General features: G+C 39.2%; 6 protein-coding genes across 10 annotated transcripts; 2 read left to right on the top strand and 4 right to left on the bottom strand.

Moving 5' to 3' along the window:
• Positions 1-6502: 6502 nt before the first annotated feature.
• On the bottom strand, positions 6503-30393 carry LOC104600623 (2-aminoethanethiol dioxygenase, putative (DUF1637)). Of its 5 annotated transcripts, none has more exons than XM_088901469.1 (7): positions 29692-30324; positions 27203-27377; positions 26774-26879; positions 10274-10425; positions 8304-8466; positions 7065-7265; positions 6503-6951 (listed from the first exon to the last, which is right to left on the bottom strand). In XM_088901469.1, the coding sequence occupies exons 2-7, from the start codon at positions 27239-27241 to the stop codon at positions 6824-6826; spliced, it is 789 nt and encodes a 262-aa protein (XP_088757595.1). In that variant the 5' UTR covers positions 27242-27377; positions 29692-30324; the 3' UTR covers positions 6503-6823. The 5 variants fall into 5 exon arrangements, 4 of the variants coding, with proteins under 4 accessions (XP_088757595.1, XP_088757596.1, XP_088757594.1 ...); XM_088901470.1 differs by having other exon boundaries at positions 27116-27377; positions 29692-30318; XR_016084167.1 differs by having other exon boundaries at positions 7065-7261; positions 26774-27377; positions 29692-30343.
• A 4658-nt stretch (positions 30394-35051) lies between these two features.
• MIS12 (minichromosome instability 12 (mis12)-like protein) lies at positions 35052-41775 on the top strand. The gene is made up of 8 exons (XM_010263674.3): positions 35052-35182; positions 35283-35461; positions 35598-35655; positions 36986-37105; positions 38787-38882; positions 38984-39122; positions 41302-41439; positions 41551-41775. The coding sequence occupies exons 2-8, from the start codon at positions 35340-35342 to the stop codon at positions 41607-41609; spliced, it is 732 nt and encodes a 243-aa protein (XP_010261976.1). The 5' UTR covers positions 35052-35182; positions 35283-35339; the 3' UTR covers positions 41610-41775.
• Positions 41776-57032: 15257 nt separating this feature from the next.
• LOC148801001 (stress-induced protein KIN2-like) lies at positions 57033-58866 on the bottom strand. Its single transcript, XM_088901807.1, has 3 exons — positions 58741-58866; positions 58572-58640; positions 57033-57515 (listed from the first exon to the last, which is right to left on the bottom strand). The coding sequence occupies exons 1-3, from the start codon at positions 58798-58800 to the stop codon at positions 57441-57443; spliced, it is 204 nt and encodes a 67-aa protein (XP_088757933.1). The 5' UTR covers positions 58801-58866; the 3' UTR covers positions 57033-57440.
• A 4099-nt stretch (positions 58867-62965) lies between these two features.
• On the bottom strand, positions 62966-63474 carry LOC104600592 (uncharacterized). The gene is made up of 3 exons (XM_010263636.3): positions 63376-63474; positions 63227-63295; positions 62966-63120 (listed from the first exon to the last, which is right to left on the bottom strand). Exons 1-3 carry the CDS (start codon positions 63433-63435, stop codon positions 63046-63048), a joined length of 204 nt encoding a protein of 67 aa, XP_010261938.1. The 5' UTR covers positions 63436-63474; the 3' UTR covers positions 62966-63045.
• Positions 63475-67207: 3733 nt separating this feature from the next.
• On the top strand, positions 67208-70169 carry LOC104600582 (proline dehydrogenase 2, mitochondrial-like). The gene is made up of 4 exons (XM_010263625.3): positions 67208-67847; positions 68857-69502; positions 69618-69858; positions 69970-70169. The coding sequence occupies exons 1-4, from the start codon at positions 67299-67301 to the stop codon at positions 70028-70030; spliced, it is 1497 nt and encodes a 498-aa protein (XP_010261927.1). The 5' UTR covers positions 67208-67298; the 3' UTR covers positions 70031-70169.
• Positions 70170-75829: 5660 nt separating this feature from the next.
• LOC104600556 (choline/ethanolaminephosphotransferase 1) lies at positions 75830-115457 on the bottom strand. The gene is made up of 19 exons (XM_010263579.3): positions 115318-115457; positions 114635-114823; positions 108168-108177; positions 108007-108057; positions 107549-107626; positions 107373-107448; positions 107260-107282; positions 107078-107178; positions 83725-83819; positions 83513-83581; positions 82518-82587; positions 82052-82115; positions 81933-81973; positions 81745-81829; positions 80145-80207; positions 77821-77879; positions 77657-77709; positions 76572-76644; positions 75830-76096 (listed from the first exon to the last, which is right to left on the bottom strand). The coding sequence occupies exons 2-19, from the start codon at positions 114769-114771 to the stop codon at positions 76075-76077; spliced, it is 1170 nt and encodes a 389-aa protein (XP_010261881.1). The 5' UTR covers positions 114772-114823; positions 115318-115457; the 3' UTR covers positions 75830-76074.
• Positions 115458-115933: the final 476 nt, after the last annotated feature.

Genomic DNA, 115933 nt, shown 5'->3' with positions numbered 1-115933 from the left:
GTCAACTACACCGACTTGAACAGAGCCTGCCCGAAAGACTACTTCCCATTGCTGAATTTCATGGACGCCTATTCCGGTAACAAACAGATTAGGATGGATCCCGCTGACGAAGACAAGACCGCTTTCATAACTGAGCTCGGGCTATATTGTTACAAGGTCATGCCCTTTGGATTGAAAAATGCTGGGGCAATATTCCAGTGCCTTGTAAACAAAGTTTTTAAGCCATTGATCGGAAATAAAGTAGAATGTTATGTTGATGACATGGTCGTGAAGACCCAGTTTTCAAACTCTTTGTTGAATTATTTAAATGATGTTTTTCAAATTTTAAGAAGATATAACATGAAATTAAATCCGAATAAATGCGTCTTCAGAGTCACTTCGGGTAAATTCCTTGGCTATATTGTCAACTGACGTGGCATCGAGACCAACCCAGAAAAAATAAAGGCGATCCTAGATATGAGACAACCCCGGAAGATAAAAGAAGTCCAGAGGCTAACTGGCCGGATAGCTGCCCTAAGCCGCTTCATGTCTAAATTGGCAGACCGATGCCTACCCTTTTTAAAGCTATAAAAAAAAGCAAAACTTCGAATGGACCAAAGAGTGTAAGCTCTCTGCAAGTGACAAAGTAGTTAGTTCGGTACTGATCAAAGAAGTAGATCGGGTCCAACGACCCATCTACTATGTTAGTAAAGTTTTGCAGGATGCAGAGACTAGGTATCCAGAGATCGAGAAACTAGCTTGCGCGTTGGTCATAGCAGCCCGGAAACTTCGCCCATACTTCCAAGCCCACACTATCGTTGTTCTTACCAACAAACCCCTGAGGTAGATTCTGCTTAAGCCCGAGGTGTCTGGAAAATTAACGAAGTGGTCTATTGAGTTGAGCGAATACGATATCCGGTATAAGCCACGACCAGCAGCCAAAGCCCAGGTCTTGGCGGACTTCGTAGCAGAGTGCACGTCCGGCGCAACGACCCACGAATTGATCGAGCTCGCTCACACGATGAGAGCGTCAACCAGTGTGGCACTAGGCCCAATCAGAGTGGTACCTACCTGGGATGAGGAGCCCTGGATCCTCCACGTTGACGGCTCATCCAACCAGCGGGGAAGCGGTGCAAGACTGATACTGTACGGCCCAAGCGAGGTAAAGCCGGGGTATGCTCCCCGGTTTGGATTCGAGGCATCGAACAACGAGGCAGAGTATGAAGCGCTGATCGCCGGACTGACCTTAGCAAGGGAAATAAAAAAAAAAAGCACCTCATCGTATGTAGCGATTCACAACTAGTGGTCAACCAAGTCACTAGCGAGTACAAAGCCTGCAACCCAACTATGGCAGCTTACCTGGCCAAAGTCAAAGAGATCCTGCATAGCTTCATCTCCTGCTTTATCAGGCAAATTCCAAGGTCCGAGAACGCTAAGGCCAATGCCTTGTCACGTCTAGCGAGCACGAGTGACAACGCTATGCGAACTGTGTACATAGAGGACTTACCTTGGCCCAACATTCTTGGGGGGGCAGAAGAGGTCGTTCCCTTGTCGCATGCGGAACCGAGCTGGATTAACCCGCTCGCTGGTTATCTGCTCCACGAGACCCTACTTGCAAAATGCAATGCGGCTCGGAGGGTAGTGCGTCAGTCATCCAAGTACGTCCTCATAGACGGACAACTGTACAGAAGATCCTTCACGCTCCCTTACCTGCGCTACCTGCGACCCTCAGAAGTTGAGCACGTACTTTGCTACACCCATGAAGGCTTGTGCGGTGGACACTTGGGGGCTAGAGCCCTCGCATAGAAAGTGTTAAGGCAAGGCTATTATTGGCCTACAATGAAAGTAGATGCACTCGAGCTCGTCAAAAAGTGTGATAAATGTCAAAGGCATGCCAATATCCACCATCAACCTGCTGCTGATTTGAAATACCTCACCAGCCCGTGGCCCTTCGCGTAGTGGGAAATCGACATCCTTGGTCCTTTCCCGCCAGCAACAAGGCAGAGGATGTTCTTGGTTGTAGTAGTAGATTATTTTACGAAGTGGGTGGAAGTCGAACCCCTGTTAACAATCACAACCCGTAACATACAGAATTTCTTCTGGAAAAGCATAGTATGTCACTTTGTACTACCCCAGGTGTTGATATCCGACAATGGGAAGTAGTTCGAAGATGTTAAATTTCAAAACTAGTGTGTCGAGATGGGGATTCAGCAAAACTTCACTTCGGTGGCACACCCCCAAGCGAACGGACAAGCAGAAGTAACTAATAGGGCGATATTTCACGGATTGAAAGCTCGCTTAGCTCGAGCAAAGGGATTGTGGGTGGACGAACTGCCCAGTGTCCTTTGGGCTTACCGAACTACTATCAAGACCGCGACGAGTAAGACCCCTTTCAACCTCACGTATGGCATAGAGGTGGTGCTCCCAGCAGAGATCATGGTACCCACATTGCAATTTGAGGCCTATGATGAGGAAACAAACGATGACGAGTTTCGTACCAACCTGGACCTGGTAGAGGAGGTGTGAGACCTGGCCTATATTTGGACCGCGACCTACCAGTAGAGAGTAGCTCGGTACTATAACGCTCAGGTCAGGAAACGATTGTTCCTTGTTAGCAACCTGGTTCTCCGAAAAGTTATGGTACCTGAGCCCGGCGTAGGTAAGCTCGGACCGAACTGGGAAGGTCTGTACCGTATAAGGCGGGTGTTCGGGGAAGGCACATATGAACTCGAGACTTTGGAAGGGAAGCATGTACCTCGAGCATGGAACATCGGTAACCTAAGAAGGTACTACTTATGAGCCCATGGCTCCAAGGTAAAATTTCTCTAAGTCCATAGGATAACCGAACTTGTCAAAAAAGACGACGAATTAGAGAGAGGACTGTGAGTCACTCCAAGAAGCCTAAGGGCTACGGTGTCGAGCTGACCAAAGATCTCGGCACTACAATAAGTCCTAGTCACCTCTTCGGCATAGGCACAACGACTCCCAATCGCCTCTTCGGCTTACGCAAGTAAGTAACCCGTGCATAGACAAGTCGGGTGTATACCCTATAGTGTCTATCCACCTCGGCGTACAACAATACAAGGCTATTCCTACCTAGAGTCCAACTCACTAGCTTGGCACTTTGGGATAACCGACACTTAGAAAAATTTTTACTTAGAAAGATTTTTTCACAAGATTTTTTTTGCACACATAAGACTTTTTTAATCATTATGCTTTATTAACAAAAAGTTCCGAGTACATGGCAACTATTACTATAACCGAACTCGGAGGCCCGAGACATACACTATATATGAGGGGTTCAGGAAAAGAGGTATGTTCAAACATCAGATTTTTCAAAATCTCCTCCAGCAGGTAGGTCGGTCTCCATGTGGTCCTCCACGTCGTCTCGACCTGCCTCCTCTAACGGTCTTGCTTCGAGAAGTTCGTCATCACTTTCTCCCTCGGAGGAGTCAGGTTCCTCGTCAGCCTCCTTCGCCATCTATGGTGTAACGGAAGACATGGAAATGGATCCGAGGTCGAGCTTGGGGAACTTCTGTCGCACCAACCACTTGTAGAGCTTGAAGCCCGACCGGTACGAGCCGAAACCATACTCGACCTGGAGGTTGTGAAACTCGGGGGACTCCTTGAACTCCTTGATGGCACGATCTCTCCTGAATCCTTGCCTCCTAAATTGCGGTGTTGAAGATTTCGGTGCACTCCTTAATCATTGCCTCAAGGTTTTTATTCTCCTGGTGGAGAGCTTCCTTCTCCCCCTTGAGCTTCTTCTTTTCCTCCGTTAGCAGTAGAATCAGCTCCTCCTAGCTTCGAGCTCCCTTTTTTGCCTTAAGAATTTCACCCCGAGCTAAGTCTAGCTTGCGGTAAAGCTTCCAAGCGTTCTTTTCGGCCTCTCGAGTTCACTTCAAGCGGATCTCAGATTAATAGACTAGCGAATGGATAGAATGGATAGCAGAGTTCACCTAAAAAAGAAAGCAAGCGTAAGTATCATTGACAAAATGATAAGAAAATAAACGAAGAGGCAGGTTACTTACCACCATACAGTAGCTAGTTGTTCTTCTTCCGAGTTGGCTTGTTGGCATATTAGCGCACTCCGTGACCTCCGTAGGAAACACTGCATCTTTGCTCTTAAGGAGCTTGAGCCTCGGAGTCATTATGCTTTCCTTTGCTGAGGCTCAGGCACTGAAGTATTTTCGGGCTCGTGAGGTGGGGTCTCCTCATCCTGATCTTCTTCCAGGTCAACAACCGGAGGCTAGGAACGAACCTCCTCCCCTGGGAACTCAACAGAGGTTGGCTCTGGCACTACGACCTCGGGTTCGGCAGGAACCGAAGAGGTAGCCTCCTCTCGATGGGACCTTTTCGAAGCCTTTCTCTTCTTCCCCTTCTAAACACTCTTTAAGAGGTTAGCGGCGTTGACACCCGTCATAGCTCCTACAAAAGAGAAGAAAAAGAGAATTTTTTCCAATCAGCTACGAACTAAAGTAAGTGCAAAAAGAAAAAAAGGGAGAAGTAATGTGTGTGCCGAGGTAGAGGTCTACTAGGAGGACTCAGCCCAGCTCGCGCAAGCTTCTCCTCGGCTAGAAAATCTTCCATCTCAAGGCCAAGGTCCTTCCAAGAATGGATGACCGCCCTGGTCTCTACATCCAACCTCACCTCGGGGTCCTTAATGGCCACTTGCCAGTGAGTCGGGAATGGCCATCCTTTGGGGTTCCGAACAAAAAAATACTTTCTCTTCCAGGCCGATACCTTGTTTGGGTTACCGAATAGGACCTTGAACCCGAGGCAAGGTGAGATATAGTAGCTCTGTCGGGTGTCGCCGAACAGGCAAGAAGAATTTTTCTTAATGGAACAAATTGAGCTAAAGATGTCTAGAGTGAGAGGTCGGTTATACTCGTGGAAGAGCGAGATCGTACCAACAATAGTACGGATGGAGTTCAGGTGTAGCTGATTGATAGTGACGTTAAAAAGCTTAATAATTTCTACGATGAAGGGGTGGAGTGGGAAGCGCAACCCAACTACGAGCTGCTCCTCAAAAACCGCAAGTTCATAATGGTCGTGAACCCAAGGGTACTAACCCAAAGGAATACTGAAGACGAGAGTATTGGGGAGACGGTAACGAGCTATTAAGGACAGCAACCTGTCCGAGGTCATCGTGGAACAGCCGAAGTTGTCCGGATCCTGACCTCGAGTAGAAGACGAGACCCTCTCTCCGGAGGTCGACCTCTCTACCTGAGGTTCGGGTCCCTCAAACCGAGATGGCTCAACGTCAGGTAAAGGCATTTCTCCTAAATGGTTCAAAGAGGAGCTCTCTAGCGAAGAGCTAGCCTCACCAGCGAAAGCGGAGGACCGCACCTCGACATCCTCGGGCTCACTAGAATCATTAGGTAACCTATCTATGCTAGCACTAGACATATTGGATAGGAAAAGAAAAAGGGAACAACTAGTGAAAGAAGACGAACTCACCAAAGAAGGCGATAACGACCTCAGACACAAGGGGAGAGAATGACGAGCTGAAGGACTCCGATGCGATCTCAAGAAAGCTCAGTTAAACGATTTATGGCGAGGATAATGGGCCCTTCAACCCCTATTTATAATCCACCACATCCGGCAATCAGCAGTTGAGATCTATGCGATTCGACGACTCCCATGAAAACCGATTGCACGCTACCCGAGGACGAAATCAATTGAGCGCGCCCTTTGACGTCCGCGGAATTTGTAAACAGTGTGACGTTCACGCATAACCGAAACACGATCTGGGTCATTTCCCGGTTGAGCCAGATGATTGAACAGGTCCGACCAACAATCCACCCTCCAAGTCACCTAAATTTTGTGCCAAATCCACCTGAATTCGTCATGAACTCCCCGAACTGAGTCAGGACCCCTGGCACGAGTGGGATGCAATTGATGAAGGGTGATTTGGCACGACTTAATAAGAAGAGGTCACGTGGACGCGATTTGCTCGAGGGGTGACAACTCAGCCAAAGGAACGCAGTTCACAACAATTAGAGGTCGGGTATTCAATCAATCTCGGCCCAAAACCACCTCGACACCCAATCCAGTTCGGGGCTAAAGAACCGAAGTACTAGTTCGGAGCTAAAGAGCCAAAACGCTACATAATCGACTCCAGAAGCCTCCCCAACGGACCCCAAATTTCTCGGGATCACGACGGGATTCATCCTCACTCTGCCCGAATCGGAGGAAAACGATAAACCTTATCAACTGACACATTGCTTTCCTTAAAAAATGCAACAAATCTTATCTACGCAGCCTGAAGATCCCGAAGCTTTTTCGTAAAATCCACGACTAATCCACTATATAAGGACATCAAACCCCAAGGCAAAGGTACGCACAATTATTTACTCACTAGTACTCAAGCATTCTAGTATTCAGCTCGTCGGGTTAGCCACCCCAAGTTCTCTGATTTATTATCTTGCAACTTGGTCCAGCTTGCCACGCAATTGGTATTCGGATCATCTTCCAGATAGGAGTACCTAGATCGCGCACCATCAAGTTATAAATAAAAAGAAAGGAAAAACAAAACAGAAAGAATCAGATATACAAAATTAAGTCCAAATGTCAAAAAAAAAATAAAATAAAATAAAAAAGAGAAGTATGGACAGGCCTAATGCAGATATCTGATTTCCACTACAAAGTTATAAACATTTTAAAGGTCAAAAACCCACACTCTATGCACCCATACCCGCCTATGAATTGGCATCAATTCTGAGCTGGGACCTACCCCAAATATACTTTTGAGCCTACAAATTCTGACCCTGGGCTGAACTGTCATTCTCCCCCCCCCCCAAAAAAAACAGGAATCCCATCATTGAGCCAAAAACTATGAACACTACGGCTGAATAGCAGGGCCCTTGTATTCTCCCTGGCGCATATATAGATCATTTGGTGTGTCCATCTCCTCGAGCCATGCATATTCTTCTTCTTTTCCATCGCTTATCCTGAATCCATTTTCCATTGCTGCAAGAGTAGTATATTTGATTCGATTAATTCTAAAGTTCAAAATCATTTTACCGTTATTTAGTAGACATTGGAATTTGAAAGTTTTTTATTCCGCTTGAGTAAAAACTTACAGAAGCTCGAGAAAGGATAATCATGATAGTAAGTACATTTCCTGCCAGCAGCTTCTTGGTAAGGAGGAGTGAGAATGTCAAACACAGCACATGGGGTAACTCCTGTGAAGCAATGCAGATTACCCCCACTTTTAGGGTACAAGATTGAAGTCCCACATGGTGCTGTTATAACTTTGTCAACGGTCAACTTTGCCAATCTAACTGCCAAAGAAGAGGGAAGCTCTGTCAAGTTCCCAAGAACATTTATCTGTGAAAATCAGCAAGAATGGTATGAAAACTTAGTGCGACTGAGAACAGATTTCAGTATCTGCATTTTGTCTCTTTTGAACACTGAAGCACTCATCTCCCTACTGGAACATGGTCACCAACCGCATTATGGCATCAGTGTAGAACAAGGCTTTTCTGGTCCATATGTAAAATCATGTTGATTATGACAATTACTGGTTAAATATTAAATGCTCCACCACAATTCCCTCCTTTAGGCAGCAATACTAGAACATTTTGCACAGGTTAACTAGACTGATCAGTTGATCTTAAGGATCCTGAACTTCATGATATGTTTGGAATATGGCCCATGCGCCTAGAGATACCAGTTCCCAGAGAAGCAAGTCCATGCTGCCCATCATTGTTTTTGTTCCTTAAGCTATCATTCTTTATCATAGCATGGTGAGAAGAGGTATGACAGTTTGCCATATTGTACCTAGAATACCAAAGGTCTCATTTGTAGTGTGAACCTTAGGCTGCTTTTGGTAAGAGTGCAAATGCTGAACCAAAGAAATTTGGACTTTGCTTTTACAGGCTTTGGTAAGAATACGTTTTTGTACTGAAAATTGAATGTAAATTTGTTTTTTTTTTTCTGATATCTTTTTTGCATTCAAAATGGGAGCAAAGATTGCTTCCAAACTTTGCACTCGAAGTTGGTCAATGTAAAAAAGGTAGGTTCCAGTCTTCAAATTTGTGTTTGTACCCATCACAACCAAACATGACACAAAGTGTATCAATGCAAATCAAGTTTGTATTTTCATGAACTGAACATATTTTCATTTGCACTCTTACCAAACACAGCCTCATGGTAGAGATCTCTGGTACTATTATCCTGTTATTATTGATACAATACATATCTCATTTTCAGATAAATCCTGAAAATATCGAGCTAAGAATTGTAGTCTAGCCAGAAAAAATAGTACTGAAGTTATATGAAGCTCTAGAAACTTGAGTCACCAAGTTTTAGAATCCTACCTGGGGGGTAACCTGGTCCCCTGCTCTTCAGCACATAGGCAGGTTCAACCCAGTCATAGGCTTTCACATGCATGGAACCATAAAGTACTTTGCTCAACACAGTCATGCCGGGATGGTCATGGAGCGGAATGACTGATGAAGTTGGCAAGCAAAATATACACATCTGAAAAGAAAAAAGATTTAGTTAATTGATAAGTTTGGAAATCTTTCCATATGGCTTTTCTTTAATGCATGGCATAGGACCCTGTGATCCATCATTATTATTATTATTTTTTTGATAAATGTGATCCATCATTATTATTTAATGCTTTTTATGGGAACTTTGTTTTTTTATGATATATCAGGATGGACCAAAAAGGATATGAGTAGAAGTAATAAGAAATGATTTAAGCACTTATAATTTAACAGTAGATATGGCTTTAAATAGAACGGATTGGCAAAGCAGGATTCATGTATCCGACCCCATATAGTTGGGATAAGGCATGGATGATGATGGTGGTGGTGGTGGTAGTGGTGACGATATCAGGATGAGCTCCCTTCAAAAATTGTACTTTACAATGTTTTTTCATTTTTTTTGATCAGTTGTACCTTACAATGATGTTAGAATCTCTCTCCATGCATTTTTCATCCAAATGCAATATAAAGAACGAGAGAGAGAGAGAGATTTCCAAACTATTGGGGTTTCTAATCACCTTCCTGGAGTGATTGTTACATGGATACTGGTACAATTGTTGAAATTAACAATATGTACTATATGTTTTGTTTTATGCAGGGAATATAAGGCCATTACCCAATGTTGGTCCCCGCTATCTGGATAAGGGTGTAACCTTTGGCATTTTTACAACAAATATAATAATAAAACAAATTAGATATAGAAGCATACATACCACTGCAAAATTAGAATAATTTATAGTTGATTGCACTAATTTTCAAGTATTACACATCCATACCCAAATTTCATCTTAATAATTTAATAAGATTCTTTAGTCACATATTGAGCAAAGAGAAGAGTTCCATCAAGTATTAAGGGGGCGTTCTTTTTCTGGATTTTGAGAGGGGGGGAAGTTGGTCAATGGGATTTTGATTCTCATTGACAAAAAATCCCATGTTTTTTTTTCAGATTTATGTGGGGACCAGGGAAAGTTTATTTTCCTGGGTATCACTTACCTGTAAATAACTTTCCCACCTTGGGGGAAAGTTGCCAACACTTGAAAGGGACAAAAATGCCCCTTGTAATAATGGATTTTTATAGATAAAATGGTCATTGCCTTATTTACATGGAAAATAAAAGAACATGGGTAAATGCACTTATCCAGGTAAATCTTTCCTGGGAAACAACTACCTGGGTAAGTAAATTTTCCCGGGTAAATAACTTACCGAAATGCGAACAGGGCCTAAGTTTAGCATCAGTATGTGTATGACAGGAGTAAGACAAGCGTTTTGAAGTGTCAATGTAAAATAATGTTGAGTCACCGCAGTTCTGCTATTGCTATTATTCATAATCTCATATTAACTGAAGAATCTCTTTTTCTGTTACTTCGGCCATGTTTGATTTGATAGAAAATAAGAGAGAAACAAAAATCGAAGGGAAGGTTCTTAATAATTTTTTGTGAAATTTCTTAAGAACTTCCCCTAAATTTTCTGTCTATCTTATTTTTTATAAAAGCAAACACAGCCTAAGTAACGAAAAAGTGATTTTGCAGTTAATATGCGATTATGCTTAATAGCAATAGCAGAATCTACAATTTCATGAATCTCAGTTTCTTATAAAAAGAATGTTTGCTTAGTTGCACATATACATGCTCACACACGTAAAGGTGTGCACATGCACAAGTTACAAATCCAAATATTAATTACACCAACATATTCCTATTATAGCAGGCTGTCTAAACTCTAGAGAGGTTCAAAAAAGTTTGAAAGATCATCAAGAGTAACAGCTGTGAAGATTATCAATAAGCTAATGAACTAACCGTAAAACTATCACTTTGATATATGTCTAAGTAGGTTATTGGTTGAGTCCATCGAACTGCTCTGTCATAATGATTGAGTCCAAAGACACCATGCCCTCGGTCATCCTCTGTGTTATCCTCTTTGAGACCAGCATCAGAAGGACCTATTTTATCTGCAAAACATGATTTAGCATTTAAGACGAAAATAGTATTTTTTCTTGAAGAGTAAAAGGAAAACATAGAAAACATAATCATTTATCATCTTTCCAATTATTGTTGAGTTAAGGAAAGATTGTATTATTTGTTGAGAAGGCAATGAAGGGCCACACATCTACACAACATTTACAAGATGAGACTCATGTACCAATGTTGTAAGACTCAGATCGGACGAAAAACTGGAATGCTCATTGGGTCACAGTTTTACCGGTTAACTGGATGGTTAGCCTGTTCAACCTGTGAAAACCATCATCTAACCAAGACTTGAAAAGGTCACCCATTCCTAGTTTTCACGATTCAACTGTCTGGGCTGGTCAAAATCCTACACCACTGCCATGTACAATATACTTTTTGAAGGTAAAAGATTTTCATTAAAATAAAAAGAGAAATTACAAGAAAGGTGACCAGAATGTTGACCCTATGTATTTTGATGATAATAAACTCATTGAGAGTACTAACAATGTGAAAGGATAAGTATACAGCTATAGCAAATGATTCCTGGTTGAACTCAAGAGACTTGATGAAGCCAATGATGATTTGAGGCACAAAGGAGCAATTGATTCAAATGATGGACAGAATTCTCCCCAAGCCAAGAAAAGCAAGAAAAGTGTGCAGCTGCAGCAAACATATCCTAAGTTGAACTCAAGAGATTTGATGAAGTAAATGATGATCTGAGGCACAAAGGAACAGCTAACTCAAATGATGGACTGAATTCTCCCCAAGCCAAGAAAAGTAAAAAAAAAAAAAAAAAAAATGATGCTCCATGACAACATGAGAGAAGGAGGAGACATCAAGCTCTAGTGGTTTTTACGTGTTTCATTCTTTCTAGGACTTGATGCAATCATTTGCAAGATGCACAACATTGGACTTAACTGTGACTAAGCTTAGCATTACCAAGACAAAAAGACCAATGGTTAGATTAGTCTTAGGTGGCTAGGCTTTCCCTAGACTTTATCTAAGCTAAAATGTGAAATTTCTAAGGAAGCCTAAGGAGTCCATTTCTTAACTCTAGGTGTCACCAACTAAAGTTTTTTGAGGTTGGTCATATCCTATAGTTGACTGCCCACAAGGCAGTAGTCAACTACGTGACAGCCGAACTGGTGTCACTTAGTTGACCACCCATTAAGCAATAGTGACTACCTGTAACAATCGAGCCCGGTGTCACATAGACCTTGGCCAGTAGTTGACTAATGAAATGGGATGTGCTACTATCCTTGACAACCAAGAACTTAATTAGTTGACTAACAAGATATAGAAGTCAACTACCAGAGATTCTCCCTTGCAAGTAGTAGTTGACTACCAAAAGATATCAATCGACAACCAACTCCTGACAAGGTTGAAGCAGTCGACTACCAGTTCGAGCCAATCAACTATTTCACGAAAAAGAAAGAAGTTTTTTATCGTTTGAAGGCTCAACGGCTCTTTCCTCTTCTAGTAAGTTTTCAATCTTGTTGGAAATAAGTTCTAAACATTTCCTAGAAAGGATTAATCTTTTCCCGATGGATCTATAACGATTATATGCTCTCTAAGCATGCTTCTTGCTATAAGTTTTTTATTTTGTGATTCATTGATCATCTCCAAGAGTTTATGAATCTCTTCAATGCAGTAGCACATTGTTGTTTAGCATTTTCTTGCATCTAAACAGTTTGTTTGTAATTGTTTTTATCAACCTATTGAGAGGCATTACATTGCATGTGCTTACATTGTTATTATCATGTTGTATCCAAGTGTTCAGGGATTGAACATCACTAAAGGTCTGGTTCGCACCCGTAAGCCCAACTGTTGTGAAGGTCTTGTTGGCACCCAAAAGTCGAACTGGTTGTAAAGGTTTTGCTAGCATTGTGAAGTCTAGATGCTTTTAGTGGAAACTCTCAGGTGGTGTGCTTGGGGAAAGGATGTAGGCACAAACCAAACCTCTATAAATCCTTGTGTGTGCTTTTATTGTTTATAGTTAATGCTTGTTTTGTGGATACTTACTTCATACTACTTTTGTTTATCACACAAGCACTCCATACTATATTTCTCTCTATTTATCTTCGTTTAGTACAATAAGTTTTAAAAAGGCATTTGGGAAAGAAAAACTTGTAGAACCCAATCCCCCCCCCCCCCTCTCTTGGGTCAGGCTACTTAGTCTATCAGAGAAGTCACCCGAGAGAAGAAAGGAAGAGACCCACACCAATTACTATTTCCCTCTAACCTCCCCACTTGCTTCTTTTCTTGATAAATGAGTGAAATTTTATTAAACCAGCAAATAAGAGTTACATGCCACCCGTGGAAAGGCACAAGATGAGACCTTTCCTTTAAAGCTAATTACAGAATTACAAGTACAAAAGAAATTACATTGAAGCCCAAAATAAAGCATCCCGGGAAACCCCTTGTTTTGCAAGTGAATCAGCCAATGAGTTTGTTGATCTACCTACCCACTGAACTCTAATTGTCATATTCCTTGTTAACCATTTAACCTTTTTGATAAGATCTCTAAAACCCCAAATCAGTGTCTGGATCCTTCGGCCAACCCACTATCACCTGGGAATCTCCTTCAATAATTAGATGCTCTATGCCTAACTGATTTGCAAGCTAGATTCCTTGTACAACAGCCAGTAATTCGGCCCTTCAAGAGTCTCCCACACCCGCTGGACCTGAGTACAAAGATATCACGTTACTATCTTTGTTTCTCAGCACTCCTCCTATGCCTGAAGGTCCTGGATTTCCTCGGCTACTTCCATCAAAGTTCAGATTGATAAACTCCTCCCCTAGTGGCATCCATTCAACCCCATGTCTGTCCTTCCTGGTAGAAGTATTAGCCACTGCTAACCAGTTTCTCCATAGGTCATCAAAAGAGTATGCATCAAAGATCTTTAGAGTTTTCAACCATTGAATTGCCCTTGTCAAAATACATTCTCTAACTTCCAAGAAGCTCCTTTCTTTTTCACAAAAGATTCTGGTGTTCATTTCTTCCCAAACTGTCCACAACAAAGCTGCTCTTATGCACTTCCACATAATTTTCCCTCTTTGTGTGCCATTCAAAAATGGACGGACTAAACAACAAACTAGTATCAGATGGCAGGTTCCACCTACACTCAAACAACGCAAGGATCCAATTCCATAAAGCTGTAGCAAAGGAGCAAGAAATCAGTAAGTGGTGACAGTCCTCATTCTGAGATTTACAAAGAACACACCAATTAGGGGATAGGCACCAATTTGGTCTTCTCTTTTGTAGGTTTTCAAAGGTGTTAATCTTACCATAATACTTCCCAACAAAAAACAACAATCTTGGGGCAATGGGCCTAGTCCAAAATTCTTTAACTGGGAAATTCTGAGGTGTAGAAATGGAACAAAGGGACTTGAAGAAAGAAGAGCAAGTGAACAAACCTTTCGGGTTAGGGATCCAATTTCTTGTATCAGGTTTGAGGGGATCTAAACAAATAGACTCAAGTGAAGACAATAAATCTGAAACACAAGCACTTTCATCATCACGTAACCCTCTACGAAAACCAAAAGCCCAATTTAGAGCCACAAAAGAATTTGAGTAGGAAATAAAACTAGAAACCGACTCTTCCTTATAAAGGGAAAGAGAGTAAAGAGAGGGAAAAAGTTCTTTAAGAGGTTGGTTGCCCACCCAAATGTCTTCCCAAAAAAGAACAGTGTCCAGAATTAGCATCATACTTGACCAGATTGAGAAAATGGGGAAGAATTCCATGAATGGCCTTTTAGGGTGTCGCAAGAGTCGCCCATTGAGATACCCGACATCCCAACCGTTCTGCAAACAGCCATGAATACTGACTATCTAACGGCCATCTCCAAAGCCACTTCCCTAGTAAAGCTTCATTCTTAAGAACTAGATTTCCCAATCCTAATCCCCCTTCTTCCTTACTCCTACTGACTATCTTCCACCTAATCAAGTGATCCTTCTTCTCTTCCCCTGGCTCCCACAAGAAATCCCTCATCACTTTTTCTAGCTTCTTGGCTTCCCTTGAGGGTATCTTGAATACAGAAAGAAAATAAACCAGAAGACTAGCAAGTGTTGCCCTAATCAAGGTCACTCTACCCCCTATAGAAATGTAACTTTTTTTCTAAGCAGCTAGCCTCTTTTCAAACTTTTCCACAATTGGATACTAGAACCGACTTTCTTTTGGGTTAGCTCCTAACGGAAGGCCCAAGTAGGTTAAAGGCCAATCAGATATGAAACACTGTAGAGAACCTGCTATAGCCTCTACCTCCCGATCTTCCAAATTGATTCCCACCACACAACTTTTGTCAAAATTAATCGATAGGTTTGAAGCGGACTCAAAGAATTTAATAAGATCTTTTAGGTTCCTCACTCTCCCTAAATCTCCCCCTTCACAAAAGATGGTGATATCATTAACAAACTAAAGATGAGTCACTGTGACATTATTCCTGCCTATCCTCCAACCTCTTATTAGCCCTTCCCTATCTGCTTTATAAATCATTCTACCGAGCACATTTGCCACAAGTGTGAACAAAAAGGGGGAAAGAGGATCTCCTTGCCTGAGCCCTCTACATGCTGGGAAGAAGTCCTTGACCCCTCCATCAACTAGAACTGAAAATTGGCAAGATGTTATGCATCCGCTCACCCACCTACACCACCTATCCCCAAATCCACATTTCCTTAGCACTTCTAATAGAAAATCCCAATCCACAGAGTCATAGGCCTTCTCAATGTCTAGCTTACAAATAAAACCTTGATTGTCGGATCTCCTCATTTCCTCCACACATTCATTTGCTATAAGGATCCGATCTATAATTTGCCTATCTTGGACAAAAGCACCCTGGGTTTGAGTAATGAGAGATGGAAGGACCTTTTTAATCCTTAAAGAAAGCACTTTTGCCACAATTTTATAAATGTTGGTCACCAAACTAATCGGCCTGAAATCTTTAGGGTGTTTGGTATCTAATCTCTTTGGGACGAGAGCTAAGAACGTGGCATTAACTCCGCAACTAATCACATGGTTGTTTTCAAACTCCCTAAACACCTCAAACAAATCTTCTTTAATAATGTCCCAACACTCTTAATAGAAAGCCAATGGTAAAACCATCTGGTCCAGGAGCCTTTGACCTGTCCATAGAGAAGACAGCTTGTCTTATCTCTTCCTCTTCAAAGTTTCTTTCCAACCAAGCTGCCTCACCGACTGATAGACCTGGCCAATCTAGATCTTCCACTCTCACCCTTCTCTCCAGCGGCCTACTCAAAATGGATTTGGAGTTGCAAAGCAATTGGCTATCTCCTCTTGTGACTCAATTTCTACCCCTCAACCTCAATCTTGGTCACAAATTTTTTTCTCATTCTCCCATTGGCCATAGCATGAAAGAACTTGGTATTCCCATCCCCTTCTTTGATCCATTGGTGCCTAGATTCTTGCCTCCAAGATATCTCTTCCCTCAATAGGACCTCTTCCAAATCCTTCTTCAACTTCCATCTCAATTCTCTTTCTTGTGCACCCATGGTCCTTTGATGTTCCTTTAAATCTAAATCCTCGATTTGAGCTATCAATCTGGCTTTTAACTCACCCTTCAACCTCCCCACTTACTTTCTCTCTCTTTTTCCCCATCCCAAACAAATTAGCAAGTTCAGAGGAATTTTTTATGGAGGGGATGGGAAGACGAAAAGAAAATTCACCTTGTAAAGTGGGAGCAAGTGTGTCTCCCTAAGGAAGTTGGGGGGCTGGGAATAAGAAATCTGAAAATTTTAACTCAACCCTTCTCAGTAAGTGGTTATGGAGATTTGCTTCTGAAAGGAATGCATGGTAGAGAAACCTTGTTGCTGCGAAGTATAGGGTGGAGTGGGGTGATTGGAGATCTAGGGACCCTCATCCAAGCTGGGGCAGATCTCTTTGGGCATGCATATTGAAGAACCTTCCTATCCTCTTGGAAGGGATCAGACTTAAGGTGGGTAAAGGGGATAGAATTAAGTTTTGGATGGACCCCTGGTGTTTGGAGGGCTCTATGGCAGATGCTTTCCCTCTCCTTTTCCAAATTTGTGCTAATCAAGAATCATCAGTGGCTGAGAAATATAATCTTTCTGGAGGTTCCATTGTTTGGACCCCTTTTTGTAGGAGAAGTTTGTTTGACTGGGAACTGGATGAATATGTGGAGCTGTTGGGGCTACTTCAAAATCAGAAGATAGATATGAATCTGGAGGATGAATGGAGCTGGAATTGGAATTCAGATGGTTGCTTCTCTGTTAAGTCCCTGGTCCTCAAGCTGAATAGTTCAGGTCAGTTGGATTTCCCTGCCAACCAGATTTAGAATCCAATTAGTCCCTCCAAGGTTAACTCTCTGGTTTGGACAATGGCTCTTAATAAATGTTTGACTAAAGCTAATCTGGAGAGGCGTGGCATCCAGATTCTGGATCCTTCTTGTGGTTTGTGTGGATCTCTCAGAAACTACAAAGCATCTGTGCATTCACTGCCCAATTTCCTCCATGGTATGGGGGCACTTCCTGAAAGCTCTGAATATTAGTTGGGTTATGCCAAGATCAGTGAAGGAGCTGTTGTGCTGTTGGAGAGTAGAAGGCCTCAACAAGAAGGGAAATCTAGTATGGAAAACCATTCCTGCAGCTGTGTTGTGGTCCATTTGGGCTGAAAGAAACAACAGAACTTTCTGTAGTAAAATTAAAAGTCTGGATGAATTGGTGCAGAGAGCTGTGGGCAAGTTAATCTCTTGGGTGTCGGTTACTGAGGAGTTCAAACATCAGAATCTGACTCATTTGTTTTGTTCTCAGTCCTGGATGAGTTTGTAATCTGACTTGTACCCAGGCAGTCTTATTGGCCTGGGTTTTGTTGTATTATTTCTCATTTTCTGTATTGAATAAATTACCTTACCTTATTCCAAAAAAAAAAATAATCAAGATTTTATGAAGGAAAATAGTCTACAATAAAATAGAAGCCTTCAAAGGAAGATGAAAAAAAACAAATATCTCTCTCCACTTCTTTAAATTATAAACTAGATAATGACCACCCCGTAGCCATTCTTCTGACCAATTCTATTTGACCCATTACTTATACTGTAAATTTAGGTTTGCTTTTTTATTTTATTTTATTTTATTTTTTGGCATAAACATGTAGTATCTAACTTCAGAGATTAAATCCAGTTTTATATGTAAACAATAAACCAGTTTATGGGTTCTACACAATTTGAAATAAGGTTTTTTCTTTCACTTTTTTTTTTTTTGAATAGAGTAACTACCACTGATCTTTTTAAAAGTGGAGGTAACAACCATTTGAAGTTCATATTCTTTTTGGAGAGTGGGTAGACACGTGTCTGAGAAAGAATACTTCTCTTTGAGAGTGGAAAGAACTGCTCTCTTTGACACTCTTTCCCAAGAAAATAGGATGCCACTTGTTTGAAGGAGAAGTCCTCTTGTCTGAAGGCTTAGTTTTGCAGGAAAAAAAAAAAAAAAACTAAATCTCCATAGAAGCTCAAACCCCTCACACTTTGCCATAGTTATAATGAAGGATTTGATGGGGAAAAAAGCCAAACAATTTGGAGTCCAGATTCATTTATTCTCTTTACAGGGAGATATGCCAAATCTGGATATATTTTTTGATAGTGATGAATCTTGATATATTATATTATATAAACAGCCCATATGCTTCCTAATCATTCCAAGGCGAAGGTACCAAATCATGCCATCATTATTTAAATAGAAGATCATGCAGTGGTCACTAATCAGCATACCTTTTAACAGTCAGCCTATAAAGTTTTGGAAAGTCCATGTGTGCAAGATTCCTACCACATCATTTGTATTCCCAAAGCAAACTCTATTGCCTTTACCCACCTTGAAACAAATTTGTCTGAAACGCTTTTTAAAAGTGTGTTTGATGCACACACACATTTATCTTTTAAGTGTGTTTGACATCTTGCAAATACTATCCACACCATTTGTCTTTTAAGTAGTAATAATGTGTTTGATGCACACACATGCACACATGACTGCCACATGGCCAAAATAAGCCCTGTTTTGTGTAATTTGAAAAAAAAAATTCTTGACAGTATGGCCGGCCAGAAATAAGAGGAAGAGAAGAGAAGAGAAGAGAAGAGAAGAGAAGAAGAAGAGAGAAGGGAGAAGAGAAGAGAAGGCATTTGCAATGTAACAGTGCTGGCGGCGCCAGCTTTTATTATAATATATATAGGGTGGCAGAAATAAGAAGGGAAAAGACCCTTGTGCCCCTACTATAAGTGAGTACAATAACAGACATAACAGAAGTGAAAAAATAGAAATAAAAAACACTTTAACTAGCCAAACAGACCCTAACACCAACAACTAAATTATTTCAACACTCCCCCTCAAGTTGGAGCATAGATGTCAATCATGCCCAACTTGTCACACAAATCTTTGTGCCGCACATGATGAAGACCTTTGGTGAAGATATCTGCAAGTTGTTTTCTGAGCTGACATATGGAGTACACACTTCTCCATTTTCAAGTTTCTCTCTAATAAAATGATTGTCCACTTCAATATGTTTCGTCCTATCATGTAGGACTGGATTAGGAGCAATATTGACGGCAACTTTATTGTCACAGTAGAGTGACATAGGATTGCTCACTGCAAAACCCAGTTCACCTAATAGATTTCTTATCCACATGATTTCAGCAACCCCATGAGCCATCGCTCTATACTCTGCTTCAGCACTAGATCTAGCCACCACATTTTGTTTTTTACTTCTCCATGTGACCAGGTTTCCTCCTACAAAGGCACAATACCCACTGGTAGACTTTCGGTCATTGACTGCTCCTGCCCAGTTTGCATCAGTATATACTTCCACCTTTAAGTGACTATGTTTCTGGAACAACAAACCAGCTCTGGGAAACTTCTTGAGGTATCTCAAGATCCTCTCTACAGCTTCAAAGTGAGTTGTCCTAGGGTTGTGCATGAATTGACTAAGGACACCCACTGCATAGGCAATATCAGGCCTAGTCATAGACAAATACAAAAGTCTCCCCACGAGTCTCTGGAACTTCTTCACATCTTTCAAAAACTCTCCCTGACTGTCTCCCAGATGATGATTAAATTCAATTGGTGAATCAATTGGTTTTACCCCCAACTTGCCTGTATCTTCTAGTAGATCTAGTACATATTTCCATTGGGAAATAAAGATGCCCTTGTGAGAGCGGGCAACTTCAATTCCAAGGAAATAACGTAAGGGGCCTAGATCTTTCACCTCAAATTGAGTAGCTAAGAAGTTTTTTAGTCTCCGTATTTCAGCCTCCCAATCTCCTGTGATCACTATGTCATCCACATACACAATGTTGTAAGGCTTACTTAATTGTTACTTTATAGTTGTTGTTAGTAGGTTGTCGGTCAGTTACTTGTTTTTTCTTTTTCTTATTATTTTGATTCTAGGATGTGCCGCCAGGGGCATACTTGTAATTTTTTATTCTTTTATGAAGTTAATATAAATAGAAAACTGGCGGCAGCCAGAAGAAGACTTTTTCCTCTCAACCGTACCTCTCTCTCTCTCTCTCTCTCTCTCTCTCCCCCGATCTCCACGAATCATCACATGGTATCAGAGCAGTTTTTTCTGGGTTGAAAAAGACCTACGATCTCTCCTGCCCACTCTTTAAAAGTTTTTGGACGTGGCAGTTCTGTGGAAACCCTAGCAAGTTTCTGGCGGCAATTTTTGGGGAAACCCTAGCAGTTTTTTCTGGCGGCAGCTTCTGTGATTTCTTTTTCTTGGTCGTAATACCAAGAAAACCCTAGTTGGAGAAGGGTGATGCTGGTGCAGACTCCTCTGTTCGATGCTGTGAAGTCAAGTTCAGATTAGCACCTTCGTACAAGTGCTGAATAGGTGTGTTTTTTGTTTTAGTTTGTCTCAGCCTTCTTTGGCCGATGGTGTGTAGGGCTCATGCCTTGGTTATATAGTTATTTGTTGGGACGTTGGATGGTTAGGCTGTGTGAACTGCAATCAGACTGATTGTAATGTCTGTATTGGTGGTACTGAACCGATTACCGGACTGGTTTAATGACTGGTTGTGTTGACTGAACCCTTTGTTCTCAGCAGTATTTTTTGTTCTCTTGCTCACATTCTAGGAGTAAACTCCCTGAGGGTTGGTATTCTGATTGTGGTTGTTGTGTTGTTGGGGGGTGTTTGGATTGTTTTTCAGTAGTATTCGATGGCAAATCATGAATTAACTTCATCAGGGGCTACACCAACCTGCAGCACAGCGGGTATGGGAGGTAAAAACATGGTTTTTCCCATGCCAATTACTCCTTTAAACGGTCCGAACTACCTGGAGTGGGTTAAGAGTGTAAAACTCTATTTAACAGCAAGGGGTAAAGCTGGTTACATCAATGGAAGGGTGAAAGAACCCAAGGGTGAGACGGTTGAACATGATAGGTGGGACCAAGAAAACAGTATGGTGATGTCTTGGCTCCTCGCAGCCATGGAACCTGATGTGAAAAAGAACTTTATGTGGGCAGACACCGCAAGTGAGATCTGGGAACAGACCAGAACTACCTATTCTAAGCAAAGGCATTACGCCAAGGTTTACCAGTTACAAGCTGAATCCTCAACATGTAAACAGGGAAACCTTAGCTTGTCTTCATACTATTAAGCCCTTACCTCCATATGGAAGGAATTGGACCATTATCAGGCCATAGAGTGGAAGCACGATGATGATGCTAAGGCCTACAGGAAGCTGGTCTCTCAGCAACGGGTGTTTGCTTTCTTGTTGGGACTGAACCCTGCATATGAACCATTGAGGGTGCAGATCCTAGGAAGCAAAGAGTTGCCTACGGCTCACGAGGTATACTCCCTTGTTCAATCTGAAGAAAGCAGGCGGAATGTGATGGTTACAGCTGAGAGGGAACAACAAGTTGCTTTGGCTGCAATGAATAATAACTCCACGGGAAAGAAAAGTGACCCTAAGAAGGTGGATGATAAAGATAAGTTGTTCTGTACCCACTGTTGGCGTTCACGACATACACGTGACACTTGTTGGGACATCCACGGGAAACCCAAGTGGGCAGCAAAGAATCAAGAACAGGGTAAAGGTCAAGGTCAAGGTCAAGGTCATCAGAAAAAAATGAGCACAGCACATGTGGCAACCCAAGATACTCAAGTTGCCGGTAGTACCCGGGACCACCCTAATAAGTCTGACCCCAAGGAGGATATAATGAATTCCTTCAGAGAACACCTAGAATCTTATGGTAGGGCTTTGCGGCAAATGGACAGCTCAGTCACTGGTACTCCCTCTACTTCATTTGCATCTACTTCAGGTAATATGGCTTCTGCATTCCATGCCACTCCTACAGATTCCCCTTGGATCATTGACTCAGGGGCCTCCAACCACATGACCGGTAAGCCTAACTTGTTTCAGTCTTATAGCCTTTTGTCGGGATGGGATAGTGAGACTTGCAGATGGTTCTTTTTCTTCCATTGCAGGCCAAGGATCAATATCCCTTCCCCATAGCCTTAACCTGAATTGTGTATTGCATGTCCCTCAGCTTCCTATAAATTTGCCTTCAATTAATAGCATTACAAGCTCCTTGAACTGCAGTGTGACATTTTTTGTTGACTCATGTGTTTTTCAGGATCTAACTTCTGGGAGGACGATTGGTAGAGGAAGCCTAGTGGATGGTCTCTACATTCTCGACAACAAAGTTGGTCTCTCGGTGTCATCCTCAGAGTCGCATAATCAGTCCAATAAGAGAACTTTTTTTGTGGCATAGTCGTTTAGGTCATGCTTCTTTTGAAATAATAAAATTCTTGTTTCCAGTTTTATTTAAGTCATGTTCAGTGTTAGAGTTCATGTGTCAAACGTGTCAGTTGAGTAAACAATGTAGAACAACTTTTCACTCAAGTAATAAAAGATCAAATGTTCCTTTTCATGTTGAAATACAGATCTTTCAATCTGATAATGCAAAGGAATACTTCCATGGGGAGCTCAATGAGTTCTTTGCCTCCCACGGATCTATTCATAGGAGCTCATGCGCCAGAACACCACAACAAAATGGTGTTGCAGAAAGGAAAAATAAACACCTTCTTGAGGTAGCCCGCGGGATGATGTTACACATGAATCTCCCAAAAAGGTTTTGAGTGGATGCTATACTTGCAGCTGCATATGTCATCAACCGCATGCCCTCCAAAGTACTGAACTACATGGCCCCTCATCAGTTATTGTACCCTCAGTCTCCTTTATTTTCCATCCCCATGAGAGTCTTTGGTTGTCGGGCCTTTGTCCATGATTTGTCTCCATCCCGAGGTAAGTTAGACCCTCGGTCCATTCCTTGTGTCTTTCTGGGGTACCCCTCCTCTCAAAAAGGGTATCGGTGCTTTGATCTAGTTAGTCGTAAATTTTTTGTGTCTATGGATGTGTCCTTTGAGTCCGAGCCATTCTTCCCTCCTTCTCCTCAGGGGGAGAGTCGTAGTGTGGAAGAGGAGAAACAGGTTCAGGTATCTCTTCCTTCTATTCCGGACCTTACTCCCTTTCGTGTCTTCCAACGTACACGTCGGAGAGATCAGCGGTGTGATAGAGATATGGAGCAGCCAAACACTAAGCAACTGACATCATCAGACTCCCAAGAGGTAAGTCCACCCCCTAACCCTACTCCTACTGTGGATGACCTTGACATTCCTATTGCCCAACGAAAGGGAGTCAGGTCTTGCACTACCAAACACCCCATTACCCACTTTGTCTCCTATGACCACATTTCCCCCTCGTACCGAGCCTTCCTATCGGCAGTTGATTGCATCCCTGTTCCCAAGAATGTTGCAGAAGCCTTAAAATGCCCTGAATGGGTAGATGCCATGAAGGAGGAGATTAATGCCCTCCACGAAAATCAGATTTGGGAATTGGTGGATCTTCCAAAGGGGAAAGACCCCGTGGGGTGCAAATGGGTGTTCACGATTAAGCACAAGGCAGATGGAACAGTTGAAAGGTACAAAGCAAGATTAGTAGCCAAAGGGTATACACAAGTATACGGGGTTGACTAATGATGAGACTTTTGCCCCAGTGGCTAAGATGAACTCAATTAGGGTTCTCTTGTCCTTAGCTGCTAATCTTAATTGGGAATTGCATCAACTGAACATAAAGAATGCTTTCCTGAATGGTGACTTAGAAGAAGAAGTATACATGGTTCAACCCCCTGGATTCTGTGCCAAGGGGAGTGAAAATAAAGTGTGCAAGCTGCGAAAGTCTCTATATGGCTTAAAACAATCTCCCAGAGCTTGGTTCAGTAAGTTTCACATGGCAGTTCAAGAGATGGACTTCAAACAATGTCAGTCTGATCATACACTCTTTGTGAAGAGATGTCAGGAACAGGTTGCTGTATTGATAGTGTATGTAGACGATATTATCATTACAGGAAGTTGGAGCTCAGAGATACAGAACTTGAAACAATTCCTTGCATCTAAATTTGAAGTGAAAGATCTAGGCCTCCTGAAGTATTTCCTTGGGATTGAAGTTGCCCGCTCAGAAAAAGGGTATCTTTGTCTCTCAAAGAAAATACGCCCTTGATCTATTACGGGATACAGGTAAATTAGGTGCAAGGCCGGCAGATACTCCTATGGATGCGGACCACAAGCTAGGTGACTGTGTTGGTGAACCTCTGAAAGATGTGAAACAGTTCCAAAGGTTAGTGAGAAAGCTGATTTATCTGTCCATGACCCGTCCAGACATTGCCTATTCCATTGGGGTCCTGAGCCAGTTTATGCACTCTCCTAAGAAACCACACATGGAGGCAATAGAGAGAGAGTCCTTAGATACTTGAAGAAATATCCAGGAACAGGCCTACTATTCAGTAAACACAATCACCTAAAGGTGAAAGTCTTTACAGATGTTGATTGGGCAGGAGCTGTGGATGATAGAAAGTCCACTAGTGAGTATTGCACATTTGTGGAAGGAAATCTGGTGACCTGGAAAAGCAAGAAGCAAAGTGTGGTAACAAGGTCAAGTGCTGAAGCTGAATATAGAGCTATGGCACATGGGGTGGCTAAAGTCCTTTGGCTAAAGAATCTTCTCGGGGAGCTTGGAGTTGTTGTTCATAGTCCTGCAATAAACATCGCCAACAACTCAGTCCTACATGAGAGGACTAAGCACATTGAGGTGGATAAACACTTCATAAGGGAAAAACTGGAAAAAAGGGAAATTTGCATTCCTTATGTCAACTCCAAGGAACAACTTGTTGATGTCCTTACAAAGGGGCTTCCATGCTCGCGGCACAATGAATTATGTGACAAGCTGGGCATGATAGACATATTCAGCCCAACTTGAGGGGGAGTGTTGTAAGGCTTACTTAATTGTTACTTTATAGCTGCTGTTAGTAGGCTGTCGGTCAGTTACTTGTTTTTTCTTTTTCTTATTATTTTGATTCTAGGATGTGCAGTCAGGGGCATACTTGTAATTTTTTATTCTTTTATGAAGTTAATATAAATAGAAAACTGGCGGCAGCCAGAAGAAGACTTTTTCCTCTCAACCGTACCTCTCTCTCTCTCCCCCCCCCCCGATCTCCACAAATCATCACACAATAAGAGCTGCAATTCTCCCTTCACCTCTTTTCACAAATAGAGTGTGATTTGACTAGCATTGTTTGAACCCCATCTATTGAACTGCTAAATAGAACTTACTAAACCAAGCCCGAGGTGATTGTTTCAACCCATATAAAGATTTTTTTAACCTACACACCTTTTGTTCACTGCCTTTGGCACAGAACCCTGGAGGTTGGGTCATGTACACTTCCTCTTCCAAGTCACCATTCAAGAAAGCATTTTTGATGTCCAATTGGTGAAGTTCCCAGTCAAGATTTGCTGCCAATGAAAGAAGAATCCTGATAGAGTTCATCTTGGCTACTGGAGCAAAAGTCTCTGCATAGTCCACTCCATATACCTGTGTAAAACCTCTTGCTACCAGTCTAGCCTTGTACCTTTCAACAGTTTCATCAGCCTTGTGCTTCACTGTGAACACCCACTTGCAACCCACTGGTTCCTTCCCTTCAAGAAGGTCCACCAACTCCCAAGTGTCATTTTTGTGCAAAGCATCAATTTCTTCCTACATTGCATCTGTCCATTCAGGTTTAGACAAAACTTCTGCCACATTCTTAGGGACGGGGACACTGTCCACAGAAGAGAGGAATGCACGGTATGAAGGTAAAACATGATCATAGGACACAATTAGAAATAGGATGATTAGTGGTACAAGACCTAACACCCTTTCTCTTAGCAATAGGAATATTAAGATCATTGATGATAGGTGAATCAACCTTTAGAGGAACAGAAACATCAATAGAAGCAAGTGTACCTGGCTAATGAGACGGATCTACCTCGGGTGAATCCGATGATGTTGGTTGCATAGTGTCAAGTTCCACGGCTCTTGAACTCTACTGGCTTTTATGGCGACGATGAAAAACCTGGAATGGAGGAGGATTGGGTAAAGGAGGTAGTTGAGTTTGAGTCGCCTGTTTCTCCTCAACCCTACTCTCCCCCTGAGGAGAAACCGAGAAAAAATGTTGATTCTCAAAGAAGGAGACATCAATGAAGACATAGTACTTGCGAGAGGTAGGATCATAGCAGCGATACCCCTTTTGAGATAAAGGGTAACCAAGAAAAACACAAGGAATGGCCCGAGGATCAAGCTTACCTCGAGTAGGGGACAGGTTATGGACAAAGCAACAACACCCAAAAACACGCATCGGAATGGTGGACAACAGATCTGTAGGAAACAAAAGCTGATGTGGGGTCTTATACTCTAGTAGCCGAGAGGGCATGCGATTGATGATATATGTAGCACACAATACTGCATTCATCCAAAAACGTCTTGGCACATTCATATGAATTAATAAGCCACGAGCTACTTCAAGAAGGTGGCGGTTCTTTCGTTCAGCCACACCGTTTTGTTGGGGTGTCCTGGGATAAGAGCTTCGCTGAAGTGACCCACTCGAAGCAAAAAACTCCGTGAGATCACTATGGAAGTATTCCTTCGCATTGTCCGACTGGAAGATATGGATTTCCATTTGGAACTGAGTAAACACCATGCGTTGAAAATCTTTCACAATTTTTGGCACTTCATCTCGAGATCGCATAGGGTAAACCCAGGTGTATCTAGAATAATCATCAATCAAGGTAATGAAGTACTTATAGCCAGCCTCAGTAGGTATAACAGGGCCCCAAACATCAGAATAAACAATATAATGGAAATTCAGATCTTTTATTTCGCAAAGGTAAAGAACTTCTACAATAGGCTTGACTCTCACTGATAAGGACTCAAACAACTTTGGAAACATAACTTTTAATGACTCAAAAGACAGATGACCTAGACGACTATGCCATAAATAGGCTTGAATCTCACTTGACGGACTCATGGACTCTGTAGCCACAAGACCAGCTTTATTCTCCAACATGTAGAGACCATCCATCATGCTTCCTCTACCAATCGTCTTCCCTGAGGCCAAATCCTGAAACACACATGAAGACGAAAAAAAAGTGACTGAGCAGTTCAAGAAGTGAGTTAGACTACTAATGAGTAGCAAATTAATAGGTAATTTCGGAACATATAGTACATTAGGAAGGGTAAGGCCAAGTGGGAGAGGTATGGTACCTCGGCCAACTATGGTAGAAAAAGAACCATCAGCTAGTCTTACCTTATCTCTCCCAGAGAGAAGGTTATATGTCTGAAACAAATTTGACTTACCGGTCATGTGGTTTGAGGCTCCGGAGTCAATAATCCAAGGAGAGCTAGTGGTATGAGATGACACATGGAAGGCAGTGGCAGCATTACCTGATGTAGACGCAAACGAGGTAAAGGGAGTAGGACCATAATCCATCTGGCGGAGAGTCTTACCAATACAATTCCAAATGTTCACGAAAGGAGTTGATAATATCTTCCTTAGGGTCAGAACTGGGATGCCTCTCCTGAGTTGATAATATTTACGCAAGTGCAAACAAAACTTGCACTGCAAAGAAACTAAGTGTAAAGAGAAAGCAGTGTTGAGAGAACACCTCAAGATGCCATAAAAATAATGTAGAAATTTATCATATGAAAATCAGTTGCACTTAGAAGCATCACTCAATTGTGGAAATTGGTCGGATTTCTGCCATATGAGGAAACTCATTAGATAACTAAAGAGGTTTTTCCATTGATAGAGCATTTTACGAGACTTCTTGTAGGTTGCAGAGAATGGAGTATCCTCCTATTGAGAAATCAGGACCTTCCAATATTAGAAAAGAGTTCAGAGATAGCTTTGGTGCTAGAGGGTGGGCCTTGGCAATGGTTGTGTTTCTGTTGCTAGATTGCGACCTGGGTGGCCATGGTTTAAATCTTGGAAACAGCTTTTCTATGTATCTGCAGGGGTAAGGCTGTGTACATCTGTCACTCCCCAGACCCTTCATTGACAGGAGCCTCGTGCACTGAGCTGCCCTTTTTGGATAGTTTTGGTGCTACAGTTTTTGTATTCTGTGAATCACAAAGAGGATGTTCCTGTATAAGAGAAGATCACTTTCTCCAGGGACCAATTTTTGTCATTTCCTAGAAGTGAAGAAGAGGGATGGGGGAGCTTCCTTTTCTGTCCTTGAGTAGACAACTCGAGGAAAAAGGGCTTGGTCTATGTTCTCATTCTATGATGGAATAAGAGCTTTGGCTACTAAATTGAACAGCCCATTCAAATGGATGCCAATAGTTTTGCACAATGCTAAGTATTCTCTCATTGGACAAAATTTCAAGTATGGGACATGGCAGATTGTCCATGCTACAATGAGAATGTTGCCTTGTCTAGCATCCAATGATCAGTGCTCCTAGAAACAAGATTAAATGAGGACTTGGGCACTTTAATTGTTCCCCCAAGCTGAGCAAGGTATTTTGTCTTGTATCATTTTATCAGGTTATGGTCATTTGGACATGCACCCAAGCTCTTCTGAGTGATTATCATTAATCGTGGCTGTAGCCTGCAGGTATCTTCCTCCAAGCAACTGAGTAGGACCAACTCTACACATTGAAGCCATCTCAATGGCCCCAAGTGTCATGATATTGGAAATAGAATAAAGGAAGAACTAGGATGCAATAGTGATGATATATGCCCACTCGTCATTTCAAACTCAAGATAAAGTTTTCCCTAACCAAAAGGGAATTTATACATAATGAGTATATTGAGTAGAAGTTAAATATTTGGGCCACAAGCCCATACCATATCCATATCCTTACTATTCATGGCCCCAATCTTTAGTGGGTTCTCTTCTTGCAAGCCCACTACCCACAACCTAGAATCTCCCTCCCCCTGGCACAAACCCCCTTCTTGATAAACATGCAAGTTGTAACACCACCCCTTCACAAATCACAACAAATGATATCACCACCAAAATGCTATGGAACTTCGACATCTCAACTTAACCTCAATCCAATTGCTTGGAAATTGCATATCATCTGAATCTAAGCTGGTTTCATGACTCTAATTTGTTTCAACCACAATTTCCATGCTAACAGTACGAGAGAAGATAATAACATGAAATCTGTCTAACAAATGCAAACCTAATCCATTCATGATTTTGCTCTAACATTAAGCTTGATCACTATCTCAAAATATTTACAATGTTTTCGTACTTAGATTCTAACATTAAGGAATTATCATCAACGTCAAAGCCTTGTCCCAACTATATAGGGTCGGCTACATGAATCTTGTTTCACCATTCCGTTCTGTTCAGTGCCACCACATCCATTGTTAAGTTACGAGCAAATCAAATTAACGAAACAATATCAATAAAATAGATAGAAAATAAAAAACGGTAAAACCGTGTGTGTTTTTTTATCAATAAAACCGTGTATGTTTATTTTGGCAAAAATAACACTACAGAGACACAGCCACATAGAGGGGGAAATCAAAAGAGAAATTTAAACATAAAGCTCTCAAAATCTATGGTATATGACACACCCACACACAAAAAGAAATTAGATAGAAGATTCCCAATATTAACATAAAGAATAAATATGAGGCCGACACAGGATTCAGTTACATAATATCAATAAACCCATAAACAGAATTGAATCACACGAACAGAATAGAGAAAGAAAAGAAAAGAATATTCTTAAATGTAGATTAGGGGAGATAAGAAGAAAAAGAAGGAAGATGCCGATTCTTAACATAAAGAAGCAAATGTAACGCCAAACCAGGATTCATTACAAATTATCAATAAAACTCATAAACAGTGCTGAATCACACTTATAATTTATAAAAGGATGAGGGGGAGGGGAAAGAGAGAAAAGATGCCTGTATATACCCAAAAGAGATGAAAGCTTTTGGATTGATTGAGGAGAAGCCGGAATTCCCGAAGACGTAAACGTCTTTTTACACAAGTCGTAGATAGCCTGAACAGAAGAGTTTTTCGTCATGCTAACGTGCCTATTATGTGCTTGCAACTCAACTTACCCACTCGAGAGATGCTGATAACTCCTGCTCACTTCAAAGCGATTTCCTGGATTGCTCGATGAAAACGACAATCAGAATCAATAAGCAAAGGAAACTTGTTTCTGGCCCATAGAAAAGTTTCGAACAAAATTTGTTGAGGAATATGCGTTTGGGAACGTTTACAGACGAGAGGCCATAGGATCTTTGCTTACGGTTCCCCGAGACGAAGTGATGTCAGTCGTTGATCAGATAGACTGTCAAGTCAAGTTCATCATTTCACTTGATCATGTTAATGGGTTTTTTGCGGATCTCCTTAATCATAAGCTACTCTGATAAACTGAACCATGGATGTGACGCTGACGCACGCACGTCTTGCAACAAATAGATCGTCGTTATGGTTCGGCTGAAGAGCACCATTGATTCTTCTGCACTATCAGGCGCACCGCGCACGTAGGAGCTTTATAAAGCTGAGCCTTGTCTCCAGTGTCCATTGCGAGGGCCTGGCTTCAGCGTCGATTGAGCTTCGTTGTGACTTGTGAGCCGCTTCGAATAAGCAAACAAAACTCTAGGATCCGTTTGGGAGGGCTTCTGTGTTGATTGAGCCGCTTTAGAGAAGCTATACTGCCGGTTTCAGAAAAGGCTGCAACTTGGGCCGGGTTGGTCCGAATCCAACCCAAACCCAACCCAAGGGTGAATGCTCGGGGTTATGGTTAGGATTGAAATTCATGAACCTAACTTCATTTTGGGTTGGGTTAGGGTTGACCCTTGGGGTAACTTGACCCAATCCAAACCTGACTCTAATACATAATATATATAAATATTTGTTATATAGCATACCTTGATTTGTTTAGATGCATGAAAGTTGTATAACCCCCATCATATACTATCATATATCTTTTAAGATAATCACTTCACTTAATATTATGGTTCTAGGCTAAACCCGACCCTCTAATCCCAACCGACATATTATTGGCAAAAATATAAACTTTTGTATATTAGGTGTTGAATTTAATAATATTTTGATTTTGATGTGAAGAATAATTGATAGGTTATGTGTTTTTTATGTCTTAATCAAATATTTGGAAACTTTGTTGTTTATTTATGTTACTTTACTTATTTATTAGTTATATATGTCAAGAAATAATAGGAAATTAGATGTGAGTTTTAAACCCTATCACCCATCCTTGAATGTGGGGTTGAGAAGAGTTTTACATTTTCATTTGCAGGGAGGGTTTGGATTCTCAAGATCCAACCCACTATGGGTTTTGCTTGGGTACGGGTTGGGAGGTAGGTAGAATCTATAATTTATAAAACCTTTCTTGAATCCACTCCGTTGCCATCCCTACTTGGGCTAGGCTTGGACTTGGGCATATTGATCTTTGTAGTTCAATTTCCATGTAAAATAGATTGATAATATATAGATATGTACAACATAAAATGTTGGGAAGGCTTAGATTGCATTAGATCAGTACCCAAGGCCTCAACCTAAGCCTATTCCGAGTTTAGTTAGGCCTAAGCTTTTTAGCATGAAGTTCAAACACTCAAAACTAACCTATGCAAAAGTTTTGGTTGAGTAGGTTTGGGCTTGGGCCTTGGATTGGGTCCACCCAACTTTCACCCTTAGCTCCTTTTGCCTTAATTTATTTTAACAAAGCCCATGTATCGCATGGGTCCTCGCTAGTAATAAACTAATAATTTCAAACACTTATTTTTTTCTGAATTTTGTACTAAAAGAATTAATAAAAAATCAACAAACAAATACTAATAAAACATAGGATTAATATATGTAGTAAAAGTTGAATTAAGATTTGAGATTGAGAAATTCTACGAGATTTTAAGAGATGGGAAGAAGGTTGGGTTAGAGTTGAAGGAATTTAGTTAAGCTTGGGTAGGTCAGATTGAAGGTTGGGTTGGGTGTTTAGAACTTAGGGTTGGCCTCAATGACCTGACATAACCTGGCCCGACTTGCAGCCTTAGTTTCCGAGGACTTATGGGATGTGGCTCTTGGTGTTTTGAGTTAGGCCCATACATGAATGCCCTTGGTAAAAATCTAAAAAGCTAGCATGGGCTTTTTGGGTTTTTACCAAACATTGCTTAAGTAGGTGTTTGGCATTGGTGCAGGGAACAGCTCACCATTTTCTGAGAATAATGATTATGAACATGTGGAGTTATAAAACAATGCTTATTTTTTGTTTGGAACCGGTGCTGCCACATAAGTTGTTTTATGAGAAAACAACACTGGTTTTGTTTGGTACCAGTGCTGGCAGTAACGTTTTCAACATGGTCTATATTATCTAACGTCCAAAATAGTGTCACATTGATGCCATATCATTGCACTGCTGGCAGCAATGCATCATTTTCTCATAAAACATTGAATTTAGTGTTGCTCTAGACCATACTTTCCTGATTTCCAAGGCATGGTCAGGAACAATGCTTTTTATAGAAAAACAGTACCAAACAAGTGAGCATTGCTTGAAGCATTGATTTTTCTGATGTGGCGCCTATGTGGCACCATTTTCTTAGAAAACGACATCAATGCCAAGCATCACCTAACAATTTTCTGGGTTTCTCCACTCGCATAACGCCATACACCGTTGTGTGAAAGCCCTTTCAAACAAAAGAGTATGTTTGGGAGGGCTTTAGCTTTGATTGAACTGCTTTTGAAGAAATTTCTAAAAGTAACTTCATCGGAATGCCACTTTATTGGCTCTATAAAAAGGCATTTGTGCTTTCTAAGCTTTTCATCAAACATAATTTCTAGCATTGAGAGATAGGCCCCACACATAAAGCGGTGAAACTGTGAAACCGTGTTTGATAAAAGTCAGGAAAGCCAAAAATAGGCCTACGTGAGCCAAGAAATCAATCAATGTTAACCATCCCAAATGGGTCCTACTTCACAAGAAAGTTGATTTTTCAACTGTAAGCATCTTTAGGCCGTTCAAATTTTCACAACATAGATTTATGACTTTCCATGGGCCTACAGTCTGCCGTACAATGGAAAAAGCCAGCCCTCCTAACTCACAAGCATGTTTTGGATTCCACTGAACAACAATAGATTTTACTGACATGATTTTGAAAACCGGACCGAATTATATGGTTGGATTGGACCGGTTGACCTAAGACGAGATCATGGATTTGGGTCTGGTTTTTGGACCCAAAACCGTCTAGGTTGGGCTGTTTGACATAGGAATTGGTGGTCAAAGCAGTTCCGTTTTTTTAGTTTTTTTTTTTTTAACCATGATTACTAATATAGAAATGTGTAATGTGTTGTGAGAAGTGTGGGTAGTTTCTTGTGGGACAAGGTGGACGAGTCTCCAACTGTTAATCGGTTCTATATAATAGACTTAAGACAACTAATTAACCAATTATTTATTAAGTTAAACAAAACTAACATGATTATAAATGACATATATAATTAATTACCTATTATAATAATTAGGGATGGACACGGATTACTTGTTGAAAGCTCGATATGGCTCAATTTTAAACGAAGTTTTGAATCAATCTCAAGTCTATGTAAGATAGTTTGCTAATTTAGCTTAAATCAAGCCTATTGAAGCTTCGCTCGTGAGGCTTGCAAGCGTGAACAAGTTTATATTATATATGCATATTGTCTATGATTTCCCAAACCCAAGGCGTCCAAATTGCATTATTAAAGAGCACTTGCAAATAAGTATTATTCATACGTGATATCTGCTATTTGGATTTAATTTTTATAACCCGCATGAAACCCAATACAAGCATATGTTTTATGCAGTATAAATATTTTGCTTGTTGTTAGAGATTTTTTTTTGTTTGAATCATTTATTTATTTGTTTGATGGTTCATTCTGCATTGGTTGCACGTTGGGCCAGGATTTAAAACCATGGTTTTTAAAACCAAATCGTTGATCGAATCAGTCAGGGGTTCGGTTACTGGTTTGAACAGTTTGACTGTTTGATCCGAATGATCAGTCCGTTCTGACAAAAAATACAAAATAAAAAAAAGAAAAATGGTCAAAACCATTCAAACGATTAATCGGCTGGTTCAACGGTTTGCTGACCAAAATCAACGGTTTTGGGAAAAAATAGAACTGATCAGGTGACCAGTTCCCGATTTTTCCGATCCGGTCCGATTTTAAAAACCATGTTTAAAACAATGACTGAGTCATTGGAAGCAACCTATGAGGAGCTCCTATATGTGATAAAGTGAAAAAAGATACTAAGTTAGTTTCGTTACATGTAAGTTGAAGGGGCTAAATAGGAGTGCAAATGGATTGGGTATGATCCAATCCGAGATCCGATCACATTTTGTTGAATTTAGATCTCCCAGTTCAGATCATCGGATTAGATTGGATCAGATCGAATAATAAGATCTGAAAAAAAATCGGATCTGATTTGGATCATCCTATCTGATGGAAGATATTTATAAATACAGTATTTATATTGTATTTTTGTAAATTTATTATATTATTTTTTTATAAAAACATGCTTATGAATCGAATATATGACACTCTTACCAGATTCGAATTCAAATCCATACTTATGAATCGAATCTGTCCTTAATAGTATCGGATGGGATTCGGATATATCCTGTTTCGAATCTGATGGTAAGCAAAAAATAATAAAAATCAAATTATTACACAATGATTTTAACACTCATAACTTGTTTAATTGATTTAACATTAAACAAAATAGAATGACGAAACATAATTTAACCCACCACATGTAGTTGGGATATAATGCTTGAATGACGACGTTGATGAATAGAAACTCTCTAGCACTTTACTCACTCCTAATTAGCTAATGGGGTTAACAATGAAGTTGTATATGAACCATTTCTTTTAAAGCATAGAAGATGAATAATTTGTGTCCCTCCCTGAGAGGAAGCATTGAGAGCTAGGGTTTCAGGCATGGTTCGAACTTCGAAGTATTGATCGCGATATCCTTTCAGCGTGCATATAATGAGTTTCCAAAGGGCAATATTCATTTATTTTTTTAACTTGTTCAGTCAGTCTAGTATTTCATAGACAGATTCGTTAAGGCCTTAGGGGGGATTTCAAAGTCAAAAGGGCAAAATGGTCTTAAAATAGTAATTTGGAGTTTTACAGATTTATAAACCTGCACATGACACTCACATGAGAATATTTCATGTAATTTACCTAAGTTGAGGGTGGTTATATGTAATTTACCCTTTCTTTTATAAGGGAACCATATGATATGGAGTGGTTGATATTTTATAAATGATAAATGATAGGCTTTTCAAATTCGGGAGTCGAGCGAGGCAACAAACAAACAGGACCCTTGGCGGGAAATAAGAAAGCTCACTATCCAAAGTCGAAAGACTCGAAACCAGTCCTGAATCGAATCGAATCGAAGGCCTTTGTACTTTTGTTCTTCCCTGAAGATCTTTTTCCTTTTCCGTTGGTTAATTCGTTTTCCAGTCGCTGAAGTGAATTTCATCTTTACTTGCTTCTTGATTCAGAAGGATTTGCAAAAGAGAGAACACGAACCAGCTCTTCTTCATCAACAAGAATCGTTAATGGAAGGAAGTAAGAGCGAGGCGGTCTTCGAATCCTTGAATCTGAACCCCCAGCTCTTCATCAATGAAGTTTTGAATACGGTTGATGACATGGTTGATGGGGCTTTTGAATTCTACGAACAGTTCATCTTCTTTTCCTTCTTCATTTCAAGCTGTTAACTTTTTTTTTTTTTTTAAATTGAATTCTTTCTGTTTCTCGATTTATTTCTGGACTGCCGGAGTTGAAATTCTCTGTCATTCGACTTCGCGTTTCTACAGGCAGGCATTAACATTTTTGGGCAATGCGGGTGAGGATAAGTCGGTCGAGTTGAAGAAGGTAGCTTCTGTGGCTTTATGCTATTCAATTAAAAAACTGTTCCATTTTTGTTGTTTTTACTTGTAAATTTGAATGCGCCACTTTTTAGGTGTTAAATTGGAAACGTGTTTCTGAGAATAATCACGATATTTTTGTTCAGGTTTTATAATAATTACTTTGAACACCTGTGCATAAAATATGTGAAATAGCAGGTTATCTAACATGCTTGCAGAAGAAACGAGTTACATTAGTCATGAGGAAGAGGTTTTCAATTAAAGATAAATAGTTAAAATTTCAGACGGCGTGGAGCAGCTTCGCTCCCATTTAGGTTGTTGGATGAGTTTGTGTTGCTCTTTCATCTTGATGGGATATATATTATAACTGACGCTAATTCACATCTGTACCAAGGAGTCATAGTGTCACACTTGTATCGGTTACAGGTCAACTTGCTCGAATCCAGTTAACTTTTGAGTCATAAGATATACTAGCCAAACATGATAGTTGAAATGTTTACCTTGGGTAAAGTCATGACCAGGTACTTACACTGATCTCTAAATATATGCTGCCAATAGACATATTCTAGAATTTTGTATAGTTTAATGGAATTGGAAATTCGTAACGGTTCTCTCACTGGCATAGAAGTAACTTCCTGGTTACTGTACTATCTAGTTCAATGGAAAATATCCCACAATATAAGGAGCAAGCTAGCTTAAAAAGAAAATACTCCATTTGGATGTAGTCTCCAGAACTAGTCAATCAACTTGGATAGATCTGATTAGATTTCAAGTTGTCAAATTTAGATGAAGCTTCTACTGAATTTATGTTAGTCTAGGTTTTTAAGCCTCAGGCATGATTGGTGCATATGCGTCCATCTCAAATGGGAGACTACAAACTTCAGTCTGATAACTTCAGCCTATATGTCTTTCTCTCTTCTATTCCTAGGTTTATGTAAAATTAGAGGTAGTTAGGTGAAAATTGGAACTATTAATTTAGTTGAGGAATTAGCCATTTAGTCAATAAGAGAACAAAGCCATGTTCTACTTCTGGAGCTATTGTTCTATAAAAAATTCAGAATTTTTTTCTACTACTTTTGGCAGCACCTAAGATAGAGAGTTAAGCTCATAACTTAGATATTTGCATGCCCAATTTTTTAGGAAAAGAAAAACAAGTGCAAATATCTCTCTATAGATCTACCAGGGACCCGCTTCCAAAACAACATTTATATGCTTTTCTTCTTCAAGCACTGATCCCTGAGAATTTTAAACTTTGTCTGAGCTAATATCTGCCTTGTTTTAAAATTTTTATAAGATGTACTCTATTTGCATTCTTTTGACATGATTTTTCTGTGTAGGGTATTTCCTATATCCGGAATATTATTCAATCAGGGCTGGACAAGCGACTGGATATGTGGGAAAAATACTGCCTCCGACACTGTTTTGTTGTTCCTGAGGGATTCTCACTACCAAAACTTGTATGTTCACATTTCTTGAAAGACTACCATGGCCATGTCTAGTTGTATCCATTTAGGCTTATAATTTACTCATAAGATCATCTTTCATCATTTGAGGCAAGTACCAAGAAAATATTTGTGATAGCTTATGGTGCCATGAAAGAAAAATCACCTTTAAAAACTTTTTGAAGTAAAATTTCTGTTGGAAGTTTTCTGATAGTTCTTTGAATACAGTCCATATCTTAAAACACTGCCTCACTTTGTGGTATTTTTCATACTCTATATCACCATGATGAGATAGACATTGGATACAAATGTTGCTGGATCTATAATATTGGCTTTGGATTGGAGGGGTTGATCTCAGCTTTCTGCAGCTACCTAACAGCAAAAGTCTGAAATGGTTTCCTACTTGCTAAAACTAATTATGGGAAGTGATGTTCTGCAGCAAGTACTACTAGCATCTTTAAGTTGTGCAACCTTTACTCAAACCTGTAATACATATAGAAAAGAGGAATTGCAATAAGTCAGGCATTTGGTCATACTCTCCCCAAAATTTGCATTCATTCATGCCATATATATTTGTCATACTTGTCACAAGATCCTAACTCTTTCATCCAGTTTACTACTAGTTCCTTCACATAAAGGGGAAACTGATTACACATCAAAACAATTAGAAGTGATCCTTTTAAAGGTTGTCTGTTTGGCCACTTGGTTACTATTTACGGATATTTTGAACATTTTCTGATATTAAAAATGCATGGGAAAGAAATCGAGGAAAAGAGATAAAAGGAAAAATGTAAGTGATGCTTTCTGTATTTCAACATTTGATGTATTGGACATATTCTACTTTTTTTCCAATAAAACTCGTGATTTTTTGTCAGTAACTGAACTTATTTTGAAAATCAAGGGGATTTAGAAGAGTGCAAGAGTTTTATATTTCTCTCTTGCACAACTTACCAAACTTCACAATTTTTCTCTCTTGCACAACTTACCAAAATATCTGAAGCAATGGTCATCAGATGTATGTTGTGAACTTTGGTAAGTTGAAAAATTAAGGTTACCTTGTATTCATCTCTGGCTGTTACTCTCTGGAAGACATCAACATCCCCAATAATTTTCAGAGTTTTTGAAAACAAGTTGTTAGGAGGAATAGATTCCCTTCCCTATTCATGAAAGGATATGTACTATATTTTCTCTTCCACAGGGATATATGGCAGTATATGCCCTTCAAGTGAAGCAGAGACATGTTTGACTAGCTTCCAGTCCAAGATATAATGAGATAAACCTAACTTAACACTTCTCTAAATAGTTATCAAGGATAAACAGTCTATAGAATGAAGTTAATAACATTTTATATGGTGCTTGGTTAATCTTGGCTTGCCTATAATGGATATAGATGATTTCATGAGGTATATGACAGCTTGAGAAGATTTTAGACGATATTCAATATTTTAGTTATTTGCACCAACTAACACCCAAAAGGCCATTAATCAATGTCGGTCACCTCATTGGCATTTTCTTTTTTTGCATAAAGTGGACACCCTCAGACTCAAACCTATGTTCTCACGCTTGTCAGCCCAAGCTTTTACCATTACACCAAGTAGTGGCCCCTGTTGCAATATATTAAGGAACTTCCCTTTATGTATGTTTTCTGTGTATATTTTATAGCTAAAGGTTGTTTCTCTAAATGTTATTTTTTTAGCAAGAGTCTGCTGGGGAAAGTACCATGGGCCAAGATTCTCAATGTGATGGAGATCTTGATTCTCAGTTACAATCCTTAAGAGAAAAGCTTTTTGTGGTAATGAACACCATATAATCTTAGTAATTGGCATTACTTTATGTTTTTTCTTTTTCTTTTATCATCTACAATTTTTCTTTCAATGACAAGTGGCTGTTCAGGTGGGAAATGAAGGTGCTGAGCTGTACAGAGAGCTTCAGGAACTTGAAACGCAGTCTGTTCTAAGCAAAAGCTGTGTTATGTCCCTCAAGGAGGCATCACAGCTATTTGAACAAAATTCTGTGAATGATACAGTTAAAGGTACTTATACAGTATTTATGCTGAACTTAAACTGCTATATGAGGTCTGCTTTTTAGTTAAATTATTGAGAAAATATTTCTCTGCTAAGCAACAAGATTAGGTTTTAGGAAAATGATGGACAAAATAACTTGTCCATAGGAAATATTCTGAGATCCTGTAATATCTTTTCCACTTATAGTAGGCCTTGAAGCAGTGTAAAACTGTAAAATTTTAACAGAATTGTTGAAAAATTTGGATTTCATTCCAGTTCTGAGGGTCACAAACATATAAGAAAATTTCATGGGGTTTAGGATTATTTCTTCAGGGCACTAAATTTAAGCTGTTTTCCCCCAGTATGGCGAAGAATGTCTAGAGAGCTGGTGTCTAGAGGATTTGAATAGAGAAGGCAAGAAAACACGGGGAGTTCCAGTTGCAATTTTTTGGGCAATTTGGACAGAATGCAATTCAAATTTACTTGAGAATGATGCTTACCAGGAAGATGAAATGTTAAGAAAACGCTTACCTATGTCTTATGGTTGCCAGTGGCAGTTCTGTCCAGGAATATTGCTTTTCAGAAATTTCTTTTGGTTAATACTTCACTTGGATAAGGGAGGAGCCTGTATTTTTGTTTATTTGTTTGACAGATCTTTTTTTGGATGTGCAGTCACTCAATGTATAGTGTTTGGGAGAAGCTTAGTTTATGACTCTCCCCTTGTTCTCATTTTACTGAATACTTTTCCTTTTTTTAAAAAAAATCCATGTATTTTGGTAACAAGGGAAAATCTATGATACCGGAAAGGCATGGTACTAGAAGAGATGACCAATCAAAGCACCCCCGTGAGTTTGATGAATACCACCTGATTGGTCACCTCTTTTATGACACCGGTTGATTGGCTATAAGTTTTTTCCAATATGATGTGTTTCCAGTATCATAGTCAAACCTTGGTAAACAAATGGGACAAAATAAGAGATAGAGAAGTGAAAAAATAGGAAACATAAGAAAGTAGAGATAAAATAGGCAAAATAGGGAGAACAAAAATAGAATGTCAAATAAAATATTTCCTATTTGTTTTCCCCTATTTTTTTTTCAGAAGATTGAAATATTGACAATATTTCAATAAAAATTCAAAAAACCTAGAATGAAGTAAGACTTGTAAAACTTTAACTTGAAGAGTGTCATTGTAAATGGATCTTCTTCTCATGTGGCTTATAACTTATAAAATACTCCAGATTAAGTATATGGAACTTGGTAGTTTACATTATTCATTTTGTGAAATTACCTTTTCTTGTGGTAATCTTCCTTGCAATTTTATGATGGTACTAGCTAGGACATGGACTTCTCTTGGTAACAACTCATAGTAATGAGTCTGGCTATGACATGAGCTTCTCTTGGTAATAACTCATAGTAATGAGTCCCTTATGCACGCATTACAATCAAATAGCAGAAAAGTCTATGCTTCTTCTAAGACAGAGACTTGGAATGAGCAACTGCATAAGCTTTCCTAGTTCCATTATGAACTTTATACTCATCTGTTATGGTTTTGAAAATTTGATTGCTCTGGAGGTTGCATAAATCAACAAAATATTCTATGGATGTCTAAGATGAGGTACATTTTTCATTAATCCTTGTAATCCTTTACCTTCTTAGGAGGTTATGTTTGACAGTTGGATGAGTTGACTGTTCACATCTCCTGAGTTGCATGGTTAAATCTTTTGCCAAAAGCTGAGAGTTTATTGAACCCCTTATGCAAGACACAGAGCTAATCTGCTTTATGGAACTGGTATTACTTGGTGTTCTCTTGACAATTCATTCAGATGGAGTTTGTAATGGATGAAGCAAGTAGGTTGCTCAATTGTTTCATTGTTTAATCCCCCGGTCCCAACCCAAATTGGGATTGACTGAATTTTATGCAGATTCAACTGTTTGCTAAGATACCCTTAGTTTTGTACTCTAGTCTGAGGTGTCGGTCTTTCTTCAGCATCTTCCACTTTTGGCCCTGCTTTTGACCTTTCATTCCACCAAGTCAATGGAATTGCATTTTGTTTACTATTTCAATTGTAAGTTTAAAACTAAATATGATGGTTCTTCCATGTGATGAAATGTTGGCATCTAACTGAAAGTTTTTGGCTTTATGCAACAGAATTCAATGTTCAGAAATTTCTAGAAATCAATCTTAATATAGACCATTATGTCCTGCAGAAATGGCAAGAACTGCATCTGAACTCCATGTGAAAATGGAGAAGTTGAAGATCAAAAGAATGGAAGAGATTGGACGCTACAGAACAGGGAGGATATACAATCCAGAGAGAGATGAGTCTTTGATGGATCATATCAACGGTAATATATACTTCAGTAAAAACCTTTTCTTGTTTTTGAGGATATTTTCTAGGGGACAAAATCAATAAGCATGTGTTCCTGTGTTAAGAAAATCTTATTTTGGTTTTGTAGGTCTATGCAATGCCAAGTTGGAAGATCTTCAGGAGTTTGCAGCTGACTTGAACATTTAAAGAGAAGACGTATGCTAAGTTACGTTTCAATTTCAGCTAACCACATGTATATTGTGCTTTAGTTCAAGTTGTGTGTGTGTCGAGAAGAAATGAATCAAATCTGTTAATCTTCTACATTTTTATTAATTTCAATTGAGTACTGAAATAAAAATTGGTTTTCCATGAACTTCGATAACAGAAAATTGCTTTCAAAGGGTGAAGAGGTCAAAAGAGTCCAATATAATTCATTAATTTGATTGTGTGTTCGATGCATAACATGCTAGATTCAGGGTATGAATTCTTTCTTTCTGCTAGATTGTACCTGTAAATTTAAGAGCTTCACCATCTGTTCATAAATGAATGGTGATGTTTACCTGTCCAGGTTACACGACAGGTTCTGTTCATTTACAGGGGCTGTAAAAGCTGACGACGTTGAGTTTAAGAAACTCAATGGCAATTGGCAAATGGCAACAAATTAATCATCATGGAAAGTGGAAACAAGTCAAAGAGCGTAAAATTTATTTGAACTTGAGATTTGTGAATTTTGAGACAACTACATCAATGAGAGAAAGCTCTTCCTGGAAGAAGGCTTACAATGTCAATGACTGATTCTCTAAGAAGAGAATCCGGGAAAATTAAAATGAGGAAGAAGTGAATGAAGCAGCAAAAAAACTTTCATGGACAGGGGGTTACAAAAGTGTTAACTTTTATTTGTTCATCCCAGTTGCATCTTTAACAGCATCCACAGCTCCCTGTGCCTTGGCCTTCAATTGCTCACCAGCCTACATGTTTAAAAACGCTAATTCTTAGCAAAATCAAACTAAAGAAAAAAAAAACTTGAATGATACAACATCCTTGCTGTTGATTGTACACAGTACAGTAATACAGCAATACACCTAGTGTTTGGCTGTAACCTGTAAGCTGCACTCTACATATCTGTGCAGTACTGTTTGGTATTGCACATTGTGCAATATTTTGTAACGAAGAAGAGCACAAGATGCAACACCGTAGAGCTCAGGATTTTTCGGTTGCCAGTTAGAAGCACCTCAGCCTCCTCCCATCCCATCAATCTAGACTGTTCACCCAAGCAATGCTGTTTCTGGGTTATGGGCTTTATGACCTTATGGGTGATCATCAATTGAGTGGTCCAATAAGAAGGGTATCCAGAGATTTCCCCCAGTAAATTCAATAATGAGAATAACCTCTTGGCATGATTCCTTGGCAGATTGGGCAGCATTGGCTGCTTTGTCCATCAACCCATCCTTCTGGACCTGTTTGGCAAGGATCATCAAACCAATCACTAACATCATCAATCGATTATATAGAAATAGAAGAAATCACCCTAAAAAAATGAGAACATCATCTATCATGCATCATTCAGGAAATAGGAAAGGTGGGGCTTGCTGACCTGAGCTTGGCCCTTGGCCTCACCAGCTTGGTAGCTAAGGTTTTGAGATGCGTCAGACATCTTTGTTTTCTCCTTCCTTTTGGCTTCCTGGGCAACAATAGACACCAAATTAGCTATCTCCTTCGACGATTGATGCAAAACCAAGCAATGGCAGAAGGCTTTATAGGTTGTACCTCCAGGCCCTTTGATGGACACGTGTCATGGATATGTAATCAAACCATGACAAGTGGCACTGCCTTAAACATCTAGCAGAAATTTCAGTCCTTTGACAAGGATTTGTTAGAAAGATTCTTACAATTCAACCTTCAAATGCAGTTCCAAGTTTCAAGGGGAATTTGACATTTTCGTTGCGCTTGGGCCCCAAACAACCTGTTGAATCAGGTAGTTTGTCAATTCTAATGAGGCTTAAAAGAGGTTCGAGACCCGGGTTCGATTATTTTGGATTTGGATGATCTGTTTATATAAGGAGATTGGATTGGAATTTAAAAATTACATCTAATCATTAATAATCAGATTAGATGGAGATCTAACCTTGTTTAATCCAAGCAAGATTCAAGATCCAAGTCTAATTAAACCTTATTTAACATGATAAAAATTCTATGTGTGTACGTGTGTGCGTATGTATGTATGCATGTTTTTTTTTTAATTTATATGATAAAAGCGATTAATTTTTTATATATTTTTATAAAAATGATGGGACAGATTTGGATTGAATCAGAAAATCAGAAGTTCAAGTCACATTCATGATTAGGGTTGCAAATTGAGTGAGCAAGGTTGAAAATATTGACACAGTCTGATAGCTGATACTTGGTAGGGGTGTATCAAGCTTTATCAGCCCTCACTCCCCCTTTTTTTAGTTTTTTTAATGAACCTGGTTAAGAGGGATCGGTCTAAGGCCTTTCTACCTAGGGGTGCTCATGGTTCGGTTGTCGTGGGGCTTTTTTTTTGGAACGAACCAGTATTATCGATTTTTGGAAAACTGGTAACCGAAACTGAATCGAAGCCAGTCGGTTAATTGGTCGACCGATTCGATTCATTGGTTTTTTAATTTTATATATATATATATATATAATAGAAATATATGTATACCGGTCGGTTCGGTTAACTGCCAACTGGTTCGATTAATCGATTTTTTGATTCAATTTCGGTTGATTCAGTTTTTCGATTTTTTTTGCTCACCCCTACTTCTACCCCATCAACTGGGTTAAACCCCAAAAGATCCCCTGTAGGGGTATATCGGGAGACTTCCAATATGATACGTATCGGACCATATACATATTGGACAACACGGTCCGATACGTATTTGATCCTTGGTAAGGATTGAGCATTTGCTAAATTTTGAACGTAAATTCTTCGGATCGGATATTGACTTGCACCCCTATTCATGACCCCCTGGTTATGATCGAATTCTGATCAAATTCAGATTAGTTTTCGAGGTTACTAGGTTTTATCCTAATGGGACTCAATTAGAACCCTTTCTCATTGCACTTGTCAGTATAAATGACAACGGGATTCTGAAAACCAAGAAGATTATGCACTTTTCTTCTTGTCCCATTAATTAAGTATTGAATTTAACCACTATATATGCTACCTGCTTCTTTTGATCATGAAAATTGTAGTTTTTATTGAGCTAGCAACTTAATTTATGCGCATCAGCCATATATGTCAATTTATGGATCAGAGAGAGAAGAACAGATGATTTAAGCATCGTAATTGATTGGGATAAGACATGGATGATGATGAATATCAATCCCATAATGGCCAATGATCTTTATCTAAGCGGGGAAGACCGGACACTGTAGATGAAGTTGATGCTCACAGGGGAGGAGTCTCATAACCATACTCTCATAGTGACATACAGGAGTCTCATCATAATGAAGTTAGTGCTCAAATTCCAGCGACATAATGGCAACTCCCTTTCATGCTGAATCTGAGATCTTTGGTATTAGTTAGATTCATTTCGTTTATTTTTATGTTTGTTCTATTTCTGTCCATACTTCTCAGAAGAGGCTTAACTGTTATCAAAGAACCAAGCAAGTTGCTCTGATCTGTTAAATGTAAGGACTGAGGGTTTATATGGTTTGACATGATGAACCATGTGTTGATTTCAAGTGAAAGGGGTTCTATTCCTTCTCCTCAATGACAGTACATTTTAAATCTAGCCATGCTGTATGAAGTAGAGTTGGGTAAGAAGTAATATATCCAAAAAAAATGTATGTGTCAGAATTTTGAATGCTCAAATGAATGAGTGATAAAATGAGAAGAAAAAGTAGATTGAGATGGTTTGGTCTTGTACATAAAAACAATATACAACACCTGTTTAGAGAAGTGATATATTATAAGTCGAAGGTGTTTGAAGAGCCGGGCACAGACTGAAAAGGACTCGAATGGAAATAGCAAGAAATGATTTACATGCTCAAAACTTAACAATAATAGTTATGACACTGAGTCTGTTTTTAGTTGCAGTGTAATTTTATTTGCATTAATACAAATGCATGGGAGTGCAAATGAAAAAGAAAAATGCAAGTTCTGATTTAATTTTGTTTTGGGTTGTATTTTATTCTGCTTCGAGTCTTATTTTACTTCATTTGTGTTGCAATCAAACAAGATAAAATCAACTTTGAAATAAAAATAAATCATAATTTACACTAAAATTATTTATACTATCATAGTTTTGCACCAGTACAAATAAATTTGTATTGCAACCAAAAACAGCCTGAATAGAATACGTTGGCTAAACAGGATCCATGTAGCGACCACATATAATTGGGATAATGAAGTGACCAGAAATTTTATTAAAAACAAAGGACAATGAAAGTACACTTCAGAGTTGATAAATTATTCTTCATTTCTTAAGAAATTGAGTGCACTAAAAAATTACATTCTTCAGTTTTATATAGAGTGCTTGTCCAAATAACTGACATATTAGAAACTTCACAATACGCATATTTTGTTACGTACATATTTCAGTTAAGAATCCAATGAGTCGTTGATCACTTAAGGAGGTACTTGGTATAATGGTGTCATGTTTCCATTGTGTTTTGAGTTGATCAATACAATTGTAAAGAAAATTTTCTATTTGAAATGCTTTTGAAACTGTTAAATTTGATATTTCTCATACAGATTTTTTAGTTGAAATGACACTTATATATGATGTGATAATACATATTTCTCACAAATTTGTATGATTAACCCAAAACACAACAACAATGCAATGCCATTATACCAAATGCCCCCTTAATTGTTTTAACTTTGCAAAAGAAAATCTATGTGACGTGTGTTGCGTGCTTGTTTGAAACGAGAGCAGCCCGATGGATTTATATTATTTAGAGAACATTTTTTTTTGAAAGATATTAAGGGACCGTTTGGTTTATAGTCAGAATCAGAATCAAAATCAAAATCCTTTGCAATCGAATTGGAATGATCTATTTTATAGTCTGTTCGGTTTAAACAGAAAATAGGATCGGAATTGAAATAAGCTGAAATGGGATTTCATTCCCAAGGGAAGGGAGGAGAACCTCAAATTGGAGAATGTCATTTCAGCAGGAATAAGAATAGGATTCTGATTCCACCCAACCAAACAGCTAGAATCGGAATGCTCCTTTAAATTCGGATTCCAGACCCCTATTCCCGTGAACCAAATGCGCGCTAAAAGCTCGGATATCACAACTTGATCCATATGCGCTTATAAAATTCGTTTTGTTTGCTTTTACCTCAGGATAGAGAAGTTTGGATAGAGAAAATTATAGTGGGTTTGGTGGGTTTCTTCCTCTGAGTTCACATATCTCATCTAGCATTATCATATATAGCTTGAAAGCATGAAAAAAATAAATTTTAGAGGCATAGCGGTTGATTGGATGAAATGGTTGGTAAGTAATTCACATACATGGATTTTGATAGGATGCATTAGAAATGGAATTATGGCTCTGTTTGGGAAAATGCAAATACAAATACAAGGTTTAGAATAATACATGTGAATTGTATACAAGATTTTGCACTGAATATATTTGTATTTGCACTCTTCCCAAATGGAGACTACGGAAACATGGAAAAGGCATATAAACTATTGTTGAGTCGTGCCTTGAATTCTGTTAGGTTAATATAATCTTCTAAATTCTAATAAGATTAAATGAATACTGAGAAAAAAATGGTTCTCCATGAACTATGAAAACAGAAATTTGCTTTTAAAGGGTGAAGGGGTCAAAGGGTCTATGATGCATAACGTCCTAGATCGATCCAGAGTATGAATTCTCCCTTTCTAAGAGCTTCACCATCTGATTATAAATGGATGGTGATGTTTCTGTCCAGGTTATATTAATATGACAAGTTCGGTTCATTTACAGGGGCTGCAAAAACTGATGATGTTGAGTTTGAAAGTTGAAACCCAATTACAAGTGACAAAAAATTATCATCATGGAAACAAATCAAAGAGCGTAAAATATTTTTGAACTTGAGTCTTAGCTTGTGAATTTTGAGATTAACTCCATCCATGAAGGAAAACTCTTCTTGGAAGAAGGCAAACAGAGTCATGACTGGTTCTCTAAGAAAAGAATCCAGGAAAATTAAAATGAGAGAGAAGTGATCAATGAAGCAGCAAAAACCAACATCATGAATGAATGGTGGTCACATAAGTGTTGCTTTCATTTGTTCATCCCGGTTGCATCTTTAACAGCATCAACAGCTCCCTGTGCCTTGGCCTTCAATTGCTCTCCAGCCTACATATTTAAAAGGGATAGATATTAGCAACATCAAACCAGAGAAAAAGCATGAATGATACAGACGAACATCCTCTGTACTCTACATATTTGTGCAGTGCTGTTTGGTGTTGCACCTTATGCACTAGAATATGTAACTAAGAAGGGTGTCTAGCTAGGGGTTTTCCCCCATCAAATTCAGTTTATGAGAATAACCTCTTGGCATGATTCCTTCGCAGATTGGGCAGCATTGGCTGCTTTGTCCATCAACCCATCCTTCTTGACCTGTTTGGCAGGGACAGGGTCATCAAAATCAAACCCATCACTATCATCATTAATCAACTATATATATCAGATGTCATCCTAAAGAAAATGAGAAGATTATCATCCATCTATGTTTTCTCCTTCCTTTTGGCTGACCTGAGCTTGGCCCGTGGCCTCACCAGCTTGGTAGCTGAGGTTTTGAGATGCGTCAGACATCTATGTTTTCTCCTTCCTTTTGGCTTAATTCCTGGGCAACGGTAGACACCAAGTTAGCTATCTCCTTCGACGATGCAAAACCAAGCAAATGGCAGGAAGCTTTATAGGTTGTACTTCCAGGCCCTTTGATGGACACGTGTCATGGATAGCTATCAAACCATGACAAGTGGCACTGTCTTAAACATCTAGCAGAAGTTTCAGCCCTTTTTTTTGACAAGTGGCCCTTTGTTAGAAAAACTCTTACAATTCAGCGTTCAATTGTTGTTCCAAATTTTAAGGGGAATTTGACAGGTTTCTCTTTGTTTGTTTGTACCTTCCACAAACGAGATAGAATGTTAAAGGTTGGGAGAATGACCGTTCAGTACACCCTAAGAATTTTTAGTTTTATAGTACAGTTGGGGTAGGTTACAACTCAAAATTGATGCCAATATACGGGTGGATATTGATGTTTTAGGGTAGGGGTGTTTGTCATTTGTGAATTATATAGGGTTATAATAGGATTAAGAATTCTGCAGTGTGGTGCAGTATACTTTTCTGGTTTCTTATACTTGGACCCCAGCAACCTATCGAATCAGGAAGTTTGTCAATTGTCATGGGGCTGTCAACACAGTAAAAAAAGTCTAATTAAATTGTATGAATGTATGTATGTATACATACACATAGTATGTATAAGATGAGAGTTATTAATTTTAGGGTAAATCTCTTAAACTACCCCTATTGTTCACAAAATTGACAAACTGTACCCTTGTTGTTTATATATCGTCTTAAAGTACCCTTAATTTTTTTGACAATTGTCTAAAACCCCCATTGCTGTTAATTTTCTGTCACACTCCATTCATATGTGACATCACGTGAGTGGTAATTATTTTAAAATTCTTAAAATACCCTTATTGTTCACTACTGCTGTTAGAAGTTACAACGATGGCAGTGATTTTGGTATCGTTGTCGCAAGCTACAACGACCATTGCAACTTTCGAACGACAAAAGTTTGGTGATCACACAACACTAATCAATACCCACCCATTCACTGCAACAGATCTGAACACTGGTTTGGATTTCCAACGCCTTGGGAAAATTGGAATCTTCCGTGCTTATCTTTTTTTTTCTCCTTTGATTTTTGTTTATACGGACGGATTCAAGGACCTTTGTCCTTCGAGTTTGAAGGTCGGCCATGACTAGCGAGGAGCGAGGGTAGGAACCAAAGCAAGAATGCCTTTACAAGACAAAGGTAGTACAGAGCAAGAATGCCTTTACAAGATTTGTCTTCTGCCAACCAGTTCAGAAAGTATATGTTTTTGGCTTTATCCTGCGAATCTGGTTCAATCTCACCAGGAAAAACGAAGCCATCATCTCCACCCTGAGATCAAGCCTCGAATAGATTCTATTGCAAAACAAAACAGAGCAACATAATTTAGAGATGCAAGGAATGCTGTTGTTCTTTTGTATCACCGTGAAATGGCGAAAGATTCCATTTGAAAAAATACAGGGTACTGTGATAAGAAATTAAATCACACACCATTTTGGGTTCTGAAGGAGGGTCGGGGAAGGATAGGGTGCTAGAGAGGGCAGCTTACTCCTGAACCTGGGTGGCATCAAAGCATACAACCCCACAAGGCCAACACCACACGAAATGGCACGGTGTAAAACCCAATGGCAGCAATCAAACAAAGCACCTGAACAAGAAAGTGGCTCATGGATCTCTACAAATGTTTGTATTCTTCCATGCTTCCAATAGCTACTTCGTTGTTGGCCGTAGTGAAAACTAATGAATTCAATAGAATGGTTGATTGATTTATCACTGACCATCAGGGGTTTAAATACAAGTTACAAGATAACTCTATCGGTTAGGATAGAGATCAAAGGATAACTCTATCTGACATAGAGTTTGAGATATACAACAACTCCATGAGGATAATCCTGATCTAATTGGATTACAAGAGATAACTCATGCAAGAGTCACATAAATACTGGGAACTCTAACACACACCCTCAAGCGATGCCATGCTAGCAAGGGAGAGCTTGTCACGTAAGGTAGTGAAGCGTCGAACATGAATGGGTTTGGTGAAGACATCAACTGTCTAATCAATTGTGTTGAGAAAACGGATCAATGACGTTGAACCTTATCCCGAATAAAATGAAAGTCTAGCTCAACATGTTTGCTGTAGGAGTGATGAATGGGATTGGATGCTAGGTAAGTAGCAACGATGTTGTCACACCACAGGACTGGAGAGGATGTAGGTGAGAAGCCCATTTCACGAATGAGCATTTGCATCCAAATGAGCTTAGCTGCAAGGATGGCAAGGGACCTATATTCCGCTTCCATACTTGATATGGAGATGGTGGAGTGCTTCTTGGAGGACTAGGAGATAAGATTAGGCCCATTCTCCTTCTCCATCAGCCCACTCTCTTGCAAATTCCCTAGACATCTCTTCTACACAATCCAGCACTGCTGCTCCCACTGCACCATCAGGTCCATTTGCCTCTCCAGCTTCGGCTTTGGCTCCTACTCATGGTATGCAGACCAGATCCAAATAACATCTAGAGGAGAAGACACACTAGTTGACGAAGGAGGGTGAGGTAGGCGATGAGAGTTTCCGCATGTGCAGGAAGAGCAGAAAATTGAAGTGGACTTGGAGTCGATCAGTAAGTTGTGCTACTAGAGAATTTGTTGTACAACGCGTTTATGAGGATGCAAAAGATGCTTGTGCCAGCCATCAACAGTAGTACGTACCCCCAAGAAGGCCACAAGTTCCTTATTCGAGCAACTAGATGGAGAAACAGAGAGTTGATAGGGGCCATCCTTAGTCGGCCCTGAAAGGAGAGGAGTCCCCCGAATTTTGTCCTTCACAATAAAACCAGAATCATCAAACTCAAAAATAACATCATTATCGCGGAAAACCTGACGAACGGATAGCAGATTTTTTGTGATAACAGGCACATGAAGAACATTATTTAAATGCAAGATACGGGAAGGGGTGTGAAGTGAAGTATGACCAATATGTTTGATGTCCAAACCAGTCCCGTTACCCACATCTATTTTGTCAGTGCCACTGTAATCAGACTGAATAGAGAGATTGCCGAGATTTGTTGTAAGGTGATTTGTGGCACTGATGTCTAGGTACCAGTCGCCATTAGAGGAACTAGAGGTGTTAGAAACAACAAGAGCATTAGACTAAGTGGTATTACCAAAGGCTTGACAACTGAGATCAAAACAGTGAAAGCAGGAAAGAGCAGAGTAGCTGACCTTGCCACAGACCTGGCAAGTCACCTTTGGTTGAGACTGGGTGGTACCATTGTTATGGCCCTTACCTCGGCCACGCAAGGGTGGGTTGTTGCTACGACCGCCACGATAGAAGTTGGGTGGTCGAACGCTTGGTTTGTAGACTACTACGTTGGTGGAGAGCTGCATGTTAGAGATAGCAAAATGCTGGCGGTTGAGCCCGAGTTCGAACTGAAGTAGAAGGCTGTGAAGTTCCTTGATAGATAAGGGGTCATGTCTAGTGGTAATGGCTGTGACCAACGGGTCGTAATCTGGCCCCAAACCTCCCGTGGTATAGAGAATTATGTCATCTGAGGAGAGCCTGAGTTCGAACCTTTGTGGAGGTGATGAAGGTCATTCTTTAGTTGCATGATCCTGGCTTGAGAGGGAGAAGTATATACTCGAGTTAGAGTTGTCCAAGCCTCGTGTGAAGTACGATAGCCGACGACTTGAGCCAACGCACCTTTTGTTAAAGTCAGAAGCAACCAGCTGAGCAACAACTTGTCCTGGATCTGCCAGGAGGTGAATGCGGGATTCATAGTTTTGATACCAAAGATATCTGTTGTATCATTGATGTATTGTGGAAGACATTTGTTTGAGCCATAGAGATAGCCGAACAAGCCGAGACCTTCAAGCATGGATTAGTATTGAGCTTTCCACAATAAATAATTGTGTTTGTCTAATTTGACGGAAATGAGATTGGCAAGATTGCCAAAGGGTGAAGGAAAAGGGGAGGAGAAAGAAGATGGGTTGCCGGCCATGGCTCTGATACCAAGTGAAAACTAATGGATTCAATAGAATGGTTGATTGATTTATCACTGATCATCAAGGGTTTAAATACAAGTTACAGGATAACTCTATTGGTTAGGATAGAGATCAAAGGATAACTTTATTTGAGATAGAGTTTGATATATACAACAACTCCATGAGGATAATCCTGATCTAACTAGATTACAAGAGATAACTCATGCAAGAGTCACATAAATACTGGGAACTCTAACAGCCATAGATTGCTGTTATACATGGTTGATTATCCAAGACGTGGTATCCCCGTCGTGAAGTGAGACTTCAAGATTGAATCCGTGAACCAAACCTTGAAACCACCTTGGATTCAGATATTCTACTTCTATGAACCAAACCATCCTCCGTATTTGATCCTCTGTCCAGACTTAATGGCCAGGCCTGTTACTCTTGAATAGACGAAGGTCGTACGAAGGTCTATTGCCAACCAGTTTAGAATGCACATGTTTTCACTTTATCCTGGTGAAAATGAACCAGATCTAATTCTCGATCATCACTTGTCTCACTTTCACTTCTAGCTCTATGTTCTAGCGGTTGTGTAGTCGTCTCAACATCGGTTTCATCCTCCAATCGGGTGTCCGACGCCTGAGACAATTTACTGTCGTTGTCCACCACAACCACAAATGTCTACTGAGACGGGAACTGGAGATGAAGTCCACAACAGAGTAGGCCAAGTTATGGTATCCGACAACCATGACTTCAGTGCTGATGATGCTGTGAACTGGAGGTGAAGTCCATAGCAGAGGGAGTCCACTTTTGGTCGGGAAATATCGCTGCCGCCACGATATGATTTTGGGTTTATTTTTTCATCAGTTGGGTTTTATTTTGAAAATTTGATGAATAGTGAATGGCAAATTCAATAGTTCATTTTTTCCGTTAGTGTTTACCGACATGTCAATTGTTAGAAAACTTAATGATAGTTTAAGACAATAAGTAAACAGTAAGGGTACAGTTTGTCAATTTCGTGAACAATAGAGATAGTTTAAGAGATTTACCCTTAATTTTATTATTTATTTCAAAGATGATGAAATAGACTTGTATTGATTTAGAAAATCAGGAGTTCAAGTCTCATTCATTAGATCAGGTACTGACTTGCACCTCTATTTATGATCCCCTAGATCTGATCAAATTTGGATTAGGGTTAATAATTGGATTGGAATTCAATGTGGCTAGATTTTATCGTAATGGGACTCAATTAGAGCCTTTTCTCATTGCACTTGTTAGCACAAATGGCAACGGGATTCTCAAAACCCACAAGATTCTGTGTAAAGCAAGTTCCTTCCTTGGTGGTATGTCAATGTATGGAATATATGCATCAATCCCAGAAAGGCCAATTAGCTGTGTCTAAGTGAGGATGAAGTTGATGCTCATATGGGAGGAGTTTCATATCTTCACAGTGTCATATGGGTACAGGAGTCTCTTTCCCCTTTGATACTTCAACTAAGATCTTTCATATTAGTTAGATTCACTTTGTTTATATCTTTTTTTTTTTGTTGTCTAAGAACCAATCAAGTTTCTCTGAACTGTTTGTTAAATGTAAAGACTGAGATTCTATGTGAAGGAAGGTTTTAAAAACCGAACTGGACATGGAACCATTTTGGCCACTGGTTCCTGGGTCAAATGGTCCGATCACCAAGTTTGAACGGACAGGGTTGGCCACCATTGTCCAGGTTGACGGTTTGACTGCTCAGATCAGCGGGTCCCTAACCAAGTCAATAGTTTTTTGCCCAAGAATGATTTTAGGGTGAAACAGAACTGATTGCCTAAACGGTTCCCAAGCAACTGGTCTGGTCCGGTTTTCAAAACCATGCTATGTGGTGTGACATGATGTACCATGTGCTGATTCCAATTGAAAGGGGTTCTATATTTCTTCAATGACAGTACATTTTAAGGCCAACCATCCTATATGAAGCAGAGTTGGGTAGTTAAAGAAGTAACATATCCAATATCCAAAAAATGCATGTGGCAGAATTTTGAATGCTCAAATGGATGAGTGGTAAAACTAGAAAGGACAATGTGGAATAAAGTCATATGAATGAACTTGGGAGAAACTCTAATAGATGATAAAACAAGAAAAAGTAGACTAAGATGGTTTGATCTCGTGCCAAAAAGACAATATACAACACTTTAGAAAAGTGATATGTTACAAGTTGAAGGGGATAAAAGAGTTAGGGGCAGACTGAAAAGGACTTGGGTGGAAATTGTAAGAAATGATTTATGTGCCCATAATTTAACAATGGCTATGCCACTAAACATAATACAATGGTGAAATAGGATTCGTGTCATCAAGGGCATACTTGGGATAATCAAGTGACCATATTTTTTTAAGGCTCTATTTGGAAGGAGTACAAATACAAACATGTAGAGTGCAAATCCTTGTATTTTGTATTATTTTATATATATTTGTACTGTACATATTTGCATTTATACTCTTTCCAAACTGAGCCTAAACAAACGAGAATGAAAGTACAATTAAGAGTTTATTGATAAATTATTCTTAATTTGATCACTTCTTAAGAACTTGAATACAGTAAAAATACATTCTTCGTGTAGAGTGCTTTGCCCAAATAACTGACATACCGGAAACTTTACAATATGTCAGTTTTGTTATGAACATGTTTCAGTTAAGGCTCAGTTTGGAAGGAGTAAAAATACAAATATGTAGGTACAAAACCTTGTATTTTGTATTATTTTTTTATGTACTTGCAGTATACATATTTCTATTTATACTCTTTCCAAACCGAACCTAAGGCTCCGTTTGGAAGGAGTGCAAATACAAATATGTAGAGTGAAAAACCTTATTCTGTATGTATTTACACTATACATATTTGTAGTCTAAGAATCAAATGAGTGGTTGTTAATCATTTAGGCTATGTTTGGTTGCAATGCAAATAAATTTGCACTCATACAAAACCATGGCAGTGCAAATGATCTGAGTTTAAATTCTGACATATTTTTGTTTCAAATTTTATTTTATTTTGTTTGATTGCAATACAAATGAAGCAAATTAAGACATCAAATAGAATAAAGTAAAGTCCAAAACAAAATTAAATAAGAATTTGCATGTTTTACATTTGCACTTCCTTGCATTTGTAATAGTGCAAATAAAATTGCAATGCAATCAAACACAGCCTAAATTCTAACATGTTGCAAAAGAAAATTTACGTGGTGTGTTGCATGCTTTGAAAGGAGGGAAGCCTGGAGAATTAGTGGAATTGTATTATTTAAAGAACTGAAAGCTTGGATATTTCAACTTGATCCATATACTTATAAAAGCCGTTTGGTACTTTGGTTTGCCTTTTACATGACGATAGAGTGGTTTGGAGAGAGGAAATAAGATGTGGGTTTCTTCCTCTGAGTTCACATTTTAGAGGTATTCCAATTAATTGGATGAAATGGTTGTTAAGTAACTGGTCACATGGATTTTGATAGGATGCAATGGAAATGGAATTATAGAAAATATTGTTGAATTGTGCCTTTGAAGTTTAAGTCTTGTTTATGCCTCGCTCCATGACCCGGCCCGACTTTTGTGAAAAAGAACCCGACAGGGAAATTTCGCTGAGGTTTGTGCTAGGGGTATGAGTGATGCTGAGGCTGAACCAACCTCTTTTACTGTTTATGAGTTTGAACCATATATATATATATGTTTGGTTGTTAGGTTTTCTCTTATATGCATCTCATTGTATTTGCTTTTGGATCGAAAAAAATTGTGTAAGAGCTTCGGGTGTATTGGGGTTTAGGGTTTATTTCTGTATGATAGGTTGTTCAACCCTGTACTCTCTATTAGACGATTACCATGTTTAATAGATTTTTGATAATCCATCACCCATAATGAAGTTCACATCTCCGCCCCACAATGTCCTACGGCACATTTCCCCTGTATAATGGGAATATCTCTCAATAATGACAACATCAGTTTTGATATTATTATTGAGAGAATACACGACAGGAATGTATTGTATGACGTTTGGATGCCGTCCCTTGTAGGGCGGAGATTTTACTTTCTCCTCAATATCTCTATTTTACCCCATTTTTGTGATATTTCAAATCTTTTTCTGGGTTTTGTGCAACAAGTATTTGACTAGTTGACATGGTTAATGGATATCCTTTAGGCGTAGGTTTCACGTGCACCCCATTTCATCCCCACCTTTGATTTGAGTTCACATCTGCGTGCCATAGAGCGTGTTCCAAAATGTCCTACGTGTACATCTCAGCATATTGAGAAATGTTCCTAATACACAGTTGGGATGTACGGACGCTTTTGGGGCGGTTGTGTAGGACGCAGATGTGAATTCCTCTGATTCCCTTGTAAAATGTATCATGTAATACCAAAAATAATGCTTTGTCAATCATGATTATGTAGGCCTCATATATGGCCACTGGAAACAACTCAAACAAGGGAATGTAGACGTGAGATTTTGTTGACTATTGAAAGGCAAGGTTTTTAAATATGGACCGGACAAGGAATCATTTTGGGGTCTGATTCTTAGGTCAAACAGTTTGACTGTTTGGACAGGACAAATGGTCTGTTTTGATAAAAAAATAAAAAAAATAAAAATAACAGCAAAAAACTGTTGTGTGGGTTGATGGTTCAATTGGCTGAATCAGTGGTTCACTGATCAAATCAATAGTTTTTTACCGAAAAACGGTTTTAGGGTAAAATGGTGACTAATTCCTGGTTTTTTTTGTCCAACCATCCGGTTTTGAAAATACTGCTGAAAGGTGAAATCAACCGGCAAAAAGCAACCTCTCTCTCTCTCTCTATTCGTCATTCCAGCCACCATTTCCAGTAACAGCAACACCATACATTTTTAAAAGCTACTCTTAGACCGTATTTGGTTTGAAGGAAAAGGTAGGGAAACCCAAAACACATACAATGATAAAAATCTTGTATGGGATTTTCCTACCTTTTCCTTCAAACCAAACATAGTATTAGCAAACACTCAAAAAAAACACTTACACTCAAGTTTTGTTTCCCATGGCCCGAAGCTCAAAAGTAAAAGCTTATCCAAACGGTGTAAAGAACTTTGATACAAGTATAACTACAAGTCTACATCCATGAGAAAACATTCTTTCTTTGCTTTAGAAGGCTTACAAAATCATAACTAGCTCTCCAAGAAGAGCATCGACGGAAATTAAAATTGGATAGAAGCAAATAAAAGCAAACCCCACCACCATATGGAATATTGGTGGTCACAAAATTGCTACTTTCATTTGTACATCCCAGTTGCATCTTTAACAGCATCTACAGCTCCCTGTGCCTTGGCCTTCAATTGCTCACCAACCTACATGTTTTAAAACGCTAATTCTCAGATCAAATAAATAAAAATCATTGTAAGCTACACAGTGCTGTTTGGAATTGCACTTTACACACTGTAATATTAGTATATAACCAAAAAGAGCACAAAGTGCAATGTGAAATACCTCAGGAATTGTCACTTACAAGGTTTTTCCAGACAACCCAGATTATGATGCAATGCTATAGAAAGCCTCTAAAATAACATTTTTACAAGTTTTTTTTTTTTTAAAATTTTTTTTATTTAAACTTCATTTTCCAGACAACCCAGATTATGATGAACTTGGATCTGCTACCCACACGTACCACAAGACAACTATACCTGTGCATGGAACATCTCCCATGAAAGGCAATGTTCTTGATATACGGTTGAGTGTCTTATGGGTAGCATATCCTGATTTCTTTTGGGATGTTGGTGATGTGGTCCGGACTCCGGAGTCACTTATGATGCACCTGATCTCATCCATCAATCTGGACTCTTCAAGTAGGGGTGTTAATTGGACCGGATTTGGTCCAATCTGATCCAGTCCAATATGAATTCATTACAGATGGATCAGGTCCAAACCAATCTAATGAATACTCTGGACCATTTTGAACCAGTTCAATTTAATATCTGGACCATTCAATCTGTTCAAATTGGTTTAAATTTAAATCGGGTCCAATCCAAACCTGGTTAATTGACACTTTTATTCTTATCTTCTATCAATGGACTGGATATTGATTCAATCCAACCCAATCCAATATAAATCCAATTGATTATGGGCGGGTTAGGCCAATCCAATCCAATAAATATTTTGGACCATTAAGTCTTGATTGGTCCGATTCAATATGTTTTATTGGTTCATCCAATCCGTCTAAATTGATTTTGATTTGGATGGATCCAACCCAAAAATGGGTCCATTGACACCCCCATGTTCAACCAGCCCTTTGGGTTAAAATCACTGTGCGTTTTTTGGGTTATGGGCCTCTGGGTAGGTCCAGTAAGAATGTGTATCTAACAAAAATTCCCCCCCATTAACTCAGTTATCAGTTAGCCGATGTAAACCTCTTGGCATGACTCCCTGGCGGATTGGGCAGCATTGGATGCCTTATCCATCAGATCATCCTTCTTGACCTGTTAAGCAAGAACCATGGAACGAATCGCAAACATCATTAATCAATTGTATATAGAAAGCATCACCATAAAAAGAAAAATGAGAAGACCAGTCTTTCACCTGAGCATGGCCCTTGGCCTCACCAGCTTGATAACTGAGGTTTTGGGAATTGTCAGCCATCTTTTGTTTTCTGCTTTTGGCTTCTGAAGAAGCAAAATGAGACTTCAAATTAGTTCTCTCCTTTGATGATTCAAACCCAAGCAATGGCAGAAGGCTTTATAGTTTTTATCTCAAGCCCTTGGATTGACATGTGTTGTGGATGCGACATGAAATTTTGACAAGTGGCACTGTTTTGAAGAGGCAGCAGGAGTTCCAGCCTTCTGACGAGGGACTACTAGACAAGTAGTCAATTCAACCCTAAAATATCACTCCAGATCTATTACCCACAAATTGTTTTCACATTTCTACCCACAAAGCATCACCACCGTGTATTAGAAACGTCTCCTAATAAATGATAAGGGAGATATTTCTAATATGCAACTTTTGGGTAGCAGATCCGATAGTTCTCTGAAGAGGTATTTGCCAGCGTAATTTTGTTTTTTACAACAAAAACAACTACCATAGCGAAAAAAAAAGCAATTGTTGGGGCCGATTAATATTGATAAAAATCAATGTGATAGAATGTTACAAACAGGATTAATCTTCATTCAATAATCAGATAGTTTAATCTGCACAATTGCAACAGGCATTCAAGGCCAGTACTATATTCATTGTTAAATTATGCTATTATGGACACTTAAAAATTTATTATTAATTCCACCCAAGTCCTTTTTCAGTCTATTCCTAATTCTTCTAACCCATAGTTTCAATATTTTGATGGTCTCATAGTCTTAAACCTTCAAAACATTGTAATTGGCAAAACAAGTTCCATTTTTTTTATCTCATTCTATTTATTAAAAGGGCTGTTATCCAATATTCACCTACGCTATTGGAGCCTTTTTTTTTTCACAAATTGATCGATCTCAGACTTGAACCTGCATTCTCATGTTTATTTCATCAATTGGGTTTTCAACTTTAGCCTTGTACCTAGTCTGTTTGACAGAAGTGATGGATAGTCTATTTGAACTTTGATTTCTCTAACCAACAAATCTATCTAGTGGTACAACTTAAGTGGGCTTGGGTTGGGCTTTGCACCCCTAGTGGTATCTTTGTTCTGATTTTATATTGTATTTGGACAAATTATTTAATCCAATTAAATATTGGGGTTGACAATCTGCAAGATGGGGCTTACAAACTGAAATACAGGATTTGTTAATAATTCATAGATTTTATAGTACTAGTAAATGTGTATGTGTATTTGCACGTGATAGTATCTCTAAGACAACTATTTATAATTTATGGTCACTTCTTATAATTCATTTATCCAAAAATTAATTAAGGTATTAAGTGGGTTGAACAGTAATAATTCATGGTTCTAACACCTGGGCAGTTTTTGAACGGTTATAAGTGAACAGTTTCTGAAGTGAGAACAGAGGACATATATGCCCTCTTTATACCCATTGTATGCTTAGACAAAAGGATAAAAAACATCCAATGAAAATTCCAGAAAGAAGTGAGAACAGAGGACATATTGCCTAACTTAAGGTTATATTTGGTTTGAAAGAAAAGGTAGGGAAAGACAGAAAAACCAATACAAGGGTTGTAAAGGTTTCCCTACCTCTCCCTTCCTTTCCCTACATTTTCCTTCAAACCAAACATAGCCTAAATGAATGACGTTAGAGGGAAAACTGTCATTAGATGTTGAAAACAAGGCCAATGTAGATATCTTAAGCTGTGTTTGGGTTGATAAAAAGTGAGAGAACGAGAAAGTTAGAAGGAAAGTTCTTAAGGCTGTGTTTGGTTGCAGTGCGAATTTATTTGCACTAGTACAGATGAATGAGAGTGCAAATGTAAAAAAAAAATGCAAATTCTTGGAATTTACTTTTTTTCTGTTTTATGTCTTAATTTACTTATTGCAATCAAACAATATAAGTTAAAATTTGAAACAAAAATAGGTCAGGATTTACATTCAAATCATTTGCATTGTCATAATTTTATATAAACGCAAATTTATTTGCATTGCAACCAAACACAGCCTAAGGATTTTCACAAATTTCTGTTTCTTTCTTGTTTTATATCAAATCAAAACTAGCCTTAAGGCCGGGGGTAGTGCTCATGAAGTTCAAGGATCTATAGTCTAAGAAATCTTTAAACTCATGAGATGCCTGATATGGATTTAAAAGGAGAAAACAGTAAACTTTTGAGATTTTTTTTTTTAATTTTTATTTTGTCGTCTTAGAGGTATTTTGGGTATGATTTTGTCTTTCAAAACAAAACAATTGCTACATCAACAAAATCATATTTTTTTTTTTACATTATTTACAGAAACTGGATCTACTCCAACAAGAGACACTACAACCACACATTGGGAACATCTTCATGACAAAGGAAATGTTTCCAATATGTGGCTGTAGTGGCTTGTTGGGAGGGTTATTGAAAGATTTGTTGGGAGCATATCCAAATTATAATGTCAACGCTTTTGTCCTCCAAGTAAAAATCAAATTCGGTGCTTCAGATTTTATTTCCTTGTAAATTTTATAAGCTGACACCTTGGTGTATAGCTTCGTTTCTGTATCCTCCTCTCTTAAGCTATTCTTTCCAAATTAATAAAATATACAATGGGCACCCCTAACTGAGAATAAATTTTGGGGTTAAAAAATATTAAATGCTATTACTTGTAATTAAGGGTGAGCAAATGGGTAAGTTTCTACCTAGTACTGAATGGAACTGACTTTGAATCAATTTTGAACTGACTCTACCCTGTACTTAATGTTACTCGGTAGGGTCTGCTTTTAAATTATTGGAATCAATTCCCACTCATCCTGGTTCCAAGGTCTAGGGATTTACCTTACCCGAACTGACATGGAGAATTAGTCTTGATTGGCCTTGATGGAATAAGGTTGGATCTGAAGTTGCTTTGAAATAAATTTCAAAATATTTTGAGGATGTAAAGATTTGAACCCAACTAGCAGTCATGGTTACCAAAACTATGGTCTCACTTGATCATTGAGTCACTTAAGTGGTTTGAACCGCAGCCCATTAGGGTCCATGCTAGCACAACACATTGCAAAACTTCCTCTCCCCCTTTCTAACGGCCATTTTAATCTTTAGGGGGCCTTAAATGACTTAAATGCCCCTCAACTGCTATGGACAAGTGAACAGCTAGTTTTAGGGGTGCATTTTGGTATTTTATCATTAGGACCCTCTAAATCGAGACCGGAACTGCTCCTCACACCTGACGCCTCACATGCACATCCTATCATGCATTGGGAACATCTCCCGTGAATGTGAGGCGCCCATTTGTGAGGAGCAGATCCCGTCATCTCTAAATCCTCAAAATGCTCCCAACAAATACAAACACCGGAGGGGGGGGGTGAGCGTTTTTGTATTTAATCATTGGGTGCCCTCTAAATTCTCAGAATGCCCCCAACAGCTATAAATAATTAGTTTTGAGGGGCATTTTGGTCAAGTGATAAAAGAACTTTTATAAAAATTTCAAAAAGGAGATGAAACTGGAAGGCCAAATTTTTAAAATTATTATATATTTTGGTTTTCAATTTTATTCATAAATTATAATCCAAATCATTTGTGATTCTTTTCCAATTCCATTGTATTTTCTTTTCAATTTTATTATACTATTTCGTTCAAATTCCGTTATGTTTTTTTTTTTAAATTTCATTTTATTATTTCATATATGAACAATTATATACATTAAAATTCATATGGAATAAAGTTTTAAAATTTTTTCAATTTATTATTTATATTGTTATTTTTTTTCAAATATTTTGTTATTTTCTCTTTCAAAGTTTCTTCATAAAAAAAATCATGCCGGCCTCACGCCTCAGCACGAGCCATGCGGATAACATGACAAAACTTGGTTCTATCAAAGAGTAATGAATCAAATGAACACCCTTATGCAATTTCGGATTGGTTGAATGTATCGTGGCAAGAATTTATTGTGAAATCAAAATAATGTTTGGGAGATTGGCGGCCGTCGATCTCAATTCTCAAGGCCATCTCTCCAATAACTGATTCAATTTGCTTTTTAACTTTCCTGAGAACTAGATCCAGGAATTGGGGTTAACCTGAATTGTGGATCGAAGGCATATAAAACGTTGTGTTGAATGTTTTAATGATGCCCATTAATTAGATCAGCAAAAGGAGATGGTGCTAATCAAGAGATTAAACAAATTCAACCCATGAGAGAAATGATCTCTCTCTCTGTTTTTTTTTTTTTTTTCCTTATTCAACAATGAGTAAACAATAACCAGCTCTTCTTCAAGAGGAGAATCCAAAAAACAAAAGGATCCATGAGCCAATAACTTTTCACTTGTTCATCCCGGTGGCTTCCTTGACAGCATCAGCGGCCCCTTGTGCCTTAGCCATCATTTGCTGACCACCCTATACAATCAAAATTTATACTATTATATTATAAATTAAAAGAATATTGTTTGGACTAACAATTTTAGAACTGGAATTTTTTAATTGGGAAATGAATAGCTAGAACCTCTTGGCATGATTCCTTGGCTGATTGATAGGCATTGCTTGCCTTCTCCATTATCTGATCAGTCTTGGCCTGCAATAAGTAGAAAACTCTCATATATATTAAATTGATCGATTTTATCATATATAGAAGAAACATTAATGGTCCGTCACCTGAACTTGGCCCTTAGCTTCACCTGCGTGGAAGCTCGCTTTCTGAGAGTTGTCAGCCATCTTTTTTCTCTTTTGGCCTTCCTGAGAACTCACAGTTAGCACATAGAAGAAACTGAGCAATGGCGAGGAAATTTTATTATAATCTTGGTCATGAAGCCCTTGGACGACATGTGCCATGTAGTTTTGTCTTGTACATACAAATGTGACTTTTGTTTGCCCCTAGAAACTCGTTCAATTCAAATACTTCAGGATTTTGACTTTTAGAGGGAAAATGTCCGTCAATGAGCTTATTGATCAGGGATACTTATATTGTATTTTTAGATTAATGTAGGGTTTATAGAAAATTTATTTTTCCTATGTATAACTTACTTGAGCAAGTGACATCCATCTCACAGATGAATAAGTAATTTTTCCACCTGAAAGAAAAGTTGTTAATACTTAGATGTGATAAAATTACCCTTCTAACAATAACTTTTTATGATTAAAATGATCATTGTCTTATTTATCTGAAAAATAAAAAAACATATAGATAAGTATAAATAGTTTGTCTAACAATGAAACCTTTAAGGTTGAACCGAATTCATTCAATCTTTAGGCTACATGCCCATGGGCCCTTGTAGATATAATTCTTGGGCCTTAATCGAAGATAAGCACTCTTGAGTCTTTACTTCTTTTGGTTTTTGAATATAAAACCTATTTACCTATGAAAAGCGAGCAAACGAGAGTATGGCATTCTTTCGATGCAAATGGGGTGGAAAGTTAAGTTCTAGTTTTGAAAAGGACAAAATTTAGCTGATATATTTCAATGTGACTAATTTAACTGAAATATTTCAATGTACATATTTACATTTGCACTCTTCTCAAATTGAACCTTTGGAAGGAGTACAAATATGAATATGTAGAGTGCAAAGTCTTGTATTTTATTTTATTTGAAATGTATTTTTACTGTACGTATTAGTATTTGTACTCTTTCCAAACCGAGCCTGCAAAAGGGGTGGAAAACAAAGGTCTAGCTAGTTGTAAAAAAGTGAAAATTTAGCTGAAATAATGTGAAAAATTTTCTACGCCTTTTAAGTTGAAAAAAATAAGGCATTTATTATTTTGTTGAGCCAAACTGAAAACTTTTTAACTTTTAGGTGCACTGCAATTTCTTTGCAGATTCTGATTTATATTTGTAATTTGTTTAGGCTGTTTTTGGTTTGAAAGAAAATGTAGAAAACTATAGGCGGGGAAACAGGAAATATACCTTTCCCTTCCTTTCCTTACCTTTATTTTTAAATCGAACATAGCCTTAAGCTTTTTTGCTTCTTTGGTTTGCATTGCAGATGAGGTAAAATAAAACCCGAATAAAAAATTTTACCAGAATTTGCATTCTTCTCATGCATTTGTACTAATACAAATGAAGTTGCATTGCAAACAAATGGTTTGTAAATTACTTATTTGGTCATTCTCCTCTTTATTGCTTCATAAATTAAAGAGGCTTATCTTTTTTGTTTTTCCATTTTTTTAGTTCAAAGGATTAGGAGAAGACATAGCCCATATGTTTTTATCTCTTGGGTTCAATAGTTTATCTTTCTTTTCTTTTCCTTCTCCTTAGTTAAATGAAGTTCAAGTGTTGGGTCTTTTGTCTAAGGGAACAAAAAATAACTTATCACATTTCCGCCCCACAAATGCCCCACAGCACATTCCATCGTGTATTGTGAACATCTCTCAATGATGACATTATCGGCATCATCGGTAGATGTTCACAATACACGGCGGGATGTACTGTGGGACGGATATGTGAACTCCCTTTAAGGCTGTATTTGGTTTGAAGGAAAAGGAAGGGAAACCACTAGAAACCAAACACAGACAAAATGATCTAAACATGCTTTTAAAGCCTTGACTTCTCTAGTTGCAGAAATGGTTCCATTTCTGCATTATCATAATCCATCTCTAACAGAGAATTTTTTTGGTATGCTTATTAACAATTCTAGAAAAGATGCTTGAAGAGAGAGGTAGTAAGTTTCGAGCTACGCCAGACTTGAGAAGCCTATATGAGGAATGAACTCATATTAGAAGCCAATAGTTAATCAAAGAAAGGAGATCAAATTAGGCCCCACAAGATTGCCCCCCACAACGTCCCACAGCACATCCGCACCATGTATTAGAAACATCTTCCAATGATAATCCAAAAAATGATGATGTCATCATCAGGAGATGTTCTATATGCAGTGGGACGTTGTTGGGGGCTGACTTGAACTCCAAAGGATCCTATAATTCAGTATGCATAGGTGGATGTGAGTCCAGTTTTTTGTTCTTGACTCTTGAGCTAAACTAAGATTAACCCAAATTTGAACTCAGCTTTGGGCTGAAAATTTTTGTCCTAGATAAAACCCGATTGGGTTGAACCAAGGTTTTTAAAACCGACCCGGTTGATAAATCGATTAGGGGTCCAGTTCCTGGGTCAAACGGTTCAACTGTTCAAATCGGACAATCAGTCCATTCAGACAAAAAATAAAAAAACGGTCAAAACCATTTAACGGTTCGAACAGTTCGACCACCCGGGTCAGCAATTTGTTAATCAAATCAATGTTTTTTGGCAAAAATCCGGTTTTGGTGAAAAACGGAACCGATCACCTGACCAGTTCCCAGTTTTTCTGGTCTGGTCCGATTTTGAAAACCATGGGTTGAACTAATTGATTTTGAGCCAGATCGGCCTAACTTACAGTCCTGGAAAGTTGTAAGAATGGAAAGCTATAGAAGTATAGAACAAGAGGCCAAAGGACGTTAAGAATGGGGGAATAACTTAATTTAGCTCAGGGCCTACCAGCCAATGCTCTCAACTTTTGAATTCTAACAGTACTATATGAACAGCTGGAAGTTTAGCTCTCTCTTCTCTCTTTGAAGAGTTTCAACTTTCAACTCCAAATTTCTCATTAACCTTTTCCAGAAACAGAACAATTGAACAAAGAAGAAGAGAGTTCCAGTGTTTCACTCCGAGCTGCGCGCAGTAGAAGGTATGGAATTGGATGGCAGGTTAGCTGCAGCTCCAGTTAAATGTTTCAGTACTCCCTTAATTTTGGGGTGTTCACCAAATTAAATTGTATGTATGATTTTGCTTTTTTAAAACAGAAATGATTTTCACGTTATAAGTCATATACCAAACACAACCTTGACTACTAAACCTGTATGCTATAGTGTTCCTCATCAGTTGATTATTACCAGTACCACACCAAACAACTCTAGTGAGGCAATTGGTTGAAAATTGAAAACCCAAATCCGGACAGACCGGGAGAGTGGTCAAAGATCACACTGAGCAAGTGAGAGATTTGCTCAAACAACTTACCCATCCAGATCCCAGACTCTATCATTCATCATCTCTTACCCCGGCCTTCAGCTTCACCACCACCATTCATTCACCTAAACCCATGCTTTTAACTTATTCTTCCCATCATCCACCATCCACCCTTGTATATCGCATCTTAACACTTAACCAAAAAAGTGCAATGCCTTATCCGGTTAGTTGCCAGTTGCCTGTGACAAGGGGGTGACGTGGCATATCTCTAGTTCCAACACGTGTAACGGGGCTGTCACTTTTAGCTCCTTTCAACGGTTGATAGTAAAGCCACGCTCCTTTCAACGTTATCCACCGTTGGAAGAGGAAATTTTCCATTACTCCCAGAGTAGTGTCGTCACCATGGAATCTCATCAGTGTAAAAGCCAAGGTGTTGGATTATCCGCAACTCTTGTACTATTCCTGTTAACGGCCCAGGCCTTTGTTAATTACCCCTTTCACCTCTTCAAAATTACAAAGCTGCTCCTCTCAAGTCTCAACAAACGTCCATTTATATATCACGTTAATCTTCTTCCAAACTAACCAGAAAGAGCTGTTACAACTAAGAAGGTTCAAAACTGAAGACTGAAATCCAGTTCAATCTTTAATGGCTGCCCGAGCGTCCCCCAAGGTCCTCCAGAACCTCCCTTACATCGTCAGATCCTTGAATTCTTCATCTTCGTCTATCGTCACTGCCGTTCCTCCGTTGAGTTTACCGGAGAAAGCTGATGATGAAGCTGTTGTGGAACCGGTCGTCACCGCATCTTCCAACTCAGTTTTGAACCTCGACGAGGTTGACAAGTTGTTTTCATCGGTTTCTACTTTTCAGTTGCTGAAATCATCGTTGAACCTTCACATGGCTGCATTTGATCCATTTGTGGACTTGGGTGTGTGGGTAATGAAGTCTGGGCTGGTGGAGAATTCGATCTTCAAAGAGATCATATTGAGGACAGTGAAATACACGTTTTACCAACATTTCTGTGCTGGCGAGAACGTGGAGGAGGCTGGAAGGACGCTTCAGAGGCTTTGGGATGATGGGTTGAGGGGAATTTTGGATTATGGGTTGGAGGACGCAACTGATAACGAGTCGTGTGATCGGAATTTGGATGAATTTCTTAAGACTGTCGAGACTACCAAGTTGCTTCCACCATCTTCTGTAAGTTTTTTTTTTGATCTTTCTTAATTTGTCTCAATTATTCTGTTTTATCGATTTTCAATGATGAAATTTAGTTAATTAATCTACCTTTCTATCTTTTTGGGTTTCTAGTTAATTTCCGGATTGCTTCCACCTCCTTTGCTCCACCTTTCAATAATTCAAATTAATAATTTTTGCTTCTGGAAGTTACATAAATGGTATTTTCTGAATTTTGAAAAATAAATAATTATGAATATATGGTTGAATTTAAAGCTAAAGCAGGCTAGCTATGCAATATCATATTGTTGTTTTCTTTTGATTTTTCATTTTTGTAATCTTGTTCAATGCTGATATAATTTATAATCCTGTGGTATATATGCTATATATCAAACTTTACATTAGAATAAATAAAAGACCCATTTGAATTGACGATAAAACCAATCTTTTGCCACATGATCTCTTAGGTGGCTCCAACTATGTGGGTTATGTCAGCCCTTCCAAGAATGGTGGTATGTGTTTGGTGTCTCCCTCAGAATTGATTCCCTAAATATATTTATCCCCCCATAAATAGCATCCCCGCGGTGAATTGGGAATCTTTCCCCCCTTGATATTGACCCAAACTGTACAATGGCATTATGAATTGTGAGGGGAACTGAACTCAAATTACCCCTTGTTGATTTTACCTGAAATGTCAATTTGACGTTTCTATACACGTTTTGTGTATAAACAACAATTATACATACCAAACACAATCTAAATTAGATCAGATAAATGATGGCATTATGAATTGTGAGGGGAACTGAACTCAAATTACCCCTTGTTGATTTTACCTGAAATGTCAATTTGACGTTTCTATACACGTTTTGTGTATAAACAACAATTATACATACCAAACACAATCTAAATTAGATCAGATAAATTGATGTTAAAACCACTAGCAGTACTAATAACGAGTTCTTGCATCATGATGCTTCCCAGTATCCTTATTAATTGTGAAACAGAAAACAAATCTATATTTTCATGCAAACAGGTTAGCTTTGCCTGTGTGAAGATCTCTGCTATTTGTCCAATTTCACTACTCAAGCGCGTAAGTGATATGCTGAGATGGGAACATAGAGACCCATCTTTCCATCTTCCATGGAAGCAAGAGACATTACCAGTTCTTTCTCATTCTAGCCCTTTCTATCACACCCTCAAAAGACCAGAACCTCTAACTACAACAGAGGAACGAGATCTCCAACTCGCCCACCAAAGACTAATGAAGCTATGCCAGAATTGCCTTGAAACCGATCTCCCATTGCTTGTTGATGCAGAGTACACATCAGTTCAACCTGCAATTGACTACCTAACCTACTGTGCTGCAATTAGTTTCAACAAAGATGAGAACCCAGTTATTTTTGGAACAATTCAAGCTTACCTAAAAGATTCAAAGCAGAGGCTGTTTCTGGCAACTGAAGCTGCAGAGAAGAGGAGAATTCCAATTGGTTTTAAATTGGTAAGAGGAGCCTATCTGTCTAGCGAAACCCAATTAGCATTTTCTCTGGGTTTTCCTTCTCCCATTCATGAGAGTATTCAGGAGACACATTTGTGCTACGACGATTGTGCTTCATTTATGCTTGAGAAAGTAGCTAGGGATTCAGCATCTGTTGTTCTTGCCACTCATAATTTTCAATCTGGTAAAAGTTCAAATTCCTAGCTAAAACAACTCTTACTTTGAGAACAAGTACTGTTGTTACTACTAACTAGTACTAATTTCAAACACAAATACGATTTTGGTGAATTGATCAATAGGGAGTGTGGCAGCAAGAAAAGCACAAGCCTTGGGGATTGGAAAGGGAAATCAGAAGCTGCAATTTGCTCAGTTGAAGGGAATGGCTGAAGGACTTTCCTATGGTTTGAGGAATGCAGGATTCCAAGTAAGCAAATACTTGCCTTTTGGACCAGTGGAGAAGGTTATTCCATATCTTCTTAGAAGAGCTGAAGAGAATAGAGGCCTCTTATCCTCCTCAACCATGGACAGAAATTTGATGAGGTATGTGTCAACATTTATACATATTTTTTATTGCTTTTGTGGCTCACTGTTTGTTGGGTTTCTTTTCAAATTGAACTCATTTAGCCCCTTTTTTTATTTGTATGCATGTAGGAATGAGCTAAAGAGGAGATTAAAAGCTGCAATTCGAGGAGGCCAAGTTGACAAAATATAATTTCTATTAGCCCCTAAGTTTGTCTCTCTTTTTCTTTTGGTTTTCTTATAAGAAGTGTAGATCAAAGTTAAGATTAGAGTATTTGTATTAACTATTAACTTACCAAGAATGAAATTGATGAAATCTCTTCTCTTGTACCCTTTTAGTCTGTTGTTCATGAGCTCTAAAGAATATGGGAAAGAAGCCAAACCATTTTCCTATATTTGGGATTTTAGGTAGGAGTGGCAAAGCGAGCGGCAGACAAGATCTTCCTTTTTTCTGGGTCTGGATTTGTTCATTCTAGTTCATTTCCATCCCAGTTCCATCCCAGCCCAGTTCAGGCAAACCATGACGCTCAGATCCCACTCAACACTTGCTGAAGCAGCAGGACCCACTAACCCATTTCTAGGCGGTTAGAAAGCAATTTCTATCGGTCTAAGCAATTAGTCTCCAAATTTATGGGCGGTAGGGTCCAACAATGTTTTCAAAACCGGACCGGACCGGACGGTTATACCGGGAAAACCGGGATTGGGTCAGGTGACCAGTTCCATTTTACCCCAAAACCACTATTTGGCCAAAAACCGTTGATATGGTTAGCAAATTGCTGACCTGGGCAGTTGAACCGTTAAACTGTTCAACACGGGAATGACTTTTGGCCATTTTTTGGGTTTTTTAAATTTAATTTTTTTGTCAGAATGTGCCATTTGTTTGGACCAGATAGTCAGACTGTTCAACCAGGGAACCAGACCCAGAACGGTTCCCTGTCTAGTCCAATTTTAAAAACCTTGGGGTCTAATATTAATCTCACTGAGGATTGCTAGGATAGGTCTCATCCCCTGAAGCATACCCAGTAAAAAGGGAAGACAAGGAAGACATAGTGGAAGACTTCTTACCGAAGAAAAAAGAAGTTCGGGACACCTGAAATACCAAACAAGGGATGCCAACCAAACTCCAAGGCGAAGACTCTTTCCAAATGACAAAGTGAAGTGGATCGCCTACCCCCTTTTATAAAGGCATCCAACGGTCTAGATCAAATCAGATTAATGGTGTAGGACCATTGTTATACTTCACACGCACATGACCTCGGGAAGATGAAACGACACATCACATCTGCCAAACCGTAATGGAAATGGTATGAGTGTTGAACCACCCGGTCCACCCACCAAGCCAGCTTGACCATGGGCCAACCGGCTCGCAAATTGGAGTTCCTCAGTCGAGGACTTTAGAACCCTCCCGCTTGCCCACGGCCGAGCACCACACTCCTCGACTTCGGAACTGGGAGAGTGGTGTTCGAGTGGTTGCTAAGTTAACCCAAGGCGCCACGTGGTTGACTTCGTAGCTGCCCTCTCAGGGCCATGTTGGCATCGTCACCCAAAACCACATGAAGGACAGGTACGATTAGGAAGGAGTGTCTCACATGAACAAGGAAGCGGATTCCATCGGGGAAGGTGGAACCCCCCGAAGATGGCGATAGACAACCTCATCCTAACAACCATAGAAGCCCTATCTGACCCGAATATGGACGTCCAACTATAAATAGGTACGCCACGCTCAAGGTAAGGGGCTTTTGGAACTCCACACTCTTTGAATGTTCGAACCAGCATTGTCTCAACTTGCTCGTCCCGGCCACATCCCTCTTTATCCTACTAACTTGAGTGTCGAAGTGCCTACCCGAGGAACAACTCCTCGAGCCTCTGACCCTTCTCCTGGTTGCAGATCTCAGTGCATAGCTTCATCCTTCCACCTCAGCCTCGTCCAATTGATAGGACTATCTAATTGTGTCCACAATTTGAAACACCTCGGATCGAACAATATCACAAACTGCAAAAACATTTTGATTGTGTTTGGTAATATTGTTGTTTTTACCTGAAACAATTTGGATTGATCAATACAATGTATTGTTTCTACTTGAAACATTGTTTCAATTATATATTAATGATCAATTTATACATGCATTGTTTTAGCTGAAGTGACAATACATATTTTTCACCAATTTGTATTGATAAATCCAAATTCAGGTTAATGGTACCAAATGCGACCTTGATTGTGAGAATACATGTTCACTCCTTTTCAGTCATTACCACCAAATAGTTCCACTCAACAGACCGGCCAAAATATTTATTATTATGGTTGTTGTTGAAAACTTGTATGGGTGCGTTGGGGGAATGTGAAAGAAGACTGGATTCCCAGGTACAGTACGTGGGAATCTCTACTAGATGAGACAAATGACAATGCCATCAAACTAAGCCCTTCTCTTTTGGAATTTAACTAAGATAGTGCATTTGAAATATTTGTTTTGTTGCATGTTAAATCAAAATTTAAATCAATTATGTTAAAGGTGTCATATAGTTTATTTATTTTTTATTGATTCACATTTCACAAATTGTTTTTACTATTAAATACTTTAACAACATTAATGATTTAATAATTGTGATGTATCACTTTATTATTGATTTAAATGTTTTTACTGTTTACGCATAAATTTTACAAACTTGTTTTTACTATTAAATACTTTAACATCATAAATTTTACCAAATTTTAATCAAGATCTAAATGCCGACCCCATATACTTGGGATAAGATCTGGATGATTATGAAGATGATCTAAATGAAAGAGAAGCTTCAGCCACATGAATCGGGAAAGGAAAAAAAGTTTGGTTGTCTAAAATTGACTGTGTTGGACAGCCAAAGTTTGGTTATCTACATGCCTTTTTTATTTCTTAATTGAAAAAGTAACAGAAAAAAAAAACTAATTAACTACACGTATTTAAATCAGAATTTCCTCATCTGTACATGTTTCGGTACACCCAAGTTGAAGGTATAAAGTAAAATTTTCCTTAGATTTGTAAATAATTGGACTGCCATCAATGATATGTTTGAATAAGTTTTTGCTTTTGAGCTTCGGGTAGCTTGCAGACATGATTCAAAGAAGCATATCATATTATTCTAGAGGATCACCAAAATACTTAAACCCCGTTTGGCATTATTTCCTGGGAGTGATTCTACCGATTCTGGTGATTCTTAGAATGAGAATCACGTTTGGTTTAATCAGGTTATCGCTTCTCATTCAAAATGGGATGAAAAAGTCCCTCCAGAAACGAGATTCTGAAGAGTGAAAAATTTTCAGTTCTTAGGAACATGATTCTCGCCACATTAATTTGAAATAACGAAACCTTACTAAACTAAGGCCACTTTAGTAATTCCTGTTGTTCTTAAAGTACCCACTTGAAACCCTACCCCATTCCCTTCTTCCCCTTGTTTGATTATTCCAACCTCAACGGCTCTGTAACAGTCCTCTGGCACTGGTCAAAATCTCAAGTAAAATCATGGTTCTTTCATACATTTTCTTTCCCATATTTCTTCTTCCCCTTCCTTCGATTATTTCTTCTTGTTTTTTAATGCATGTTTTCTTCTTCCCCTTCCTTTTTTTAAAGAGTTGAATATCACGACCCATCATTCTATGTCAACCTCCCGCTCGTTACAGGTATGGACATCTCTGCTTGTTGCACAAGTTCTAATCCCGGACATTGAGATTTTTTTTTTTAAATTATTCCGTTGGGATGTTTTTTTTGACCAAGAAGGCTGACTACAATCTCGTTCTTATGCTCGTTCAAGGTGACTAATGGGTTTGAGTTTGATTTTAAGGCTGTGTTTGGTTTGAAGGAAAAAGTAGGGAAAGGTAAAGAAACCTTTGCAATTTCCCTTCCTTTCCCTACTTTTTTCTTCAAATCAAACATAACCTAAGGGTGCATTTGGCAGGGCTTCTTGCCTTTACACGCTTCTAAAAAGTGCTTAAAGTCGGTTTGGTAAGGTACTTCTTTGAAGTGCGTTTTCAAATGAAAAAGGCCCTCATTTAGTATTGCCCAGTTCAAAATGGGCTAATAGAAAGAACATTTCAATCAATTCATACTCATTGTATGAATCAAACCTGGTTCGTTGCAAAAACCAATGTGGAGCATTTAATTCAAACAAACAACAATAAAAGAAAAAATAAAGTGGTGAGGAGTGGTGGATATCAATGTTTTTTTAGGAAAAAAAAAAGAAAAAATGGCTAGAAATTGAACCTGATTGTAACTCACCGTTGCTGCAAGTGGTGAGAAATAGGACTGTTCATCAAACCAATAAAACCGACCAAATTGACCAATTCAACCTGATTTATTTGATTTTCTAATAATTTCAGTCAGTTTGAGTTCAACAACTATGCTAATCCAAGAGGTCAGGTCGATTTTGATTTGACCATTTGTAAATTGATCTTACCCGGCCATAGATACATATTAATATTTTATATTTTTTAATAATATCATTTCAATTCTTTAATTTTATATTTAAATCTCTTAAACCGACCAACTAAACCAAAAACTGACACAACTCGAATAGGCTGGTTTCACCATTAGTCAGTTAGTTTCAGATGACAAACTCCCCAACCCAATCAGGTTGATTTGGTTGGCCAAACAGCTTAAAACCAACCGAACCGGCAAAATGGAAAGGAAAAGGAAGAATATGAGGCAAGGGTTTTAAAGTCAATAACAGCATTTTTTTTAGCAAAGGGCATTGTAGGGAGTAAGAAAAGTTTAAATAGGCAAAACTGCAAAACCAAGATGAGAAATAAGCACTTGTTAAAAACGCAAGAAGCCAAAAGCCGCCTATTAATTCCTTTTTCTAATAGCTTTTTTGATGGGGAAAAAAAAACACTTTTGTTACTTTTGACCAAACGCTTTTTGGAGGTGCCTTCACTGAATCCGAATGCATTGGTCTACCCTTGTGATAGCTGTTGTTTTCACTTTTCTGTTTTAATTTAAAGTAGATGAAACTAACAAAAGAATGCCTTTTTATTTTTGCCACAACTTACCAAGCACATTATTGGTCACAACACAAGATGAAGCGGCAACCACATTAATCCTTTCTTGGAAGCCCCTCAGACCTTACCGCCTTAGCAAGGCATGGCGCTCATCCCTTGCATGTCACTATGTCAAACCGAAGCATAAGAATACTTATTCGTTTATGGCATTTTTTCCTGGCATCCAAGCATAAGAAGCCCAAGACTATCGAAAAAAAAAGCATCACCATCTCATTATGAACTTATATAGAGTGCAAAATCATATATTTTGTATGTATTTGCATTGTACTATTCTTTTCAAATTGAGCCTAAATAACTAATGCCTAAATCAGGATTAATGTCCTGATAATCAAACCAAATCCAAAATCGTCATGCAGCCTACTTCATTTTAGGAAGCAATTAATGAACCTGAAACAAAGGTGCATCTGCGACCAGAAATTTTGTATAAACTTGTATGCATAAAATTCTTCATTTTTTTTTATAGGACGGGAAAGGGCTACACAGAATGGGGGAAGTGGCCGGTAATTTACCAATTTTTTTACTCAAGCAATGCCACATAAGCATGTTTTATTATTTTATCATTGTCTATTTTTGCCTTAAAATGGCCTTTCAATCATGTTTGGGAGTGAAAATGGCCCCTTTTAATTCTTTAGGCTGTGTTTGGTTGCAGTGCAAATTTATTTGCACTAGTGCAAATGCATGGGAATGCAAATGTAAAAAATGCAAATTCTTGTTTTACTTTATTCTGTTTCATGTCTTAATTTACTTCATTTGTATTGCAATCAAACAAAATAAATTAAAATTTGAAAAAAAATAGGTCAACATTTACATTCAAATCATTTGCACTGCCATGGTTTTGCATCAGTGCAAATTTATTTGCATTGCAACCAAACACGGCGTTAGGGTGGCTTTTTTTTTTGCAGAGTTTAAGAGTTGTCAAAGCTAAAAATCCAAAAATTAGCTTAGTGACCTTAAGATCAAGGATTGATGCTTGCCAACTACAAATCACAATATACCAGCAACAACAAATCCACAACAGTCACATGGTCATCTATACGCTGAGGAAGTCAAATACAAATATTTTTGATGTACTACCATCCAAATCCTCAACTATTAGCAATAAAAAAATGTGTACCTGTCCAGATGACCCAGCCCAAAAGCCTACAAGATATATGGTACATGCACTTGGAGAGGATATCCTCAAAAAATGCAAAAAATATCAGCTGTTTTCAAGCTTCTTTCCTTGTTATCCTGTCAATAAATATCGGCAATAGTTAGAAGCAGCCTGATGGTTTGACAATCAGGAGATAATTCTACCAGGTCCCAAGGGATAAAACTAATCACTTGTCTTCACATCTAGTAAATTTTATTTGTATTATAATATCTATCTATTCTTCTGATTTCTGAAATGTTGCCAAATTGATTGTGTTCAATGGCAATGCGACTGCCAGGCTTTATGAAACAACAGTGTGTAAGCAACCTGCACACTGTAGGCGGGATTTCTTCAACATCATGTGAAGGATGAAGACATTTTTTGTATCCAATTCTTCCACAAGAATATGGACGGACCCTTTCCAACTTGGCAAGCTAGCATCCTCTAGGAACTAACATCATCTTCAGTGTAAGATATTATGATAATTTATTGACTTGTTCAAGGCTTATATCAAGGTCATCAGTGGCTCCATTCTAAACTAATCTGCACAGGAATGAGTCCAGAATTTCTCACCTGAAGCAGTAGATTCCCAAAGCCGTGGTGATTTCATGGATGACTGATGTAGCAAAATGCAAGTATAGCGCCACTGTTTTCAGGGGAGAAAAAAATACAGAATATAAGAATAAGATAACCAGAGCCATAAATAGCAAATTAGAAAGGTGCCAGCCAGCTTTCTGTTAAAGTCTACTGCTGGTCATATTTGAGAGCTGGGGTTGAATTCCACCTTAACCAGGGTTTCGGGGTGGGGGGTTTTAGGGTAGGAATGGCAATTTTCCCTGTTTCCCTGATTGCCACGGGGATCCACCACGAGTGGGGCAGGGATGGGGATGATTTTCTTCCACGGGGATAAGGATCGGGAAATTTTAATCCCCATAGTGGGGATGGGGTGGGGATGGGGAGAGCACTCCCTGCCCCACAGGGTCCCCAATCCCCAACCCGTGGGGATCCCCGTTATATATATAACTTCAAACCGTAGATATTTAGGTTTTTAATAGATGGATTTAAGGCCTAGAGGTCCAAAACTTGGGATTTTTTTGTTGAGTAATTTGTGTTTTCTCTTATGAATTAATTAATGAATTTGTGTTAATATAATGTTTGAATATACTTGGATCTATTTTGATTGGATTGTAAATTGTAACTATTTTATTTTATTTTTTATTTTTTTGGAATGAAACAGAAATAAAAAATAAAGTGAACTTGACATAATAAAAAAATGGTGGGGAGTGGGGATCCCCATGGGGATAGAGATGCGGAAATCACTGTCGCCATTGCTGGGGACGGGGACAGGGATGGGGATGTTTTTATTTATTTATTTTTGCGGGGGCCATTCCTAGTTTAGGGCTTGGGCCTTGCGGTTGGAATCCCCCCCCTAGTGTAGTCCATTTGCCTAGCAAAAAGAAGATACATATGTTCTTACCTAAGGATGGAAAGTAAACATTTACTGATTTTCTTCTTACCAGAAAAGAAAAAAATGAGCCAAGAGAAAGAAGACTGAATTACCAGTAGTCAGATGGATCAAGCATGGGATTTGGTTTTCTGAAAAAATACAGGCCCAACACTTGCTATCATGAACCATAAATAACAAATAATTCATTTACCTGTGAATCCACAATATCCAAGAAGAACTAAGCTCTCATCAACTAAAGGAACTCTGACACCAAAGAAACACAGGAAGAGGTTGTAAGCTGAAAATGTGCTCCTATAATAGTTCTAGTATCATGATCAACATTGAAAGTCACAGTGGAGTAAAATTATCACATACCCATCATTGAGCCTTGCTGTAAGAGCATTTGCAACAGCAAATGGAAGATATAAAAGTGACTGTTCAAAATATAAGAGAATTTAGTACTCTGGATGGCTGTCACAAATATATTGCCATATTTTGGAAAATGTTGAAAAAACGTCCTAGACTCGAAGAAATTTTTAAGAGAAATAGAAATACAAAAAGGAAAAAGTGAAGTCCATGAAGGAGAGTGAAGAGGATGTCACCTATAAAAACTACAGTAGCAGTGGATTAGGTGGAAAGACATTTCAGGGTTGTACAACTGGCACATACTGTTGTTTCATCAAATATAAAAAGAAAAAACTAGTTCATAATATTAAAACCTAAGGAAGTTGTATGGGATAAGACCATTACGATTTATGGAACAGAAAATTGACTAATTAAGAAGCAAGATATCCATGGATGAGTGTAATCAAGACAAGGATGTTCAAACAGATGAATGGTATGGATAAAAGAAATTAAAAAGGAAAAATAAAAACTATTAAAGACTTTTCCAGAAAGATGGGAGGAATGAAGAACAGATGAAAATCGTTTATCTGCATCAAATGAAGAACAGATGAATTTCCCAGAAAAAGGTGATTTATTGCAAGTTGTATGTCATAAAATGGTAGGGAATACCAAAGAGCTGGGGCTTGGATAGTAAGTAATGATTTGATTATTCATGCTTTAATATAGAACATGGAACCTTGGAGAGGAATAGTGGAACAAATTCCATGCTGCAAATACCCCTTAGGATGTCAGAGGGAATAACGCAGATTGTGATGATGGATTCTAAAAATAGATTCCTCAATAACCAGAAAGAGGGAGGGATGGGAGAAAATCAAGCCATTTTCCAGAAAAAATCCTCTACAGCTGTTTTCAGATTTCTGGGTGGATGACTTTTATAGGAAGTGGCTAACTTATCATCTTTAAAGTCCCAGATTAGTATATCTTGGACACCACTGACTGAGGGGTACATAAAACTGAACATTGATGGCAGTAGTAGGGCGAATCCAGGCCACTCAGGTGTAGGTTTGTTCAGAAATGAGCTAGGCCAGGTGGTGGAGATTTTCTAAAGTCCGATTGGCATTGGGGATTAATGGAGGCTGAAGTAATTGGTAGCTTAGAAGGGGTAATCAAAGCAAAGGAGTTAGACGTGCATAAGCTGGCTGATTATAGAAGGGGATTTTCAACTGGTGGTTAAATGGCTGCAAAAACAAAGGCCGAAGTAATGGTAACTGTGGAAGGAGTAATCAAAGCAAAGGAGTTAGATGTGCATAAGCTGATTATAGAAGGGGATTCTCAACTGGTGGTTAAATGACTGCAAAACAAAGGGGGTGATTTTTGGATGTATAGAAATGAGTTAAAGAAGATTAAATGGATAACTAGGGGCATGGATGTATAATTCAATGAATCCAAAGAATGGCAGAACTAAAGTTAATGATTGGGTTTAATTGTAACTAGGGGTATGGATTCAATGAATCCAATGGATAACTAGGGGTATGGATGCTTTGGCAAAACAAGGGTTGGGAGAAATCAAATGTTTGGGTTTAATTGTAATATTTTGAATTTGGAGATGAGCTGTTTTATCTCTAATTGTACTTGTACACTTTTTTCTCATCTTTAATTAATGAAAGTTACAGTTATTGATTAAAAAAGAACAAAAATAAATACAAAATAAAATAGAAGGCTAGTACACAACATTTTCTAAAATAACATACCTAAAGAAACATAGGTCCTGATCCTCTATGAAGTTCCCTATAGGGCTTCTCTGTGTCATCATGAGTCATGAGAAGCCACTAATTCACCCAAACTCATCAGATGAAAGGTGCACAAGCAGGCAACTAACAGAATGTTCCTATAAAAAAAAGAAAATAGAGGGATATTTAATAAAAAAAAACTGAAATCCTAACCCACAAAAGTTACCCCACCTTTCTTTGTTTCCTTCCACAGTTGCCCACACCCCCTTCAGGCCTTAATCCTTTCTGATCTTAACCAATCACAGGTGGAGGTAATAGACTCAAAAAAAAATCACAGGTGGAGATAATAGAAACAAGATGATGGCAATCAATGCAAAGCAGTGAGGCCATTGGTAAAGTGGTTTAGTTTAAAATTTTCCCTTTCAAAATTTTCACGTGTTCAAGATTGTACACTTGCCTTTGGTCCCAGGAGCTTGAGCAACATGGCCCTCTCTCATATTGGAGGCAGACAAGTGCCTTAGGCAACAACATAGAGGATCTAGAGTCCAAAAACACAGCCCATGAGATGGGATAGAATTCTACTAAGGATTTTGGAAGTAAATCAGTCAGAAAAATGCAACATACCATGCACATTCCAGTTTTCAAGCCCTTGGGTTCATCACATAAGTGAGAGAGGATCATCCTTCCCTGCCAACACATAATGTTTTTTTTCTTAGATGATCGTCTAATTTAACTAAAAGAAGACAATAAGATGTTATTAATTTGTACTGCACCAACAAGCATAGCCATATGCAAACTATAGAGATAAATAATAGATAAAGAAATTTGTAGTGCTTTACATGGAAGAGGTAATACTATAGACACGGAATATTTCACAATGCTTGAAGAAAAGGAACATCAGGAAGAAGGAGAGTATCGGGAACTAGTTCAAGTTGTCACCAACAAGCATAGCTCTGACATCATCTCATAAAGGACTAAATGAACCTATGAGGTGTAGACAGTTGATCATACATAACCACAACTACATAAAGCAAGCTGAAAACTACACCAAACCAAGAAACTCAATTTAAGCTGTCCATTGGCATTATATAAATCAATCTGAAAATTACACCAAGACACCCTTCTGGTGCTGCCTGGCTTGAATATGTGACATTTTCATTTTCTTTGTGTTTTTTGGGGGCCGGGGGTGATTAATAACAGTTCTTAAGATTTCATCAATAAAAGGGTCTCACTTCCCATGAATACATAAGTGAGAAATAGTACAACACATCTCAAGGTTGACTCTCTTTTTTATATTTTCACTTTGTTATAAATCTATCCTTAGACCTGGAGCCCCCCAAACCAGTTCAGAATCTTCAGATCTTGTGTTCCCTCTTGCTGAAGGATCAGCTAGGCTATTGGCTAGCCTTGGGGTCCAGTTGAACAAGTAGTTCATGTTTGATACTAAAGCCTGGGCTTCTAGTATCATACTTATAAGAGACCATGGACCTGAAGCTATAGAAATGAACCAGGAATTTTCCACTTGATGGTTACCTTCTACAACCAGGTTGCTGTAATTGGAAGGGTGAAATAGCCTCAAAGAATCTCCTCCTGTAGGTCCCAAGTAGCTTAATAATATCAATATGTAACCAATTCTATTTCTTATTTCTCCACCTATACCTGCTAAACCTGATTACCTTAGCAATACCCATCAAAATTCAGTTGTGTATCCCACTTCAAGGGTATCCAATGGTGAGGAGTATGTTGGCTTCTTGGAGCATAATTAGCTATTTTGGACCATCCTCTTAGGATTTGAGTCCATGGGAACTCCCTTGAAATCTTCCATAGTTAAAACCCAACAGACCACCCTAGTCTTTATGAGGTCTATTATATATTCCACTTGTCCTTACTCCTAAAGGTTCTAGAATTCCTTTCACACAACACAAGCACTCATAAGAAATTTCAGACATTGGCAATCCTAATAGGCCCTACAGTGCAAGATCTGATGTGTTACCCAGTCAAGATGAACCAGCCCATGTTAGTGTGAAATTAGAGATAGGAAAAACGTTTAGAAACCCTTGGAACTCAAGCCTGAATAGTCTACATCTCTACTCATAATACAAAGCCAACCACAACACACCACGTCAACTGATTCAATTCTGCATTACAAGATAAACCATTTCAGAGTCCTTTGAACTCAAACCTGCAAGGATTATATATGCATACTATACCATGAATATCTTACCACGAGAAATCCAAATGCAAGTCCAGTTCCCACTATAACTAGATGTGGATAGTTTCCCATGATATCAGAGGGAGACAAATAATCCCTGCAACAATAGGTTTTTCATTAATAGAGATATATCTCTTGGAAGTGAAGCTAGAAGGGAAAGAAAAGGAGGTAGCATAGATTAAGAAAAATTAGAATCATACCAGGCTAGAACTCCTCCTAGAAGGGCAGCAAAAGGGTAAAGCTGGCAAGTGGCAAGAAACAGAAATTTATTAGGCAACCTGGAAACCAATGGTCATATTTCTCAAAGTAACAGTATTACCATTGCTAATGCCAATAACATGCTTCCTTTTTTTGCTTGAACAACCTTATAAACATTGTAGACACTGCACAAAGGCATTATAACAAATGAGGTAAGTGCCCAACAACCTCTGCCAAACAACATATATGGAGTAATGAAATTGAAATACAAAAGTGCCATAACAGCCACTGTTCAGAGACAATGTTTGCATAATTCAAGAATAAATAACCTAATATCTATTTAGCATTTCACAAAGGATATTCAGATATATCTGATCCAAACTGGACATGAATCATAATCCATAACCATAAAAATTTCTTGTGTAAAATATGGCAATTCAGTGGAATTAAAAAACCAGGTATCACAAAGTAAGTATAGAAAATTAGCTAGTCCATCAGGTATAAACATATATAACAAAGCTAGAAAATATATACCAAAGATAAGAAGAGAAAAATAGATAACAAACAAACAACCAATTGGTACTTACTTGAATATAACTGTTGGTATAACACCAAAAGCCGTCATTAGAAATAACACAACTCTGTATGTTGGAATTTCTGATATTCAAGGACAATGGGAAAATGAAATGTCAATTTTTTAAACGAAATGGCAGCACGGAAAGAGCACAATTCACAGATTGTATGAAGAAATAACATGAAGATTAACTGGGAAACACAATGGTAATCACAAAATAAGAAACATGTTTGAGGGAAGATTGAGACATAAAAACAAAAGGATGTATCATCCAATATTTCAAAAGATCTAGGAATAATGTGGGCCACCCAGAAAAAAAGTCAGAACCAATGGTCCAGATCATTTGAATGAGGTTTGGATTAATGCTTGGTAACTAATGGTGGCTTAATTGAAAGCACCACAAATTCCAATGAATAACACAATATATCAGATATAAGTTCTAATTCCAACCAACATAGAAACATTTTTGACATTGTGTTTCGAGCTTGTCTTTTAGTAACTTCTAGAGCTTCAATTAACATAAACTTTAGAATTCCTTCTAGTAGAATCAAACTCATATTTGAAGTTTTGAACATTTCAGAAGCCTTCTGATAGAAAAGTCAGTAAAAAATACTCCCTATTGATGCAAATATAGAAGATCCAAAGGCAACCAAGAACCAGAAGTCACCGCTAGCACACATGATAATTGAAAGATGTTTACCATTCAATATCATCAGTATTTTGAAAAATGCACCCTAGATTCTACGGAGCAAAATAATATTGTAATAGTAGAAGAAAATATGATCAAGATGATAGATCATATTATAAATGCAAATGACCAGTCAAATATTGCCAAGAGAAAGCCATAGGCAAAATCCTATATGGATTTATTATGCTAGATTTCATCCCTCTGGCATATGCATATAGAGAGAAAATTCCTGGGGGAAAAATTCCAAGGCAGTTTTATGTAATTTATGAAATGCCAGATGTTATCGTTAAAAAGAAACTGCTAAATTGAATATTATTTACCATAAACAAACGGTATCCAACTCAAAAATGGCATAGACTTCCCAAAGTGTTGAACCCACCACTCAGCACCTGAAAGAAGTGAATGAAAAGACTAGAATCACATCAATACTGAAAAAAATGAATTGCACACTAAAGTAAAGTATCACTGAAATAGATTCTAAAATTATATCAGAAATGTGTGTTAGCTTGAAATTGAAAGCTAGGGGACATACCAACAATAGCTGTAAAAAAATGGCACACATAAATCAGCAAGAGACCTTCTGTAGGACCATTTATTGCTGGAAGAATAAGTGTATTTGTGAAAAAGCTGAATCCAAAAAAGAAATAGTAACTTCAGAAACATATCCCTGAATAATACAACTTTGACGAGACTGCCACCATAAAGATTTTATTTCAAAGATGAAAATGAAGTGCAACATGAATGGACTATTAATAGAAATAGAAATAGTGCACGTGCAAATAAAAGAATCTGTGCTTAAGTATATGTGGATATACTTGATCACTGCTGCATGTAGCTCAACACTACCTTTCTTTGGTCTCAAAAGATGCCTCTTAGCTGCATGTTTGCAACTAATAAAGATTATTTCTATCTAAATCTATTATCTTTTTTTTTTTTTTTTTTGTAAAAGGTAAGGTAATTTATTCAATCAAAGAGACATTACAATAGAGCCCAGGCCATTAAAGGCTGCCGAGGATCACCTCAGATTACAATCTCATCCAAGACTGAGAACAAAACAACAACCGCAAATTCTGATTTTTAAAATCCTCCGTTGCCGACACCCAAGACAATAACTTGCCCACTGCTTTCTGCACTAAAGTACAGCTGCCGGAATGGTGTTCCAAACCAAATTTCCTTTCTTGCTGAGACCCTCAATTTTCCAACAGTTCAGCAGCTCCTTCACTGAATTTAGCATTACCCAACTAACTTCCGAGGCCTTAAGGAAATGACCCCAGACATAAGAAATTGGGCAATGGATACACAGGTGCTCGGTAGATTCTGCAGAAGCTCCACATAAGCCACACGAAATATCCAGAATCTGAATGCCACGTCTCCCCAGATTAACACTGGTCAGACACTTGTCAAGGACCATTGTCCAAACCAGAAAATTTATTTTAGAGGGACTAGTTGAATTCCAAATCTGTCTGGCCGGAAAGTTCACTTAACCTGGACTGACCAACTTAACAAACATAGATTTAACAGAAAAATAGCCATCAGCTTTCCATTTCCAGCTCCACTCATCCTCCAGATTTAAATCAATCATCTGATTTTGAAGTAAACCCAGCAGAGCCGCATACTCTTCAACCTCCCAATCAAAGAGACTCCTCCTACAAAGCAGATTCCAAATAATGGAATTACCTGATACATTAAAGTTCTCAACATAGATTTAACAGAAAAATAGCCATCAGCTTTCCATTTCCAGCTCCACTCGTCCTCCAGATTTAAATTAATCATCTGATTTTGAAGTAAACCCAGCAGAGCCGCATACTCTTCAACCTCCCAATCAAAGAGACTCCTCCTACAAAGCAGATTCCAAATAATGGAATTACCTGATACATTAAAGTTCTCAGCTATAGAGGATTCCTGATTTACAGAGATTTGATACAGAAGAGGGAAAGCTTCTTTCAAACACACTTCTGAGCACCAAGAGTCCTTCCAAAATTTAATTCTCTCCCCATTTCCCACCTTAAATCTAATCCCTTCCCCAAATATAGGAAGGACCTTCAAAATACCTGCCCAAATGGACCTTGCCCCCCTTGAAAGAGGGCACTTGGATCTCCAATCACCCCATTCCACTCCATATTTTTCCGCAATAAGATTTCTCCACCATGCATTTCTTTCATTAGCAAACCTCCATAACCATTTACTAAGAGGGGCAGAATTAAATTTCTTCAAATTCCTTATTCCCAGCCCAGGTGTCTTGAGTTCGGTTTGGAGTGTTCCGAGCTGCCATGGGCCAGCTCGGGTCAGCTTTGTGAGGCTTGGGGCCCAGTATAGTTCGTGCTCCTTGCAGGGAGCTCGGGTTCTCAGTAGGGAGCTCGCTCTTAATAGGGAGCTCGGACTTCCAGTAGGGAGCTTGCTCTTAATAGGGAGCTCGGATTTTAGGGAGCTCGGGTTCTTACTTGGGGAGCTCGGACCCTTAACAGGGAGCTTGCTCTTAACAGGGAGCTCGGGCTCCTAGTAGGGAGCTCGGACTTAGGGAGCTCGGGTTCTTACTCAGGGAGCTCGCTCTTAACAAGGAGCTCGGACTAAGTACAGTGGTCTGGAGTTCGGGCTCGGTAGTGAGCTTGGGCTTGCTTCCGATGTTCGCTTTGGGCGCTCTACTGTCCCGAGCTGCTTGCCTTTGCCACGTGTCGGGCGATCGCGAGGTCGGGCCAAATTTCCCTTCATCAATATCAAACCCATTATAATGCATGAGACGACTTAGAATCAAACAAATCATGTCTCAGAGAGAGAGAGAGAGATGGCTATAACCCATGTCATTTGCTTTCAAGGTCTCTATTATTCGACCATGCCAAATTAAGTGAATGCTTCTTGTGAGTTACATGACTACACCATGTTGACTAGGCAAATGAATTTTTAAAGAGGTGACAATTAACACATTTTTCTTATACACTTGCTCCCAATTTACAATGTGGGTCTTCTTTTCCTCCTCCCATCCCCTCCATAAGAAGTTCCTCTGGATTTGCTCCAATCTATTTGCTATTTTGACTGGAATGGGGAATAGGGAGAGGAAATAAGTAGGAAGATTAGAGAGAGTGCTCTTAATCAGAGTCACTTTACCCCCAAAAGAAAGATATTTAGCTTTCCAAAAAGCCAATTTCCTCTCCATTCTCTCAATAACTGGAACCCAAGTCTCAGAGGAAGAGCATTTAGCCCCAAGAGGAAGCCCCAAATACTTGACTGGGAGATAGGCAATTTGGCAAGCCATCACTTCTGCACATTCTTCTAAGTTTGTAACAAGACCCACAGGGATGATCTGACTCTTATTCAAGTTAACCTTGAGTCCAGACACCACTTCAAACCAACTCAAAATTCCAAGCACTAACTCCAACTGACTTGGGGAAGCATCAACAAAGCATAAGTTATCATCTGCAAACTGGAGGACATTAACTTTTTCCTTTCCTGGAGAGATTGCAAAGCCATCCCAAAGCCCATTCTCTGCAGCCTTCTTGCAAAAAAGAGTTAGGATTTCCATGATACCAAAAAAAACCATTGATTGGCCATTAATTAGGATAGAAAATTTTGGGGTCTTAACACATACTCTGATCCAGTTTCTCCATTTCTGCCCAAAATTCATCTTCTCCAATACCAAGTCCAGACATTGCCAGTTAACATGGTCATAAGCTTTCTCAATATCAAGTTTACAAATGACACCCAGAGTTCCCTCTCTTCCTCTAGATTCTAGCAGTTCATTGGCAATGAGAATTGAATCTACCATCTGTCTGCCCGGAACAAATGCACTTTGGTTGCAAGAAATAACACTGCCTAACACACCTTTCATTCTTTCTGCCAAGACTTTAGCCAAGATTTTGTAAAAACTGTGCAGGAGACTGATGGGTCTGAAATCCTTAATATTTACAGCCCCCTCAATCTTTGGGATGAGAGTGATAAATGCAGCATTCAAACTTCTTTGCAGTGATGCATTTGAATGAAACACCTGGAACACCATCAACAGGTCTTTCTTCACAATATCCCAGCATTTTAAATAAAAAAGGTTTGAAAGTCCATCCAGACCAGGCGATTTATCACATTCTAACTTCTTGATTGCTTCCTTTATTTCCTCTTCTGTAAAGGGTCTTTCAATCCAGAATTTCTGCTCTTCATTCAATTGCTTAAAAGGAAGCTCAGAGGGAAATGGCCTATGGGCCCACCTCTCTTTATAAAGATTTTTATAGAAAGAGGTGGCTACTGATTTAATCTTAGAACATGATTCTCCACTCCTATCCTCCCACACCAGCTTGCTGATTGAAGAGACCCTTACACGGGCATTTGCCATTTTGTGGAAAAACTTCGTATTTTTTTTTTTGATCAATAACACTTTCATTAATTCATCAAGAAAATTTACAAGTGGAAGACAAACACACTTATCTTCCAAGAGTCACAAAGAACTTCAAGAAAGGAAAGAAGAAAATACAAAGATACAAGGACACTAACATTACAACTTAGCCCAAAACAAGGAATCCCTTTCTGCCCCTTGTTTTGCTAAACTGTCAGCTAGGGAATTAGCTGATCTCTTAATCCAACATGTCTTAACTTCCATTTCCCGCACCAGCCATTTGAATTTCCGCTTCTCATTGTTATACTTACAAAGATCATTTTGTTCTTTGGTCAGCCACCCTATCACCACCTCTGAATCCCCTTCAATTATAAGTTTCTTGATGTTCAATTCCTTCGCTTTCCGGGCTCCTTCCATAACTGCACATATCTCAGCTCTAAGGGAGTCACCCACTCCAATTGGGCCTGAGAACATAGCAGAGATGACCCCATTTTCATCTCTAAAAACACCCCCGATCCCTGATTGTCCCGGGTTTCCCCTACTGCATCCATCAAAGTTCAAGTTCAAAAATCCACTAGGTGGGGGGGGTCCAAGCCACGCTCATTACTGACTTGGTCTGCGTGCAACTTGCAATTTCACCCCACTTCCTCAACATGTCATCCACAGTGTAATCTGTGAATATTTCCAGAGATTTCAACCACTGTACCGCCCTAAACTGTATGACAGCCCTCAAATCTGCTGTCCCTCTTTGAGTTTCTGAGAATATCCTGAAGTTCCTTTCTTCCCACAGTGTCCAACATACTGCAGCCCTTAGTCCTCTCCACATTGTCCTTCCCCTTTTTAACCGCCACCTGAATAAGGAGGGGGCGAAAAGGCCCTGCATGCCTGATGGGGGATTCCAACTGCATCCAAATAAGGAGAAAGCCCAATCCCATAATGACCTTGCGAAGTGGCACGACACCATTAGGTGAAAACCAGTCTCCCCATCTGCTTTACACAGAACACACCACTGAGGTGACAAGCAAGTATTGGGTCTTTTCTTTTGGAGTAGATCACCAGTGTTGATTCTTTCCAGATAGGCTTCCCAACAAAAACTACCAACCCTAGGAGGTATAGCTCTGCACCAAACCTCACCAACAGGAAAAGGGAATTAGGTAGGACTGGTGGACTGACTTAAGACTTTGAAGAACAAAGCACAAGAGAAAATGCCATTGGGGTTAGGTGTCCAAATTCTAGAATCTGCCCTAGTGGGGTCTAAGACAACATTATCAAGAAGTGCAAGAAGGCTCGAAATACAGTCGAAGTCTGAATCCCTCAAATCCCTTCTTAGACCCAAGTTCCACCCAATCCCAAAAGTGGAAGAGGACGGGGTGGTGAAAGACGAGATCAGCTCATTTTTCAAATCAGAAAGAGCGTACAAAGACGGAAACTGATCCTTTAGAGGAGCGCTCCCCACCCAGGTTTGTTCCCAAAATTTTATGGAGTTACCGGAATTCAAGTCATACCTGATATTAGGAATGAAAACTGGTAGCAGGTCATGAATGGCTTTCCAAGGAGAATTGCTTGTGATCCTAGCTTTGATTCCAGCGTCCCATCCGTTGTGCTCCAGCCCATGAATACTTGCCACTATTCTAGCCCATAGCTTCTCCTTCTCCATAGGAAACCTCCACAACCACTTCCCCAGTAGAGTCATATTCCTTCTCCTAATACTCCCCAGCCCCAAACCACCACACGACTTACTCCTGCACACTATTTCCCAGCTAACTCTATGATCCCTCTTCTCTTCTCCCGGCTCCCACAGGAAATCTCTCATTAACTTCTCTAATCTGTTAGCAATCTTCACTGGGATTTTAAACACCGACATGAAGAAGATGGGTAAGTTAGTAAGCGTGGCCTTAATTAATGTAATTCTCCCGCCAAGAGAGAGGTAATTCCTTTTCCAGGATACCAATCTTTTTTCAAACCTTTCCATCACCGGATTCCAGAAGCTCTCTCTCTTGGGATTATCACCTAATGGTAATCCTAAATAGTTCAGAGGCCACCCCGTGACTTCACACCCCAGAACTTCAGCACTCTCCCTGATCTCTCCCTCCTCCAAATTCACCCCCACTACACAGCTTTTCCCAAGGTTAACCTTCAAATTGGATAGTTGCTCAAATAGTTGTATCACCGACTTTAAATTCCTGATAAACCTCACATTACCACCTTCACAAAACAGAATCGTGTCATCAGCAAACTGTAAATGTGTGAGGGGGGTTTCCATCCTCCCAACCCTCCAGCCTCTAATGAGCCCCCTAGAATCTACTTTGTGAATCAATTTCCCCAAAACCTCCGCAATTAAAATGAACAAGAAAGGAGAAAGGGGGTCTCCTTGTCTTATACCCCTACTGGCTGGAAAGAAATCTGCCACTGTCCCATTCACTAGCACTGAATAATGACAATTCCGGACACAACCCATGATCCACTTACACCATCTAGCCCCAAACCCGAATTTGGTTAAAACTTTCCTCAAGAACTCCCAGTCCACCAGATCATAAGCCTTTTCCAAGTCCAGCTTACAGACCACTCCCTTTAGCAGTTAAAATCTGGTCTATAATTTGTCTTCCACTCACAAAAGCTCCTTGATAGTGTTCAATGATATCCGGAATTACCTTCTTCAGCCTCAAAGACAACACTTTTGCAATGATCTTGTACAAGCCATTCACCAAGCTTATTGGCCTAAAATCCTTCGGGTGGGATGCATCTTTCTTTTTGGGAATTAAGGCTATATATGTAGAGTTCACACCCGGATTGACAATTCCTCTCCTGAAAAACTCCTCAAACACCCGCAAGAGATCATCTTTCAAAATATCCCAACAATCCTGATAAAAAGCCATTGTAAACCCATCCGGCCCTGGAGCTTTTGTTCTATCCATAGAAAACACAACCTCCTTAATCTCTTCTATATTAAAGCTTCTTTCCATCCTTCTCCTGTTCTCCACCCCTACATCTGGCCAATCCAAACCTTCTACCCACACCCTTCTACTCACAGGCCTTCTTAGAATAGATTCGAAGTGCTCCCCACAGGCCCTGGCAATCTCCTCTTGCTGTACTAACTCAACTCCATCTACTACCAATTTGGAGATAAAGTTCTTCCTTCTCCTGTCATCTGCTAGAGAGTGGAAATACCTAGTGTTTCTATCTCCCTCTTGCAGCCATTTACACCGAGATTTTTGCCTCCAACTAATTTCCTCCTTGTGCAGGCAATCCTCTAACTGTCTTCTCAATTCTCTTTTGAGGTCATTGTCTTCCTCTCCAAATTCTCCCCTTTCCTCTTTAAAGTCAAGGCTTTCAATCTTCTTCATCAAGTCTCCCTTTCTTTCTTCTGTCCTCCCGAACTCCATCAAGTTCCACTCCTTAATTCTTGCTTTCAAGAATTGTAATTTCTTATGGAATTTTATCCCCTCCCACTCCACCGACGGGTTACACTCATGCCACCACTCCCTCACTTTGTTAGTAAACCCTGGATGCAGTAACCACATATTTTCAAATCTAAAGGGAGTAGGACCTCCACACCTTCTTTCCTCCTTGCATAACACTATGGGCTAGTGATCCAAGGTCACCCTTGGGAGAGCTCTAGCATCCAAGGTTCCCCAATGTTCTTCCCAATCCAAAGAGAACAGGAATCTATCCAGCTTAGAGCAAATGGGTCTAGATTGGAGATTTGAACATGTAAATGCCTTATGCGCTAGGGGAATCTCTTTAAGCTCAAAGGCATCCACAAAACTATTAAACTTCCTTATGCTTTTTGTCACCCTCTGGTTAATCTTATTGGACTCTTCCGAGAACCTTATCACATTGAAGTCCCCACCCATGCACCAAGGCCCATCCCACAACCCTCTAACATCAGCCAGTTCCTCCCATAGCTCCTTTCTCTCTCTGTAATCATTCGGTCCGTAAACATTTGTGAGCACCCACATATAATCATCCTCTTGCTGCTTAAACTTCATGGAAACCGAGTACTTTCCGATCAATTCCTCCATCCCTTCAACCACATCCCTCTTCCACATTGTTACAATCCCCCCGGAAGCACCCCACGATGGAGCCGCCACCCAGCTAATCCCCCTGGCTTTCCATACATTCCTTGCCCATTTGTCACTAAACTCCATTCTCTTAGACTCTTGCAACATCACAATGTCTGGGTCATACCGTCTTATTACTTCTTTTATTGTTGCTCTCTTCTTCGCACTCCCAATTCCCCTCACATTCCAACTAAGAATCTTCATTCCGCTTCTTTTTACAAACCCCTTGCCACCTACCCGCTACTTTCCCCCTTTCCTTCTATCTCCTTTTACCTCGAGCTTCTTGTCTCCTTCTACATCTCTCTTTAGTCTCTCTACTTCACTCAACCTCCTCTTCTTTGTTATGATCTGCATTTTCCTCTTCTGTAAACTTTCTTTCAACTCGTTCAAATCCTCCAGCCTACAGCCCAACTTCCCTACAAATTCTGCAATCGTGTCTTCTCTCACCAATTCCACCACCCCTACCCTTTCTACAGAATCCCCTTCATCTCTGTCCACCTGCCTTTCCTTCCTCTCCTCTATTCCACCTCAGTTCTTTCCTCTCTAACCTTCCTCCCCTTACTGTTACCTCCCTCCTTCCTTGCTTCTTCCCCGTAAACCTCTCCATCTCTACCCTCATTCATGTCCCTCTTCTCCATTAACCCCTCCTCTCTTCCTTCCTCCCCTTCCCTCCTCCATATCAGCTGCCCTTCCACATCCTTAAACACTCTTTCAATGATTTCCCACACTTGTCCATTTCTATACCTTTCTTCCCGCGCCTCCCCACAATCCTTCCTTCCCCTCTCCCCCTCCTCAGAGAGCCCGCCTACTAGCTCGGCTGCATATTCATGGGCTACAGGACATGGTACAGGAATGGAATCTGGAACCAAAGACACAGGAGACACACTAGTAGCACAAACCGAAATCACATGGTTACCTGGGACTGAAGGACAAGCTAGAATAGGACTGCTCCCGGCCTCCTTCTCTTGTTCCGAAGGTTGGTAAACAATTATCTTCCTGAGTTGGTTGGGAAGTACTTCTGTCCTTTGGTCAACCTGGTGATCTTTCCACTCTACCCCTGGGTCACCTCTATATAGCATATTCCTGCTCTGCTTCCGGTTCTCCCAGTTTTCCCCTTCTGATAAACCTTGCGCACTCTGTGGTCTTGGGAATGAGATAATCCGATTGCAGTCTTCACCCTGGAATAATCTTGCAATATTCCACCCTTCCATATCATCTCCAGCACAGCTGCCTTCATCGTTTACACTGCCCACGCTAGAGCCATCGACAGAAAAGTCCTCCGGTTCACCATCGTCTTCACCGCACTGCACCCACCCTTCAAACTTCTCTTTCTTCTCTTCAGATCTTCCCCTAGTGAAACTTAGCTCCGGCCTCTCTGAGAAGCCTCGCACGGGGCTAAGCTCCTTCAAGCTGCGTCAGGAGACCCACTGTAACACCCTCTTCTTTCCTGGTTTCCAACGCTGCGCGCATTCCCCCTTTTGGCTCGCGGCTGGGAACGATGATAGACCGAAACTGAAGTCTATCATAGTCGAAACCCCAGTCACGTGTTGCTTTAGTGGCTCACGCACCTTATAAACAAACTAGGTCGGGCCCGCTGGCCTATTTGGGCCTTTAAGAAGGTCATGCGCTTCCAGCCCCGACCCCGGTTTGGTTATAACAGGTTTAAGTTCAAGTCTTCCTTGGCCCAACCCCTTTTCCCTGTTCAGAACAGTCTTGGCACCAGTTACAACCTGTGCAAAGGTCCTGCCACCCTCCAGACTGCTCACTTCTTCCACATGCGAAAATCCCACCCCCTGCCTACTACCCTTTTGTTTCTCCAGCAAATGTTTTTCCATTTTAGTGAAAGTGCTTTTCTGGTTTGAATTCTCCAACCCTTTCTTGCCATGCAGCTCTTCTTCTTCAACCTTCTCATCTCCCTCCTTACGAGCCTCTTTCCAGAGCATCGATTCAGTGGATGAAGCCAGCCACACTGAGTAGTATTGCCTTTCGACTAGCACCTCTATCTTCCGAGGTATCTCCTCAGGTTTTACTCCATTCAATAAAATGGAAGCTGAACGAAGGTCTCCCCAAAAGGCCCCTCCTAGTGATCCTCCACACATCAAAGCAATGGCTTCAGCAGTTTCTTGCTTCCACAAATGAAAGGGAAGACCTAATAGACGCACCACCACTCCATCTTCAACAAAGAAGTCTTTAGAGTTTGATCCCGGACACCATCTTGATACTGTGAAATTTCCAAGCTTAGCTTGGCTGTTTAAAGCCTCCACTTCTACTCTGTTCTCAAGCAAATCCAGCAAAGCCTTGTTCTTCTCAAAGGATGTTAAAATAAATGTGCTCTTCACCTTTAACCTTGCTGTTAACAGATCTGCAGCTTTCCTCCAGTCAAGAATGGGAGCTGAAGCTTCAACTATCAATTTACTTTCCCAATCCCCTCTCTGTATGTTTACTCCCATTCTGAAATTACCTGCCCCAGCTAACACTAAAGGAGTCTCTTGCTTAGTCTTGTTCACCAAACTACTAGACCTGCTTATCTTCCTTTTAACTAATGCTTCTCTTTTTACACTCATGCGTTTCAGCAGTTCACATAAGGCGTCAAGAACTGCCTTCCAGCCCTGACTCTTCCTTCCTTCTGGAAAGCAGGTCATCTGCTTTCTACCCTTGCCAAAAAATTCTGTCAAGGAGATAAAATAACCTTTAAGGTTTCTCTTACACTCTACAACAACCCTTCTTCCAGATTCTGAGAAGAGCTCTTTCCAACTATTTTGCTTGCCTTTGTTACTTGCACCTTCCACAAACTCCTTGAGCCCTTCAATTACCCCCAGTCCTTCTAGCAGCACCATCCCTCTCTTTGCTTCCCTGATCTTCAAGCTCAGCTGACCATTTATTCTCTGTTCCTCAAATAGGAGTTCCTTAGATTCAATCTTCAAAACTTTTTTCCAACGGCCTACCTCCACAAATTCTCCCATCTCAGCTCCTCCCCCTCTCCCCCTCTCAGCAACCTTCTCTTTGCTTCACCCTCTCACCCTCTCAGCCAGCCAGACCTAATTTTGGCTTCACCCATTCTCTTCTATCTCTCTTGATGGTTTTTACAAGGACAGTGTTTGACATAGTGAGATCAACCCATCCCCCATTTTGAATTAAATCCTCAACCATCAAGTCTCCCCCACTCCTTCCCATCTTTAATTTCTGCGCACAGAGCTCGAAGCTATCCTTCGAAGGAAGATCCAAACCCTCCAATGGAATTAAGAGTGGACGGGTCCAGATTTGCAACACAGGTTTCTTCTTCCCCTCCACCAGTCTCTGGCGACCTCATCGGCGACAAGTTATAAGCCTGAATACCTCTCAGGGAATCTTGAGGCATCGAACTCTCCCCCACATCTTCTAAAACCACCGTCTTTGAAATCTCCGAACCCATCCTCTTAGTCTGAACCTGTTTGTTCATATGACTGTCTATCTTCCATCTTCGAACTGACAACAGAGTTTCAGGCCAAATCAGACTGAGAAGAGAGACTCCCCAGCTACAATCTCGATCTTCTCAGGGATGTGGTCTTTTTTTCTCACCTTCATTCGAATCCACTCACAGGTAGACAGCTCCTCAGGAGAATCATCAGTTTCAAAGAAACCACTACATGCATCCCCTATTGTTTTGATCACACTCGGACACCAGAGAATCAAAGGGAGACCAAACACCCTAACCCAGATAGAATCCGATCGATCAATATCCTCACTCAATTCCGGATAGAAGCAACCTGCACTTGCTCCCCACCAATCCAGAAAAAAGGTAATTTCTCCCCATTTGCCATGGACCATTGTCAAGGATCCATGCTGCCTCTGATTTCGAAGGAAGGATGAAAAGGAAAAGGTCATCTGCCAGCTTTTTTTACTCTCACTCCCCCCACTCCCTTCCAAGATCTACTCGCCCAGTTTTCCACTTCTCGAACCCCTACCCTCCACCTGAATCTTCCCACCAAGCAATCACAAAGGAACCTTCTTCTTGCCTCAACACCTTGGACCTCAGTCAATACCACCTGCTTTTCCTCCACCTTTTTGAGTTCTGAATGCCCAAAATCAGGCCATGCACCAGCCGACATCGCTTTACTATAGGAAAAGTTTGATCTTGCCCTTGCACCCTTCTTTGCTCTCCCGTACCAGTTTCCTGCTTCCCATCTCCTCCCACCGCCCTGAACGCTCCGAGAAGATCTATTGTGAAACATCTTCACTTCAGCAGCTGAGAAGATTTACTGTGAAACATCTCTTTCCCAAAAACAGCACAAGGCTTGCTGATACATAAGATTTTTTGGTTTGAAAGGCTTAGATGATGATGTTCTAATCTTAATCATCCTAACAACAAAATGAGTTTGAATTGGAAAAATTTCATCCACATAAAACCTTAACATCCCCCACCTGCCAAAATACCACTGTAAAGAAAGTAAGATAAAACAAAACAAAATAGTTTACTGATTTAGAAAATGTCTTAATCAGTAGAACATGAATCAAATAAGTTTAGGGGATTCATGCCCCCTCAGAGAGACAAATAGACAGAGTCATAGGAATTAACTCCAGGATTTACATCACTTTTAGTCCCATGTTTTAGGAACAATATTTAAAAAATACAAATGATGCACAGTTACAAGGTGAGGATGTAAATGAGCTTCCCTAACTCAGCCTGCATGACCTTGTTTCCAGACTCATGAGCCAAGTCTGGGATTCAAGTTAAAGTTTGTCAAGCTAATTGAGCATGAAGCAAACTATTAAGCAAGAGTTGTCTTGGCTAATTAAAAGCTAGGCTTGTTTATATATAGTACTAAACTGGCAGCATTATTTATATAATAACCACTAAACACTAAACATGTTACTTGAGCAAAGACCTATTCATTTACATGCAGTTGCAAAGTGGTAATCTTATTTACATATGGCAGTAATACTGTATTGAATATGTTAACTAAGGGAGAGATGAGACATGATAGAAGTCCTAGAAACTTCTCATATATTGATCCACATGCTACCTCTAACTTGTAGAACAATTACGATTTTCCACCTGTGAATCTGACTGTAAAATAAATTCCAAAACCCCTTTTATTTTTTATAGTTAACTTAACCCCAAAAATTGCAATGAACCAAACCTTAGTTTTGCTTCCATCTCTCATCATCACCACCCTTACTAACAGTACAACAACCACCACCACTAAATCAACTTATGCAAACAATAGATCACTTATTCCTATTGCATCCAAATTCAAATATCAGGTCCTTGTGCATTATTTGGATGGTTGACTGTGGATGTCAAAACCATAAGGTCCATGTGTTGTTCATAGATATCTGTATTAATGAAATAATATGCATCTATGTGCTGCCAAAGTGTTCAGTAATAGAATCAATTCAGAAACAATGACCATAGTGATATGGGTGAGGCCTCTTTTACTAGTGACAATGACAATAGTGTTCACTAATAGAATCAAGCCAGAAATACAATATGCCTTCTTTCCTAATGTAGAGAGGAAGAACCACAAAAAGATATATATGTCTATATATATATATGTTAACGTAGGGGTATTTCTGTCCTTATACCCAGATTAAGGTTGCTGATCTATAATGTTGTGTAGAACTAGTGCTCCTTCCTTAAATAAGGGCACATATGTCTTTTCAATTATTTTAATAATAAAAAACATTGTCTGGCCGAATGGGGGTAACCTCCTTGAGACTTCCAGTTCGAACCAGACCTTCTCCTTTTCTCTTTCTCTCTTTCTTCCACCTTTCTACCTCTTTCTACATAACCGATCTCAGACAAATAGAACTCCAAGGCAGGCTGAATCATAACATGGTATCAGAGCAACTTGAATCTGCCTAGATTTCTGTCTGCCTAGATTTCTATTCTCTGCGCACCCTATCTAGGGTTTCTCTTGATTTTTCTGCATTCAACTGGAGATAAGGGAAAGAGCTGAAAAGGAGTGATCGCCCTCTTCCCTTGGAGGTTTCTATGCCTCCAATCGGGTCTTGTGTGGTCGGTTGTTGTGGTTTCTAAGATCGCCCTCCCGTAGTTGATGAAGAATAGAGGGCAGTGGCTGTCTTGTGTGGACTGATTTCCTGCTCGTGTGGTTGTTCCTTCAGTGATAAGGTAAGAGATTTCTGTGCATGATATCTGTTATGGATCAAATAGGAAGTGTGTTTCAGATCATATGCTGGGGTTTCAGACAGTAGCGTGCTAGGGTTTATGCTGTTTTTGTATATTTCGAAGGAAGAGTTGTGATCATATAGTGGTGAGATTTCAGGTAGCCATAGGAGTAGGGTTTGTGGTGTAAAGAGCACACTTTTCAACAACAACAAGTGCTGAAATCAGTGTGACAAGTGTGATCTAGTCGTGTGCAGTGTGCAGAATTCAGCAAGTGTGCAGAATCGGTGATAACAGAATGGGAGATAACAGTGATTGTAAACCTAATGTGATGGTGCCTACAGACTACCTGAATGTTCAGATGACCTCCATTAAACTAAATGGAGAGAATTATGTGCCTTGGGCTAAATCCGTCAAAGTCTTTTTGAAGGCAAAGAAGAAGGTAAAACACATAAGAGAGGAGAAGCCCTCCACCGACTCTCATGAGTATGAAGACTGGGAGCAAGAGGATGCTCAGATCATCACATGGTTGTAAAATAGTATGGAACCCAGGATTAGTGTAAACTTCATGTTTCTTGACACTGCCAAAGATGTGTGGGACCATGCGGAGAAATTGTATTCGGGACAGGACAATACAACCAGAGTGTATCAGGTGTATTAGGAGTACTTTAATCTACAACAGGGTAATTAGAGTCTTCAGGAGTACTATGCCAGCATGAGAAACATACGTAATGGGTTGAATGTCTATCAGCCTCTCACTTCTGATGTCAAGATTCAGCAACAACAGAGAGAACAACTTGATGTGACTAGATTTTTGGTGGGACTGAAGTCTGAATATGAACTAGTACGGGCTCAGATATTAGGAGGATCAACTCTCCCATCTTTAGAAGAGGTATTTGCTCGACTCCGGAGGATTTCTATCGGATCTACTGAGAACTCTAATATCTCCGATAGATCTGCCTTTGCTGTATCGAGAGGCCGTGGTGCTAGAGGTGGAGCTCGGGGAGCTCAGTCTGGCCATGGTGGTAGTAGTGGTCCTGTGTATGGCCGAAGTGGCAATGGTGGGCCTACTTATAATTGTGGTGGTGGTTGTACTGGGGGCAGAGATTCAGGGGGAGCCCGTGGTAGAAGACGTGGCTCAGGCCCGAGGAAGTGCACTCATTGTGGTATGGATGGACATACCATTAACTATTGTTATGATCTACATGGTCCACCCTCAACCTGGGCCAATCATGCCGCGACTAGTGACTCCAGTTCCAGCTTTAGACAGGAGAATCATTCATCTGATCAAATACCTCCTACATCCACAAATGGTCCCGTGAAGGAGATGGTGAGTGTTCCCCGTGATGAATATGAGAGGTTTATCCAATCACAGCAGAACACGGCGACTTTCGCTCACTTAGGTATGGCTTGTCTGGCATCCACACCCAATCCCTGGATCATTGACTCTGGAGCCTCCGATCACATGACTGAAACTCCAGGTGTGTTTTCTTCCTTATCTCATTGCTCAACATCACAATCTGTCACCCTTGCTAATGGTTCCACATCCTCAATTTGTGGTGTTGGTAATGTTGACCTAGACCCTCTATCCCTCTCCTCAGTTTTGTATGTTCCTAAATTGCCTTTTAATCTTATGTCTGTTAGTAAGCTGACCAAATCACTTAATTGCTCCATTACCTTTTATCCTTCTATGTGTGTTTTTCAAGATCTCCCTGGTTGCTAAGATAGGGTCAGTTCGTGTTGTGATATCTCTTGTAGCCATGTATGATTGGCCGTTATATCAGCTTGATATTAAGAATGCATTTTTGCATGGTGACTTACTCGAGGAGGTCTACATGGAGCAACCTCCAGGGTTTGTTGCTCAGGGGGATGATGGTAAGGTGTGCAGACTAAGGAAGGCTATATATGGGCTTAAACAGTCTCCTCGAGCATGGTTTGGTAGGTTCAGTGAGGTAGTAAAGAAGTTTGGTATGAAACAGTGCAAAGTTGATCATTCTGTATTTAGTCATGACTCTCCGGGAGGAAAAATACTATTAGTGGTGTATGTAGATGATATTGTTATTATTGGGAATGATAACATGGGTATTGACAGGCCGAAGACTTATCTGCAGGATCATTTTCAGACAAAGGATCTTGGTAAACTGAAATATTTCTTGGGGATAGAGGTAGCAAGATCCAAGTATGGTATTAATCTGTGCCAGAGGAAATATGTGCTTGATTTGTTGGAAGAAACAGGCTTGTTGGGTGCTAGACCAACTGAAACACCTATGGACACAAATACCAGGCTAAGCAGTGATATGGGTGAAGTGTTTGAAGACCCTGGCAGATACCGACGACTTGTGGGTAAACTGAACTACCTAACCATTATTAGACCAGACATCTCATTTGCGGTTAGTGTGGTAAGCCAGTTCATGCAGAAACCTCTGATTCTTCATTGGAATGCAGTTCTGAGAATTGTGAGGTATTTAAAAGGGGCTTCGGGTCGCGGTTTGATATACAAGAGTGGCGGAAAACTTGAAATAGAAGGGTATTCTGATGTTGACTGGGCCGGTTCTATGTCTGATAGGCGGTCTACTACAGGCTATTGCACTTTCTTGGGAGGTAACCTGGTGACATGGAAAAGTAAAAAGCATATGGTTGTGGCAAGAAGTAGTGCAGAAGCAAAATATAGGGCTATGGCGTACACTGCTTGTGAATTAGTGTGGCTAAGGAACCTTCTATAGGAAGTAGGGTACAACATCAATACTCCAATGAAGCTCTATTGTGACAATCAGGCTACAGTTCATATTTTCTCTAATCCGGTGTTTCATGAAAGAACCAAGCACATTGAAGTTGACTGTCACTTTGTGAGGGAGAAGGTGCTGAATGGAGAGCTAGACACTACATATGTTAATATAGAAAACCAGTGGGCTGACTTATTTACAAAAGGCTTGAGTCGGGGAAGAGTGGACTATATATGTAACAAGCTGAGAGTATATGATATATACTCACTAGCTTGAGGGGGAGTGTTAGCGTAGGGGTATTTCTGTCCTTATACCAAGATTAAGGTTGCTGATCTGTAATGTTGTGTTAGAACCAGTGCTCCTTCCTTAAATAAGGGCACATATGTCTTTTCAATTATTTTAATAGTAAAAAGCACTATCTGGCCGAATGGGGGTAACCTCCTTGAGACTTTCAGTTCGAACCAGACTTTCTCCTTTTCTCTTTCTCTCTTTCTTCCACCTTTCTACCTCTTTCTACATAACCGATCTCAGACAAATAGAACTCCAAGGCAGGCCAAATCATAACAATATATATATAAGTAACTGGATAGAAAACAACCCCAAGCAGGTTGACTAAGTGGAACCATATTAGAACATTGCGTACCCCAGTTTGGCCATTCCCCAAAAAAAGAATCCTATTAACCCAGTTCCTGGCCTGACCATATTTTAGTGAGTTGGAAAATCTTGGTTCCAACTGAATGAGATGTTCACCCTTACAGATAATGATCTTGCCTCCCTTATATGATATAATAGAGCCAAAGGAAAATCTTCTAATGATCTCATACATTCAATTACAATTGATGAGTTTCCTTCAACCTCAAACCCTTCAATTCCTTGGGAGTAGGAGTAACCAATCTTTAGTCCTTGCAGCAAGGATAAAGGTTCCATTCTCATTGCTGTTTCGTCTCCAATTGGGCCAGAAAATACAGCAATTACCTCTCCAAGTGACCCCTGAGTGCACACACCCTCAAAAGTGATAGTCCTGGATTTCCTACTCAAAATCCATTGAAGTTGAGTTTTACTTCACCATTGCGGGTGGGGGTTCCAATCCATGTGGATATCCGATATTCAGTCAGTCATCTCCAAAGAATGGAGTCAATACGCACCGTTTATAATTCTTCTCTTGTGGATATCCAGTCAGTCATTCTTACTGTGAGTTTGTGACCAAGTCTATGACGAAATTTGGTTCGATTTTCTGTTTTTGAAAATTTTCACATTTCTCTCTTTCCATAGGCTCCACAAGATAGCTGCCATTGTTCATCTCTCTCATTTTTCCCTTGTTATTGAGGAGAGGAAAGATGCCTCAAATGGACATCTGATGCCTGTTGGAGGATTCCACCTTGCACCAAAGAGAGCATGAAGTATTCCCACTCTTTATAGTGAAAGAGCTGATATAGGTAATATTTTGTTGTTCAAAACTTTCACATCTACAAGATCTGGTCTAATTTTGTTGGTTTCTTCTCTACTTCTGAAATATATTTGACATAAAGATCCATCTTTCCTTCTTTTTCTCTATGTTTTTGTATTGTACACCAAAAAACACAAAAAAGAAGGCTATAGATCAGAATATATAGATTATCTTAACATGCATTACGTTTTTTTTTTTTTTGATAATTGAAGAAGAATTTTATTAAGAAAATATGAGAATTGTTACAAGCAGCCCAATGAGAGGCATGAGGTGTGGCCTCCCTTAAAAAGTAAAAATCACATAGCACTAAGGATCATGATTACAAGGTAGCCAGTACAAGTGTTCCCTCAAAACCCCTTGTTTAGCTAGATAATCTTCCATAGTGTTTGCAGACCTACCAATCCACAGTATGCTAACATTCATGTTTCTTAGTAACCAATTGCCCTTCTTTGATAGGTTCTTGTATTGTAGCACCAAATAATTGAGTTTGGATCTATTAACCGACCTACAACAATCTTGGAGTCACCTTCAATTTGAAGGTTCTCAACACCAAGTTGATTAGCAATCTGAATACCTTGTAAAGCTGCCAACAATTCAGCCCTATTTGAGTCTCCTATTCCCACTAGGCCAGAGTACAAGGCTAAGATATTACCATCCTTATCACTCAAAACCCCTCCTATACTTGAGGGGCCAGGATTGCCTTGACCAGTGATTTAAAGGCACGCCTAGGCGCACAGGCGAGACGCATTTTAGAGTATGCACCTCGCCTAGGTCCTAGGCGCAGCCCTTTCAAAAGGTGCACGCCTAGTGCGCCTAGGCATGCGCCTTGCGCCTCAGCCCAAGTGTGCGCCTTTTGAAAATTTGACACTTTTTTGCTTTTTTCGAACATAGCGGTTGGGCCAGGGGCTCCGCCCCCAGACCCCTGTGCCACGCCCCTCGAGGCAAGCCAAAACAAGTCCATGTTATATAATCATTACTTTTTGTGTGAAAACTAAGAATTTAAGACCTAACATGGACTTGTTTGGGCTTGCCTCGAGGGGCGTGGCACAAAGGCGGCTCGTAGAATCAGGAATGTAATATGTTTTACATTACATTAGCTACTAGAAGTAATGCAATTGAGTGAAAAAAGAGATTAGAGGTTTTACATGCTTGAAAATGTTGTTTGATTTTATTTTTAAATTCTCATTTGAATATGCTTTACATCTTATGTTTATGTATTTTAATTTTAGATAATAGGTTTTTAAAACATTATTTTAAAATTTATTTTATATTTTTATTAATATTATGTTTAATATTTTTTTGATTTTTTTGAATTTTCTGACTTTTTTTTATTTTTAGCATTATTTTTGTATTTTTGCGCTTTGCTTAAAAAAGGCGCGCACCTCGCCTTGCGCCTTGTGCCTCAGGCGCAAATTGACCCCTGCGCCTTGTGCTTTTAAAACACTGGCCTTGATTGCTTCCATCAAAATTCAGTTTTACACAACCTTCCGGCGGCGGATTCCATACTATAGACATCCTTTCCTTATTGAGGGAATTACTAGCCACCTCTATCCAGTTCCTTCTAAAGTCATCAAAGCAGAACAAATGGAAGAATTCTTAAGTTCTCAACCAATGAATTGCCCTTTTTAAGATAAACTCTTTGATATTCGGGAGACTTCGTTCCTTTTCTTGAAAAATTCTTGCATTTCTTTCCTCTCAAATTGTCCAAAGTGCAGCTGCTCTGATGCATTTCCACATGATCCTCCCTCTTTTTGTGGGCCATACAAAGACTGACGGGTCAAAAAGAAAACTTACATTAGTGGGTAAATTCCACCTGCAACCAAATAAGGCAAAAATCCAATCCCAAATAGCAATAGCATAGGAGCAGGAAATTAGTAAGTGGAAGCAGTCCTCACCATTAGCTTTGGAAAGAATACACCAGCTAGGGGACAAACACATAAAAGGCTTCTTTTTTTGTAAGAGGTCTAGGGTATTGATTTTCCCATAAAACACTTCCCAACAGTACAAGATAATTTTGGGTGAACACGCTTAGCCCAAAGCTCCTTTACAAGAAAAACCAATTGAGTGGAGGAAGAACAAAGGGCTTTCAAAAAGGAGGCACAAGAAAAGCCTTTTGGCTGGGGGAACCAAATCCTCTTGTCTAACTGTAAAGGATCCAAGCAAACATTATCAAGAATCAAAAGAAGTTGAGAAACATCACCGAGTTCAGCATCCCTCAAGCCCCGACGGAAGCCAAAATTCCAATTTAAAGACAAAGGCAAAAAGGGGAAGGGAAGGAAATTAGAGACAACCTTATTCTTAAACAAGGAAATAGAGTAGACAGAAGGGAAAAAGTCTTAACATTTTTTTTTTGATCAGTTGGGAAAAGGTCTTAACATGCATTACTATACTATATAGAAAAACTGGCTAGTCAGGCCAGTTGGCCAATCATGTGGCCAAACTAGGTACATTTAATCTCCAAACCACTCACTTTAAAAAAAAAAAACCATTGACAAGTGACCCCACCATCACCAACTGAACTGAAGAATTGTTTAACCTGGTTAGCAAATCATGGATTAGACTTCTATTCTCTTTTTTTCTTTTGTATTTTTAGCCATTTCCATCATCAGTAACAATAATTCTCATTTATCACACTTATCTTGATAGATTTTTATTTAACGGTGAACGAGGAGGATCATTGGGGGAGATTTGGTCTCGAGGGCCATGCCTAGAACAACTTGTTATCATTAACCAATTTCCCTGTCTAAAGATTATTAAAGATGTAGGTCTCCAGCTCCATTTAGATTTGAGAACATGTGGTTATGTCACCTGGGTTCAAAGAGAAAGTTAAGGAATGGTGGGAAGAGAGTAGCAATTCAAGGATTAAATGGAAGGGCATGAAGTTCCATCATAAGTTGAAAGAATTAAAAGCTAAAATAAAAGATTGGAATATCCGGCAATTTGGGGAATTAGATGAGAGAAAGCAAGCAGCAATCGATCAAATTGAGGTTTTTGGATGCTAAAGAAGCTTAACATACTTTCAGGGAAAGAGATGAGGAGAGATGGGCATTAAAAGAAGCAATTAGAAAAGAGCTTTTATTTGTAGGAAATAAAGGAAGAGGTTTCTTAAGTGAACCTAGAAAAAATCCACTTGATTGGAGTTGGGGATTTAAGTAGAGAAAATATGGAGTAGCTTGCAACTGTGTTGGATTGTCATATTGGGGAGCTTCCTTTCCTTTATCTTGGGCTCCCAATAGCATCTAGATCTGCTGTTGTAAACATTTGGAAACCCCTCTTAGAGAGAGTGGAGAAGAGGTCGGATAGATAAGGCAAAGTACCTCTCATTTGGAGGTAGAATTACACTTATTAGGAGTGTTCTTTCAAGCCTACCAACCTATAAGCTTTCACTATTGAAGGTTCCTTCAGAAGTGGCCAGGAGGATAAAGAAGGTTCAAAGGGATTTTTTTGTGGGAAGGGACTGGGCGGGGCCAAGAAGTTTCATTTGGTTAATTGGGAAAAAGTTGTGCAGGCCAAAGGAGGGGGTGAACTGGGACTGAGAAGGATAAAACCTTTCAACAAACCATTATTAGGGAAGTGGCTGTGGAGATTTGGGCAGGAGAAGGACAATTGGATTTGGACCTTTTCCCCATCAGGTATCTTTACCTGTGCATCCAACCAGGTGATAATTTGGATCAACCTTTTCCGGTTAAAGAGATTTCGAGTAAGCCAATTCCGCCTAGGATTGCTGATTTCTGCTGGGAAGTGCTTTTGGAAAGGATTAACACCTATGACTTTCTCCAAAGAAAGAGACCTAAGTGGTGCTTATCCCTTCACTGGTGTATTCTGTGCAAGGCTAATGCTGAGCCTTTCCATCACTTATAAATCTCCTGCCCCTTAGTATCTTCAATTTGGGATTGGTTTCTTTCCTTGTTTGGGTGTAGGTGGAACGGAACCTCCTATCAAATATACAAAGCCTGTTTGACCCCTCCTTTGTCAGTTGGCAAAAAAAGAGGGGTCAAACTTTATGGAGGTGTATCAAGGCTGCTGTGTGTTGGACAATATGGAAAGAGAGACATCTTTGCAGAAGGGATGCTCTGATTGTTTGGAGAGTAGGTTTGTTGCGAAGTTGGAAACCTTAAAATTATTTGAGGATATTTCTGGTGTAGGTTTGTTGCAAAGTTGGAAAGTAGTAGCTGATTCTGCTCCTAATACGGTTGTAACAAGACCAAGCTGGTCTCCTCCCTCCAATGGTTTTATTAAGCTAAACATGGCAGTTGTGAAGGGAATCTCGGTCCTTCAGGAATTGGAGTTTTCAGAAATGGGGATGACAGAATTATTGGTCTTTTTTCAGGACAGATTGGTGCAGGGAACTCTTTGAGGGTTGAAATTCTAGCTGCTTTGGTAGGGGCTCAAAAAGCCAAGGAAGAGGATCTGGGTTGGTGGGAATTCCTTAATGAAAAAAGAAGGTTTAAATGGTTAACACAGGAAATGGAAGTGAACCTGAATTGGGTAAAAAGAGATGCCAACTATCTTGCCAATGCACTAGCCAAACAAGGGGTTGAAAGAATACAGTTATCTTGGGCTATGTTGTAACATCTTATAATTGTTTGAGGAGAGTTAAGAGAGTTTATCTCTCCCTTCTCTTTGTACTTCTCTTTTAATTAATGAATGTTTTTCCAGTTATTCATCAAAGGAAAAGGCAAGAGAAGGAAAGGGTGGCTTTATGGAGGAGGGTGGTGGTTGGGAAATATGGGGCAGTGAGGCTTCAATGGGAACCAAGGGAAGTTTCAAGGACTTGTGGGTTGAGTGTTTGGAAAGGAATTATGAGGTCTAATCAGGATTTAAGGGGCTTGATTAAATTTAAAGTGGGAAGAGGTTCTAGAGTAAGGTTTTGGGAGGATGAGTGGACTAGAATTGGGAAACTATGTGATGCTTATCCAAGGTTATATAGGTTGTCTGAGTAGCAAGCAACAATTGATCAGTGCTATGAGATGAGGGGGGAGCAGCTGGTTTTTCCTTTGTTGCCAATGGCATATGGATATGAGCATATTGATCCAGTAAATCTTGCCAAGTAATGTTGATTTGGATTAACAAGCCATGAAACCTAGTAAGATGTCACCATACCGAAAAATGAATAGCAGTTAGCACTATATCAGATGCACATAAAAAAAGCACTAGTTGCAAACACAAACTGTAACCAGGCAAAAGTCTTGAATGACAAGATGGTATTAGAAATCTTAAGATAACTTACTGTTCCCATGTTGCACAATAAAATGGAACAGCTGCAATGACCCAAAACCAGAAACTGCTCCTTCCACACATGGCAGTACTTCCAAAAGCCAAGGTTTCAAACTGAGGAAAGCATAATGCAAGTTCTGAGAGGAATTCGATTGCCATGGCTACAGAATGACAACTAAAGAGAATAATACATACCGCACATGCAAGTGCATCACATCCTGCAATTTATTTTGGATGATTAAGAAGCATATCAGCAACACAAACCATTAAAATAAAAAATAATGGCATAAGCATGAGAGGAAAATTACCATGGTCAAAAAGCTCCCCCAGTGGACTGGAAGAATTTGTACGCCTTGCTTGCTTCCCATCAACAGCATCAAATGTCTGACAAGCATGTTGTAAAAGAATTAGTAAATTCCATGTGTAAAAAAAAAAAAAAAAAAAAGATCTAAACTGCATTGTTCATAGGGAAACTTGAGCAAACCTGATATAAGAAGAGAAGCATTCCATGTGCAAAATGCACCCATCTTGGGGGAGCTGAATCCAAATGAGGTGAGTACACCTGAGATTGTTAAAGAAGTTGAAGATTTTTTCTGATATATAGAAGTTGAAGAAACTCAAAGCAAGAAGTGAGGAGTCACCAAACCAAAAGAGGTTATAAATGAACTGCAATCAGAAAAAGAAAAGGCAGCACCAAGTGACAATATGGATGGAATCCTTGTAATTAATGTGGTTCTTGGCAATGTTTCATATTTTTACTAAAAGAGTAGTTTCTACTCGAATCTTGTCAAAAAAAAAAGCCAATACACCAAATCCCAATAAACTACTAATTATAGCCAAATACAATAACCTAAGATGTTACTACAGTTTAGAGATCAATAATTAGAAAACACAACTATAAATTGATTACAAACCAATCCAATATCAGAAGATCCCACTTACATAGCCAAGAAGTGCAGATATAACCAAGAACATGAAACCCGTAAGTGTTATCTGGGAAAAAGTAACAAATCTATTATCAAATAAGAAACAAGAAAATATTATCTTCTCAAAATCTACTAATTAGCGTGCCAGGAAATGGTGATTATGAAAGAAAATCTTACCATATTTGGTCTGGAGAAGCATCCAAATTTGAAAACATAGAAAGAAAAATATAGTTAGCACATTCTGTCAAGGGTCATTAAAATTGCACTAAGATGAAGGCATAGAGAAGCATGATAAGACTGCATAAATTTTCAATTAGCTACATGCATATTTAATGATTCATAGAAAATTTATTTGATAAGTAATGATTCATAGAAATTGAAAATTAATTGTTAGTATTTACAAGCAACATATAATAAGAATCTAAAAAATGCCAAAGCAATGCACATGGGGCTGTAAACTATCCAAATAATGCAGTTGATTTAATATTTAATGACACCACAATAATCTTGGAGAAATCCAATTGAGTAGTGATTTGGCAACAGGGCATTTAACCTTGTATACCTCAAAAACAGCAGCCATCATCTCCTCCCCCCCCCCCCTTTTGATCAATAACTGCAAATTTCATTAAAATATAAAACATATTACAAGAGAAGAAATAAAGGAGAGGCAAACTCACTTAATTCTCCTCAAGAGATTAACAGTGTTACAATTGAGCCCAAAACAGTTGATTTCTTCCCACCCCTTGTTTAGCTGGTATATCAGCAAAGGCATTAGCAGTTCTTTTAACCCATATAAGTCTCACATCCATGTTTTGTGTCAGGCTGTCAGACACTTGAATTTCCTCCTTTCACTTCTGTAATTCCATATTCTTCCTTTTGCAGCCATCCCACCACCAACTTAGTCACCTTCTATAATCAGCTTATTGCAGTTCATATACTTTGCCCTTTGCACTCCTTCCATTAAAACCATTATTTCAGCCCTTAAAGAACCCCTACTCCAATTGGCCCTGAAAAATAATCTAATAATTTTGCCTTCCTCATTGCTGAAAACACCTCCAATACCTGAAGACCTGGGTTCCCTACACTGCTCCCATCAAAATTCAGTTTAATGAAACCACTTTCTGGTGGAGACCAAGAGGGGTTTGTGACAGACTTAAGCCAATCAGAACATGCCACTTCCTTCCACTTTCTCATAATGTCACCTGTTGAAAAAACAGAAAAAAGCTCCAAGGATTAGATCCATTGAAACACCCTAACAGTAATTGTTTCAATAATTGCCTCTCTGCCGCTTTCCTTATTCCAAAATAGTCCTAGATTCCTTTCCTCCCAAATGGTCCAACTGACAGCAGCCCTTAAGCATCCCTACATTGTTCCTTTTCATCGGCCAACTAAAAAATATAGAGACAAACAAACTTTGCACATTAGGCAGCCTACACTCAAACAACAGGAAAAAAAACATTCCCAAACAGAGCTTACAAAGGGGCAGGAAATTAATAAGTTATAGCAAGTTTCTCCATTAGCCTTACAATGAACACACCAGTTCCGGGAAAGGCAGCAATTTGGTCTTTTTCTTTGGAGCAAATCACAAGTATTAATTCTTTCCGGGAAGATTTCCAACAAAAACCCCCAATCCTGGGGGGAGGGGGATTGTTTTACTCCAAACCTCATTTCCTTAAAGTTTCTCCCAAATAGGTTAACTTTTCAGCTATTTTACCTGGATACAATCATACAACAATGACACAGCCAGATACAATATTGAATACAAAATTTTCACTAAAAATTGAACCATCCAGCACAATTTGACACCCTTGTACAGGCATCCAGGTATCATAGCTTTCCAGGAGATATGAAATCCTAAAAAAGAGCCACTATAGCAGATATGCTGCAACCTAGAAGATATTTTCATGACATCAATTGCGAGCAGAATGGGCAAAATGGAGAGGTGTATCTGGAGTTTTTTGTGATAGGCAAATACCACTTAGATTAAAAGGACAATTCTATAAAACAATTGTAAGGCCACCAGCTATGCTGTATGGAGCAGAGTGTTGGGCAGTCAAGAAACAACATTTCCAAAAAAAATGAGTTAGGCAGAAATGTATATGCTGAAATGGATGAGTGGAAAACTAGAAAAAGTAGGATCAGAAATGAAGTCACTCAAAAGAACCTAGGAGTCGCTCCAATAGGTGATAAAGCTTGAAAGGCTAGACATGGGTAGAAGTAGTAAGAAATGATTTAAGCGCTAATAATTTAGCAATGGATATGATAAAGTTCAGATCTGTATATCCGTTAGTTTCAGAATACAAGAGAAAGGAAAGATAGAAAGAGGAGAGAAGAGAGAGGAAGAGAGGAGAAGAGTGAAGAGAAGGAGAGAAGAAAGAAAGGCTGGTTCGAACTAGAGAGAAAAATCACTTTTCTCTAGTCGGCCAGATTATATTTATAGTTTTCTATATTAAACACAAATTGACTCTTGTGCCCCTAGTTAAGTATGGGACACATCACTTATTACTCAACATTACACCTCATACTAAACATAAACAAAAAGACTAATCTGCCCCTGTATAGTCGACACTAACACTCCCCCTCAAGCTGGTGAGTATAAATCATATAATCCCAGCTTGTTACATATGTAGTCCACTCTTGCCCGACTCAACCCTTTGGTGAACAAATCTGTCCATTGGCTTCTTGTGTTAACATATGCTGTATTTATTACTCCACTAAGAACCTTTTCTCTCACAAAGTGACAATCAACTTCTATGTGTTTTGTTCTCTGATGAGAAACTGGATTAGAGGAGATGTAGACTGCAGCTTGGTTGCCACAATAAAGCTTCACTGGAGTGTCAATTGAGTACCCCATCTCTTGTAGAAAATTTCTCAACCAAACTAATTCACAAGTTGTATGTGCCATGGCTCTGTATTCAGCTTCTTGAGATTAAAATCCACTTTTTGATATAAATGTGGATTTGAGAGATTATTTATTCCATTAGTTTACAAAATACTAATTTTGAATACTAATTTTGCAGAACATAAATATATGTTATTTGTTTGGATTGCATGTAGACATTAGAATTGATAAAAGTTATTTTATTTCATTTATTGTTATAAAATGAAGGTTGGCTTACTGGTTCAACTGCTCAAGACCGTATTTAAGGCTTGGGTGTTGGGTGTAGGATCTCGTAATATGTTCAGAAATAGACCTTACAGCTTCTTTTGTAATGCTGGAGCTTTTTTTGTATCTATGCATACTAAGTAATACAGCTTTTGATTGGGCACTGCACAGCTCCTTGTGCTGCAGATTTGGTTCATGCTTTTTGTCTAATTAATTACTTTACCTTTTTCTCAAAAAAAAAAGTGATTTGGGTTCAATCACACTAGTTACATTTTTTTTTAAATAGAGATGTGAAATGATGCATTATGTGTCTATATCAGTCAGTATCATCATGTTTTGGTGCATATCAGCCGATACAACATGATACGGATCGATATAGGTGCATATCGGCCTAATACGCATGATTCAAGGGATACAAGCCTATTTGTAATGTTTCCTGTACCCCCCTAGCCAATACCAATATGATGTCAAATGTATTGTGTCAATATTTAAACCCTTGGTTATGCTTAATATTTTTTAATTTTTGGCATTTTTGTACTTTTGTGCCTTGCTCGAAAAGGCGTATGCCTCGAGTACAAATTGCCCTTCGCACCATTTTTTGCGCCTTGCGCTTTTAAAATACTGCTTTGGATCACAAGTTGAGATCACTTAAACTTTTCTTGTAATTCCACATTGTCAACCTATAGAGTAAGGTTTAGCTGAACGCTTTGGCTGTTTAGTGGGTTGTGGAACCAATGATAAGGTCCGTTCCACGCCAGAAATAAAATACATGGGGCCCGCACCTTTTACAGTGGGGCCCATGAATTTATTACTGGAGTGGAACCTCATCATTGGTTCCACAGTCCGCTGAACAGCCAAAGCGTTCAACTAATCCAAATTCCAACCTATATCACACTCTTTATAATGTGCAATTGCTAACCCCATGCTCTTACACCTCCAAGCCTTGTTGGTCCAAAAAAAGGGGGAAAAATACTCTAGATCTTAGACAACTCATTCCACATGAAAATAATACCTTCAAGGCTTCTAAAGAAGAAAATATAACCTAATTATAATTTATACCAAACCTGAGAATCACTCCTATACCACTTTTTGTCCATCTCTTAGAAAGTTGGTTCCTAAATCAAGATAATGCAGATTCCTTGTTCTACATCAAAGTAAGACCCTCAAGGGCTTTTAAGGAAGAAGAAACAACTCAATCATATTTTATGACAAATCAATCACTCCAAGGACAAAGGTTAAGACCACACCCAGTCTACCCCTCCCAATATCCAAGATAGCTGGGACAGAGGGACCAACATTGGGTAATGGCCTTTTCAATCACTACAAGGACAATTTTGCCCATCTGTCGGAGCTTTATTTCCTGAATCAAGAATATGCCCACTTCCCAACTGATGAGCCTCATTATTTTGAGTTGATGCCACTACCTCCTTTATCCTTTCTTTTCTTTTTTATCTGTAAAGAAAGGATTTATTTTTTTATTGATTGTAAAGAAAGAATTTATTAATAAAAACAATAATATACAAAGAAGATTCCAAAAATTCTCCTTTCTTCTCCTGGGGGACCACTAGACATGCTGCTGATCCTCCTGTAACCAATGGGAGATCTTGATACAGTTTGATGGCAGCGCCAGACTGAAGGCCACCTGGCATTGTGTGCATGTGAAAGCAGAGAAAGGATTCTTCCTAAAGGCTGACAGAAGCAACTTTAGAGCTTCTAGTGGCCTTATTAGTGACATTGGCTCTTCCTAGGGGCACATATTGCAAAATAGTCAAATGGGAAGATATTTCTTTCCATCTGTTTAAGGAGGCCACCATCTGTATAGATGACAGGGGCGGACCTGAAAATTTTTGAAAAGCCCTATCTATGGCTTATGAAGATATATGGTTTGACCCACCAAAGGTTCAAAATTTTGTACAGTGGCATGTTGAAAGAAATTCTCCTAGGTCCATTTTTTATGATGGACCATGGTGCCTGGCTCATCACCTCAATGCAATAAGGGAGATACTAAGTTCATTGGATCACTAGAGAGCTTAATCTACATCTGATAATTCACTAAATCTGGAAATTATAGGACCTTTTTATATAGTGACAACTCTTTACCTGAATGGTTTCCTTCTGTTTGGCCAGCACCCCAAATACAAAAAAAGTTACAAATATGGTCCCTATGCCACATGTACAAAATGTACATCGATTTCTAAAAGAAAGTGAAAATATAACATCAAGCTATCTGGAACCAAAGATACACTAGTTCCTCCCATAAGGTCTAGCAGATAGCAATAGCAGTCAAATTCCAAGAAGAGACTCTGATCATCAAACAAGAGATGAAAGGTCCCTTGGGACAAAACAGTGCCTCTTTGTTTTTTTTATTTCTCGACTCAAAGTTGACTCTGATCATCAAACTCCCTCACAGAAAGTAAGCCCCATGTTCTTCACAATAGAGGAACTCCAACATCTTTCTACTTTAGGTTTTTCCATTGTAGCACCCTATGGTCCTGTTGAGAAACATATACTTAAAATTCAACAAGTTCACAAAATGCTCCACAGACCCTAACAAGCTTACCTCTCAATCCAAAGCCAAAGATAAGTTGTGTCCCTGATTCAATTTGTATTTCATGTGCCAACCTAGCATAAAGCCAGATTTTGTTTTGATTTTCTTGTTTTATGTCTTAATCATAGTTCAGCAATCTCCTTCCTAATATTTCATAATATGACTCATAAATTTGTTCCAGACAAGTTGTGTCGCTTTGTTGCACCTCATTTATCCTGGTATGCAAGTAATCTGATATTTTTCCTCCATTCGTCCAGAACATCTTCATCCACAACCCTGTTGAACAATTCAAACAAATACACCCTCCCAATGTTTCCAGACTTCTAATGGATTAAAACTCAATCAAGCCTTTTTAGTCCTCATCTTTCTCAAGATTCTTTCTTTAACTTCAGGACCTAATCCTACAAAATAGATGTCATCTTTGCTTTCCTCAACATTAATAATTTATTGTACACTTAAGCTTCCAATATGGTACTCACCTAATAATTCTTTAGAGTCCCTTCCCTTCCATATTTCCTTTATCTGCTCACCCTTCAAAAAGAAATCTTGTAATTGTTACTCATAATGCAACTGACATGATGCCAGGAATGGTAATAGTTGACAATAAATAAATCCCAAAAGCCCTTCAATGCAACTGAGACAAAGGAAGGGAAATGGGAATGGTAGAAGCAAACAGATGAGAGAAAAAGAGGGCAGAAACTGCAAAGAAAAAGGAATTAGTTCAATGTTTCTTCTCTCATGACAAACCAACTCTCAACAAAAATTCAAAGACTCAACCAAATGCTGTTTCATTTTAAACTAATTTCATTTACTTATACTTGCGCTTTAATTATAAGCTCTTATTCTAACTAAATAAAACTCTCCCATCATAAAGCAAATAAAGTACTAACAACAGCATTATCTGAGATGAAGGCAGTTAGGAAACTCAGTTTGCTATTACTCTCATCATTCAGGAAAAAGCATAATCACCCAAAGTTAGGAACCACTTACGGCATCCAAAGAGGAAAAAGATTGACACAGTGACTCCAAAAGGGTTGTAATACATATTTTGCAACATAGGAGTGATCCACCCCACTGTATTTATACTTGTGCAGAGCAGCAACTCCATGTGATCCAATGTACCCCATTTGCACTGAAAGTTCGGAAGCTCTTCGCAATCTACTGAACTCCTAGTATTACCTGTTCAAAAATTAAAATGAAATAAAGCATAAAACTTATATTCAAGAATCAGAAAAACTTCTCTACTAAAAGGAAAAACAAAAGCATAAACAAAATCAGTTTGCTGAAAGTATAAACTGAAGCTCATCGTAAGCAAACAAAGTGACCAAATATTAAGAAAAGGCCAAGCATTTTCCATTCAATCTATAAGACAAATGCAGAAAAAGATTCTAAATAGATTGAAAACAGAGTTGCTCTGCTATCTGCTCTATTACTAATTACTGTCAACAATGAGTTGTTACTAAACTAAGCATAGAAAGAAACGAATTCACAATGATTCGAGGATCAATCAGTGACCAAGGAAACTAGAAACATATCTAAATGCTGACACACGTGATTACATGAAATGAACGAAGAGAAAACGATGAAATGGAAACCATACAGAAATTAAAACTATGACAGATCTGAAGAAAGCAAAAAAATGAATAAAAAGACAGAAATCATTCACGTCGCACCTCTGAGCTTAATAGGTTGCAACAATGGAAAGAAAGTGAAGGAACAAGAGAGATCAGATATTCTCGGCCTTTTTTTGTAGGGAAAAACAACAGAGGCAAAGGTAAATTGTTGACCCTCCCGCCCCAAAACTATATGGGAGATACTTTTCCCAAACTATATGTCTGAAAAGTATAAAACTATATAAAAAATAATAAAATATTCATCAATTTTCCATACTATTATTGATTACCAAAAAAAGAACAAGAATACCAAGAAAAAACCCTAATATATTACCATCAGGAGAATTGAGAAAAACGATAAATATCGAGAATCATGCATTCATGCCCTCCCAAACCGCTAATCTTTCTACCAAAAAAAAAGGCAAACCGCCAAACTTGTTTGATTTTCAGAACCATAGGCCATAGCCGATTAGCTGCATTTAATCAAAAGTAAAATCAAGGAAAACAAATGACTTCTTTGATTAGTACTCACTTTTTGTAAATCATTCATTTTGCAGGTTATTTGGCAAAAGTGCTTTTACTTGCATGCCTTACAAAATAGGTCATAGCCATCACTGATAGACCAGAACCAGAAGTACTTCTGCAAAAAAAGGACAGAAACATCTGTACCCTTCAC

Source organism: Nelumbo nucifera, chromosome 3 (assembly GCF_055504915.1).
Source record: "Nelumbo nucifera cultivar China Antique chromosome 3, China Antique-T2T, whole genome shotgun sequence".
NCBI classification, from domain to species: domain Eukaryota; kingdom Viridiplantae; phylum Streptophyta; class Magnoliopsida; order Proteales; family Nelumbonaceae; genus Nelumbo; species Nelumbo nucifera.
This window is presented reverse-complemented; position numbering and strand designations above follow the sequence as displayed.

Coding starts and splice junctions, on each gene's coding strand:
- LOC104600556 (XM_010263579.3), bottom strand. CDS start 114,771: ATGGGGTACATTGGATCACATGGAGTTGCTGCTCTGCACAAGTATAAA. Junction 107,179..107,259: donor GTGATGCACTTGCATGTGCG/GTATGTATTATT, acceptor TGCTTTCCTCAG/TTTGAAACCTTGGCTTTTGG. Junction 83,582..83,724: donor TTTTTTTACAGCTATTGTTG/GTATGTCCCCTA, acceptor CACTTCTTTCAG/GTGCTGAGTGGTGGGTTCAA.
- LOC148801001 (XM_088901807.1), bottom strand. CDS start 58,800: ATGGCTGACAATTCCCAAAACCTCAGTTATCAAGCTGGTGAGGCCAAG. Junction 58,641..58,740: donor AGGCCAAGGGCCATGCTCAG/GTGAAAGACTGG, acceptor CTTGCTTAACAG/GTCAAGAAGGATGATCTGAT. Junction 57,516..58,571: donor CCAGGGAGTCATGCCAAGAG/GTTTACATCGGC, acceptor TAAAACATGTAG/GTTGGTGAGCAATTGAAGGC.
- LOC104600623 (XM_088901468.1), bottom strand. CDS start 27,248: ATGGATTATGGTCCTACTCCCTTTACCTCGTTTGCGTCTACATCAGGT. Junction 7,266..8,303: donor GGGACCAGGTTACCCCCCAG/GTAGGATTCTAA, acceptor CTTCTTTGGCAG/TTAGATTGGCAAAGTTGACC. Junction 6,952..7,064: donor TTATCCTTTCTCGAGCTTCT/GTAAGTTTTTAC, acceptor CTACTCTTGCAG/CAATGGAAAATGGATTCAGG.
- LOC104600592 (XM_010263636.3), bottom strand. CDS start 63,435: ATGGCTGACAACTCTCAGAAAGCGAGCTTCCACGCAGGTGAAGCTAAG. Junction 63,296..63,375: donor AAGCTAAGGGCCAAGTTCAG/GTGACGGACCAT, acceptor TACTTATTGCAG/GCCAAGACTGATCAGATAAT. Junction 63,121..63,226: donor CCAAGGAATCATGCCAAGAG/GTTCTAGCTATT, acceptor TTGATTGTATAG/GGTGGTCAGCAAATGATGGC.
- MIS12 (XM_010263674.3), top strand. CDS start 35,340: ATGGAAGGAAGTAAGAGCGAGGCGGTCTTCGAATCCTTGAATCTGAAC. Junction 35,656..36,985: donor AGTCGGTCGAGTTGAAGAAG/GTAGCTTCTGTG, acceptor TTTTCTGTGTAG/GGTATTTCCTATATCCGGAA. Junction 38,883..38,983: donor TAAGAGAAAAGCTTTTTGTG/GTAATGAACACC, acceptor GTGGCTGTTCAG/GTGGGAAATGAAGGTGCTGA.
- LOC104600582 (XM_010263625.3), top strand. CDS start 67,299: ATGGCTGCCCGAGCGTCCCCCAAGGTCCTCCAGAACCTCCCTTACATC. Junction 69,503..69,617: donor CACTCATAATTTTCAATCTG/GTAAAAGTTCAA, acceptor ATTGATCAATAG/GGAGTGTGGCAGCAAGAAAA. Junction 69,859..69,969: donor ATGGACAGAAATTTGATGAG/GTATGTGTCAAC, acceptor GTATGCATGTAG/GAATGAGCTAAAGAGGAGAT.